This window comes from Meleagris gallopavo, chromosome 2 (assembly GCF_905368555.1).
Source record: "Meleagris gallopavo chromosome 2, MGAL_WU_HG_1.1, whole genome shotgun sequence".
Classification (NCBI taxonomy): domain Eukaryota; kingdom Metazoa; phylum Chordata; class Aves; order Galliformes; family Phasianidae; genus Meleagris; species Meleagris gallopavo.
Window position 1 is genome coordinate 15,064,899 of NC_139405.1, and position 144,179 is coordinate 15,209,077.

The 144,179-nt window shown below is 43.4% G+C and overlaps 1 protein-coding gene and 2 long non-coding RNA genes across 4 annotated transcripts; 1 reads left to right on the forward strand and 2 right to left on the reverse strand.

Moving 5' to 3' along the window:
* The first annotated feature begins 26,827 nt into the window (after window positions 1-26,827).
* SYNDIG1 (synapse differentiation inducing 1) lies at window positions 26,828-88,821 on the forward strand. Its single transcript, XM_085219046.1, has 4 exons — window positions 26,828-27,059; window positions 40,062-40,622; window positions 49,081-49,218; window positions 88,297-88,821. The coding sequence occupies exons 2-4, from the start codon at window positions 40,149-40,151 to the stop codon at window positions 88,453-88,455; spliced, it is 771 nt and encodes a 256-aa protein (XP_085075172.1). The 5' UTR covers window positions 26,828-27,059; window positions 40,062-40,148; the 3' UTR covers window positions 88,456-88,821.
* Window positions 70,186-88,310, reverse strand: LOC146544876 (uncharacterized). Of its 2 annotated transcripts, none has more exons than XR_014881887.1 (3): window positions 88,238-88,310; window positions 73,731-82,874; window positions 70,186-71,704 (listed from the first exon to the last, which is right to left on the reverse strand). It is a non-coding gene; the product is annotated as an uncharacterized LOC146544876 (long non-coding RNA). The 2 variants fall into 2 exon arrangements; XR_014881888.1 differs by lacking the exon at window positions 70,186-71,704 and having other exon boundaries at window positions 72,485-81,646; window positions 81,738-82,874.
* Window positions 88,822-88,839: 18 nt separating the features above from the next.
* On the reverse strand, window positions 88,840-118,588 carry LOC146544877 (uncharacterized). Its single transcript, XR_014881889.1, has 2 exons — window positions 107,280-118,588; window positions 88,840-93,564 (listed from the first exon to the last, which is right to left on the reverse strand). It is a non-coding gene; the product is annotated as an uncharacterized LOC146544877 (long non-coding RNA).
* Between the last annotated feature and the right edge of the window lie 25,591 nt (window positions 118,589-144,179).

Consider the following 144,179-nt stretch of genomic DNA (forward strand, 5'->3'; position numbering starts at 1 on the left):
GTCCGGAGTCCTACTTATTCAATACACTGACAAACAGCTGTGTTGAAGGAAGACTGTACAGAACATGAAGTTAGTAAAATATTCAACTGACCTCGGTCCTATACTGAGGCAGGGACGAGATATGCCAATGGTGCTCATGGGAATGAAGGAAGAGGTGAAGGTTTCCTGTTTTTGGAGGCAGAAGTGGGGCAGTTACTCAGTGGGAAGCCATCACAGATAAAATACACCCAAAAATATTTACAAGAAAACACTGAATTCAGAAGAATTAAGCTGAGATGGCCTAGGTAATTAACAGGCAAAAGCCCTCTTCCTTTTTGTTGCTCTCTTTCTGGCTTTGATGCACAACTTGTACTGAGCAGAAATGTCTGAGTGTGGTATGAGGCCACCATGGTGGGGCATAGTTGGGTACTGCCCAGCTCTGCATCCCATCAGCCAACAGCCATCAGCCATCAGCAAGGCTCTGCCTCCCTCCTTCCCTCACTACTAGGCAATCAAAATAACTTGTTAGCAGTCCGGTTGCATTCCTCTCCTTATCATTTATTCATTCTGATTTCTGAACCAGACATAACAAATACACCCACCATTAGCTCTGAATATCCCCTCCTAGGATGTAAAGCACACTGTAATCAATAAATATGCAGCGCTTGGCGTCTCCACTGCCAGAGGGTGGTAAAACTCACGTTCATTTACCTTCAATTCACTCAGTTCTACTTCAGTTCACTCCTCTCTTAAAGCACCCAGGCTATTGAAATGGAGAGGTGCCAGAAGGCTATGCAAATGATGGTCTAAACAATTTTTTTTTACTTCGTCTTACTTGTGCGTATCAAAATGAAGTCAAACATTGTCACTGGGACTTAAGAACAGCTGTTTGTGATGGTCAAGAGCAAAGACTACACCCTGGACACCAGGCCATACTCCACTTTTGGAAAGGTAGGCTCTATTTTGAGGACAGTGGTTCAAAGAGCATCTGGTTACTGCTCTAAGAAACTACCTGAAATGCAAGCCTAAAGCAAAAGTAATATACTCTTTAGAGTATATGGCTGTTACTGTATTGCAAAGAGCCTCGTGCTTCATGCATCTATTCATCCACATGCTGAGGCAGTTCACATGCTTTTTCAGTCAGAACTGCCCTTACCACGCAGCTCTTAAATCTGTAAAGCTGCAGTCATACAGGAAATAACGTGAAAAGGTAATCTCAGAAATCCAGCCTTCAGCATTTACACATTTATAACATACATTGTGATCACCAGCTGCAACAGAGTATCCCAAAGGAAATCCTTAACTATGCTAATAGGAAGCAAATAGATAATAATGCAAAACTCATATAAACAAATAAAACACACAAGCAGAAAAAGGAAAACTCAGTAGGATAATTGCTGCTTTTGGAAAACCTAATTGTGTAATTGTTTCTATGCAGAGGTGTTCTCCATTCTGTTACCAGGTTTATGCTCTGGGAGAGCTGAAAGGTTTACTTCTTTTCATCCCTGTGTGGAGGAAAAATTCAGAATCAAGCCAAATTCCAAGAACCCAGGGGACTGACTGGGAAGCCCTGACCTGGGCTGGAACAACTGTCCTCATGCCCAGCTTGTTTGCCTCTGTGTAACTGACTGCAAAGTGTTGCACAGCTACAGGTATTGAATTAAGCACTTCTGTTTGCCATTGCAGAGTCAGAGCCTGAGAAATAATCTGTCCGATTGACATAAACTGCACTCAGCTTCAGTTTGAACTTCAGCAGTCCTTAGACTGTGTGAGGATTAGAAGCTAGGAACTAATTTATACCATCACTGTAAGATGCACCTGGGTTTAGAAGGACCCCTTCATTTTCTATTGTTCTCATAGAAGCTAATTTTGGGACAGGGGCACAAACCCTGATACCCAATCCAAAGGGCTTTTAGGCTTAAAGCTCAGGTCTCTAGAGGCAGCTAAGCATCTGCAGGATGTCATTCATGTGTATCATAGCTGTGCTTGCCTGTAAAAACTAAGGAAAAGAAGCTCTGGATCGGGGAGTTTTCGCAAACATCAAAGCAGGTTCCATTTTCAGAAGGAGTTCGGTATCTTTACAAACATCTAGAGGAGAGCAAAGCAAGAAAAGTAAAAACCCTGCTTCCAGTCTTAAGTAAACATGTGAATTACAGATCTTTTTTTATCTACCCACTCATCCATCCGCTCTCTGATGAGTTCAGTACTTTGGCGCAGGAGTCCTCAGATGTGTCAGGAATACCAGGTGACAGCTGAGCACTGCATTAATATTCTTTCCTATCACCAAGCGGGTTGCTGGGATTTAGAGGGGAGCGAGAAAAGTTTTTAGCCTTTCAATATGCAGCTGGTGTGTGCTACCACATGAAGAAAAAAGCTCGACCACAGAGATTCGCACCATGATTAATTCATATACAGACAATTCTGCTTCACATAGCTCCTTCAGCAGAGATTGTGCAAGATGGGAGGCTCCCATATAAGTCAGCCCACGTATAATTATTAGTGGTATTGTTAAAACTTTTATGTTGTTGTCTGCCTGATGAAGACAGTCAGGTCATTCATGCGAGTGCTAACAGCTCTCATCACTGACAGTGTCATTTTGCTACATTAAGAATAAATTGAATAGAAGGAATCTCACATTCTCCAGTCTCCTTCATTATAGGTTTTGCTCAAAGCTCTGCTTGGCACCTCAAAATCAGGAGGCACTTTCTGTAACAAATGTGGGAGAAGCTGTCTCAGTTGCTGCAGTACAGACTGCCTTCTGAGCCTTGCTATTTTGTGCTTCCCAGAGTGCCTGGGGCTAAAACTTCTCTGCAAATAGACACAGCCCTTGTCCATACTGCTAAACTCTGTTTTCCTTCATACAAAGTTGGTATCCTTCATGCTGACACTTGGAAATTTGTCAAAGCCATGTCAAGGGGAAGTACTAATTGATTGGTGTACAGAGCTTCAGCCTCTGTTCTTGCCTTATTAATTTAGATTTAACCATTATTGCCATACCATCATTCTGGACTTTCCTCCCCAGCTAGTGGAAAGGAGCCAGGACACGTTCAGGCTTTATGTGGTCAAGCCTATTAACCTAGGTTCAAGGCTGCGAACACAAATAGTATTAGCAAGGTATTAGATCTGCCCCATGCTTTCAGACTACTGGGGGAGAAGGGACGTGGATATCAGGCAGAGTCTGCAGAGGGATCTCAGCCATCAGCAAACTCTGACTCAATGAAGTTGCACTATGAGGGTTTGGGTTAGCACTTACTCAGCTAGGCAGGCTCCTAGTGCAGCCGATGCCATGCCTTACAGAACATGATGGCACAGTGGGTACTGATGATCTGAGGCCCTTATTTTCTCCCCACCAGACATTCAGAAACTTTTGATACAAGGACAAGCATGGCTTTCTATTTGCCCTTTCTGTATCACGAACAGGAGATACTGGCACTGTTGGAGGTAGGTCTGATGTTTATGTCGACCCCATACAACTAATTGTTTCCATGTTTCAGAGAAGACAACAGATGCCAGTTTTGCTCAGTCTGCTCCTTTACAGTCATTCTATCAGCCACACCAATATGGGAGCTTACGGAAGTGGGCTTCGGGAGGTCTAAGGGTCCAGTGCTCAGTGCACTTTTTCAGTGTTGCTTCAATAGAAAGTCAGAACTGTTCAAGAATTTTGGTCCAAGTTAATGAACATCTTCAGTATTAAAAAAATGGGGGAACTTCCTGAGAAAGCCTGTACTTTTCCTTATGGATGGGGTCATAGAATCATGGAGTTGTTAAAGTTAGAAAAGACTTCTAAAATCATGATGTCCCACTGTCAATCCATCACCACCATGTCCACTAACATATGTCCTAAGATGCTGCCGTTTGATGTCAGAAACAGAGACATACATGGGGCTCACCAGGACCCCCAGACCTCCGTGAGCACAGGCCCCAACTCCAAATAATGAACCTACATTGTTCCTTGTTGTTTTGGTTCCCAAGAGGCCACAAGCACCGAGGAGAACCACCGAGCACCCCAGTTCTATCAGGGCATGGTGAAGCTCCTTGGGCACTCTCCCAGATGCTTCCTTCCTCTCAACATCTGCCCACTCCACAGCAAGGAATCATAGAATCACAGAATCAGTAAGGCTGGAAAAGATCTCTAAGATAACCAAGTCCAACCTCAACCCATCCCCACCATGCTCACTAAGCCATACAGGAGCTCAGCCCTTGCTAGAGTATGGATAGCTTTCAGAAGAGATTTTTTAGTTTATTTGGGACCATGCCAGGTCCCAAATAAGAGCATGTGTTTGTGTACATGCATGCTTCTTCTGCATCAAATAGCCGTATTTATAGTATCAGTGCATAGGATATACAGACTTGATACCTACTGACCTGTATTCAGTCTGATTGTAGCCAAGTTGCAGCCCTTCCGCTACCTCCGTTCAGTGTATTGAGGGAGGGTTTTCCCTTCTATATCTGTAGTTTTCCTTGCCCCAAGAAGCCATCTCATTTGGGGACTGAATGATTAGTGGCTGTCTACAGAGTACAAAAACCCGAGCCCTATAATGAAATGATAATGAAAATGTTAATTAGGATTTCCTAACAAGGAAGAAGATCATCTCGAGAGAATTGAACATAAGAAGAAAATAACAAAAGCTCTGTCAAAATGTACTACACTATTTTTAGGCTTTCCTTATTTTCCAGTAATGATAGCATTGCATTAATATAGTGTCTTCCATGTATTGTATTAGATGACTTCCATCAATTAAGCCTTCCAGCACAGCTAGAAGTATCACTGCCATTCTAGGTATGTGAAAAGCAGCATCTTGACCAGAGAACACCTTCCCTACTGGCAAAGCCAGGGACAGAACCCAGCTATGGGAAACTCCACATCCTAAGTTTCCACTGTACTGTAGTCCTTCCCTTCATGATAATATAAAACAGTGAAATCAATCAGCATTCCTGCAACCCCCTCACAGAAGACTAACCAGGCAGTAGAATAGCCTGGGGGCCTTCCTGAATGGCCCCTACCATTACCAATCTCATGAGCATGCCTTGTTTTTATGCTGTCCTTACAGATCTCTAGGCCACCTGCCAGGGCAGACTGGTGTCCTGCTTTCATCCCCGACTGCCTGTAGCTCAGTGCCTTTTGTCCTCCTGCTCCTAAAATTTAAAGACTTCCTTGGCCCATTCTATAAGTGAGTGATGTCTTTCAGAGGGAGAATGAGGCCAAGTTTTGGGAAGGCATGGAGATCACAAAATCACAGGGGTTGGAAGGGACCTCGAGAGACCATCGAGTCCAACCCCTCTGCTAAAGCAGGTTCCCTACAATAGGTCACACAGGTAGATGTCTAGATGGCTCTTGAATATCTCCATAGGAAGAAACTCCACATCCTCTCTGGGCAACCTGTTTCAGTGCTCTATCACCCTCACGGTAAAAAGGTTCTCCCACATGTATATAAAACTTCTATACCAAGAAGAGCCCGGCCTCATCTGCTTGCCTCCTACCTCCCTTCAGATATGTAAAAACATTAACCAGATCCCCCCTCAGTCTTCTTTTCCCCCAGCTGAACAGATCCAGGTTACTCAGCCTTTTCCCATATGGGAGATGCGCCAGGTCCTTTATCATCTTTGTGACCCTCTACTGGACTCCCTTAGGAGGCTTCCATCTTTTTTGAACTAAGGAGCCCAGAACCGGACACAATATTCTAAATGTGGCCTCACTAGGACAGAGCAAAGGGGGAGGATCACCTCACTCGACCTGCTGGCCACACTCTTTGTAATGTACCTCAGGCCACCGTAGGCAAATATCAAAGAGATACCAAACTCCTGATGATAGAAGGACTATGATCTCCTCCTGGTCCAGTACCTGCCTTTCTGGGGACCAACCAGGGAGTTCTTACCTGCTCTTCTGTCCTATAACAGTGAACCTATGAAAATATACACCATTTGTATTATATGTTTTATCAGTTAAGCTGGAAGCCTGATGCTGCTGCTTTCATATTTTCCCTGTCTTTTAAGCTGATGTTAATATCTAAGACTCAAAATTTTGCTTCTCTACGGTGCAGTGGCTCAGCCACACTGCTACAGGATGGCTCAGTAGGGACAATCTCCCAAATGAATTAAGCAGAAATGAAACAATGTAATCAATCAGCATTAATGAGCACAGCCCAATTGTTTACAAGCTGTTCCTGTGTTTCAGCCACTGCCTTTGATCTCCAGTGCAGATGTGTGCTGGCACTATATCAAAATGCAAACTATATCCTGTTCACTGGGGCTCAACATGATGTCCCTGTGCTGACAGTGGATTGAGCAAAATCAGTACACGACTTTAACTCACTGATTTATCATGCAGTGCTGGCCAGTGATGGCTGGCTTGGAAGTAAACACATTTCCAGTCTGAAGATCTGATCTCTGATCCCAAGGAGAAAATGATGACTTAAAAAAAAAGGCAGTCCAGAATGGCTGTTTGGAGAAGGGATGTCTATGGACACAAACAGACAAGTGAATGACTGTGAAATGAAGGCTAGGTTTATCAAAGAGCCAAAAACACATTTTGCTACTGCCATATTTAATCTATGTCTGGATTCCCAAAAGTACATAGGAAACCAAAGCAAAGTGCAGTCTTGTGGGGATTCACCTGATGGAGCTGAAATGTCATCACCAGGGCCACCTGGAAAATGAGATGTTAAGGAAAAGCTAGTGTAAAACTTCCTTAAAAAAAAAAAAAAAAAAAGAGGAAGGCTGAACACACCTCATTTGGTAGAGGCTTTCCAATGCATAAAAATGAATATTTTAAAGGGAAAATAACATACTCACGGGAATTATTTCAGCATTATTTTGAGCAACGCCAGAGCTTTTTCTGTATGTCAGGGATTGTCTGTGTTTGTACAGCGCCTACCACTTCTCCTCGCTTCTGGCCCAGCCACTATGTAATAATGAGAATAACAACAGCAGCAGCCGTGCCATGTATGTTAATGACCATGTACTCAAACAAGAGTGGGCAACATATTGCTAGGAAAGATGTAGAGAAAAAAACAGCAAAGTTGAGATACGAGAGGAACATTTAATGATAACTTTGAAAACAGTAGAAAACAGGCTGAAACCTCAGTGAAGAAACATAATCTGGCTGGAGACATATTAGGAAAACAACAAATGAGATACATAGAAAAGAACAGTTGATTAAAAGAGAATGCCACAAGGAAAGATATATATATATTTTAAACTCTTAAGAAGAACATGGAAAATCATTAATTACTTCTCAAAGAGTTGTTTTATTGGTATCACAAGAAGCAGGCTGTGCTCATGAGATTTGTTAGGGCAAAAATAATTGGCAGAGGTATAGAGATACACGATCACGCTGTACTGAAAAGCTGATGTAAACAGGTTATTCTGCAAGAACAGACCAGAAATATTCTGAAAGAATAGAATCAGAAATAATAATAAAGCTGTAGGATCACAGGTACATTCAGTGAATGGAAAAGCTAAACTGTAGGATGAAATATTTCATTTGTTGCTGTTTATGAGGTATATATTAGGACTCCAGATTAAAGAAAGGTTTTGATAGAAGGCAGGATGCTGCCCAACTCTAGGGTTTTCTTTGCCTTTTGAAGAATCTGTTCCATGGGGCAAATGGGTTCGCAAATGATTGACAAATCTGACCTACACCAGGTCCATAGAAATCCATAAAGGCAAGCCTGTAGTATCCTGGAATTCTGAGAAACACCATGTGAACTGAAGTTTGGCTTTATTTTAAGACCGCAGGTCCTTCAAAGCACAAGATAGATGGGCAGGAAAGCCATCTGATACTGAGGAAGGCAGTAGTAATATTCTCAAGCCATTGCTGTCTTGATGCAATTCAGCTGTGTTTTAGCAACTGTGTTTCTCCTGATGCTGAAGAAAAGGGAATGAGCCATCAGTCTCCTCACAGCAGCAGCAGAAAGGTGCAAAGCAATTTCTTGATTAAGTTCTGATCTTTTTTCTAATGCTCAAACTTTCTGGCTTCTTGGCTCAACTTCTCAAAACCAAGTGTTATTCACTGTGCAGTGTTACAATCAAAATGTACTTCCCCTGCTGGTTAACTCCCTGTTTTGGAACTTTCCTACCTTTTCCAACATATCAAAGACCAAGCCAAGAACTTACAGAGCTAAAATATATGGGGTTGCACCTCAGGTTGAAGAGGTCAAGTCTCATCATTGGAAAGATGAGACGGTGTTTATTCTCTGCAAACTGGTGCAGAGGGGAGAGATAATACGTAATACGTTCTGGTCAGTACATGAGTAGGGTATCTTACGAAATCTCTGCTGAGTGGAGAGACAGAGAGAACCAAGGGGGCAGAACAGAGATGTGCAGTCTGATTCACTATTCTCAGAATCTTTCCTCATAACAAGCTGAGTTGATTCAACATTTTAAGAAGAAAAAAATTATTAAAAAAAGTACTAACATTGACAATAACTGGCACCGCTCTCACCAACTAGACTGGAAAGTTGAAATTTGAGCTCACTTATCCTACTCCCAGACCATGTACTGGAGGTACAAAGCCCTCCACCCTTACTTAGAGCTAAAATACATGGAAGGATACTAATCCAGACCATGAAGAAAGCAATGCAGAGGTATATCAGCATACCACTCTTGTATCTTGAGTAACTTTAGTTTGTAACTCTAAATTGTGATTGTTAAGAGCTAGTGCACAATTAGTGCCAATAAGCACACATTGTAAGAATTACATCTCCATGTTAGCATTTCTTTACAACTGACATTAAATTTCTTTCGCCATTTTACAGATAGCTTATTTAAGATATTCTTCTTCTACCACTCCTCACAATCAAAATTGCCATACTGCACTGTCCTAAGAAGTTTTGCATCACCTAAAGTCTTGGCAGTTCCGTTGCTCATTTTCTTCTACTCATCCCTTATGAATATGATGCACTTGTGATTGAGGAAGAGTGCGAGGCATCTTCAGTAATCTCTGTGCAGACCATATTCCCTGCCTTTAGCTGTCTGTGAATCTGTAACATGCTTGATCCAGATTTTCTTTGACAGGTTTTATGAGGGACCTTGTGTACCACACTTTTTAAGAGACTGGATAGGACTTCCTGTTATCCAGCCTTCTCCATTAATAGATTTGAGGACATGATGTTCTGTAGACTTTTTTCTGACATATCTAATCTACTCTTGTGTCTAGTATTTCGACTCTGTACTATAGCAAACATATTTTGCTCCTTCCATTACTGGAGGGTGAATCTGGTTCATGCAGTCAAAGCAGAATAGAGTGAATTGTTCAGCATTTTTATAACCTTTAGAGCTTCTAGGTGGTTGGCACCTGGTTCTGGTAATATTATAAGTAAATAATAAAAATAACAATCTATGTTTTCAATGCATTCAAAAGTATCCAATGCTGGCCATTGACTTTGGCTTTGATCTATCTTTGGAAGTAAAAAATGGTTCCGGGTTTTCTTATTGTTTCAGATGACATCAGTGGCCAGCTCAGCAAGGCTGATGGGGTCAATTTATTCATGCAAGCAGCCTTTCAGCTAGGTCACCCCAGCCACATCCCTGCGGAGGGGTCATGTCACTCAGCTGAGGTAGCCCTGGGCCGTCTCCCTGTGATTCAGGCCAGGCAGGGGCATCAGACACCGCAGCTGCTGTGGGAACAAGCTGCCTCCGCTGACGCCTTGGGGGCTTGTTCCAGTTGGGTACATCTGTCTTCTCCTTCCATTAGTCATGTCAAGCACTCACCCCAGTCACTCGTGTACTCTGGCTGTTGATACACAGGGCAAACTGTATGACTGGGCTGGGTCTGCACCCAGGGTTTTGCACATAGGCTACTTTTCATCACAGATCTTTCATCTAAAATAATAATAATAAACAAATGCAGATGACCTCTAAATACTCAGTGAAAATAGTTACAGGAACACACAGAAGATGTTGTTCACCTCAGGGCACTGTCCTACTTCACTCATTGTCTTTGTTCAGGTAGGGCAAAGGCTTTGGTTGGGACAGTCACTTGTGTTGGACACTCAGCTGTCCATCTCAGACCTATTTGCCACCTCTGTGCCCCCTTGCTAGCATTCTGGGTGGGCAGTGCAGCCATGCTGCTGCCCTACTATCACTCCTGATAGTGCCTGTCTGAAAAAAAAATGCAAGTGAAGGAAACAGTTCATAGGGATAGAATCACAGAATCATAGAAACATAGATTTGAATTGGAAGGAACTCCTAATGATCATCTCATCTAGCTCCCCGGCAGTGAACAGGGACACCTACAGCTCCATCAGGTGCTCAGAGCTCCATGCAGCCTGACCTTGGATGTCTCCATGGATGGGGCATCCACCACCTCTCTGAGCATCCTCTGTCAGTGCCTCATCATCCTTATTGTAAACCACTTCTTCCTTATGTCCAATCTATCTCTCTCTTCTTTTAGTTTGAAACCATTTCCCCTTATCCTATCACAACATATCCTAAGAAGTCTGTCCCCTTCTTTTTACAACCCCCCTGTAGATACTGAAAGGCTGCTAATGCTAATGTATAAGCTAATGTTTTTCCATCCTCCTCCTCCTTCTAGTCTCTCCAAAAGCTGGGAGAACAGGGAAGCCAAGCCAACCTCCCCACCCCCCACCCCACGCACTCCTTGATGCCTGGAGGATAATCCACAGCATAAGTTGCTGACCCCATGTCAGGAAGATCAAAAGAGATATCCTAGTCACTCCTTGTGGTCTGCTACACAGATATGGACACAGCTCTTCGAAATCTCTGTCCCTGAGGAGCAGAAGACCTTGCTAGATCTTCCAGTCAGTACAGTATTATTTTAAATATTGATGTTTTTTTATAACAGAGGCCTTGTCAATTCTAAGCAATGATTTTTTCACTCGGGTAATTACCTCTGAGAGAAATGTTGAACCTTCTGTTTCTTGACCCTCAGCCATGATCTGGAGACTGATATCTGAATGAGCTCCACAAAGAGAAAATGTTTCAGGGAACTGGTTTGGAAATAACTGCACTGCAAATATTGATTGCTGTGAAGTTAAATAAAAAGGTCCACAAATATTGAGGGGGGGGGGAAAAAAAAAGGAAAGTAAAGGAGTTTTCATTCCAAACAATGACTTTACTGCCCAATAAAAAGTTTCAACAGACAGATTTTGCCCAGTCTGGCTTCTCATACTGAGATAACATAGAAAATACTGCCTGACATGGATAAGACTCCTTCCCAGCGCTCCTTATTTAGAGTGCTGCTTCTTAACTGGATTTATAACGGCAGTCCCAAGAAGCTAACCCTTAATCTAACGATGCAGTAGAGAAAGAAACTCTTCAGTGCTTGAAAACAAACAAACAAATAAAAGAATGAGGATGAAAGAAAGAAGAAATAACCTCATTCTCACTGCTTTCCAGACCCTGAAGGGACCTGTTTTTAAACGATTACCCCCTCTGCTTTTGTGACTGCTTCCATTACTGTGTCAGGTATCCTGATAACATGGCAATGGCACCATACAGCAGGGAGTTCCTCTTGTTCTCCTGGGGACTAGAATATTGAACGTCATCTGCATCGAATAGTAATAGACCAAGGCTGAAAAGGGACCCCAAAGCATTCTTTGTCTAGATACAGCATTCATAGGAGGATTAAAGAGTTCTTATCAGCTTGCCTAGATTATGACCAGACATTGTCTTCCCATTGTACGCACTAGCTATGCCTCAGTATATAAAAGAACTGGAAGCCTCTGGTTTTGTTTCTAGACAGATTTACTATCTCCAGCCTAGCCCATCTTCTGACCTTTTGTAAGAGATTTGGTGCCATACAAAATGCTGTGCTAGATTTAGTCTTTGTTACTGAAATGAGCTAATGAGATATGTTTAAGAACCCTCCTTGTGTTCTACTGCATTTTCCCAGCATCTCAACCTCTCTTACTAAAAAGAAATTGTTGTCCTTTCTCTCTTCACTTTGGATAATGCTGCTATATTGCAGCTTCCCAGTTAGATTCTTCTTAGAGTTAACAGCCAATTACAAACAAAAAATGTGCCAGGGAACATCTAACTCCAGCCCTTATACATGGCACGATTAAAGGCAATCTATCACCACCGGCAGGAAACATTCATTCTATGGTGTGACTGTGAACATACAGGCAGATTAATACTGGTAAAGGGTAGATGGGCAGGTCAGCAGCAAATCTTCCTCTGCCTTCAGTAGCGTGACTTCCTGGAGATACAAACATGAAAGAACTGTGCAGACAGTGCTGTAAGCTGTAGGGGCTGAGAGTGGGTGGGTTGTCTCCTTTCAGCCATACAAGTCTCAGGATGGCACTGCCAAAACCCCCTTCTGGCCAGATTACTTCTGGCTGGATGCTGAAAAGAGCAAAGGTCTGTTTCCCAAGACCTTACTGAGGGATTTCACCATCCCTCTCAGTTGACTCACTGGCATATGCTATTGGTTGTGATGGTTGGTCCTTCCCATTAAGAATGAGGTGTGAAGGCATAGGACAAAAACCACATTATTTTCTGGAAGACATCAGGTCTTCCCATCACACACAGCAAAGCTGCTGTTTACAACTCAGCCATGTTTGCTATGCCATCCTTTCTCATTTCTGAGCCCTCTCAGATGTTACTTCTGAAATTAGGCAAGATAACAACCTCATCATGGTTACATGGTTTTATTTCTCCTTTTTCCTTTTAATTGAAAAGATGTGTAAGCACTTACGATAACTAAGCAAAATTTGCTGCTGGTGGTCTAGTATGTATTTTTTTTTATTTCTGCACCTGGATTTTTTTGAGCACACAGAGTTTTGAAATGTTCCTTCACACATGTGAATATGATTTTGCAATAGCAGGTGTCCTCTATCCTAAGAGGAGTTCTGCAGTGCTTTTTCTCCCTCAGTAGTGGTTCCAGAGGAATAGAGCATCTGCAATTTGAAAAAAGAGCAAGCACCAGCTCCAAAAAGTGGAGAAATACCTTAGAAGACATTGAGAGACTACTAACATATGGGTAACACAGACTTCCCTTCCTTACTCAAGCCAGTCTTGTAGGGGAAGGACAGCAGCTGAACACTTCAGACTTCATCACTGCACAGCATGGTGATTTGCTGCTAAAGATAGCATGTGTCACACCGTCATCCCAGCACAGGCCATGGGGATGGAGAGCCATTGCTGGCTGTGGTGCTGTGAAATGCTGCTACAGCTCCAGTTTCAAATACAGGCTCTTAAACTTTCAGCAGTGCACAACGGGTTTACAAGCCACAGTGCCGCATTAGGAAAAAACATCTCTAATCTTATGTAACAAGTCCTTAGAGGCGTGTTGCCAAGTAAGCACAGTTTAAAATCAATCAGGCAATAGCATAAAGCATTTAGCACTTGGCTGTATATTTCCACTTGCCCCTGCTCAGCAACCATCCTGAGACAGACATAGGATCTGTGGGAAGGGTGAGGAAGAGCTAACCATCACTCTTATACTGCATGCCCTCCTCAGCCTGGACTGTCCTGGCTCCAGGGACCAACTGGACTCACAGCCTCAACATTTAGCTCAACTTCATCCTGCAGTGAGGACAAATCCATACCCGCGAAAGACTGTACACAATGCTGTAACCACTGCTTTCCTGTGTCCCTGCATGTTTGTTGGGCCCAGAAGGTCCCCAAAAGCTTCAGTTCAATGGAAACAATACCTCAGGCTGGAGCAGATTGGTGGCAGCCTTGCGCCTGTCTTGAGATTCATAGACATTCACAGAGCAATGCCTTTCCTCCTGCTGTCTGCTGGGAGAATGCAGCAGCACGATTACGGCTAAAACTGGGATGCCCTCAAAACCCAAAATGCACACGTCAAGTCCATGGTAGCACAAAGGTCATTTTTACACTCCCTTCCTTAGCTCTGAAGAAAGTATGACTTCAGCCAATGGATAGAAAGATTGAAATAAACAGCCACATTCTTCTTACTTCCCTTACTGAAGTTCACATAACTGAACATGAATCATAACACCTTTCAGGGAAAAACGGTGCCACGTCTCTGGGCAGCACAATAAGAGCATCTCCCATGTGTCATCCAGTGCCTAGAAATCAGAGAGAGGACTCAGTGGGATGGAGCCAACAGCAGCTCGGGATTCAAGGCTGTGTTAGTTTGTTTTTTTAAAGCCTCTGCATTACTGACATTACAGCAGTGGTTTACTGGAGCTGTGTGGCCCTGGAATTGATCCTAGATGTCTTGATTCATCATTGAGAGTGCTCACCCTGAGAGGTAAACTCAGTACTGTTTTGTGGTCATTGCTCCCACATTGCTATCAGTGCCCTACTTCGTCATTTTGGAATGCAAGACTACATGAAAGGAGCAGCCATGCTTCTTTCACCTGCTTTAGTAGAGAACAGGCCATTTTTATCCTCATTTTATATTGCTTCTTATTTACACACTTATTCACTGTTGCACTCAATTACCTGTCATCCCAATGTATGTTTTTCTCACAGAGCTGATGGAAGCAAGTACAGCTTTTATAGTGCAGTTGAGACTGTGGCTTATCTGGGATATCCCTGCCCTGAGCTGCTACCCTGGAGGTAGAACTTCTGTTTAACATTTCATAGAATCATAGTGTGTCTTGGGTCGGAAGGTACGCCAAAGACCATCAAGTTCCAACCCCCCTGGCGAGTCAGGGCCACCAATCTCCAAATGTGATACTAGATCAGGCTGCCCAAGGCCCCATCCAGCCTGGCCTTGAACACCTCCATGGACAGAAAAGCATCCTGAACCTCTCTGAGCAGCCTGTTCCAGCACCTCACCACTCTCTCTGTGTAGAACTTTTCCCTGACATCCAATCTAAACATTTGCCGAGGTATACAAGTATCAGGCAACAGCTTGAGGCAGGAATGCCAGTTGGACAGAGCATCTGCTCTCCTTCTGTCTTGCACAGCTTTCCTACCACTTGTTCCTGTCTCAGAAAGGTAGACCTGCCCTTGTGGAAACAACTTCCAAATTACAGTTCCATAGTAAAGGAACGGGTTCACATTATAATTTCCAATGAGACCTCAACAAAATTTGTATTTGCCATGGACTGATTATTTTAAATACATCTTCCTGAAGCAAATGCTGTTATAAAATCCTGCTCACCTTGTGGGCACAAAACACACTGGAACTCTCCCATTCAAGAATTGTATACCAGTGTATGTTGTAATAATAATATGATGCTGAGTTAGAAGGTGAACTTCTGCAGATGAAATTACCAGGCTCTAAAAGCTCATAATATAGGTATGGTTGGCCAGTGAATTAGAACAAAATCCCACAGTAATAAATGAAATCAAGTTTTCATGAAGACTATGAAGCAAATGCTACATGTGGCACTGCAGTTTCTATAAGAGGTTATTGGACAGCATTAACTCATCGTGCTCTTCAGCTGAGATGCAGACAACGACTACCTGTGTCAGTTTCTGGCATTGGCTCTGTATCAGTCCATGAGCTAGATATGATTATCTCTGCTCTCGAGTTGAAGGGGTATCTGAGGTTGCCTGCATACATCTTCTGTGTAACAAATCTCCTTCACTGCAGAAGTGATTGAGGCGCGTCCACTAGTGGGAGAGGTTACAAAAGCTTCAGTTTTGTTTAACAGCTACCAGCCTATGCTGTTGGATCAGCCACATTCACACTTTGTGATCTGCTTTGGAGAGGCCAAGGATCTGGCAAGATCCTAGAGGAGAAAAAGGGGGGTGCTAGGAGATTGCTTAGCCAACAGCTAAGGTCTGCTCTCAGACTGCAGCAGCTGTCCTCCAATCACTGCCGTGTTTTCTCCCAGGAAAACAATGCCCAGTTTCTCCTGGCCAAAATTCAGCTACCGCTGACTTGTAAGCACCACCCGGAGCAATTCATTTTCACTGCCGGTTGATCAGCCATGGATGCTGTTTGTTCTACAGCTATTGGCAGAGAGACACCAGTGACTTGGCTGCCCTTTATGTGCTGCTTTCACAGATATGAAACTTACCTTTAGTTCTGTGAGCAGAGCGGCAGGGCACGAAGGTGGTAGGAAGCTTCAATAACCTACTGCATATAATTTATGACCTTCACATGGACAGATTAGAAAGACGGAGACACGATTTCCCTTTTGGTTAATTACCATAAGAAGAACACAGACAGGGTGTACACTTGACTTCAGTGTACTCTGCAGCAGTGACCGGGGTCTCAGAAAAGGCATAAGGTAGCCCAAAATTGCCCAAGTCAGCATGATCTGATAAAACAAGTAAATTATACAGATTTCTCTGATGAGTTGACATAGCATCTGGAATCCACACACAAATGTTTTTTTAACACAACTGTCTCATTTTGTCTTTTTCTTGAAGTCGGACCAAAGTTCAGGTTTATATGTACATGAAAAATTCATGCAGAACATGCAAATAAACAGGAAACTCACCAAGGTTCAATTTCGGATATTATTCGCGTTAGCCCAAATATGTATTTCCTGGAAAATGTCTAACACGGGCTCTAAAGGATTGCTGTGTCCACACTCTCAGTGAAAGGTATATGGAGCCCTCACTGCAGGGGGCATCACACATGAAGATCTGTCAGATGTTATCCTCTCAGTGTTACAACGTTACGATTATTTCCAATACATAGAAATGCCAGAGGAGCAGCTAGGATAGGCTGGAGACACACACCATAGACATTGTTAGTACTATTAGTTAGTTAAAAAGCAGTTTAACTGTGCTTAACACAGACTGATAACTGAACAGCAAGACTTGAGGAACTTGAAGTGCCTATCAGATAGCAGCTTGCTTTTGTGGATGATGTGCATTCATGTGCATCCAACTCTCCTTTCAAATCTCTGAAGCTCAACAGCAGCACTGACCCAAAGGGATGTTCTAATGAGTAGCTGTAGTGGAAATGCTAAGTCGCAGCCTGAACTAGTGATTGCACTCCTGGTGGGAAAGCAGGGCCAATCCAGGGGAGCTCAGGTGCATGCAGTGTACCTGATTGAGTGGAAGGGGAGGAGCCAGGATCCACCCCTTCCCAGACCTCATTTAAGGGCTGGCAGTGGAGGTAAGGGCATCTTTAGCTGGAGATCTCTGCCTACCTAGGGCCTTCTAAAGGAAAGCTACTATCATCCTATTATAGCATTACAGCAGCTGAGGCTTTGTGGTTACTCTTCTCCGTCCTGGTTATACCCAGGAGCCAATGGTTCATCTCCACTGATGATACATTTGGAACAAAACTATACTCAAGAGTCACTGGGATGTGTTGCAGACCCCCAGCATCCAAGTGAATTAACAAAAATAATGATCCTGCTCTACCACTCCTCTCAAAGGGAGATGGATGATATCCTTACTACAGCTAGTGAGAGATTATGCCATTGAGTGTTTGAGACACTTGGAAACCTCATGTTTGAAGAAGGTGAGGAGTGAGATTCTCTAGCAGCAAAGGAGTGGTGAGAGGAGAAAGCACGTGTAGTAAAGACATACATTTCATCAGAGTGTGAATATGTCAACGTTTTTTACAATTGACTTTTCAGTGCATGTTTTCTTTGAAGTTTCACGTTTACAAATATGAGAGAGAAGGATTTCTTCAGGATTTTAAGAGATGGTTGAGTACCTTTTCAGCCCATCTATTTAATCAGGCCCAAAAATAAAGCCAGTTTTGTTTTCAGCTCATCTCAGAGAATTATTCCACTGAAATTCCTCAGATGCCTCCTGAAGGACATAAAGTCTGGAAAACAATGGAAGAAGAAGAATTCAGGGAGAGAAGAAAGATGGATAACAGATAAAGCCTTACTAAAATCACCTGCAATTGCAGCCTACATCCAAATATTTTGGCATGTGGGGCAATGAGAGTTTAGTTACATGTTCTGGAGTAAATGTAAAGGAACTTGGAGGTGTCTCTGAAGGTTCTCAAGAAATGTGTAAATGTGTTACTTAGGGACATGGGTTAGTGGGCAATATTGGTGGTAGGTGGTTGGTTGAACTGGATGATCTTAAAGGTCTTTTCCCACCTTAATGATTACATGATTCTATGATTGTTCTTAATCCTTATGCTTTTCCAGAAAAATAGCTATAGGATAGTGTCACAGATCATAGAAGCACTGGGGTATTACCTGGAGAAAATCAGCCTAATCTCATCAGCCATGCCATTTCACCCGCCTGAAGCTGTTCTACATGAAGCACAAGTGTGCATTTCCTTGATTTACTTGTAGGTATGTTGTAGTTGGAAATTTCAATAGCTTGAAATTGTAGAAATAACAAGTCCCAGCATGCCTAGAAAGGTCAGCTCTGAGGTTAGAGCTGTGGTTGTACATATCAATTTGGATTCAGGAGCTCTGTTTTATCAACTGTCTTGAGCAGACTGTGCTGATTTCTGCATTTTATATGCTCAGCATAGTCTGCTGTAAGTATTCCTCTTTCCGATCAGCTGAAAAATTCCCTGTGGGATCCTGCTCTGCATTTCCCTGGAGTAAGAGCTTTTTGGACTAAAAAAATAAGTGTGCTTTTATATTATTATTATTCATTATTTATGAAGCCATGGCAGCTGTATATCACAAAGTTTAAACCTCCCTGTCTTCCTTCTGGTAAGCACGACACAGAAATTTAAGAAAGTGTTATTGTCCCAGTGATTTCAGCAATTTATGGAACAGGTAGATTACAGGAAGTGGATAAAGCTGGCAGACTAACTGCTTGCAAGCAAGAGGCATTTAATGGAAATAAGTTATTTTGTGAGGAAGAGCCTGCACTAATCAAGCAAAGCAAAATTTACAAGGCACTCATAAAAACTGGTAAAACATATCTGGTATCTTGTCAGTAGCAGAAGAAATAAAAAGATTTATAAAGGTCTAACTCAAAAGAGTGAGACATCTGGAGTTCTTTAAAAGTATCTTTAATTGGGGTCAGCCCCATGAATGTATGTAGTTGTTATACTGGAGCAGATGTGTGTAATGCAAATCCAGGGCATTTTTTTTCCCAGTGCACTAAGAAGAAATACAGTTCCACTGTTTGTATTTAGGCCCAAATGCCCAGAGATTCATATCAAAGCTGTCACAGAGGTTTTGTCGCCAGTAGTATTCACAGCAACAGGAAATCTTGTATAAACGAGGCATGAGATTTCTGCAGTTTCCTTGTTTTAGTAAGAAAAAAGGTCTACCTGAACTCATCTTTAAGCTGAATTATGTTTTTAATTTGCATCAGTATCTTTTTGTGTTTAGCATTAAGTACAGAGGAGCCGTGAATGATGGAAGCATTCTTAATCAGAAATTGTGATGTTTCTTCCAAAAACATTCTCCAAACCTTGCCCATCTCAGTTTTCTATTAATGGAAACGTGAGATGTTGGAACATCTACACACTGTGGAGAGGGGTTCAATTTTCCTCTTAATAACCAAAAGTTCTCAAGGAAAACAAACACTTTAAAATATATTTATAAACACAAGCAATTTATGCTGAAAAGCAATTTTAATGGAAAAAAATATTTTTAATTAAGGGCCAGATGGTGCTTTTAAAACACAGCCTTGAATAAAGATTACACACCTCTCAGAAGTTTGTACCTTAGAAATGAGAAGAAGGTTCAAAAAACTCGCCTGGTAGAGGTGGTATTCTCTGTGTCTGTACAGTTAGTCAGTGTATGCTTAGTACTTCTGTAAACTGAGTGCCAAGGAGATGTAAGAATAACCACCATGGATCAGACCAAAGCTTTGTTCTCCTACAGTGGTAGAAAAAACAGGTGCTGTGGGAAACCCACCAGAATATAGGAAATATGGTAATACTTCTAAAACCTATCATGGCCTAACCCAGCCTAAACCTAACCTATCCTTCATGGCTCCAGGCTTTTCCAAACTAGACATAATCACTACCTACTAAATATCCTCACTGAGCCTCTTCCATAAACATATCCCACCTCTCCTCCACCCATGGAAACTCACATACACAACAACTTTAAGCCAGATGCTCCACAGATCTGCAGCCTGTAGCATGGAGAACCACTTCCCTCTTTATCCCTTTTTGGAACTTGGCCCTTCTTATCTTCATTTGATGTCAGCCATGATGTTTAGAAAAAAGCTTAAGTGTATACCAGGACCTATCTTCTCCGACTCCTCTGTTGCTTTTGGAGCACGACCAGCACAACTCCTCTCTTCTTCTACATGCATCTTTTATTCCCTTCATACAGAAGAAGAGCCCATACTAGGAACAAAGAAATGTGATCCCAGTAACTTCCTCCCTTCAATTTCAGTGGATTTTCAAACAGGCCTAAGATTGCCCATGTATAATCTGTTTTTTCCCAAATCTCTTGCTCTCTGCAATGTGCCATCCCATTGATGAATGACGTGTTTGGCATCAGGACATCTGCAATTTGAAAGGGCTGTGCTCTCATTGCAGCCACCCACTTGACTGCTTCTGCTGTCCATGGGACAGATCTGCCAGTCATGATTTGTAATCAGTTGTAGTTGTCCTGCTGTCACAGAGGTATGAGTGTGTTGAGAGTCAGATTTGAATGCGGGCTGTTGCTAGAAGGCTTGAAAAGGAAGGCTAGAGTAATGAGCTCTACATCAGCTCTTTTCCTGGACAAATTGTGTGGCATTTCTGTCAAAATGGATATGTGGATATTTCTGATAAATTTGGTTATATCTTACTCCTTTTATAACCACTAGTAAGTGTGCCATTTGGAAGAAATGAGTAGCAGGCTATTAAATATTTAACTTTCCAAATTTAATTTGTTAAATCTCCTGGGAGGAGTTTTCAAATCAATTGCAGTATGCTTTGGGAGTAGATCCAGGTCAGCTGGGACTTTAGCCCCCCTTACCCTTATTCTGAGGCAGAAGAAACAATGTACAGCAATGACTGTTTTGACTTCATTTTCAGCTTTCCCTTTTTAGAAACAGTGGCTTGGCTCCCCAACTGGTTATAAATCCAGGTCTCTGCAGTGGAACTATTCTGATTTACATCAGAGGAAAATCTGGCCTCTAGCTGAGAAGAAATGGGCTGCCAGTTTAATTACTTCATCCCAGGTATGGCATTAATAATATGGGAATAAATTTAATGCTGCTAAGTAACAGCAATACAGAGGATTTTGTCACTTGCATGACAATTAATGTGTGATGCACGGTATTTCTTCTTCTCCTGAGTTCCCTTTTAAATGATGCTCCTTGTGACTTGAATTTCAAAGAGTACTTATCCTAGTATTTCTCATTATTGATGGTGACTGTTCACAGGAGCAGCTCATGGCTGCTTTGTTGGCTCATCACTTTTGATTCCATGCCCAGATGCTAAGGACAGAAGCGTGCAATTAATTTGGAATCTCAACCCTTCATTGATTTCAGTTGGGAGTTTTTCCTTGAACACCAAAGGCCTGATCTGTCCCTGACTACCTTTAAAATTGAATTTATATGGAAAATATCTTTCTTTCCCATTATAGGTCTCTTCTGTGAGAAGGGATCTCAAAGCTCCACTCTCCTATAAGAATGTACAAGAGATCAGCAGAGAGGCATAAAATGTAGGTGATCCCCTCACTGTCAGTGGAAAAAAAAAATAAAAAATTTTGAGACATAGATATAAAAAAAAGGTGAAAAGGACAAGCTCCTCCCATGAACAAGAAGAACAGAGATGCAAAAGTTGACATTTTTTAAGATTGTTTCCTCTTTGCCTGGAATAAGAGTAGTCTCCAAATAGCCAGGCTTCCCTTGTTCACATCCCAGTTCCCCTGGAAGTGCCTTGAGCCAGGGCTCTGGCTGGTTAGGACAAGTGGAATATGACCACCTCAGAAGCAGCCTCATAGTCTGATCAGGGTGCCACATGAGCCACGTAATGAGCTATGGCATTGCTGGAGTACCTCTAGAGATTTTGTTAGGACATTTTCTTTGTGAACATCCTGTTCTTTCTCTTCAACAGTTACTCCAAGGAGGGATAACCCTCTCATTATATATAAAAACAGGTAAGTAGGTAGAAATTTATGACCAAGTTAAATTTAAGTTCTCCTTGCATTTTGAGGTTGCATCAGTTAATTCAATGTCCATTCCAAGTAGGTGTTCATCAGCCAGAGGGATTAGTGAATATAATGAAATGTTTGGAGGGCCATTCCAGTTCTCTCTCCACATCTACAACATCTACTCACCATAATGTCCTATCATTCAGTTTAATATGTGCCCAGTTAGACATAAATGTGCCTGCATATATCTAGGTGCTGCACATCCCGTGGGACTGAGTAGCCTCCTCTTTTTCTGTCTCAGCTACTTATTGTATCAGATCTCTGGGGAAAGGACTGCCTCTTGTCATGTTTATGTACAAGTCCTTACATACAGGAGCCTGGGAAATCCATAAGATAAATAATAGGGCCAGTTTCATGGCACTCAGCTCCAAAGGGGTGTCTGACATACAATTAGGCAGTTATGCTGCAGTTTCACAGTGGATGAAGACATTTTAATGGGAAATGCCGAACAACTCAGAAGCTCCCTAATCATATCCAAGGGAACCTTTATCATCTCAGATATCTGTCAGACTCTGTTCAAGGTCTGTAGCACCTAAATATTGTCACCAGTGACTGGTTCCTTTGCTTACAAAAAAATCAAAAGGTGGCCTTGGCATGTTTCCTTTCTGACAGATGGCCATGTCTCAGTCAGCACTAACTTCTGCCTTTCATGGCTATCTCAAAAGACTGACATTGCAAGAAAGTGCAGAAATGGTACAATCCCTTGGAGCTGCCCTTCCTGCTCAAGGAGCGGTCTTATGAATAGGAATGCGTTAGTGCCAGTTCTTGAAGTAAGGTTTTCTGGAAGAATCCCAAAAAATCCAAACATGAGAACTACCTGTAGTGGGACGAGGCACAGATGGCAAAATAAAAGCAGTGTGCTTTTTTTGAGTATCCAAGTCTCTGGGCATCTGAGCTCTTGGACATATGAGTAATTGGGGCACTTCAACTGAATTTATGTAACCTATCCAAGAGAAAAGTAGATAGAGACAAACCTTGCCAGAGACTTGTGTGTGTAAGAGGATGGTCCTGTCTCACTTGAGCCAAAAGGTCCACCTGAATTATTTTATTACCAGATGTAAAGTCCTACACCCTGTTTACTTCATCTTCTTAGACAGAATACAGAAGCAACATTTTCTTGCTTCAGGCTAGGCAAAGAATGACAGTAACTGTGGTTAGATTCTTTCTCTCCTGCAAAGAAGTGTGCATGTCCAGTATTAAAGAATAAATGAGAGTTCGAAGCAATGAAATACTTGGTATTCAGCTAAGCTACACTGTTCACTTGGCCAAGAAATAATACATTTTATTTTTCCTTTTGCCATAAATACATAACAAGAACAAAAATGCCCAGCTTGCGGGTAACTTGAACTTCCATTTTTATGCTGGTTTCAGGACTAGGGCAAGCAAAACAACACAAACTTCAGCACCCCCACCTCAGCTTTTTTCTTTCTCAGAAATTTAAAAGCACTCCTGGCTACATCTTTGGGGTCTGATCCAATTAAATGGAAAGATCCTTGTTGCCTTTGGCAGGATCAGATTGCACATTTTTGTCTGCTTCCCAACTGCTCCATATCATCATCCCGAGTTATAACCAAGTGACATGTAGTTCAGACACCAGTATCAGTATCAATGGTACCAATGGGATTTTGGATAGGCAAACCCTTAGGGTGCAGATCTGCAAGCCGTAAGAGCTACACTCTTCTGAACTCAGTTTCCTGCAGCTCAATCATGTCCTTTTTTGTGTTTTTGTGGCTTGCTGCTGCTCTGGATACCAGAACACAGCCCTTGTTTTCCAAATGTTCTCCTTTCTGTCTCCCTTGGTATCACAGAAGTAAAGTAAGGAGGAGACTTAGCAGTTTTCAAGGGAAAATTTAAGACAGGTTCTTTTGCTTGAAGGAGATGATTTATCTCTGATCATCTCAAAGGTCTGGGCTCCAGTCATATACTGGAACTGTGGAAAGGAGCAGCATTTTGTCCTCCCTTCCTTCACTGGTGATAGGTGGTGCTGCTGCTCTTCCTAGAGCCCAGTGATGCGCTTGCAGCTCTTTATCTTTCTACTTTCCTACTCAGAGTTTCCTTTCCCTGCAAGGATGTATACCACACGGGAGACCTGTGATTTGCTTGGATAGCTGGGGACACCAGCCTGACATCTCCCCCAGCAGCTCTCACGAGTGTTTTAGAACATCAACAAGAATAGGCCAATTGATAGCAAGCTTAGCACAAATAGGGACGCAGCTTGATTAATGCTTCTTAGAGCACAGGTTAGTTCCTTCCTTGGTGTTTTTTTGGCAAGAGAAGATATTGACAAGACAACAGAGGATGAAGTATGTTCCAGCCTGTAGATTTTCAAGAAAAGATTAGATGTCTCACTGAGTGATGTGGTTTAGAGGGCACGGTGGGAATGGATGGATGGTTGGACATGATGATCTTAGCAGTCTTTCCAACAAAACTGATTCTATGCTTCTAGGATAGATGCAACTTTTGTCATTGTTGGGTTGTGATTGCTCCAGTAATTGCTTCTGCTGCAAAACTCACGTGAAGCAAATAAGGCTTAATTTCCTCACTGACAGGAAGGTTTTCCTATCACGGTTTTCCATGGTTTCCCTGCACTGAATGAAGAGCGTACTTTTGGTGCACGAAGAATGGGAAAGGTGGAAGCGATAGTGTTACAGAAAATGCTTACTCTCATGCTGATACCAAACCTTGCCTTGATATCAGTATGGAAAACACTTCATTTTGGAAGCGTGAGGGGAAACAAACAGGATCCTGGGTTGCCTGAAAGACAGAAAATCAAACATTCTGGGTAAATGCAATGCTTTACTTCCAGATTAAAATCTAACAAACCCTCTTGGAAATCTTGCCATTTCCTCCAGTCAAGAAGAAACAGTGTTTTGCCAGGAATTCGCCAGCCGTCCAAGCCAGCTGATAGCTCCAGTCAGTAACAGTAATTCTGGATGATAAGGATTTACACTGTAGCAGCTAGAAGATATTTGGTTGCAAGCCAGCACCCCTACAGTTTTGCTCCGGTAGGAACAGAACAGAAAGACAGTCTTTTTCCTAAAAGTCTTACTCAGTTGAGGCTTAATGAATGCAGCTCACAGGCTTCCATTCCTGAGAAAGAAAAGGTGAAAAGCACTTTGTAGAATCAGAGCAATCATAATTTGGGACTATTTTTTTTCATATTTATCCTATCCAATGTCTATTACAGTAAGAGACTATTTTCCTTAAAGCCTCCCTGAAGTCCAGAGGGAGGCAGGAATTATACTGAGTGAATATTGAAGGGAGACACTGAAAACAAAGTTAGGGGCTGGAGGGACACAAATCACTCTCTTTTAAGGGCTGAGGCCAACCTGTCAACCAGGAGGGAGTTTTCTCACCTACCAGATGCTGATCCCTGCCAGCAATGAGATAGCAGATGGACAATGTGTTTCTGGGGTTTTCATATTTCAGGGAAGGCTGATGACAGAGCTAGCCTAGCTTATCTCCCATCATCTGCACTGTGTCCAGGGCTGCAACACAGAGCCAAGTTGTGTCCAGACCCTGAGATGTCTGATCAGAGGGTGAAGGCAATGGAGTGTGGGAATAAAAGAAAGGATGGTCAGGCCTGATGGCAATACTTGCCCTAATGCAGATTTTCCCATGCAGATAGAGGAAGGTATTGCCTCATCCAGACCCATACTTCAAGGAGATTTATTTATGTTTTTTTTTTTTTTTTTTAAACCCTAGTGGAAATGCTGCAGATGAGGGTGTCTCTTGTGTAAGAGAGGATCCTAGATGGTATTACTGAGTTAGCCAAACCAGGGTTCCTGCAGGGTTCTTGTAGGACTGTCTGGAAGAAGTATTCCAAGACCTCATGGTTTTAGTTTCCATCAGGGAACCGAGCTCTGCTGAAAAGGGTATCCTGTAGGAAAGGATTGCTTACTGAAGCTTTCAGAGATAGATATATAGAATTAAATCTATCAAAGCAAAAATGCTAATTGTTTGTGGAATGTTAAAAAAAAAAAGAAGAAAAAGAAAAAAGGAGAAAAATGTTTGAATGTTCCCAAATATTATTCTGAGCTTTTTTATTTTGTTTCTACAGAAGAGACAAGGTTTTCAGTTTCCATCTTTTTTGTGAGATGAAAATGAACGATCCTCTAGTGATGGGCTCCTCTGGTCCAAGAGGATGGAAAAGGCTCATTGCTCATTGTGAGAGAACTAAAATGTTGTGAAAGAGGGGAAAATGGGGCTGGAGGGATTTCCTGCTGAAAATCCCTGAGACAAGCACGAGTTCTTTAGTGTGTCTTATAAATCTTGAATGCTCTCCTTCAGAAAAGATTTGGCATGGGATATTTTGAGAGTATGAAGAACGAACAGTACGCAAGCAGAGAGCTAAAACAGCCTTACCCCAAATAGAGACATCAAGAACACATGGGGGGGAAGTAAGGCCTTGTGTCTCTCCCTGCAGTGAGGAAGGACAGCAATCACCTGAACTGGGCATGGATCTTCCCACCGCATTTTAAGCCATAGATGTTAAAGCATCACAAAAAGTGGTGACAAAGAAGCTTTTAGGAAATTACTTGGCCAGCGGGTATGCTGGAGATGGAAAGAGGAATGAACAAACCCTGTTTTCCCATCTTATCCATGGTTATTAGGAAAACAGGGAACACACCCCCCAACACTGCAGCAGGCAGCCCAGTGTGCTCATTGCCGTACTGAAAAACAGCTGGAAAAAAGAAATAAAGTTCTTCAGAGATGCTGGATCCTTCCCAGCTCCCTGGGGGTCCAGGTGCCCAGCGCAGGGAAGGGGAAGAGGGAGAAAAGAGGCGGAAGGTGGGGAGCAGCAGCGAGGAAGGCCCCGGAGGAGGAGGAAGAGGGACAGATAGGGAAGGGTTCCGTCTTTTCCCCCGGGGCTGTGAAGCTGCTCGTGCTGCAGGAGGAAAGTTGGCCCCGCTGCCACGCAGGGCTGCTTCTCCTGTCTCCCTCCGCCTGCCTCCCTCCTCCCTCCCTCTCTCCCTCCTCCTTCTCCTCCTCCTCCATCACCTCCCCGCGAGTTACGCGCACAGTGCAGCCCGGCGGTGCTGGCGGCTCAGCCCTGCCCGGCCCCGCTCTCCGCTGTCCCCCGCCGCCGGGATGCTACCGGGCACCGCGACCGGGAGCTGAGCCCGGGCAGCCCCGCTGCCCCTCCCGCAGCCCCGGGCGGGCGGATCGCGCTGCGGGTCACCTTGCAGGGAGGAGGAGGTGAGTGACCCCCTCCCCCCCCCGCCCCCCCGACTCCCCAATCACCGCATCTCCGGGGAGCGATGCGCCGCACCTCCCCATCGCCAACCCTCGGAGCGCGGCACGGAGCCGGGGCCGGGGGAAGGGCGGGGGGAGGAACGACGGCTGCCGCTGCGGAGAGGGGTCCCCGGGGGAGCGCAGGGACTCGCGGCCGCCCCCGGGCCGGGATCCTGCCTAAAGGCAGCGCGGTGCGCTCCGCGGCGGTGCTTCCCCGTGTCCCGCATCAGCCGAGATCGCGGGGTCGGAGAGCGATCGGGTTTTTCCCAGGGCCGGGGAGCACCTGGCGAGTTTTCTGGAAGGGAAACTGTGCGTGGGGTCCCCCCTTTTTTCCTTTCCCTGCTGAAATCCTCTCCGGTTCGCTGTGGCGGAGCATCCCTCGCTCTCTGCCCTGCGCCCCGCGGAGGGGGTAAAGTACCGTGCCGTGCCGAGGCGTGCCGAGCCGGGGGGGCACGGCCCCGGGGCACGGTCTGAGCCGGGCACTGCGGGAGGCCCGGCTGCCCACAGCCGCAGCTGCCCTCTGCCCTCAGAGCTCCGCTCAAGAGACACTGGGTTGGGTTTCTTTCCCTTTCCAGCCTCTAGTTTGTGGGCAATGAGAGCCAAGTTGGAGAGAGGGATGGGTACAGGCAAGGAGGCAGGAACCGTCCCCACTATTTAGAGGGGTGACCTTGGGGAAGCCCACTCCTTCCTTCTGGGTACCACTAAAGAATTCCACAAGGGAAGGACCCCCTCCAGGTTGGCAATGCTTTGAGACTTTTCTGGAACTAGCAGTGCAGAAGCGCAAACCCTCCTGGAGCAGGGCTGGTAGGGTGTCAGCCCCAAGAGCTGTGCTCCAGGAGATGTGCAAAGCTCTGTCTGAGACTGGCTTTGTCCCCTCTAAAATCACGGAGCTACCCTTTGGCAGGAGTTGCTCCAGAGAGCAATCTGTTGAACACCTCTTCAGAACAACTGGAGGGGAGGCTGCAGCCTCAGAGTGTAATGAGAGTGATGCAAAAACAACAACAACAACAACAACAACAAAACCCCCCCAAAAACCACACACACAAAAAAACCCCAAACCACCAAAAAAAAAAAACCCCCCAAAAAAACAAAAACCAACCAACAAGATCTGAACTTCCCAAGAGATTAAATATTCAAGTCACAAATAATTAGACATTAATCCATTGTAAACAGGGCATTACTGACAATTAAAAGATGCTTTGATATTCTTAAAGCTGAGAAGATGACTTAACTGGTACTTTCCAGGGGATTATTGTGTATTATAGAATGCAGCCAGAGCAGAGAATGCGCTTTTCTATGTTCATGTATTTAAATGACTTGTTCTTAATTATAGTTAATGAGCTATCAGCTTCAAAGTAGCTGCGTTTAGATGCTCTCTATATTAGTTCCAAATGACTTCGCTCCAAAGAATAAACCACGTCTCATTTTGCTGGCCAAAGTGACATTTTTTTTGGCAGTTTGGTAACGACAGGTCATGTCAGGGTTTGTGGCATATGAAGGCATCTGTAGGAATGAAGTTTTCCCTTAGGAAGCGGGCATGCAGATGTCTCACATCGCCAGTACCATAAGCTGTGGGACCAATCTCAGCGAGGCTCTTCGCTATACAAATGCAGATGTAATGCAGTAGTGGTGTGCACGGGCACCACCACGACACGTTTCACATGGTGAATGCTGCGTGAGGATTTAAAACGCTTTGCCTTCTAAGGACAGTGTTAGAGAAAAGGCACCAGCCTCACTGGGCAAGGGTTTTTGTCTTTGCACTGTGAATTCGTGTCTGTAGACGTTTACAAGTCAGTCATAAATTCCTCTGTCCTGGAGGATTTGTAAGAGTGGTTGTCTGGTTATGAAGATTGCAGATGGGACTTCCCTGTTTTGTTTTCTTTGCTTTGGAGGCTCAACTTCATCCAGGTCAGCGTACAGTGCTATTGGGGGGAAAAAAAAGAGGAAAAGAACTGCAGAGATTTAAAAACAGGAGGACAACCCTCTGCATGTTCAATGACTTTGTTTTGACAGAACAGAATGAATCTTGTGTGTGTGTAAGCGTGTGGCTGAGCCCACACCCCCTGGCCATCAAATCAAATACCTCTCAATGCTCTTTCTCTGGTAGAAGCTGGAAACCACTGCAATGAGATCACAGCAAAATGCTGCCCAGCTGATGTAAATGTCAGCGACCCCAAGGATGCAGGTGAAATGACTGCTACCACCACTGGATTTGGCACAAAAGGTTTAGTGCTGAGAGTTTTGTGTCACAGCACTGGAAGAACGAGGGACTCTGGTTCTTCTCATTGCACCACTAAGGCTGCATTTTAAAATAGTGCTGCAGTACATGAGAGGTATGACTCCACGCACGCCTTTAGCACTCCCAATTTTAAACACGGCATCACTGTAAATGTGTATCTGTGTGTGTGTATCTATATAAAACCGGGATGTGTAAAGTTCCCTTATTAACCATTCATCCAAATCCATGCTGTAAATTATTTCTGTCCTTAAGCTCCGAGGCTTCAGGTTGCTGTGGCATGAGAATGAGCTGACCACTCACATGAGGGCACTGGACTCTGAGCAGAGTTCAGTGGGGTTAGGTGGCTCGGTGTGCTGTGATTGAGTAGAGCTCAGACCCCTCAAAAATCACAGAGTCAATCACAGGATGACAGAATTGCAGGGGTTGGAAGGGACCTCAGGAGATGATCAAGTCCAACCTCCTGCTAAAGGAGGTACCCTACAGTAGGTCACACAGGTAAATGTTCTGAGGGTTCTTGAATATCTCCGTAGAAAGAAACTCCACAGCCTCTCTGGGCAAATCCCCAGGGATAGTGAAGATCTCTGCAAATTACATTTGCAACTGGATAATTTTCTTGGAAGATAATCATGGGATGATCAAACAGTGGAGCTCCTGAGTGGTCCCCTGCTCGTCCCATGAGATACTCTACCTGGCAGCAGGTCCTGCAGCACAGCTGTGCTCAGCATCTCCTGCTGTGTGCAGTAGCTGATGCAGTTCTTGCTCAGTGCATGGGGCATCTACCCCATCCACCCACCTTTCTTCTCCTATTCCTGCATGCTCAACAAAAAAACAACCTGCCTTCTCCCCATTGCATGTGGCTTGAGGACCATGGAGGTGATGTGGAGCAGAACTGGTGCCTCCCATGTGGAAATCTATTTCTCTGTGGGAAAGGCAAAGAGGGAGAACGATGCAGGGCTTTTCTTCAAGCTCTGAATGTAAGTGAATGTAATGCCTCAAATGTAAGTGGCTGCTTAATCTAATCATCTTCGCCCTGATGAACTGGCACTAGCAATTCCATAGCATTGCAGGAGCATTACTATAAGTGACTTACAGACCTGGAGTGCTTCGCTTGGGGCAGGAGAAACAAGTACCTTCATTTTGCACAAAGGCAGCACCACCATGCTGCTTCCTTGCTCTGTCCTCCCTATGTTTTCTATCCTATTTCAGGAAGGCCTTAACTCCCAGCCTAGAGCATAGTGATGGTGTGTCACATTCAGAATGAGCACAAGATAGCTGCCTTGTGCTGTGCCTTGCTTCCTGAACACAGTGTGGCAAGGGGAACAATGCTGCAGAGTGGAGTATACAGAGGACCCATCAGGAATGACACCTGAATGAGTCAGTGGGGTCAATGCTGGAGCAACACTTTGATGCTGACTTCTGTGGCCAGCATGGTTACGGGGCTTTGAGGTCACACAGAAGCACCAGCCTCAGCCAACAGGCAGACAGAGGGCCAGGCGATGTCATGAGGTTGATATTTGCCTGTACACACATTCCCTGCATACACTTAGAAGCTATGTGTGAACTTTCACTTTGCAAAGCAAGGATTGTGGTTAAGGCTGTGAGATTAATTGCTCTGGCACCAAGCTTGGCATGATCAGTGTGGGTCTTAGGTGAAGAGTTTCCCCTCTTGGGCAGAGCACTGCAGCTGGGGAGAAATAACCACCTGTAAACAGTAGGGGCTGGTCTGCCAGAGAGGAGCTCTGAAGATAAGGACCATGCAGGTTGGCTGTGAACCAGCAGTGTGCTCTGGTGGCTAAGAAGGCCAATGGTACCCTGGAGTGCATTACAAAGAGTGTGGCCAGCAAGTTGAGGGAGGTGATCCTCCCCCTCTGCTCTGCTGTGGTGAGGCCACATCTGGAGTGCTATGTCCAGTTCTGGGCTCCTCAGATCAAGAATGACAGGGATCTCCTGGAGAGAATCCAGTGGAGGGCCACAGAGATGATGAAGGGCCTGGAGCATCTCCCATATGGGGAAAGGCTGAGAGAGTGGGAGCTGTTCAGTCTAGGGAAAACAGAATGCTGAGAGGGAATATTATCAATGCTTATAGTTATCTAAAAGTGGGGAATCAAAAAGATGGGGCCAGGCTCTTTTCAATGGCACCCAGTAACAGGACAATGGGCAGTGGGCACATATTGAAACATGTATGGAACTTCCATACAAATATGAGGAACTTCATTACTGTGAGGGTTACAGAGGACTGGAACAAGGCTGCCCAGGGAGCCTCTTTCTCTAGAGATACTTAAAATCTACCTAGCCACTTTTCTGTTCAACCTCCTGTAGGGAACCTGCTGCAGCAAGGGGTTGGACTTGATTTCCAGAGGTCCCCTCGAACCCCTACAGTTCTGTGACTCTGACTCACATTAGATGAAATTTCTGTCAGTGAAGGCACTCTAAACAATTAAGAATGCAATTGCACAGCCCAGAGCACAGCTGTATTCACTTGCTTTGAAAACAAAGGGCAGCACTGCCTTCTGCACTTGCATACAGGTCTTTCAGCCCAACTGCTCTGCTCAAGGTACTGACTGGAGATGTTTCATTTGTATGTGCCTGTACGTATTGTTTTGTGAAGGTTGGTTTTATTGGGCTGGATGTAATTAGAGAGTTTTGCAGAACAACTTTTTGGGATGGCTGGAGGGAGAGGAAATGTTAGTTTGGCCATCTGTTGAGATGCCTTTTATAGCAAGAATCACTCCTCATGCCTCTGCCTTCTCAGTAATGGGATGGGGTGTGGGGGTGCCAGAGGGCTGTTGTGAGCTTGGATACACTTGCATTGTGTTTGGGGTTGTCAAATGGCCCTATGCCTGGTTGTAACAGGCTCGCCCTGGACTTGCCAACCATTTGATCAAGGCTGATTTGCAGCACTCACGTGTCCAGGCACGGTTAGGGAGCTGATAATAGCTTTCTGACACTGAGCATTCCCCGATTACATTGGTGAAATGAATTTCTTGCTTATAAAGGCACAGAGCCTGATTTTTGACTGCTTTCACTTTGAAAGTAATTGCTGTAGGTTGTGCAGATGGCAAGGTATTTTTATACTGGTGCCTTCCACAACAGAGAGGGTTATTTACATTACAGCCAGGTGCCGTTATTCAGGTCAGTTATTTATTAGCTGGAAAGTGCAGCTCTGTCATCACATGAAAGAAGTTGTGAGTTTGGACTGATCTCAATAAATAGTTGAAGCTGTCAAAATCAGTTGGGAAGGAGGATGGCTGGAAAAGCCTGGATGTGTCATCTTTTATTGGAGGCAACTCGAGGCAAATTGAACTAAAAGCCAGTTTGTTCAATTAAAAATAAATAAATGAAACATTATAATTCATTTTGGCTCATGCGAGATGCTTCCATCTGCTCAAAAGGAAATATTTTGTTGCAGCGGTAATGTTTTTTGTTTCAGGTCAACGTAAGGTAATTCCACCTTTCTACCCCCATTCCTTGGTTCAGCACTGAATCAAGCAATCAATTATTCAGGCAGACCTAATATGCATATGGTAATTTTTTCCAGATTTAAATATACCTCTGGACGGGCAATCAAGAGACCTGGATTTTATTTCCAGCTCTGCTTCTGTGTCTGATGTGACCTTGGGCATTTATTTGCACCCAAACTCCTACTTTTTTTAGGGCAGGAGGGTGGATTTGCTGCTTATTGGTGATACTAAAATAGCAGGGAGGTCTTTTTACTTCTACTGCTAGCAATTAAACATTTAGGTATCACTAATGCATGCTTTTGGAACTTTCCCAGTGTGAGTTAGCTGCACTGCTTAACAAAACTCCCTGTAGTTTACTTAATAGGTCAAAAGGAATTTCAGCTGCTGAAATAGCAGCTCTTCCTTAAAACAAAACCTATTATAATGAGCCCTACTGAATCAAAGAAGGAAAATACAAAGGGGAAAGATTTTCCCTTCCTTTCCTGAAGTATTTCACTTTGTAATCAGCTCTCCAGATCCATACTGATTTCTCTCAAGCAAAAGGTCCATATGTGTTGCTGTAGTTTCTAGATGTTAGAAACCCCTTAAAGCTTATTGCATTATGTGTTAAAAGATCCTGACACCTGAGGAATTGCACCAGGAGAGCTGTGATCTCCAAATTCTAGATGCGGTTTTTTATTAGGCTGCAGCTCTTTAGGAAAGCTTTCTGCCCACTGTTTTGCATGCTGGCAGCTGGGAACTAGCATGAAACCCCATGGTTGGCTTTGATAGTTGTGGGGCAGTTCAGGGGCAAGGAAGAAAGCGTGGGAGCAGTGGATGTCTTGTTGGGAGCATGGGAGGCAGGTAGAAATCTGCTAGGAACAAGGAGGTTTCAATCATAGGGTAACTCAATTTGAAGGAACCTCAGGAAGCCTCCAGTCCTATCTTCTGCTTCAAGCAGTGTCAGCTGAGGGGCTGTTCTTCATCCAGTTGGGTATTAAAAATCTCCAAGGATACACAACCTTTGTGGACAGCCTTTTCCAGTGCTTGACCGTCCTCCTGGGACAAAGATTGTACCTTGTATTCAGAACAGCACAAGCTCTTTGAGCCTGATCCTCTGAGAATGGCACGGTTAAGACTTGGGAGTTGATGAGGACTCTGCTTTCCACCTCAGCATGGCTTACCTTCCTCTGCAAGCCTTCCTGTCAGTAAACCAAGCATTGGAGTTGATGAGGTCCCCCCTAGCCAGGCGAGACCTTGTAGCTGCTGTTCTGCCTGGAAAAATGTCTTCCTTATCTCTTCCGGGGAAAGGGCTGGGGCTTTTCAGCCACAGTCCAGTTCTCCAGAGGTAACCTGATGGTTGGACTCTGGATCATAGGGGACTTTTCCAAACTTGATTAGTCAATGATTCCAAGCAAGCTGCTTGCTCACGCTGACCTTTAGGTAGATGGCAGGGTGTTCCAGAAAGCTGAGAGAAGCTGAGGCCATGTTAGAGCTGTGTGAAGGGGAGACCCTCATGGCAGGGCAACAACATCCCACTGGGTCACAGAGGAAAGGAATTTGGGGACAATGTACAGTAGCAGAGTTGATTTGTGCTCCTTGTCTGACAGAGCCCGGGGCACAGTGTTTAGCTCTTCTCTCCTTGCCCTCTTTGCAGCTTGCATATCTCTGTCTCACACCCTTTGCTTAATTAGTTTGTCAGCCACTGTCACCATAGCAGAGGAGTGTGCAGAGCGCCCAGCAGAGCACAGCCTTCACTGCAGCTACAGTAGCTGGGCTCTATCGTCACACAAGTGATAGCTTAATAAACCACAGCGTTGCAGATGAGATATCTTGGCACTGGCTGCAGCTACTTATTAAAATAGGAACAGAGGGGAGGAAAAAAAAAAACCCAAACAAACCAAGAAATAGAGGATTAAAAAAAAAAAAAAAAAGTTGAAATAATGAATAGCTTTGCTTCTAATGCCGGAGACCTGGGTGAAAATTTATAATCCCCAAGGAAAAAAATAGATTGAAGTTTGACCTAGTATTTGTCATCATCTTGAACTTAGTTTTCTCTTCTGGTTCCAGCCTCAAGTCTGAAAGTGCAGAGTTATTTCTGGTTGGCCTGAGCACCAGTAAGTGATTTGTGGGGAGAAACTCAAACTGTGTGAAGATAAATGAAACCTGAACCAACCCAGTTAAATTAACTCTGCATCTTGGAGCAAATTGAACTGCTCTCTTATTTAAAGGGCTCTGATGAGTTTCGTTTTCCTGTCAGCATCATTTTGAAGCCTTTCTGTGGTCTGAGGCAATGAGAGGGGCTCTTTTTGCTCTGAGTGTTGACTCCCTGCAGAGAAGGCATCCTTTGACTACCTTCAGATGCCTATTACAGATTGTCTGCTCAGTCATTCTGCCATCCAGAATCCTTCAGCCGGAGCTGGAAACTGGGACGGTCTTCATGGCAGCTCCTACCTACACATCTGAGTCACAAATACGAGTCTGGCCCAGGTTAGGAAAAGCTCTTAACAAAAGGATGGTGCAGAGTATGGGAACTGTTGAGTTATGGCCTGAACCACTGATTGATCACATGGAGAAAGGGCAGGTCGGCCCTGGGAGCACAGGTGAAGGCAATTCAGCTGTGTGACCAGCAGGGAGCGGAGCCTGGCTGCACCTCTCTTAGATCCCATTTAAGGGCTGACTATCCCTGGGGAAGGTTCTCTTGCTAGAGATCCCTCCCTTCTGAAGTCTTTCCTGTGAGCCTTGATCTTCAGAGACAGGTGAGCACCTTTCCTTTTCTTTTGTGACACTGTTCCGTTCGTGCTAGTCCCTTAGCTGTTACTCTCCTGTATCACTCTTCTACTGCATTAATCCTTCTGGTTGTAGTGCATGAGTGTACTGTGTTGTCCTGACCCATGCACCTTGCATAACTGCTATTAATTTTTCCTGTGGAACATCCTCAAGTGCCTGCAGTAAGTGAAGTGAGTTCCAAACTTTGAGTCTAATTCTCCTATCAACACCAGGATAGCAGCAGGAAACAAAGGCCTTGGGAATGTGATTTTACTCTCTTCAGCCAGTGGCTGGGGAGTGAAAAACCCAGAGGAGATTCACTTTCCACAGTGAGGATGTGAGATTTCATTTCTGGCTGACAGCAGCCTTAAACCCACTTTTTTATTGATGAAGAATCTCTGGGTGCCTCAACAGTTTCTCAGTTTCCCCAGACAGCAATTGACCTTGTCTCAGCTGTGCATCAAGATGCACTTGCAATCAAGGTGCTATTGATTTAAACCTAATGGCCAGCTGCTCAGGATTTTCACCTGGAAAAGAAAAATCAATACCACTTTATTATTATTATTAGCTATATATGTGGTGTAATGGAAAGGTATAAGAGTCTCACCAGCTCCTTACCATTAAGCCCCACAGTTGCAGGGCTGAGAACATTGGGTCAGGCTGCGGTAAAGCAGCCAACTAGCAAAATGACATAAGGGATAAACAATTTTCCTTGACTGAATGCTGCCATCCCATCTCTATTTCCTGCCCTTCCCTGAGGCGTGCAGGCTGTGCTGCTATGTGGGACCCCAGAGAGAATGTCTTGAGCGATGCATTTGCCATATTACTGGAGGAGCTATATGTGGGGAGGATGTCTCTTGTTTTGTCTTTTCCTTGTTTCAGATGCTTTCTTTCTCCCTCCCCCATCCCAGGGGGAAAGTGTCATTCAGAATCTGCAAAATTGGTTTACTAAACTGGTTTAAATGCATGTCAGGTGGCACTGGACAGATAAATGCTTAGGTCTGTGGTAGGATTAAGCAAACACCACAGGCTCTCTCCTATCTACTGAGTGAGACTAAGATCCGTCCTGTTATTTGCAAGATAAATGGTCCAGCATTGACTGGTATGGTGGTAATGGCCTTAAGTTGCATCGGGGAGGTTCAGGTTGTATATTAAGAGAAGTTTCTTCTTAGAAAGAGTGGGGATGCACTGGTGCAGGCTGCTCGGGGGGGGTGATGGAGTTGGCATCCCTGGAGGTGTCCAAGAACTGTGTAGATGTGGTATGGAGGGGTGTGGTGGGGATGGGGTGATGGTTGGTCACGATATCTTAGTGGTCTCTCCAACCTTAATGATTCTATAGCTGTGTCCATACCATGAAATTCTTACCTACCAAGACAAGGTGGTTTTGTCCTTTATGCTTCTGAGGAACATGCATGGCACTTATTTACTTCAGAGTTGATATTGCCTAGGAGAGGGCACAGGCTGAAGCCAGGGTAGGGTGTTGGCCACGCTAATACTTTACTGGTATGGATGACTAGGGAGTCTGTACATAGCTGTCCTTAGGTCTTTGGAATAGTGGAGATATCAGTTGTAGAGTTCCAAAGACGTCATGAAGAATTCTTTCTCAGGACTTTATGGCATCCTACCTGTCAACACTCCAAAGGCATTGAAATCAAGTTACCTTTTCAAATATCTTCCTTGTAATTAGTCATTTACAAAAGGGGCTTGATTCCTGTCTCACACAGGCTGGTGAAAAATGGAAAGCAAGGAGTGGCATGGGACACTACTAAATCCTGACAAGGCAATCCTATTGATTTTCTGAAGTGCTCCCATGTCTCATGTCACTTGGACATGCTGAAGCATTTTTCCCTATGTATTCTCTTTACTTGTTTCCTCTTACTCTTGAGGAGTGTGAGAAGAACTAAAGGATGGCTTTTATTTCCAATGACTTTGTAGTGTCCCATGCATCTTTAAAGAGATGACAGTGACCTTTCCTCAAAGTCCAACCCTCCCAAGATGGAGCAAGATTACTACTCAAAATTACATGAGGAAAATGCACTAGCTAGCTCTGGTGTCATGATGTGTGCAGATTCTCATTTGTACCAATCCAGAGTGAGAGTTTTCCATGAAGATGGCATAGCTGTCAATGAAATGCCTGGGGTGAAACCTGCATTTCCGAAGTCAAGCGTTATCTGGATGATATGTGAATGTAGAAAAAAACATGAAGGGAATCTGACAGCGTAGCTAAAAAGCACTGTCAGATAAAGCTGCTTTAAAAGACATCTTCCCAAGTACTACTCAAGTCAGGCAGTACACATTTGTTGGAATTATGTGAGCACATCAGAATACGAGACCTAACCATGCTTGCTTCAGCCATTGATGTAGTGACCAAATTATTGCTCTGTTTATTTGTGTTTTTTTTTTTTTTTTCTGGGAGGAGGTCTGTTTGGGTTGTACATCTTCCCATTACTACATCTGTGGCAGTACCATAGCAAATTTTCTGCTGATCTCAGCTTGCTTGAACAAATGCTGGGACTCAGAATGTTTCTGAGAAGGTTTGCAGTACCAAGTGAAGTCTCTCTGACTTTAGCAGGGTTAACAGTTTGTGCTGCATGTCAGGGAGCCTTGCATGCTTTCTTCACTGTCTCAAGAGAATCCAGCAAAGACTTGAGAGAACTTACTTGCTGAGTTTTAATCAGTAATTTTTGGTGAAGTATTTTCTCTTTGTTTCTTTGATAGGGGAAGGAATAGGCATGACTGTGGGCAAACTGTTAGATAACAGATGGATCATCTAAGCAAGTGGCCCCACCAAACCTGGATAAAGCAACAGCTATTCTCAACTTAGTTTGTGACTAGTTTCCACTGGAACCTAGTCTCCACTCTGGAGACTCCTAAATGATGGAACTGCTCAATAGCCTACAGAGGACCGTGCACATTGGCACTGCTCTGTGGGGTCTTATGTTTGCAGAATGGAAGATGGTATTTCTGCAAGTACCAGTCCTGAGGCAAATGTGTGACATGTTGATCTCTCCACTCGCTCTTACCTGCCAAACTTTGCTTGCTTGCTTCTAAATCAACTACACCTTACCAATATGTCTGTGCTGGCACAAGCTTAGTTATTCAGTGTAATCCCGCCATGAATGGAAGGATAGTGTGGTCCTCCATTCATTTAGCGCAGACACACAAGGAAAGAAGGCTTCTTTGGAAAGACAGGCTACTTGCTCCTAAGAGGGATTTCAGTCTTTAGGACTAAGCCTTTGGGAAATAGTCCAAGTTTCAAGGCTAATTTGCACATTGGTGTGATTTTGCCAACAGGTTCTCCAAATTTGGGACTGAGAGTAGGTACAGCGTAAATTCCTCAGGATCCCACTGTGGTGTATCTTCACTTGTGCAATTTTCCTGTCAGTTCACCTAGAACAACTTCTAAACTATTTACCGATACAGCAAAATAGGTTTTCTACATATTAAACCAAGTGCCGTGAATGCAGGTGTTGCAACACACTTAAGTCAGCTTTTTTTGTACATTAAAAGAGTTTCTTGCTTCATTCCTGGTGTATGAGCAGAAGAGCAGCTCTTAATGGTTTAAATGTCTCTTGCAAGCCAGAGGCTTATTGTTGCTGTGATGGATACATCCACATTTCAAAAAGCATTTTCTTTCAGTTGCACATGAGCAAAAACAGTAATAAAGTATTTGGGCTGGGAAACAGTACTTTTAACCTTTTGAACTATCTTTGATCTTCATACATTAGTGCAGCCCACACAAAGCGAAGCTGGGTTGGTTCTCTGAAGAAATAGACAACAGTCACTGTTCCTTTGTACAAATGCAACAACCAGGTCCTGAGGCTCAAGAAATTGTGCCTCTATTTCTTCTAAGTGAATCTGGATGGGGCTGGGCCTGCTGACTGGCCTCATCACAGACCTTAATTCTGTCATCACAGGTCAATCTCTGAGACTGTGGAAGAAGAAGCTTTTTTTAAAGTTAATTTAAAGGGAGCTGCTTCCTTGTTTTTCCTGCAATTATGTTGTGAAGGGGCATCAAAGCACTTGACAAGGTTGAAGGTTGGCTGCGGAGAATGACAGCTGAACGCATCATCTGCCCTGCTCTTCGTAATTGCAGCTTTTCCAGAACTGAAAATGCTTTCTTTGTCTTTTGTCTTTGTATTTTGTTTTGTTTTTCCCCATCTCTCATATCAGAGCACTTCCTTTGGGAAGGGAACATTGTCCTTAGAATGACTGTAGGGTATATGTGAAAATGGAGGGAGTTCGTAGCCCTCCTCTGCATGGCCCACTATTGCCAAGACCTCTCGAGAAGCCCTCTGTCACCACACGTTGCCACCTGCTCCTATTCACCTCATGGTATATTATAAGTTGTTTGCCTTTTCAAATAGGGATGTATTTGGACAGTTAGGTCAAGGTGTGTGCATATATGAGGCTATATTTTCTCATGGGCTAGTATAAAAGACAAGCTGATTTGGGTGCTTTCATGTGTTGTTCATTACTTACAGCCTCACCTTCGTGTCTATTTTCTTTCTTCTTCAGGACAATGGAGGCCACTGCCCCAATGTGACCTATATCTACTGTACAACATAATACAGACCACCATCCTGCTCTCTGACACCTCCCAGTATGGATGGTTTGATTGAGCAGAACAATGTGCTCATGCACAATAAGATTGCTGAGGCCGGGAAAAGGAATGGTTTAATTAATACAAGGAACTTAGTAGCAGAGAGCCGAGATGGTCTGGTGTCAGTGTACCCAACCCCACAGTATCAGAGCCACCGAGCGGGAAGTTCCCCGAGCTGCCTGGAGAATGGCAGGAATGACCCCGTGCAGCAGCTCCTGGATCCCAACATGCTGCAGCAGACCGTGGAGTCCCATTACCGTCCCAACATCATCCTCTACTCGGAGAATGTGCTGCGCTCGTGGGGTGAGAGCATCAACTCAGAGTGCTGCGAAACCACATTCATCGAGGACCGTTCCCCTACCAAGGACAGCCTGGAGTACCCAGACAGCAAATTCATCGATCTCTCAGCTGATGACATCAAGATTCACACCCTCTCCTATGATGTGGAGGAGGAGGAGGATTTCCAGGAGCTAGAGGTCAGATGTCACATGGGATCTGTGGGGGAGGATGTGTCTGGGCTGAAGTGTACAGCTTCTGGGTGCTGGTTTTCATGGGTTCAGATGTATTGCTCTCTCCTCCAGCCAGGACAGGGTGCAATTGCTCAACTTTAGTTGCAGGGTGGAGTCCTGGCTCTGCAGAGGCTAATGTAGGCTCTGAGTAGGCTGGTCATAAACTAAAGAAGACCCATACATTTAAACGCTGGGAAAGTCGAGGCCTGAAGCATCTGTCCCATACATGAAGCTGGTTTTACTCAGTAGGCCAGCATCACTTGTTACTTTCTCTTGATTTGAGTTGGATATAAAACTGGTTGTTTTGCATTCTGGCTCAAACATTAAACCTGTCCATCTGTTAACATAAAACCAGGAGTCTTTGGGTTTCTAGCCACAACGAATCCTATGCGCCTGAATAAGACTTTTTCTGATGGGGTGAAACACTTCATTAGGCTCCAAATGCAATGCTTTGTTTTAGGTTCCTGTGCTTCATTGATTGTTCGCACTAAAGTAATATAAATTTTGTTCTCCAAATGGGGCATACTGGAAATCAACTTCATTCTTTCTTAAATGGTGCATTTTCTACTTCAGAAAATCCTGGCTGTGCTAGCTGCCCAAAGACAACACAGATTTGCCAGTGGGAGTGGAGGGTGCCCATGCTGTTGCAGATCCCTGAACTTTCTCATCATTAGTCACAGACTCCTAAGCTAGCAAAACCCATCTGGCTGACTGGAGCAAAAACACTGCTTCAACCTGAATGTCTAAGAGGAGTTCAGGAAGCTATTTTCCCGCGTTTCTCTCTTGCGGGGTTTTCTCCGTTGAATGCTAATAGGCCCTAAAACTTCTATTTTCACCTTCTTTAATATCAGCGTGTCACCCTGCGCAGGGGCAGCTCAGCAAGAGGCTGACTTCTCTTTGATTCTCTTTCTGTATTGCTCAGGTAAGCAGAGAGAGGTGCTTTTCACAGTGTGCGCTGGTAATGCGGTATTCAATACCTCCACAGGGAGACAGGAAGTTTATGTTTGAGGCCTGTAGTGGTGTTAGCTCAAATCACGCCCTTCTATAGCATTTCAAAGCTGGCTTTGTGGGAAGCCTCATTTTTTTTTTTTTTAAATCAAAACAAAAGGCTGAGATGCTGCCTTTTTTTTTTTTTCTAGCTTTCCTCACGCAGTGGTTGTGATGCAAGTGACTGCAGCAGGCACGAAACTGCCTAATGATGTATTGTCACATCTGGCCTAACACTGAGGCAGAAAGAAAGAAAATACTTTGTTTTCTATAGCATGAGAGGTAATGGCCCTAGGTTGCACCAGGGCAGGTTCAGATTTGATATTAGAAAAAATTTCTTCTTAGACTGATGAGGCACTGGCACAGGCTGCCCAAGGAGGTGGTGGAGTCCCTGGAGATGTTCAACAGCTGTAGGGTTGTTGCACTGAGGGATGTGATTAGTGAGCATGGTAGGGATGGGTTGGTGGTTGGAATAAATGATCTTAGTGATCTTTTCCAGCATTAATGACTTTATGATTACTGTCAACCCAAATCCAGCAAGACCTTCTTGAGTCAACTGTCAGAGAATGGGCTAAAAAAAACCAGGACAATGAAAAAATATTTTGTACCAAAAATGTTTTCTCATTTCTTGGTGGGATTTTTAAAGTGTCTTTACATTGTAGGGCTCTTAATATATTGGAACCACAGAACTTGGATTGGCTTTCCACAGAAAAGATTTCCTAGTAAAACTCCTATGAAAGTAAAGGTCTGGGGAAAGGGCATCACCCTTCCTCTCCCAGATTTCCAGAGGGAAAGAAGAGAGTTCATCTCCCTATCTCTCTGCAAATGTTTTAACATGCTGTAAGTGTGTGCATTGTGTTCCCAGGGTCCTTCTTTTTGTGTTATGGTGAGAATAATACAGAAGATGCTCATCCTGACCTACTCATATAAGGTGCTCAGGGGAGGCAAGTGTGTACACAGTGTGCATCCACACAGCTTCCTGTGTGATTTCTCTTCCACCAGGAGAATGAAGGAAGGAGAAGAAAATGAGGCAATGTCTGAGGAAGGACCTACTTGACTAGAAACATGTGCATTGTTAGAATTGCTAGAAGCCTCTCCTCCTAGCCCATTTTCAGCCTGTATTTTGGTGCTGCATAGCCAGCCCAGTGCAGTGCTCTGGTTTTCACACCTCTGCAAAACCAGACCCACATTAACAACCTACTGAGTAGCTGTGCGCAGCATGAGGGTTCTCAGCATGTGGAGTAAATGGTTACAACCCAAGAAGATCCAGATTCTGCAGTTGGTACTACGGGAAGATTAGGAGAAATGTGCTCAAGTGAATAAGACCAGCAGAAAGGTGCTCCTATGGTCTCCACCTAGACTGATGCTGTATCAACAGAGTCAGATGCATGAGGGACACCTGGGCTAGGTATTACAGAGGTTTACTAGAGATGTAGCTGTACATCCTTTTCTTTTTTTCCAGGAATGGGAAAAAATTGTTTGAGGACAGCAGTCACTGAGTAGGGGAATGAACCATGCTGCACCATTAACTACATAAAAAAAAAAATGCCTATCTGTTCAAATGAGAAATACAGCATCTGAATCACACAGCATGCATCTGGTCCAGTAGAATGCTTTTTTCCCACCCATTACGGACAAGAAGCAAATGCTTGTTTAAATTACTAATGCATTCAAAGTGGAGTGAAAAGGTTCTGTACAGGGACTGGGAGTAGAATTCAGGAGAACAGCAAGAAGACAATACAGGAGAGGTGTAGGGTTTTGCTTCTGCACTGATAAACTCAAAGGATTTGTTTCCCTCATCCAGGGTGCACAGCATGTTGCTGAGTATCTTGCCACACTGTCTTGCCACAGTTCATAGGAACTGATCAGAGCTCAGTTCTCATAAGGCTTCTTTGTCTTTGATATTTCCTTTGGGGGTGGGGGGCAGGGGGGAACAACAAAAAGATCACCCTTTTGCAAGACTTTGCAAAGAGGGAAGCTTCATGCAGAAAAGCTGTTGTCTTTTGGTCTCTTGAAAGCTGGGGGCTACCACGTTGCCCTGCATACCCAGGCAAGGTGAGTGGATTCCCAAGTCGAACATCTCTGTGAAAGTCTTTCAGGGGGACAGAACAAGCTTGGAGCTGAGTTGTTCCCTTTTTGGCACTGATTTGTTCATGCAAAGCATCTGCCTAGCAGGTGTTGCAGCTGGGTATTTAATTGTTTGGAAATATGGAAAAATCCAACTCAGCCCTTTGTAATGAGCTCCACTGTGTAATACTTAAGTCCATGGACACATGCAAGGAGCACCTTTTACGGACTGCAGCTCAGTGTGTTTCAGCCAGCGTTTGCTTTTTGAAGAGCAAACACTGGCAGTTAGGCTTCTGACAACAGAAATATTGTTGTTTTCCTGCAAAAAACATTGCCACAGACACATTCTCTGGAGAAAGCCAGCTGTTTTGACTGACAGCAGTGTGGCTCTGGTTTGAAGTGACATCCCAGCCAGGCTGCAGGGCTTGCTGCTTTGTTGCCTGCCATCCTCTTCAGAATGGGTTTGTTCAGATCATCAATGTTTTCAACAACCTGGCTGCAAGAAGGCATCTTATTCCTCTCCCCAAGTCTGGGGACTCTGAAGAATCCCAGGAGATGTGGCAGAGGAGCAGGATGCATGCAACAGAGTGATCCTGCCACTTTGCTTGCTGCAGCACTATGGGCACATTAACTTTTGTGTTTCCTTACCAGCAGTGTTCCTCAGGTCCTGGTGTAATGATGTTCAGACTGCATATGGAAATCATAATCTGCAAAGAAAACCATCTCTGAAACAGCTCTTATTAGCACACACAGCCCCATTTTGCTCTAGCGTTCACCAGGCATGAAAGCAGAATGCTGTGCGTTCTGTCAAAGATTTAAATTTCTTTCTCTACCAATCCTTGAAATCAAATGATTCCATACTTAGGTATCTCTGGAACTCTTATAAATATCTTATGAGTCCTTTACATCACAATTAATAGACAGACAACTTGTCAAATGTGGTGGCAGTGGAATATGTAATAGTTCCTAGCTGAAATATCCTCCTGTTAGAGCTCATGTGCAAATACAGTGCTATCCAGAAACATCATTTGTCATATTAACACACTGGCTACTCTTCCTTCTGGTCCCTGGATAGATGGCTTATTTAGAGAAAACCAAGCTATTGATGGCAGAAAATTGAATTATTCATATGTGTCACATAAAAGAATACACCTCAACTCTCTCTTAAATCTCTTTTTCCCAACAATGTCTGAAACAGTCTCTGGAAAGTGAAATAAATGGAAAGAAGAAAAGAAGTGTTGGGCTTTCAAGCTAAGTATTTTTTTTTTTTTTCCTCTCTATGAATTGCTGGCTGCTGCTGTGAGAACTCATCCCTTTGACATGAGCATAAAAACGCAGAAATGGAAAGTGAATCCTAAGACATGTCTTGTTCCATCTAGCTGCTCCTCACATCATATCCAAGCGCCTCCTGGCTGTATCTCTCCTGTGATATAAAGAGAAGACCACAAAGAGGGTTTATGTGAATTAAACTCCATGACAAGCACATTTTCTCTTAACCCTGTCAGAATGCAGGTTTAATGTTTGAGCCAGTATGCAAAACAACTGGTTTTATATCCAATTCAAATCAAGAGAAAGTAATGAGTGATGCTGGCCTGCTGAGTAAAACCAGTTCCATGTATGGGACAGGCAGCATTGGGATGAGACTCATACAATCATGGAAACGCTTGGTTTGGAAGGGACCTTAAAGACCATGAGCAGGGTTGCTAACCACTAAATCACGCACCAGACTGAAAACCAGGGTGCCATCCAACCTGTCTTTGAGCACCTCCGGGGATGGGGCACTTACAGCTTCTCTGAGCAGCAGTGTCAGTATCTCACTGCCCTCTGAGTGAAGAATTTCCCCCTGACACCTGTGGTGCCCTCAGCCTTCCCTGGGACCAGAAATCTAGAAAGTGTGTTTGAACAGCCCTGGGAGGTATCTGCCCCCTGGAGAGAAGCTCTGTAAAGGCTGCAAAAACTGAGTGGCAGATGTGTTTCAATGTAAATAAATGAAAACAAATATGTTTATGGAAAAATAATGAAATTCATGTGGACTCAATGCTGAGCTTGTATCTGTGAGCTGCAGCTTGGGGAAGAAACTGGTCTCAGACCATGGAGTGCAGAGGCCAAGCTGATAAGTCAGCAAAATATTGGATATGGTAAAGAATGTTATCAGGGATGAGATAGCGTACCAGCAGCATTTTGTTGATGTCTGAAAGCTCACAGCAATTCGCTTTCCACGTGGGACATGTATTTGTGGTGCCCACTTCTGAAGGAGATAGATAAGAGCAACAAAATCATAGAATATCCTGAGTTGGAAGGGACCCGTGAGGATTTTAACCCAACTCCCTGCTTCACATTGCACCATTCAAACCCAGTGTTTGAGAGCGATGTTCAGACGCTTCATGAACTCTGGCAAGTTCCATGCCATGTCCTCTTCCCTGGGTAGACTGTACCAGTGCCCAACCTTCCTCTCAACAAAGAACCTGTCTCTAGCCCCTAGCTGCCCCTACCCTGACACACTGCCTTCCGCTCCCTGTGAGGAGCTGCAGCTGCCACGAGGCTTCCCCTCAGCTCCTTTGCTTTGCACTGAGCAAATTCAGGGGCCTTCACGCTCCTCACACACCTTGTCATGCAGACCTTCTCTACCTTTGCAGCCTTTCTTTTGTATGGATGCTCCATTTGATAGAGGAGAAAGCTAAGGGATCTGAAGTCCTCTGGTTGTACAAGATCATGAAGGTGAAGTACAAGATGAGTGCAGACCAGCTGCTCAGCAAACCTGCAATAGTAGAAGCAGGGGAAACCTGAAGGAGCTGTCTTAACACAGATAATAGAGAATTTTTCTTCACACGTGAGGCAGCGATTAGACTGACTCATGGACAAAGAACCCATAGAGAGATATTAAAAGAGATTGGTACAACTTTTCTTGCTAATATCTTTCAAGCGACAGTTGTGGATGCTGGAAGAGCACAAGGAGTGGATGCACAGTGTCCAGGTTTACACAAGCTCCCTGAAGAGTACATCCTGCTGCTGCCGTCAGAAGCAGGGCCCAGGGCTTGATGGACCGTTGACCCAACTCCGTAGGACACACTTTATGTCCCTTTGCCTTCATAGACAAATTTTTAACAGGCCAAAGGAGTGGGTCAGCTGTAAGACAAAAAGGGGACATTGGTGGATGCTGACTCCCTTAGGTTGAGCTGTGTAATGTTACTCTTTCAGTTAATGTGCTTCAGGGAATAGAGGTATCTCCCTAATCTTGTTGTGGCAGCTGGTCAACCTGCAAAGTCACAAGAGTGCTGTGATCCACGAGTAACTTCCAATGGATGCAGAGGGCTGTTGGATGGGAGCCTCTGTCACTCATGCTCAGATTAGGGATATTTATTTTATGGCTGTTATTACTGCTCCTCAGGATAAAGAGTGTGATTTAGGAGACTATGGCAGCTGGCCTGGTCTTGTATAGATTTGTTTATTGCTGTCTGTGGTAATCCCCTTTCAGAAGCAATGTGTTGAATGCATGCTGCTGATGAACTGTAGATAGACTGGCTGTGGGTGTCTAGAGAGCATCATGAGCAGTTGATCAAAATCCAGAGGTACGGGAGAAAGAATGGTCTTGGACATATTCATCAAGGACTTTTTTCCTCCTGAAACATTTTGGCTTTGTAAAGTCAAGCATGAAAAGCTTTCCAAGCAAAGAAAGAGCCCTGTGAGCCCATTCTGGACAGCTGGCTGCTTGACTGACGCTGCTTGTTAGTCTGGGAGCTGGGGAAGCAAGAGGAGTTTGGATCAGGTCAGGATAATGGATTTTGTTTAAATGCCTTTAAAAGTGAATGGGAGCAACTGCAAAACTCCAAATGGTAAAAATAAAAATAAAATAAAAAAAACAACAGGCAAATAAATAAAGCACCGCCAGGCCAAAAGAATCCACGATGGCAACAGGTTTTAGAGGCATAACCTGCTAAGGAAGCATCAGCCAGATGGTGCTCAGTGAGAAGTAAGTGTGCTGAGGCGAGCGGTAATAAACTACAACCATTGGTGGGAGAGCTGCCATCCAGCACATTGCCATCACCATCTGCTGCATTTAGGTGAACTCAGACTGCCTGCAGAAGAGCAAAGGGATGCAGAGTGCTGGTCAGAATAGGGCTCTGTGTTCACTGCGTCACCAAAATAGGCATTGTGAGGAGGGAAATAGGGCACATATTATCTTATAGTTACTTTGAGTTGGTCCTTGTCAAAAACTGACTCCCGAACCATCTGGATTTGAAGCAGATTTCAAAGGGCCATATCAGAGATTAGTTTTTTATGCAGCATGTGTGCAACTGAAATGATTGCTTTGAAGGGAAAAAAGGAGTGATACCAAAAGGGCTGTTTCCTGAAAATCCATCAAAGACTGCAGGCAGCCGTGGCTCACAGCAGAACTCATTGTCTGACTTCTCTAGTGTGAACTGCATTTTTCTGCTGGAAGGGACTGTGTGGCCACCAAGTCCAGCCTCCATCATGCCATGCCACTGGCACCCAGGACAGACTGTCTAGAGAGCCTTTGCTCACTCACAGCTTCTTGATTTAGGTAAAGCACACAGCTTTTAGGGATAGCTAGCCTCAATTTTAAAAAGGGCTTGGTGTAATAGAAAATCCATTACAGCTGCAGAAAAGTGTTCATCACCATCCCTGTTAAAAATCTGCACTTTATGTCAGCTCTTCATCTGCTCTGCTTTCACTTACTGGGGTTTCTTGTGTTTTTTTCTGCTAAACACCAGAGCTGTCTGATCAGAAATTACCTCTCACAGAGGTACTTAGAGAATGTGAAGAAATTGCATCTTAAATTTATATCATAAGAGAAGTTATTCTTTCTACCTTCTTCCCGCGTGAATGATTTTCTGTGGCATAATGCAGGGACCTGATTTTTTTATTCTGAATTTCTCTGTGTCTGGGAAGTAGACCCTGCCCTTCTCCCAGCAAAGTTTATCTCTCTTCTTCGTCCACTGTCACAATCACAGTTTGTGCAACAGTCCTCTTTCTGTTTTGTGGAGGCTGCAGAGAGCAGCTCATTTGGCACAGGGAATGACTATGGACCTCGCTGAGATTACATCTTTCATGTTGCAATCTTGCATGCTGCTGTTGCTTGACAGCCCGTTGTCTTCTAGTCCCTTGACACTTACTTGTGTGAGCCCTAAGTATCAGAGTACAAATGCTCCCAGAACTGACCATGTGCGTGATTGAGACCTCAAGATGAGACACCAGAAATTATCCCCTATGAGTGCTAGAGGTCTGTTTTGGAAATGTCCTGGGGCAATTGGTGGTGTTACTATGAGTGGACGATCACAGACTTGGTCCATGAAAGAGGAGAAAAAATATCATTAATCAGCACTTCCACATTTCTCTTTTGCTTTTCCAGAGTGACTACTCAAGTGACACTGAAAGTGAAGACAATTTCTTAATGATGCCACCAAGAGATCATCTCGGCCTCACTGTGTTCTCCATGCTCTGCTGCTTCTGGCCATTGGGAATTGCTGCCTTTTACCTGTCTCATGAGGTAATGCTAAAACATATCCTGTTAATCTATGGTTTTGCATCCACAAAGTAGCCATCATCTCACACTAGCAAAGTCACCAAGAACAACCTGTGGGCAGAACACTATTTCAGGATGGTGGGAGGTGGTTAAACAGAGCACTGTGTGTGGGACACTTCTCCGCCTTCGTAAATCTCTGTGATAGTGGTGGTTGTCTTGTGAGGCATTCTAGTGAGCAAGTAGTCTATAACATATTTTTGGTTTAATTGACAATAGTCAGAGTCTATGTCTGATTATACAACATTCAACCTTAGGGTACTCTCTAAGTCTGACTTGTGAGTGGAAAGCACCCTTGCTATTTCAAGCATTCAGATTTCCCATTGCAAAAACTCATTACTAGTTGCCAAATTGATCATCTTGAAAAGAAAACCAACAGCAGAAAATTCATTTCTGTTCCTTTTGCCATGAAAAATGACAAAAGGACCGGTACTTCTTGTCCAATTTTGACACAGATGTACTTTTTTATCAGAAAAGCAATGATGTTTCAGTTTGTTTCCTCCATGAGGCAGTCTTCCTTATTTCCAGCCTATGCCTAACAACCACCTAATGCCCCATCATTTTTTTCAACAAGTATGTCTTCAGTGCCTGCAGAGCAATTATTGAGTTTCCCAGCATGGCTGATAATGTAACATGACAGAAGAGTCACACTGGAAGTCTGTTCTTTGACTACAAGGAAACATTCAGTTATATTTCTATCTGCTGATGGTAAAAGTGCCTATTGGAAACTCTGCTCTGTACTCCACGGCACCAAAATTATTCAGCCTCTTGCCTGCCTTTCTAATCTGCCTCCTCTAAACACCTACCAGCACTTGCTGTTTGTCAAGCCAGAGCAGGCACTTCAGATCTGAAGAATCCTACTCTTTAATATCAAGTAAGAGATATAGCACTGCTCCTTTTTTAATTTAAATGAAGCGTCTGTCACTGAACTTTGAAGCCTCTGAGATGATTAAAATTTGTCCAGTGAAAATTAACAGGTTTCCTTCGCTGAGTGCTATTGATTTCTCAAGTTTGGGTCAAAGGATTTACCTGATGATGATGACAGCACAAAGTAAAGCACTGGAAGAGAGCTGCATATATACTTTGGTACTCTGCCGTTTGGTCCTTCAGACAGAGCTATTTATCAGCAATTTCAATGGCCATGACTCCTCACACAGATGGAACAGGCAGGATTTTTCACCAAAGCTACAGCCAAATAATGGTTCCAAGTTGGAGATCACTGGCACAATATTTGCTCTATGTTGGGAAAAACAGTGCATTCAGTAATTTCTTTCCTTCAGGAGACCTGGGGACTGGTAGCTAGTTTTATCCAAGCAATGAAAGCAGAGTGCAAAATAAACAACGTAATAAAGTACTAAAAAACAGTATGGCTGAGAAGCATTCAAAATAGCTATGAGCGGATCCCAGGGGCCAGCACGAACCTGCTGCCTCAATAGGAGCATACACAGTTGGAATAGGTTGCATGAAGACAGGGAATAAGATGTTCTTTGAAGAGGAGTGCTCACCTTTATGGTATGTGCTTCTTACCAGCATGGTGTCAAGACCAGTGGCTTGCTGATTGATCCCTGGGATTTCTGATGTCAGTGACCATGGTATAGCAAAGTGTTCATGGATGCCTCTGAAATTGACGGGATTAATGATGGATTAGGACAGCCATTTTCATTTAATTTCCTCCTTTAAAAAACAAGGTGAGGAATGAGGTAGTATTCAGAATGATCTCTTATATGTGAGATAGTAAAATATTATGTCCTGTTAGCATCTGACTTCTATTTATAGATATCTTTTAACTAAAAGTCCTGAATAACATTTGAGCTCCCTTGTTAACACAAAAGAGTAGCCTAACGTTTCCCATCCTCTGTCAAAAGCCAGAACTGTAACTAATGATCGAAATTTGATGCTTGCATCCCAATCCTTTTTGAAGCTGCTTGAGCTCTTGACAATTTCACACGTACAAAAGTCTCCTGGGTAGTTTTACAAAAAGACCCAGTCTGCAAGAAAAAGCTGCAACAGGTAGGAGTGTCAGAGGTGATGGCTGGATTCTTTGTGCCAGGACTTAGCACCCGTGGCAAACTTTTTAATAAAACAGGGTTCCTTCGGCTGGTTAATGCATCTACATATCTGGGCCTGATTTGGTGGATATACATTTGCGCTGTAAGTGAGTAGACCATTGCCTAGTGATCTTCCTATCCCAAGCAAAGCTGAGAGTCATTGCTTTACATCTTCTGTCAATAAAAGAGAGAGCCCAAAGCCATCGCTGTGCTATGTGCTTGCTCATTTATTTGCTTTTGTTTTGAGTACTGCTTTCCTTCCCACAAGAGTTTGCACCCACAGCTTGGGGCTGCCAAGCCCTGCTCTCACCTTCAGCTCCCAATCAATCACTGTCAGCACAACCTGTGCTCTATCACACTTGCTCCTTTGGTCCCAGCAATGCCTCGGAGCAGATATTCATGCTGCGTGAGACCAGCACTGTGAGGAATGGTGGGATCAGGATGAATGTCCCATTGCTGCTCAGCACAAGGTGTCCTCCACAGGATCTTTTTGTCCAAACCCTCTTTTACTTCATGGGTTTATTTTTAGGAAAGAGGGCAACAGCATGGCATGTGTCTCTTTTCCTTTTTTAGAAAGAAGTACATGATCAGAGAGCTAAGCCTTTGTTGATGTGAATGAGCTTTGCTTTTGTACCTGTTCTCCCATGGGATGTGATGGGATGTGGTGAGACTTCCCCTTAGACCTGGGAAGTCTCCACCAAAGCATCCTGGAGGTGCCAACCGGGCCAGAGCAGCAACAGCAGTGGTACAACACTTCCTCTATACAGCTTCCACGTAACCTCCTTGGATTCATCTCTGACTGACAGGCAGGTTTTCCTAACCTGTGGACTGCATAATACCTTTGTCAGCTCTAATCCTTCCCATTGAACCTCATGGTTTCTGCCAGCGTAAACCTTCATGGTTGCTCGTTCTCTGCTTCTGCTGCCAGCAGCAGGAACCAGGTATCTACTGGCCTTCTCAGACTGAGAAATGCCAAGACAGGTTTATAGGGATTTTCAGAAGACATAGACACACATCTGAAAAATCCCACCAGACATTTTTCTCCATGCTTAGGTGCTTAAAGAGCCTTCAAATCTAATCCCTGCTCCTCTCCTTGGCAGCACGTGTAGTCTGCCAGGCAGCAGCCTGCAATCCAAGCACATGAGAGCAGTCACTTCCTGTCTGCTGTGGTTAACCTGTGTACCAATTAATTCTCTCACACGGGGATTGAGGAATGCAGGGCACTGTAATTATTCCCCAACCTGTGGATTGCTTGAGTGATACAACCCCAAACATCATCACTTGGGATACATTCAAAGAAAAGTAAGGACTGTGCACTGAATAAAAGGATTTTCTCTTGTATTTGTGTGGACATGAAGCAAATGGGGTAAGGCAAAAGAGCAGCTTATCTCTCTTCAAGATAAGTTCTGAAGCTTTCGGTTACTTTCTGTCCAATTTTCAGAGATAGAGGCTTTGAAAAAAATGTATTTTTACAATACAGTGGTCACCAGTTAGAAAAGAGCAATAATGCCCATGTATCCAGAGGGAGAAAGAGGACAATATGAACTTAAACTTTATCAGAGACCAGAGATCAGATGTTCAACATGCAGGAATGTATTTCACTTTGCTTCTCTGCATCAAATATTAATATCCAGCCACTACTAAAAGGACAGGGAAATAACACCCAGACATTATATGCTGATTATTCATTAGAAATCCTGCTCATAGACTCCATCTCATCTTGAAAAAACATAAGATAACTCAATAGTACAACAGATCACACCACCAAACATGCCAGTGGTGCTGGTGAGACCTGTGTGTGCTTTTCTCCCCTCTCTTCTTCACATTTCTCTATTCAGAAAACAGAATATGCTTACATGTCTTCAGTTCCAGGTGTCTACATCTCTCATATCCTCACATCACAGAGATTTGGAACATCTCCTTGGAACAAGCCATAAGCTTTGGGACTTCCTCTCAGTAGTTATCTGAAGAAACATATAATGTTTTCTTTAGCCACATTCATCAGGGGGTTGGAACTAGATTATCTCAAAGGTCCCTTCCAACCCAAACCATTCTATGATTCTGTAACACAAATGCCTGGTGAGGACCAGTGAGTCAGATTTAAGACCTGAAGATTGGTAGGGTTTGAGACCACTGAAGACAAGGTTTTATATGAGGAAATGTGGGGTAAACATCCTCTGCAAGTATCCATACATCTCTGCTTGCAAACTGTCTCTCTTTATAAGTGCATATGTATGCACTTCTGTTAAGTAAAACACAGTGTTTGCAAGGATAAGCACTTCAAGATCATGAAACGACACCATAATTTTAGCTGCCACAAGACAGCCTCTTTGTACTTGCATATGGCTCTACAGATATATTTATCTAGTTGTTTGACTTGCATCTATACTCTAGCCTAATCCTGAAGAGCAGAGTCTGTGCTGGTGATCATTCTAGCTGGTGGGCTTTCACTCCTTGTCCCACCTTTCAGTTTGTAAGGTACTCTGTTGCACCAGGCCCCATTCTGGTGCTTGGAAGACACATTCACTTCAGGCAGGAGCAGAGACCCTGCCACCTATGTCCACAGTATTTCCATACCAGCCACTATTTTCCTCAAGTGACCAGGCATTTTCCCACTACAATCCACTGTGCTCTGTCCACAGAGGTCGTAATGTGTTCTTACGGATGTTTGGTAACTCAATCAAAATTCCATGGTACCCTGGAGCACCTGGAAAACTTTTGTGTTTGTGGTTATCGTGCATCCAAGAAAGCCAAAATCTTCAGGAAAGTTCTTTGTTGAAGAAGCTGTTCAGGTGTGTCTACCAGAATCTCCTACCATGTACTGAAGATGCAAGAAGACAGGATGCAGACTCTGGAAACCATCTGGGACAGGAGATGGTGCTGCAGAAGCAGGTGGACAGCAAGGAAATGTCATCACATGCGTTCATATCCCTTCAGTCTTAGCCATGGGGCTGAGTCAGTCCCATAGCAGCTAGGCTGAGGCTCTCTCTATGTAAGCGTTTCATTGTTACGCTGTTTATTAGAATATATATATATATGAGAGTCCCTCAGCTTTTCAAGAAGGAAGGAAGGACATTACCAAGAGGGAAGTATGTGCTGGATGAGGAAACTGGGGTCTGCCAGTAGCCAGCTCTGCCCCAGATAATCAGAGGTACTCTGAAGTGCGGTTGTTAACTACCAGCTTCTCCAGTTCCCTGCTTTCTGGGCTGGAGATGGCTCCCAACCAGCAATAAGAACAAGGGTAGACTTTGCTTGTGCTGAATTTTCCCTTCAGGGTAGACATGTCCTGAGAAAAGAGATGTTTGTGCACACAGAGAATGGCCATTAGTGTAGCATGTCAGCACTGTTGATTTCATTGTGCTGTAGGTGAAGTCTTGGGCTAGGGAACTTTATAAATGTCTTGTGTAATTTCCTCTTCATTCCTCTTTGTCCGTTTGATCTTGTGGTCACATTTCCAAGTCACGAACTGCAATGACAAAAAGAGATTAGATTAATGAGTGGCCTGATTGCTTCAGCCCTTAAGCTAATTTTAAATAATTGGAAAGGTAGCTTACATGTAACATTCCCAGAAGAGTTTAATTCATTATGCAAGTGTTTAATTACAATAAAGTTTTGGGACAGAAGAGAGACCAACCTGAAATGCTTGAGGAGATTAGGGGTCTCTTTTATTAACGAGAACATCCTGCACAATGGCAAACTTTGAATGTGAATTGTTCACTGTCAGACATTTATGTCTCACACATAATTATGCTGAGACAGCAGGAGCCAAGAGACGTATCGGTAGTCATGCTCCAAGGGTATAAAACACTGCTCCCACCTGGCATCCTCTTTTTGTCCTGCTGTTATTTTTTGTTGCTCATGTATTGGCTTATTATTTCACAGGTTATGAGACAGTGAAGATTGTTTCAGTGCAGAATAATCTACCTTCAACAAGTTGCTTGTGCTCCTACCTCTAAGCTCAGTGTGCCTATGCTACTCACAAAGTCACTCAGAGGCCCATCCGAAGAGTAGGGTGGTACACTACCACTGATTAGGGTGTTCAGGCACCCTGATATGTAAGCAAATCTCATGAAGAACACTTGGCAGTGTTCTTATTTTACTTTTACTTTTTTTTTTTTTTTTTCTCTTAGGCAATGAGGATGTTTATTGTTAGCATAGAGATGAAATTAGCATTACCACAGGAAGTTTTCGTTAGCAAACTACATGCATCCCTGTGTAACATTTCATTTCAACACATGTAAATGTGGAGCATCCAGAGAGAATTATATTCTGGGAGAGGACAGAGAGGGAGACAGAGTCCAAGGATGAGCACAGGGCACATGATTTTGCACGCCTCCAGAAGAGCGGGAAGATGCCCATGCTAACATGGAATGACAGTCAGCCATCATCATCTGGAAGACAAAGTACATAGCAGTTCCCCCTGCTGAAAGAGGCTTGAGAAAAGAAGAAACCCACTACGAATCTGGGAATGGTGCAGTCTTCCCCTTTTACTCCATCCCACTGTCTGCCTCTGTTGTCAAGGAAGCCAAAAAGCTTTACATGCTTCTTCAGTGGCTGTAGCTGAAGCCCAGTGATGTGACAATGTCCCTTGAATTCTCCAAAGGCAAGAAGAACAGAATGTATTTCTAGAGCAGGTCTTTGGGTACAGTTTATATAATAGATCTTTCTTTCATCTCTCACTGAGACAGCTCACAGAAAATTTTTTTCCAAAACAAAAACAAAAGAAACAAGCTATACACATTTGAAGCATAATATATTCAGAGGTAAAATGAGTAGATGTTTTCAGTGGCAAAGATTTAAGGTTAACCTTTTAACAGTTTGCAGAATACTCAGGTATTCTTTTTTTTCTCAGAGATAAACATCGTGTACCAGACTCAGGGCTATGTTCTAATCTTGAATGCACAGTTCTATCTTTCAGTAGCTGCTGTGGTGAGTGCTACTGAATTACTACTTTATTTGAATGCACAACAAAGTGAAATGATCACTTCCGATTATAACCTACATATCTCTTTTTCAAATGGGTTGCAGAAAAACTCCCAGAAGGAAGACGTGAGTCTAATGATCTGGGCATCCAAAGATGCCTGCCAGACAATTGTATTTTTATTGACTAAACTGACTTCCCATTTGCAGAAAATAAATGAAGTTTTTATACGGGTATTTTATAAATATTTATATATGTATATATCAATTTTATATTAACATATTTAGATAAATTTAGATAAAACTTTTTTAGACTAAAATTTAGATGAAAAATGGTGTTGTGGGATCATGGCATGTCCTCCTAGGCAGCAGAGTAAAAGGTTGCCCAGAGAAGCTGTAGATGCTCCATCCCAGGAGACATTCAGTGCCAGGTTAGATAGGACCCTGGGCAGCCTGAGCTGGTGGGTAGCAATTGTGCCCAGGGCAGGGGGATAGAACCAGATGGTCTTTGAGGTCCCTTCCAATCCAAAACATTCCACGATTCTGTGATTCTATGAAAGTACAGGCTTCTGATGTTAGTGGCAGTGCTCAGAGGGACCTCTGTAAGGTTAAGTTCTGTGCCAGTGTAAAAGCTTGAGAGTCAAGAAGAGCAATAAGAAATAATTCCATCCTATTAAAGTAAATGGGAATGCTGCTCTTGTTTCCAGAACAAAACACTGAGCCAAGCAGGAGCAGCTTCTGTGAGGCAGCCATTAGAAATTTGGGTTGCCAGAGGAATATATATAGACTGGTGCTTTCCTGCATTAATTGTTCTTGCATAGATCTGGAAGAGCTTTGGTGCTACCTCTTATCAGTCTCTTTGGTACCTGCTTTCAGCACTTGCTTTGCTTGTGCCTAAGATGGTTGAAATATTTCACTGGGAAGTGAAAGATTAGTTCATTATCTAATATTATTGCATTGCTCCCAAACAACATTTCCTAATCTAAACAACAGCATTTGGTGGATTCTTTGCCTCCAGCTGTCTCCACAGAGGTAGGCAGGACATTAAAATGCACCTATCAAGATACATGATCTTAATGTACTCCTGGAAATAAAACTAATGTAGCATTTTATGTGCTCAGAAACAAAAAATAAGGGACCAAAAACTTTTTTCCTATTGTGAAAATCACTCTTCTCCTTTTCCCTGTTCCAGTGCGGTATTAAAATACAGTCATTATGGGAAGCAATGATCAGTTATGAATGACATTTCCACATCTTGGCATTTCTTGTATTATTTCCCAAGAAGTGTGAAATAATCAGGGTCACTTGGGTGAATGGATGTCCATACTCATTCACAGAAGAACATGGCTTCCTCCAATAGAGTAGGAGAGGCCATAGGTGAAAGTAGAGGGATCATGGCATGGAGCAGGAGAGATGCGACGGGCAATCTCTGCTTCACTGTGTTCCTCATCCTGCCTTCCTTAGAGTGAGTGTTTTGCTATCATAAAGTTTGCAAGAAAGAACAAAATTCAAAACAGCTATTATTCAAAATTCTTGGTCCTCACTGCATAGATGGCCAATGGAGAATAAGCAGTGGGATGAGATGATGCTATACATATGCACAGAGAAACTCCTATAGTTCATGTCATTGCCTCTCTGAGCTACTCCCTAGCTGTAACATCCACCAGGCAGTAATAGCACTTCCTTACTTTGTTCATAAACGTTGCAAGCTAGGTACTTGCAAGCTGTAGTATGGGATGCGATTCCATAGGTATATCTGCTGCTGTTATGCAGCTATCCTTAAATCTTTGTCCAAAAGGACTTTATCCAAAAGAATCAGGCTGCAACAATCTCCTTTTCTAGTCACTAGCCATCTTCTCCCTGAAAATAGAGGAGAATTTCTGTCAGTGCCCATCATAACATCATGAGTTGTATCACAAGGTGTATCATGAAGGTCCTCTCTTTAAGGCTCTCATCTCTAAGGCAAGGTGCAGAAATGTGATGGTAGGAGTAGGAGAGAGAGATTCTTCTATTCTCAGGGCTGTTAAGGGAGCCATCCCTGAATGGGATTTGGATATTTTCTTGTTCACTCATCTGAGGGAGGATCTCTGGAAGGAATCATTCTCTCACTCCATGGTAGAGATCGAAAGTTGGTGCAGAATGCCCCATCCATAGGTCAGAGCCACGCACTTCCCTTTGCTATAGCAAGGATGAACTGCAAAAGCTGAAAGTAGTCCTTGTACTGGTAATGGCAGGCAGTACATTCGAAATTCTCCTAGATCTGATATCCCAGGAAATGGGATTTGTCCCCAGACGTGGGCCTCTGGGCAAATTTAAATAGTAATTGTCCCAGCTTGGGATGTCTGGATTTCATTCAAGACACTGCACTCAATAATTTTGCTGAACATGTCCTCATTCCTTGACCTTGTAGCACAGATGGCATTGTTCTAGGCAGGTTTCTACCAACTACGACTAATTAAGCAATTAATTAGGAGCTTGCACTTACACAGGAGTTATTGTAAAGCAATATCTGAAGTGACCTTATGGGACTTTGCCACAGCACTGGTCCAAAGATTGTCCAAATTATCTTTGTTAAGGATTCACTTCATCTGTGTAGTCTCAATTTGAAGAACAGCTGTGACAAATAGACTGACCCTGAGTAGTCCTGGTCCTTTCCTGATGTGTCCTGAGGATGTCTCGCCTGTTTTTGAAAGCTTTCTGTTGTTAAAACTGCTGAAGATCATTTGCCATGTGACATAGTGGCTATTCCTAAATGGTGGTGGAACAATAATCTTGTCTCTGAGAGTTTTCAGAATTTCTATGATTTTAATGAATATTTAAATCACATGGGAATTGGTTCTTATTCTTACTGTATCTCACTTTGTTCTGCCAACACATCAGCATTTTTCCCCTCATCAACCTTCTTTTAAGCCTTTAGATATTCTGAATCTAATTGTGTCACTGAAATGACGCTTCATGACTCTCTCCCCCATTTGTAATAACTTCTGTGTTGCATAATAACAACAAAATCATAATGCAAACTTTACATGTCTGCTGATTGGAAAACAGATCACTTTAGAAATTTCAAGTGCATGTACTCATTCTGACTGGAAGAAGAATGAGCAGCATTAGTTCCCCCTCATTTCTTTATTAACAGCAAGAAATCTCCAAGTGTTTCAGGGTGTTGGATTCAGCCTGGGGAATTCATAATATTGCGTGTCTGTTTCTTGATCATAAACTGCAAGTGGAGGTTTATGTTCTCCTCACAATTCTTAAAGTTATTCAGGAGAAATGTTGGAAACAGAGAAGAAGGAAGTGGCATTTAAGAAAAATCCAAGGTAGGCTTCAGAAGCAACTTTTCTCTGTAGCTTGGGCTGAAATCAAGAGCGTCTCAATTCAGAGCTTCTGTATTCCTGTGTGAACATCAGGCCCAAATCAGTCTTTGCTCCACACACACTAAACGGGGCATTGCTTTGGCTCTGCTTCACTGAAAGAACCAAGATCTCCAAATCAAAAAGGCCTTCATCATGGGAAGGCAGTAGCAGTGTTCCGCATCACTTGGTGATGCAGCTCTCTGCTGGTGATGCACCCTAGGAGCCCTGCCCTCATAGCCACCAGGCACACCGGACACCCTTTATTTGGGCAGATTACAGCATCAGTGCACAAGAGTAGGGAGCCGTGTACATTCCTGCAGAGTTCATTAATACTGGAGGTTCCTTCCCTCACCAAGCAGTTTTGCTGACAGACTGAGGGGGGTCCTTGCTCCTTCTGGTGACAGGAGCAAGTCATGGTAGGAATACTCTGATAGCAGCATTCACTCTTGAAAGCAGCTGTAATCTCCTGGATTTATACGGTGATTCAGCCCTTAGTGCATGCATAGTGGCACAGGTTGCTGTCACATTTCTCTTATCTGTCATTGCTCAAAGCAGCAATAAGCACATTTGAAGACTGTATCTCTGCTGGATTTGGCATGGAAGTGATTTTTGGTACAGTTGACGCAGTCTTGCTTCTTTCTTTGCTGAGAGTGCAACTACAGGGGGACTGCTGGAAAGGCACCATAACTGATATGCTCTGGCCTTTGCACAGCCTCTCTCCTCCTGTGTTGCCAGCCTTGCAGTCAGCTTCTGTACATGTTGGTGTTGATCTCTCTGCCTCTAGGGCTCAGTGCACCTTGAGTTGAAAATTCCTCTTCTTCTTCTGTGGCCCAGGATAAAAGAATGAGCCAATCTACAAAACCCATTAGGGATTAATTACAAGTAGAAGTTATACTGTTTTAATTAAAGCAGCACATTTTAGGCAGTCTTAGTATCAATGCCCTTTCTACCAGAAAAGATCTCAAATATAAGAGAATACATATAAAAGGGAGAAATCTGTCCTGCAAGAAGTGCAAATGTGCTGGTGCACTCTGTTGAAAGATAAAATCGTGTCCTGCTGGGTACAGTCATACCACCACCTATCTGTAGGTTGAACTTCTATTCCTCTTGTGCCATCCTGGGTTTTGCTGGAGTGATGAGTACTTTTCACAGTCAAATGCGAGGTATCTAGTTTTAGATGTTAATAATACACTCTTTGGCACCGAGTCTATAAATTCAAGATGTTTTTAGAGAAAAAAGAAGATGAAATTGTGAGAATGTGAACTCTCGGCATTGCAGATCATACTTGGGGCTCTAGTTGGAGACGGGGAGCTTTAGTTTTGCTTTTGAAATGGAATGTGTGAAGTGAACATTGACTTGCTGTCTGCCATAATATAATTTGAGGGAAACTGTTGCTTCCCCTCACTTTGGGAAGTCGTTCAGACCTGAACAGCCTCACAGTGAGCCAAGTCACAGTGAAATCTGAAGCAAAGATACTTGTTCCCCTGTATCTGCTGTTTTGTTACAGATCTCTGTTATTATCACAATTTTTTTTCCCCTTTGTAACAGGTCCCTTGCTGCTTTGAGGCTGTAATGTTTTTGTGACCACAAAGGAAACAGCATGTTTGAAAATGATTTGATAAGGCCAAAATAATTTACCTCCTACCAAGTGTGACATATTCCGGCAATTACTAATTAAGCTGAGAGATTGCTGTCGTACCTCAGTACAAAGGAAAATCACAACCTCTGTGAGATCTCCTTGGCAGAATGTGTATCATTTGCTGTCCCAGTATGAGCACAGGGTAGTGACAGTATTATCAGCACAATATCAGCCTTCCAGTATGTTCACCTTCTCTTAATGTACCAGCCCCTACCTCACCAACCTGACGTCTTCATCATCTGTAACTGCATTTGTTAGTAAAGCAAATAAGGTCGTTGTTCCTAGCAATTACTACATTGAGGATCAAGGATAAAACGTGGAAATGCTACCATTTGTGAACCTCGGTAGATGTGCAACCTGCTTATCCTGTGGGGTTTCCAGTCTAGGGAGATTTGTTGTAATTGTCACAATGCGTGCTTTCTCTGCTCTACAGGGACGTGGCTCTGTACCACTGCATGTATTGCTGGGAAAAACTGCTTTTGCACTGCAGGACTGCTTGATTAGCCAGTAAAGAACCAGGAAACTGAAGGCAATGGTGCTACTATGAATGATAATGACCAGACACTCTATTAGGTGTTGCTTTTGCTCAATGGAGATGGAAAGGTCTAGTTCAGGTCTTTCTAGGGTAACAACTTTGGGGATACCATTTTAAGGTGTCTGGGGAATTATACCAATCTCAGTTCTGACAATAGCCCCAAGTCAATGCCATAAGTGTAGGCAAATCTCAGGGTAAAACTACAATTGGTGATATTACACTGTTTTTTCACACATTTCCAGTCACCTCATGAAAACCATTTCTCAGTGATCTTCTTTGCTCAGGGGTGTCAGGAAGCAACAAGATTGGAGCTACAGTGCAAGGGAAGGGGAGAAGGCAGCCAGGGGTGATGGTAGGGCAGTGTCTTCCTCATACAAGGAGCAGTCCCACAGGAGCCGATTGCTGAGCCCTTTCATAGAATATTCCAAGTTGGAATGGGCTCATAAGGATCACAAGTCCAACTCCTGATTCCACACCAGGACCATAGCATCACTCAAAAGCCCTAACAACAGGCACCTATGTGTTCACCCTTGAAGAGGCTGGAGAACTGGTATTTGGAGCATGAGGTCTCCTGGAGACCTAGATCATTGTCCCCTGAGATCTTGGGAAGGCATTCTTGAGTCTGGACATCCAGAAGATGACATATGCCTTGAGACCTGAAACCTCCTTGGCCATAAATAGTTCAGAACAGATATTCAGCAGCAGGAGAAAATGGCCATCCACTCCTTGAAAATAAGATGCCTGCTTGCTATATTCCATTTTGCCAAGTTCTCATACTTCATCTTGGCTACAGAGGTGGATTAAAATGACTGCAGTGTTTGGTGTCTAGGGTCTGTATTACACCTTCAGCCCGGGCTTGTGAGCATCTGAAAACAAGCTGTCCTTTTAGCTTGAGCAGGGGAGTTTGGGATATAAATTCTGGAGGAGTGGGGGCAGGCAGCAACTTCCTGACCACCGGAAGGTTCCAACAGTGTTGGTGATCTGGGATGCTCTTTCCTCACTGCAAGCATTTTAGCCATTCTAGAATGGTCAAGTCAACTAAAGCAACCTGTGCCTGCATTGGGAGGCTTAATTCCCCTCTCCTCATGCAAAGTCTCACTGAGCTGTCAGGAGCGAAGATGGGCTTTCAAGAAGCAGTGAACTACCACCTGTACTGTCAGAGCAAGCATTACAGATGAAATTGCAGTTCATAACTGCTTACCCTTCTGGTAACCAGACATTGCTCAGCCAGCATCAGAGTACGTGTGAAACAGAGAGAGGCAATGTTCCTGCTTCCTTCATTCTGGCTCCTGTTCAGCAGCAAAGACTTGAAGCACGGCTGGGGTTAGGAGACACCACGAGGGAGTACCCTGAGCTGGGATGAAGGGCTCCTGTACCCCACAGCAGGGCGGAATGGAGAGACCCCTGTCTGTGTAAGGCTCATGAACGATGTGGCGTCTCTTGAACTAGCTCAGGACCCTTGGTGGGGTGAGTACCATCTATGTGAAATTATATGTCACTGAAAGTTTCACTGTGCTGTTGTGGTGGAAATGGCTTGAACCAGTGATTGAGCATCTGGTAGGAAGGCAGGGCCAACCCAGAGGAGCTCAGGTGCATGCAGTCCTGGATCTTGGCTCCACCCCTTCCCAGACCTCATTTAAAGGTTGACAGTGGAGGCAAAGGCATCTTGCTGGAGCTCCCTGTATACTTGAGATCTTCTGAAGGTAAGCAGCTTTTTCTCCTTTATTTCTGTGCCCACATTTGAGCAAATCCTTACTGGCTGCAGCCTGAGACCTTCTGTTTTGCTGTCATTGCTATGCTTTCCATCGCATTATTGCTGTAAAGTCCACTGAGGAAAATCCTGACTTCTCACCTTAAAGTTAGGTCATCTACAAAAAGCAGTGTTCTGAAAGGCAGAAGCAGCAATGCCAAGAGGATTTCACTAGGGTATTTTAGCCAGCCCAGCAGGACTGGATGTTCAGCTAAGCAGCCAGAACAGAAAAATGCTGCTAAAGGCTGCAGTTAAATATTTCAGTTGCTGTTTGGATGTACGTATGACTGGGACATTGCTGATTTGCTTGTGATGCCTGAAATTCTATTACTTCCTCAAAGGCCAAATAGCTCTTCTTTGTGTGTATGAGAGAAAGCCTCTTACTTTTCTCTAGTGAATTGATTTAGGAGAGAGGGGAAACATATTTTGGAAAAAAGCAAGTTAAAGACTTTTTGTTAATGATAAGTGGCTGGGCATAATTCAGTTTATTGCTAATTCCAAAGAAGGGAAACAGAACCATGATGTCATGTCTTTTTAGATCTATTCAAACATTTCATCTCCTCTTTTTTTTTTTCTGATTGAAATGACTCATAAAATCATAGACATTAGGCATGCCAAAGACCCTTAAGTTCATCTTGCCCATTTGTCTGCCACCACTGGGTTGTTACTTAGAATGGTAAACAAGAAAACCATATTAGAGACAGACACAATGTTCTTTCAAAGAATAGGAAGGAGTAAGAAACTCTTCAGTTATTTGTGAATATCACCCTAGGCCTGAGAGCAGGGACCATGAGGTTACTGTGAGCCTCCATGAGGCATCAAATGAGGCTGAAGCGGATCTTGCCTTTTCAAGCTGAAAGAGTCTTTCCAAAGATCTTTTTTTAAAAAAAAAAAAAAAATTGGGAAGAAGCTCTATTTCCTATTTCTTCTGCTGATGTTACTTCCCACAGCTGCCTTGTCACATGTCTCTTTGGATAACTTCATTTAGATTTAATGGTTTAATTTTCAGATCTACTGGCTTTCGTGATCCCTTAGTGGAATTCATGGGGAACAATAACTTGTCCTAGAGCATCCCTCAACAGCCAAGTGTTTGTCACAGTGCTTGTGTCCATTCGCTTAGCAGCGAATGATAACCAACACAGATCCACCTCAGACAAGGCTGAGGAACACCTGCTACATCCCTGCCCCTGACTGGATCTCTGTAGGACAGATGGCATCCTTCAGGGCTATAGAGTTGTGGCATATCAGCTCAGTTCTTGGGCTTCTGAATGTAGCACAGGGAGCCAACAGCAACCTCAGAATGCCTTCTACAACCTCGGGAGCAAGAGGCCAAGCAATCGGTCTGCAGCCAGTATTATCTGACTTCACTGAAGGCTCTTGCAGCTTGGCAGTGGCCTGGCACCCCCTTGGGCTATGCTAACTTCTCCAATGAGCTGTCATGGGCATGTCTATGATAGCTCTCTGCCTGCATGGAAGGATCATTAGCACGCAGCCTGCCTGCCTCGGGACAATGCTATCCATCTACTTAGCAGCGAATGATAACCAAATCAACACCCGGTTGGACTTCATTAACTTGGCCCTCAGGAGGCAAATGCCTCTTAACAGGAAATTAGGTGCCACTGATCATTTCACCAGTGAGCTTTCCTCTGGTGAAGCTTCTTCCTAATGGCATCTTTCACAGTGAGTGAATGTGCTTCCCTAGAGGCAAGCGTTAAACAGAGCTGTCTGTGGGCAGGTTCCCTGCAGTTGCTGCTAGAGGCACAAGCATCCCCAACACCATAAAATGCCACCTACATTCTGGATGGCAAGCATTCTTATGCTGTACTATGCCTCCTCTACATTTTCTTTCAAGTCCCTGGTGAGAAAAATGGGAAAGAAATGGACTGATGGCTGATTTAAGGCTCCCCCCAAAAAAAACTCGAGGCTCGGTTACAGTGCCCAACAAGTCAAGGGTGACACTTGTCTTGACCTTTCCAGGATTCATCTCCTTGTGATGATGCTATGTCTTCTGCTGTTGGGAAGGTCTGTGCCTCATCCTCAAAAAAATTCCTTACAGCCAATTCCTCTCAATTCCCTGTGACTGAAATTTCCAGCCAAGTAACTGAGTAGATATTATGTTTGAGGTTGCTCAGCTCCTGGCTCCCATGTACCTCCATGTATCTCTGGGGGATAACTGAGCAGGGGATATGCTTACACAGCCCCTGTGTGTCAGTTTTCATGCCAGCGACAAAAGGAGCTGCTGGTACCTTAGCAAGCAGAGCTGAGCTAGGGGAGCAACCCAAGTGAAGGAAAAGTCCTTTCTGTTATCTCTGCTAGCATAGGCAATAATGGCCCCCCTTGGCTTCGACAGCGCTGATGCTGGATCACCATGAGGGACCATTACATGGCTTTATATTTGTGATTTACATAGATTGCATTGTAGAGGTTTACAGTCTAATATATGCATTTGCTGTTCCGTTGGGAGCAGTAAAGAAGAAAATCATCTAATAAAGAGCCTTCTGGTTCTGACATAAAATTCAGTATAATACATACTATTATCTCTGCCTGTGCCAGCCCTCCCTTCTTGCTGTTGCCTGCATTTTCAGAGTGTGGCAATGTTGCCAGCTCCTCTGTGCCAGCTAAGGCTCCTTGCTGCCTTAGAGCAGAGAGAGTCTGAAGAAGAGGTGTCCAGAGAAAAATGCAGGGATGATCTCCAAGCGTGTGGAAAGGCAGGTGCAAACTGGGAGGGATTAAGTTTATTCTTCATGTCTGCTTCAGGGTAGTCAAAGAAACTCAGCCTTAGATTACAGTGTAGTGTGTCTGGGTTAGACTTCAGGAAAAGCTTTTTAGAAGAAAAAGGGAGGGAGGTGTTCTATTGTGCTGCCTTGGCAGGGAGGGAGAACAGTAGAGATGAACAGTCAGGAATGGTTTTGCAATATTTCTAGGCAGAGCTTGGGATTTCTAAAAGATTATCATTGGTTTTGCTACAATCATCTCTTGATACCTGTTTGATACACGCTGGAACTGATGGATTATCATGCCTCTGCACTGGGCTCTGTAATTTCAGCATGGCTCAGGAAAAGCATACCAATGTGTCATTTCACACAGTAGCAATCTATCTCAGTCTCAAATCAGTTTACTGGCTACTTGATAACTGGTGTGTTTGCAGCCTTTCCTGAACTAGTCCATTTACAAATCCTAGTCTGCTACTGCTTGCTCTCCTATTGGGGTTGCCACTCAACTTAGCAAGCATAAAGGCAGCACCCTTTGAATTTGTGGTAAGAACTTGGTGCCTGCCTCTTTCCACCAGCAGACTCCACCAGCTTGAGCAAAAGAATAGTCTTCTATCCTGAAGTCTTTCAAGGCTTCAAAATTTCACCTGCAGTAGGAATTTAGTCCTGAACATGCAGTGCTTTTCATAAATAGGTGGGCCTGATAATCAAAAAGCAACTCATGGACCTGGAGATTCAGTCTTCCCTTGCAACTCTTCTCCATTTGTCATAAACTGTGTATTTAAAAATCAGATTTCATTTTTCGTCATGATACAAAAACTCATTGAGTGTCTGAATTTCACCTACTTTTAACGTAAGTGTAGAGTTTTCTTCCAGCATTCTGCTTGGACAACAGTACAATCAACCACATTTGCTTTGCAGCAGCAAAGCCTGACTCCTCACAGAGTGCTTATAGCAGAGTGTTTCCTAAAGAACTACTGCCCCCTCAAAATTGGGAACATCACAGAGGAAAGGAAGAGTGACTGCAATCTGATATAGAAAATCTACCATTATAATATGAGATTACTTCTGCCTAATCCTCTGTGCTCTATTTCTGAGTGATGAGACAGGTCAGACTGCTGACGTGGCTCCCTCTAAATTGCTCTTTTTATCAGAGGTGTTCTTTGTGATGCTGCACAGCCAGGCTTTGTCTGATTCCCTGGCTTGGGCAGTGTCTTCATCTTTCCAAGACAGTCTATATTTCACTTCTTTCTTCAACTCTATCCTTCAGCTGGGAAGGGAACCTCGCCAAACTGATGAGCTTTAGAATGTTTGCAACTTACTCACTTTTGCTTGGTGTGATATTATACAAAAACTGCATACGATGTACTATTTTGGCAACTTTCCTAGAGGGCGAGATAACTGGTTTTGTAAGATTGTTTACTTCAAGACTGTATTTAGGGGCCAGCATTTACTTATTTGGTGCTTTGCTGTATTAACTCCCTATTTCCTAATAGTAAGATTGTTCTTAATGAAACTGGAGGAAAAGTGCTTGGTCATGTTCAGTAAACCCATACTGAATGACTAAAAATAGTTATCAGTTCGTACCAGCAGGCTATGTTGATATGTTTATAACCATCACAAAGGGTCTGACAGCTAGTCCAAAGCAGAGTGGTTTAGTTGCTTTTTTAGCTCCCTGCAGAACAGAGTTCAACAAGGAGGAAAAAATACTTTGAGAATGCCAAAGGCAAAGCAAAGTGAGAGAAAACACAGGTTTTCAGCTCAAAGGCTATATGCCTCCATGCAGAAATGCTCTCCTGCCTTATGCTCTCATCTTGAGTTTCAGTAGGATTCCATGCAGAAGCATCCCAGGGCTCCCTGACCATGGTTTGTCTCAGTGGAGAGGCAGTCCTATGGGGGCAAGAGTCCTCAGATGAGATGGAGATGAACAATAAGCAGACTGCAGCTCTACTGGAGCAGCACTGCAGTAGAATATTAGAATTGAAGTATGGTTTTTTTTTTTGGCAGTTTTTCTTACACTTTCCCAGAAAAATCATCATAGGGTGGTGCTCTTCTATCAAATTTCATGTACAGGCAAACAAACATAAAACACTTTCAGGAATAATTGCCAGCCAGACCCTGCTGTTTGCTTCTGTAAATCTAGGCTTCTGCCTTGCAAATTTACTGGTGAAGAAAGAGCTATGATGAATTCCCCCTTGAGGCATATATTCGTAGACAGCTGGGGCTGTTTATCTACACCAGCTGACAACTATTTTCTCCAATGCAACTTAGCACTTACAGCAGGAGGACTTTCTCTGTGTGCTCTGCTAACAGTCACAGCTATTTCCATCACTCTCTCTTTGCAAATTCTGCATTCTGCACATCCCTCCTTTGACATGTTTCTCCTCTTCAGCGAGACCTTGCAAGAAAACAGCTGCTTTCACAGTACCCCTATCTGGGACGTTACTTCAAATTACAGAAGGCAGATACCTTTATTAATATTTAAGGTCTGTCAGTGTCTATTTTAGCCAGGCTGATGTTTCTACAGAGATCTTCACCACAAAAAGACACAAACAAAATGAACAAAGGGATCTGAGATCTCTAAACAGCTTCTGCTCCATAGCAACCTTCCAAGCAGCGTTCTTTGAAGACTAAAGGGGTGTTGAGAGAAAGTAGCATATTGTCCTTGCCCCGCTCTTTTGCACTTACTAGAGCATTTTTTGTTTCCCATTTCTGGAGATCAAGTATAGGGAAGCCTTGCCTCTCTTGGTGTATTTGTTTTCTCATGTTATGCAAGCTTGTGGTTTTTCCTGGTTCAGAGTTGATGAGGGGATGGCAGTACCACTGGTGGAGCAAGCAGTGATCTTTAGCTTTTTCAGTTCTGAAGAGGTGGCCTTCAAGAAGTACCTTCAAGCCTGAACTGTTAAAGGAAAGATTTCCAAGGATTCAGGTAGGCAAATACGAAATAAGAGCACTACATTAAATCCTCACTTGGGCTCTTGGGTTCCTGAAAAATCAACATAATCTGGAGTCTGTTTCATAAGATGGAACCAGTGAATCCAACTTTCTGTGGGTGCCCTGCACTTGGGCCACCTCAGGTCACTGCTGCAGATGGCATGTCTCTGTTGTAAGGAGGCCTGGGGTAGTTGCTGCCTGAAAAAGGAAGGTGTTCCACCAATTCCACTGGCTGCATGGCCTGATCCTGATGAAGAGACATCAGAGGAGAGCTGGTGATTGAACTAGGTTGGCAATGGTTGGTGCACATCAAGGTCTGCTTGACTGTCCAGCCTCTGTCTGCCCCAAACCCTTTACATATTTTTTTCTTTTTGTTCTCCCTCAAGGACTCATCTAGTTCTTTTCCTTAGCAGGGTTGTGATAGGCACCTTTCCTGTATGTGGCTGCCGATGCCATTTACACTCTAGGGAATCAATCCTATCTCTATCTGAGCCATACACTTTGGCCCTCCACCTCCATTCTTCCATAAATCCTGTCCTGTGGACATGGAAAGAGCATGGGAAACCCTCCACGTGTCTCTAAAGCAAATGGAGGTAGCACTGTGCATCAAAGACTGGGGCAAACCATAGTGCAGTTTAAGCTGGCACTTTTACATTTGCATCCTCTCTTGGTCTTGCCTATACCTTATCATCAACACTCCTTGCCTTGAGGAGCTGCTGCCATCTGTTTATTGAGTAACAGGTAAAGCAAGGTGGGCCACCCTAGCATAAGGCTGGGATAAAGGACTCAAGGCTCTGCTACACAATCCAAGATTCTTCTTTCCACCTACTTCATGCACTGCATTATCTGATTATTGATGCAAAGAATAGCTCTTCTTGTTTGAGGCAAGACCCCTGCCAAGGAGTGTTGATGTCTTTGCAGTTGTTGAAGGGAAAGCTGGAGGAAGAGTTGGTGCAAACTCTGAGAAGTGCCTGAGACCAGGCTGCTGATGGCTTCCCTGCAGAAGTGTGTTGCTAAGTTCCCTGAACAGCCCTGGAGCATGTCATTTGCTGTGTGGGTGGGTGTAAAAAAAAAAAAAAAAAAAAAAAAAAAAAACTGTTTCAAAATTTCAAAGGAAGCTTAACAACAGGGAGAAGAGAGCTGCAGCTCCATGCAGATAGTCCAGGCCACTTGCAAAACACGAATGCCACCCCTGCTCAACACAGATCACCTGACAATGGTAATAAAAGTGCAACTTCTTCCCCTAAATAAGAATTATTCTCACTCAAAACTCCATCCAATGGCTTTTGAATTATTTTTCCATCTGACTTGAAGTGATTTTTATTTACAATGATATCATGTGTGTCCAAATGTGTATAGGTTTGCATACACTCAAAATGTCCCCTTCTGATTAATTCAAGCAGGGTTGCATGTGCCTCAGCCTCAGGAGTTCAGTAGAGGAAGAGCTGAAGGGAGGGCGTTTCTAACTTTAAGTGTGGACAGTCAAATTCCAATGCCAGGAACATTATTGAAGACTTCTAAGTATTACAGGGGCAGACCACTGGGCTTTTGGCTGCTGTTCTTGTTTCATGCCTAAGTCCTTTGTTAGTCACTGGGTAGTTCACCTGTGTGATCCGTATGCTTTTCTCTAGATTCTTGCCTAGTTGCACATGGCCCTCCTTGTGCAGAGGGCACAACCTGTGCCAGCAGCCATTGGAACTAGTGTGACATCATCAGTATTGGCATTCCCTCTGGCTGGAGAAGGCTATTGTAGGGCAGGATGGGAATCAGATCTGACCAAGTGTTCTGTGCTTTTCTAGATAAAAGCCTTGTCAGCCCATTGCATGATGCTGGTAGGGTATTTTTGGATATAGCATAGAAATAACAATAAATTTCAAATTCCAGAGAAGTAACAGGATGCCATTGTTATTTATTATGCATGCCTAATTGCAGCAAAGCTTTTTATTTTTTTTTCAGTCTCTTGCCATTACAGTGTACTTCTTCGGTGCTGTGCTTCATAAATTGATTTCTCTCTCTGCCTCTCCGTCTCTCTCACTTTCTATCTCCATCACTAAAATCTTAACTGGCATAAGAAATCAGCCACCTCTTGCCTCTGCATCTGAGACTGTTCAACTAGAAGATAAACAGCTATATATAAAATGAAAATATCGATGCTATCTTATTTATCTGCTTGTGAAGGTGTAATTGCACACCTGAGTAACTTGTAAATGCAGCCTGGTGTTCAGAAAACATCCATGACTCTTGCTCAGTGGTTCTTCTCCTAGGGACTCAGCCCCACTCCGTTTGTCCCAGAGGAGTGCAGTAAGCAGCACAAGCCAATTAACAAGGTAGTGAATGTCTGTCAGCAAGATTTCCATTTTCTCCTTTCACCTCCTTACTTACAAGGGATGATTTCCAGGTTTGGCATGTGGAGAGAGGTCAACTCAGAACTGCTCAGGGACAGGCAATAAGGATATCTCAGTCTGAAAGATTATCCACACTGTCCCGAATAAGGTGCTCTTTGGTCACATACCTCTCTACTTCAGAGTCGATAGGTGTCCCTATGCAGGAGAGTTTCACGTGCCTGTAAAGTAACAGGTTTTAGCCATTTTTAGGCTCAAGACCATCATCCAGTATAGTAGCTACCACCCATCCACCATATTGCTTTGTTCATCTGATTTCAGAAGTAGAACTTCTGCTAATAGAAGAGGGCTCTGCTTTTGTAGCGCATAAAGAAAAATACGTATTATGTTCTGGCGCTTTACAAACCAGAAAAGGCTTTGTCTGGAATTAATAAGGCAATTAGAACAATGAAAATATTTAGCAACAGTTGCAACTTAACTATATCCTTTTCAAAAAGGAAACCAGTATGTGTTATTGATCAACTGTATTATTAAAGCAATGATCCAGTGTTTAAAGTGACACTGGTTTTACACTGATGACATATCTGCCACTCACTGTCTCATTTCAAGACAGGCGTTGCCTTTAGAGGGATTTGACTCTTCCTTCTTTCCCTAGATGCAGTATTCATTTCAATGTAATGCAAGTGAGTACACAAACTGAGACCCTTAATTAAGATGCAAACTTAGGAATGTTACTAAATTTACTCCAGTGTGTAGCTGGCCTGATTTCAATACTCCTTGACAAGCAGTTATTCCAAGCACTGGCTAAAAATGCCTTATACACTTGAAAGTCACAACTATGCAAATGCATGTATTTTGGAAAAAAAAAAGAGAGATAAATTATTGAAACTCCAGCCACTCACCATAAATGAAATCATGAGTTCTTTTCTCTTAAAAAATATATATATATATTTATATTTGGCTTCTATGCAGTGATCAGTCTGCAAGCCAAAACAGAGCATTCTTAGCTTTCCCAACCAGCCAATTTCTTGCCATCAGTTAATAAAACACATAAACAAGTCATGATTTTGCAAATGTTCATTTATATAATTAAATACTGCTATGTATTAGTATTTTGGCTGTTCAGAATGTTTTTAAAAATTATTGTGCAGCTGATATTTTTTTTTCTAAATCTTCCCTGTCATCCACTGTGGAAAATTTTTGCCATTGAGATTTAGGATGGCAGCATGGAGAGGGTACAGCTTTCTTCATTCAAATTGCATTAGAAGCACATAGACTAGCATTGATGCAGAAAGTGAATATGGATGTTTTATTCAAGGTCAAGAGTAGCAAACTTCAGTGCATGTTGTTTGAAAATTAGCATCTATAATCATCTCACTAACCTGGTTCACCTTCCATCCACTTTTAAGCTGTGCTGGATGTGCTAGCGGGTCTCCTGCATTTGCATCCCCAAGAAACCACCTCCATTTTGCACTTTCATGGAGTGTGAGATCCAGAGAACCCCCATGTGTAGCTTGCTTTCAAATGTGATATGACTGTCCTTGGAATTCCAGACATGAGCTTTTTCTTGGCATTTTTTGTAGCAAAATTAGGTTGATGGCTGTTGATAGGAAGTGCTCCAAGGAAATAGACTCTCTTAGTTCTGCAGAGTATCTGTGCAAGAGGGGCAGGGATGGCAGTGGGGACCCAGGGCCATAAATGTCACAGTTGTCACTTATGGTTTTACATGGAGAACTTCATACCCTTGTTTATATGGATTTCAGCAATTTCAGTAAAGTTGATATTCAATTTTCTCTTGCCATAGCATTCTTTTTATAAGTACGCCTGCTTTCTAAGTGTAACTAGGACCTTGTGGCATATACTCAAGTTGCATTTCAGCTTTTGTGCTTTGCTTTAGGCATCGTTCTACCTTGCTTTCTGTCCTAGGCAATACCATTTCCATGTCCCACAACATCCTCCTGCACCCCACAGATAAAGTGCTCATCAGGTCTGTGTGGAAATGTACTTGTGACTGAGACTTGCCTAGTTTTCTGCTATAGAAGGCCTGTGCTGTCTGAGTTATGGTCTTCATCTGGCAGCTGATGTGCTGTGAAGGGCAGCACACTTTTCCTTACATGGTCCTGGTGTGCCCCATGGTGTATGTAACACCTCACACTGCCTCTGCCCACTCATTTTCCAAAGGTGTGAAGCAACATCAGGTGTGTGGCTTTCTAGGATGATAGGGGCCTTAAAGAGGGATATACCTACCCTGTAACAATCTTCTCCTCTTCCATGAGCAGCTCCTTTCCAGGCTGAAGGCTTGAGAGTCATTGTTCAGATTTTTAAGGAAATTCCAAACACAACAGTAAATCACAATAGAAATGTTAATGGAAACAAAGATAAATGTTGTGCATGAGAAATGCTATCCCTAGGTGAATGTGACATGAGGAGGCTGACATCCAGTTGCAATAACCTTTTTAGTGAGGCTTAGCTAAGGCCAAGCTTCACATTGTCCTTGCTACCAGAAAAGGGAAGTTGTTCTTTCATAGTAAGGAGGAAACTGAGGATGAGCCCCACTGTCATCTGTAATTGAATTAGCCAGACTTCCCCTCCTGTTGCTGAAGTAGGAAATCCAGTGTTAGAAAGGAACAGTTGAAATGATGAGGGAAGGAATTAGCATTAAAGCTGAAGATCAAGAGTATTCTCTTCATCAGCATATAATCATGGACTGTAGCAAGTCAGACATAGACAGCTTCAAGAGGATTATTGTTTCCTTTGTATGCTCAGCTGGCCCCAGCTGGATTAAAAAGTGATTTTCAAGAACTGAAGCTGGGAGAAATACACAGATCTGGCCTCAAAGTGTGCACCAACCTACAAAGAAATTCAGATGCTATGGGCTTCTCTAGGGAGCTCATTCACAGTTTCTCTAACTACTGGAATGTCCTATCTGTTTAATCTGGCCAGACCACAGAAAAGCCAGAACTGAAGATGATACCTTGGGGAAAAGGCAAGACCCCAGGTGGAGAAGACCTCACAAGCCTGGGTTCTGTCAAGCATCATAGAGCAATTGCTCCACAGTATCCTCCTTTGCCAGCCCAGGGCTCTTTGCCATGATACCCATCATGTTACCCATGATCTACGGGTCACAGCTAATACCTTGGGAATGATAAGAAAAAATGCATGAAACTGTCCCTGAGGATTTAAAGAATAGAGAAAGTGAGAGAGGTAGAGAGGGAACAGAAGAAGGTAGTGGAGAAAGCAGAGCACTATGGCAGCAGTCCTTTAGACCTCTGGCTGCATAAGGATTACGAAGTCATTTAGCACTGATCAAATAATGAAAATGGTTGTTCATGAATATTTTATTGGAATATTTTCACAAAGGTTGTATTTCAATCGTGAAACATGTATTAGCCTGGTAGTGCAAAGAGATGAAAGAGAGAGAGGGAGAAAGGGAGAGGGTAGGAGAGAGGAGAGTGCGAGTTCTGAAATGATTAATTATCAAATCCCTCTCCATGTGAATGACTTACTGCTGAAGTGCTCTGATTTGTAAAAATGACAGATACCAGATCAGGACTGGTTTGTGCCTCACTATTGCAGCCTTGCTATAGCTACTCCCTTGTGCTTTATGTGCAAGCATTCACCCAGTTTATATCTCTGCACCCTGATCTTCCCTCTGCTCACTTGCTACCACCTCTGGACATTCCTCCATACCATTCCCTGTAGAATTGCTGCTGTGTGAATGAGCTGGGTCTGTTGTTTCTCATCTTTTCACTTGGGAAAACCCTGGCAAGAGTGCATTCAGGATAAGTGATGCATGTGTTGTCTGATGGACATGTGAAGGGGGCTTGCTTCTCCACAGTGGCTCTCATCCTGCCAGACACCCAAAGTTGCATACTGCTCCCATTACCTTATAGGGAAGGGGTTGGAGGGCAAGGAGTAAAGTTGTTTCAAATCAAAGGCAGTCTGCTTTGATTTCTGAGCCCTGTATTTCACAGAGCAAAACCCTCTGTCAGCTTGCATCCTGCTGAGGCTTTTATCATCGGGAGCATATGAGTTGTGTCCTGCTGCTGTGTGTCAGTGCAGTCCCTGCCTCTCTGCGCCAGCACTACAAGGCATGCAGATAGGGATGTATATGCAGATGCATTGACCTCCTGCTGCCAAGGGCACGGTGCAGGCCATGGTCATTCTTCTGGCTTGACTTTCATATTTCATTTCTTTGGGCAGATGCAATGATGCCAGTTAAATGGTAGACAGTGAGGTGTTACCATATGCAGCAGATAGAAGGAAAGGAGAAGAGAAGGGGAGCAGACTTCACCTTCTTGTTTGTATACCCTGGAATAATTAGATATTAAAAAATATTGCCAGGTTGTTTATAACCCCTCAGAGCCTCTAAAAGAGATCCTTATTAACAATCTGGGCTCTCCCTGTTAGACAATCATGGCTCCTGTTTGTCTGCTAATGGTTTCCACTGAGGAAGAGCTCTACTCCTGTGGAGCAGGTTGTTAAAGGGGGAACAGACCTTTGGGACGGCCTCTTCCTTCCACCATTTTCTGACTGGGAACCCCCATGGATCAAAATGATAATGGTCTCTGTACACCAATGTATGAACTGCTGCAACTCTGCTCCTTCTTTAGTGCAAAAGGGGAAGATTCAGGGAGCACATCTGCAGCAAGAAAACATTATTACAAGGTGGTTATTGCAGGAGTTAGTAAGATGCTGGAGGAAGAGGGAGTACCAAAGCTAGAGAATCCTTGAGGTACATCTTAAGCCTGTTTGCTTTCTTCCTGAGCTCAGGAGTAAGAGCTGGCTCAGACCCAGACAAGGTGCATTAGCAGGATGTTTTTGCCATCGCAGAGAGAAAAATCAGCAGCTCTGTGCTGCAAGACTCACAGGGGTCCCACAGTTATTTTCAGTCTTTTGCTTAAGGCACTGCGGATGCAGGGACTTACTGGTCTTTGTGTGATGCCAGCAGACAGACAGATTTGGGAAAAGCTTTTAAAAGTACTTGGCAGATGACTCACTCCTTAGCAGCATCAAGGAGTAGAAGAAGGAAAGGGTGAACCAGGAACAGAGACCCAACGTGAGGAGCAGAAACAAGCTACAGGGGCTGAGGTCTCACACACGCAACCCTGTGTACCACTGATGTACAGGATTGTATGCATGGGGTACTGCATTGTAGGAGGGAAGACTTTTGCGCACAAGAGAGTAGGAGCTGGAATCTATTGGCACGACCATGCTGCAGTGTTGTTGCTGGAGAACATGGAGTTCTTGTCTTGCAGACGCTGAGTCATGGGAAAGATGAAGCAGTCATTTCAGGGTGTTGACAGCTTAATACAAGGTTAGGCCTTCTATTTCCATGCCAACAGCACCAGTGACAAATACAAATGAGTTGTTTCAGGGCAGCTGATGAACTTTCTCCGTAGGAGAAATGAGATCTTGTTGAGTCCTCCTCTGATAAGTGTGGAGCTGAGTCAAGATGAGCACGCTCTCTAGATTCCTCAGTGCAGAAGTGTTGCTGGCGTTAGTAGATACTAGTGGGTGTGTAGGTAGGATGCCTCTCTTTAAGTGTATTTTTCTCTTGTTGATCGTTTTTCCCCATCCAAGGGTGGTTTTGCACCAGGGGATAAGCATAAAGGACAGAGAACGACTTCTTTGTGCTGCAGTGATTACACTACCTAGTGCAGTTCCTAGGTCTCCTCCACAATATGAGCTACCTAGTCATGGATAATATCCCCACTATCCTCCCTGTAGGTGTTCTCCAAAGTGCCAGAGGCAGCTTCAGGTCTGCATCCAGGAACAGTCACAAAATATCCCATAGGTCCAGGCCATCTCTTCTAGTGTGGTCACTGCCCCACGAGAGTTTGTTCACATGGCCATTTTGGTCCTGATGAGGGTAGGACTCAAAAAGAGTCACGTTTCTGAAGAAACAACACGTTAGTTTTGAATTCCTTTCCACAACTGAATGCATAATAACAAATGTTAAAGCCAGAGGAAAAATGTATTGACTTGTTAAGATTACTTATATGCGTGTGTATGTGTGTGTTCATTTCAGAAAATAGTTGTTTTGAGAAATATTTAATCTCAGAAAGTTTTCAAAATAGATTTGGAAAAGGTTGGATTATTCCATGTCAACGCGTTTTCAGGTAAAACAATCCAAATCCTTTTTTCTAATCAGAAAGAAAATTTTCATCTGAAAGGTTTAGTTAATGTGTATATTTATGTATAAAAAAAGCTGAGAAGCAAAGCAAAATATTTCAAAATCACCCACATAAAATGCTTGAGTTAATTCTTACAAATATGTATTTTAATTCCAGTAGCACACATTTGTATTCAGCATATTTTCGGGTACTATTTTCTCCCCTCCATCAGAAAGGAATGTCACATTTCATTCTCAATCCTTTGCCTGTATCTCTTGTTAATCTTAAATTCAGTTTGATAGTTCCAGAATTATTAATTATATATGCTATACTGGCTATTATATATGCTGTACTGGTTGCTAGCTCAGAAGCTGCTGATGTAAATAGTAACAGAAATCACAGCGGGAGACTTAAGGGATCCAGTAGTTCACAGTGCTTTCTAAATACTTTAAGCAAGAGTAAACAGTTTTTGATCAAGATATGGTGCCTTGAGCTCTGACCCTAAGGATATGCAGTTTTTATGACAACAAAATCAATACTCTTTAGTTAAAAAGGTACAGGAGTAGAATATTAGCCTGCTGGATTAACTCAGCATATCGCCCTGCATTATAAACCTCTAGTGCTGAACACTTCAGAGAATAAATGAAAATTCTGGGTCAAACCAAATGTCCACCCAACACAAGAATCTGTGTCCAGTGGTGCCGTAAACAAATGGCACCACGTGCTTCTGTATTGCTTTCATGATGTTGTTTCCAAATAATATCCAGAGTACATCAACTGCTAAAATTTGTGATGAATTCAGAAATACAAGTTCTAATAAAATATCTTCTTTGAAATTGTCCCTTGAAAGAAAACACTTTGCTGCCAAGTTCAAAAGGAAAAATAAATACAGTTTCACATCTTCAGTGTCAGATACAGCAGTACACGGAGATGGAGAATCCTTTATGCTCAACAGAAATGATATACCAGATCATTCTCTTCACTATTTTGTGCATAAAAACACAGTGTTAATAGGAGATACAGCTCAACATCCAGTGCTGTGACCTAGCCCTTTCTGGTTATTTATTATGCAAGCAGAATGAAAGGGAGTTCATCCATGACTCTTTGTTTCCTTATGTTTAAAAGATGCACTTTGCTGAACAACTGAGTTAGAAGTAGAGAATCCCCCAAACACTTTGTTCTGCTTCATTACTCAGTCTTAGAAGAAAAGTCTCTCTGCTGTCCTGGAATGAGCCACTCTGCAAATGGCATTGCACAGATGTGAGATGGGAAGCGCGCTGTAGTGCAAGGATCCCAGGGCAAATCTGTGTGAATATCTTATTCTCCCATATCTGGGACAATTCAAAAAGTATTACCACAAAATAATAGAAAAGAGAAAAATGGGGGGAAAAAAAAGTGAAAGAGAAAAGGAAGGAAAAAGGGAGAAAAAGAAAAAGACTGTCAAGTTAATCTGAAGTGAATTTCAATAATTGCATGGAATCAAGAATAAAAAAAAAAAGTATGTGCGATTAAATGAAGTTACTTGACCATATCAAACCGTTTGGTTTTGGGTAGCAGGGGTAGATTATTCATTCTAGTCAGAAGAAAGGATAGCAAATCTTTAAAAAAAATAAGACATCTAAGTACTGCTATAAATGATTCTTTTCTTTTTCTAGAGTCATTTATATCTCTGCCACTACTTGTAAGGAATAACGGACCATTGAGACACCTGAAACAAGTATCCTAAAGCAGAGATTTTCATGGCACTTTCTGGGTTTGCTACCGTCACCTGGGCTTGGAGAGAATGTCAGAAGATTGGAGAGAGTTGACTATTATAGCAGGGAAGCAGCTAGTGTCAAGGTGTTGGGGAATAGAATCATTAAAGTTGGAAAAGACCCCTAAGATCATCATGGCCAACAAGCAACCCATCCCCACCATGCTCACTATTTCCTTCAGTGCCACATATCCATGGTTCTTGAATCCCTCCACTGGTGGTGGAGATTGTGACTCCAGATGCTGACTCCGCTACTTCCTTGGGCAGCCTGTTCCCAATACCTCACTACTCTTTCTGAAAAGAAATGTTGCCTAATATCCAACCTGAACCTCCCCTGACACAACTCGAGGCCATTTCCTCTCATCCTATCGCTGTTACCTGGGAGAAGAGGCTGATCCCCACTTCACCGCAACCTCCTTTCAGGCAGTTGTAGAGAGCAATAAGGTCTCCCCTGAGCCTCCTCTTCTCCAGACTGAACCATCCCATTTCCCTCAGCTGCTACCCATAAGTCTTGTGCTCCAGACCCGTCACAGTTTTGTTGTCCTTCTCTGGACGTGCTCCAGGGTCTCAATGTCTTACTTGCAGCGAGAGACCCAACGCTGGACTATAGAAAGAGAAGGGACTGAAGATTGGGTCTTGTTTTTTTCCCCTAACATAAACTGCTGGGCTCTATAGGGTTGGTTTTGGCCCTTCCTACTTGTCCTTAGGAAAGTGGGCCATCAGAAGTTTCCAGGAACTGAATTTATGTCCATTCAGCCAATCTCTTTGACCTTATTACAACTCTATCATGTGCAAGGGAATTCCTGGTGTAATCAATAGTAAGTTAAGGTTGGGCATCTCTTTGCTGGAAAGATGCAGACACAGCCAAAAATAAAACTTTCAAGTTGTATTTGTATTTGTGGTCTTTGTCTGTCTGCACATCTGTCCATCAGCCCTCACTGATAACTTTTCAATCTATTAGCAACTTGTGCTGTAAGGTAAGTAGAGTTGCAGAGCTCCTGTAAGGGAGAGAAAAGAACAGAACACAGAATAGAATGGAATAGTTCAACTGGACACTACTTACAAAGATCAAGTCCAACTGCCTGACTACCTCAGGGCTAACCTAAAGTTTAAACACATTAGTGAGAAAATTATCCAAATGCCTCTTGAACACTGACAGTCATGGGCCATCAGCCACCTCTCTAGCAAGCCTATTCTAGTGTCTAACCACCCTCACAGTACAGAATTTTTTCTAATGCCCAGTCTGTTGATGAGGTCCATTCAGTGTTGAGATAAGCAGAGATAAGCCCATTCCTCATACAGAACAGCTCTCTTCTACCAGAGAAGCCACCTGGACACACAGGATGGCTGGTGTTCCAGGCAGAGAGGGACATTCAGCATTTCCAGCTGTGCCAGTTGCACTTTCCTAATGTCACACCCCAAATTAATTTAGAGTCATTTTCCTCTCGGGCTCCTAAACAAAGCTGCTTGCCTCTTTTCAAATGTCAAGTCCTTAATGGGGAGGAACAGCCTCATTCATACTCTGGACATTAAGTTATTGCAAAACTAGCTGATAGAGAGAGCTCTAGCAGTCTAAACTGATTCTCCTCTTAAAGCAATACATTAAAACCAGCGCGTACTCTGTGTAGACACTCTGAAGCCTTTGTAATTTAGTTAGACTTCTTTCTGGTTGATGTTAAAGTAAAAGAACTTCAGTGACATCAGGATACCTTTCATGAGCCTGGGTATACTGCAGCTTCTGCTTTTCGTTGCAAAATCACAGCACTTCCCCTTCCTGCCTCACTTTCCCTGTTTTTGCATGACATACTTGAGGAAGAGATGAAAAACTAAGTACTGATGAAAGAAGAAATGTAGCTGTGCGGTTTTATTCCCAGCACTGTTTGTTGTAGATTTCAGGGAAGTAAAAGAAATGCAGAAGTGGAGAAAGAGTCTTGTCACATGAAATACGTGGTTTTCATCATTTGCTCTCTGGTGACTGTCTGAATGTGGCTAAAGTACCACATCATAAAGATGAGTATATGTGCTCCCTTTTTTCCTGTTCTTACCTCCGACCATAAGATGTGGATCGTGATATCCAAGGCAGAATCCCCCTCCCAAACCAATTGCTTCATTTCTTATCTTTTCTTGGTGTGGGAGGTGGGGGACAAGGGCTAGGATCCTCTCTGGCAGCACTGAGAAGCACCTTCTACCCTTTCTTCTGCTGTGTGACCTTTTTTGGCAAGGAGAGACCAGGATCACTGCAGCAGATGGACCCATTGTCATGCTTTTCATCCAGTCAGAAGTGAGGAAGCAGACTAGAGGCAGACAGAAGGAAGTGAAACACAGACAGGTTACACCAAACAAACCCCAACGCATCGCAAATTGATCCCAAGTAGGAGCCCTCACCTTGTAGCTGGAGATTGGTGCAATCGCTTCATGTGAGACTTTCAGGCACTCAGCTTGGTGTGAAGCCATATGGCATCTATGGCATCCTCATGGTTCTGAGAGTGATGTCTGAGATCCAGAGTCACCATTTAGGACTGAATTTGTCACTACTAATTTGCTGATAAACTTAGGTGGTACCTGAGTATGTGTGCCTAATCTCTAGGCCCAAGCCCATGGGAGCTGTCCTCCCTCAGATTTTCTTCTCCTCTTTCATTACAGAATGGCAAAGACTACTTGGGGGCTGGAGACAAAGTGGATGAGGGAAGATCATCATCTTTGCCATAAGGCTTCAAATTCCTGTATCTGCTAGGAAAACAAAATTGCCCTCACACCACTATCTCATCCTCTCAAGTGCAATCAAATGAACTACTGTTGCTGGGGAGCTAGTCTAAAAACATCTCTCTGTGTTCTGCTCATTCAGGCCTTTTACGCCTGCTGTTCTCATTATTATTCTCTTGTTTTTCCAAGTGTTGAAATCTCACTCGGACATTTATAGTTTTATCTGCACTTGAATATACAATCAGACGCCACAGGCAGAACCAGCCGGGGGCTGAATCATGTTCTAGCCTACGTCATACTTTCGAACTCGAGAACAAAATACTGATACCAAAATGATCTAATGGCTCAAACCCAGATGTTACGAAAGTTTGATACACATAAGAGGCAAACTTGTCCTAGTCTTCAGTTACACCTCCTTTTTCCCATTCACATACAATTCTGAGCCTTCTTTAATCTTCGAGGCATAAACACTGTTCCCAATACTTCCACTTCTATGAAAACAGCATCAGTCAATTAAGTGGTAGTAAAAATCCCTTTGCACAATTCTCTTGTTTTCAATCAGCCATCATTGATTCAAGAGCTTGATGGGCTTTTGTTCAAACTGGAAGTTCCTATGCTGTAAGAGGGCAAAGAAGATGATGCTCACCCAATGAGAAATGCCACTTCAAGGGCTGACTGGAGAAAGATTTGGTTAAACTGCACACGAAGTTGAAGTGCAATACAAGAGACTCTTCCAGATACAAGGTGTTCATCACACTCTTTCTTGATGCCTTTGCACAGACAGCTGCTCCTGCTTCCAGCTTGTGTTTTGTTGCCTTGCTGTGCAGTCACAATAAGGAAGAAGTTAGTAATTTACAGAAAAACAGCAAATGCACACAGTGATGCACTTACATCACACAGTACTGTGCTATGGTCACTGAAGGCACAAATCTGTTTACTAGAATGAGGAGGATTCATGATAGAGAGGAATCCTCAAAGAATGAGTTTTCATACCGGCTTTTGTTTTGCTACTCTGAGCACTTCAGACATCTGGCAGAGCTCTGAGCAAAGCAGCAGCAGCTGCTGCTTATAGCAATTTATTCCTTCTCCAGATGTCAAGAAAGTGCTGTTGACATCCCTTTATCATCCTTTAGTCATCACTCCCCAACCACTCATGGTATCTCATCATCATCTCACATATAACATTGTCCCTATAAGATATTTCAACTGGATCTTGGTGCTACCAAACATTGAGAGCAGGCTACAGTCAAAATCTTACATTTTCCATCTTCCAAATGCTCAAGCATTTATAAGAGAGCTGATGAGCTGATCCCTCTCTGAAGGAAAGCTATTAATTCCAAGGTACCTAATCTCTACCTATCAACACTGGAGAATGGATTGGAATTTCCTGGAGGGGAGGGGAGGGGAGGGAAGGGGAGGGGAGGGGAGGGGAGGAGGAGGAGAGGAGAGGAGGGGAGAGGAGAGGAGAGGAGAGGAGAGGAGAGGAGAGAGGAGAGGAGAGGAGAGGAGGGGGGAGGAGAGGAGAGGAGAGGAGAGGAGAGGAGAGGAGAGGAGAAGCAGCTTCTTTATGAGTCACTCTTCATTGTGAGGCATATAGTTGCACAGTACTTGAAGTAAGACTCTCAATCTGGCCAGCAACTGTGTGTAACCTGCACATCCCTGTTCCCTGCTGGATATTTCACCCCACAAAATAAAATAAATCCTCCCGTCACCTGATCAAATATGTCAGGATTCCCTCTCCTACCAAATAGGGCTAGTCCTGTTCTCCAGCCTTAGGGAGATGAAGCAGGATTAATAAATGTGATCAATGTGTTTCTTGTCTCCAGATACAATTTATGATGAGGTGTTTTTTGAGTATGATATATGATTCACTGTGGGATGCAGCAGAGTGTTTTGGCCTTGCATCTGTAGAGGTACAGTATCCATTTTCCCTCAGTCCATAAAATGCAGCCTGGAAAAATGATGAATATGTTTTGCAGAAGCTCAAGTGGGAACTCCAGGGAAGTTCCTTGAAAGTGTTTCTAAAAGGATATTCATTTTGCTAGTGAAACAAAGAAAACTCTTCCAAGTCTCTGTGCCGCCTTCAAGCTCCCATTTCCCACTCCTGCCCTTTTCCCAACTTACTTTCAGAGCCTACAGGAGGCAGGATTGTCTGAGGGTCAGTGCTGACTCTAGCCCCTGTTTTCAGCTTTGGAGCGCCTGGCAGCCTATGTCTATAGTTGGCAGGTCAGCAGTCATATCTGGACATCCACAAACCAAGAGCCAGGGTTAGTCCAGGGATATAAACCTTTTGCAAGAAAAGTATGTCATCTCTGGCTGTGCAGTGAGGGAGCCTGGTGTTGATGTGATGAATTTTTCCTCACTCATAACTCATCCTGTCTCTTGCACTCATCCCATGCTCTGTTTATCAAACCTGTTGGTCCCACTGCTGACCAAAGACTGCATTAAATTGGTTCATCAATCATCTGGCTGTCAGACGCAGTCTTGCCAAGGAAGGGAGGAAATGCCATAAAACTCCACAGATGATATAATTCTGATTAGGAAAAGTGCTTACTTCTGCACCTACTTTTAAGCCCATTAGAATAGCTGTTTTGCAGATCTTACAACTTAAAGCATTTACCCTGAATATGATTTAGTGAATCAAAGCCTTTGTTAATAGGGCATTTGGATCTTCATTACTGCACCAGTTTTTGACATATTTAAAAAGAGATTATAAACAGGAGGGAAATCAACTTTTTATGCATGTAGGTAGATAGTGATAGACAGTAATAGAGGGGGAATGGTTTTAAACTAGAGGGGAGACTTAGATTACATGTCAGAGGGAAGTTTTACAGAGAACGGGTGGTGAGGCACTGGCTCACACTGTCCAGAGAAGCAGTGGATGCCCCATCCCTGGAGATGCTGAGGGCCAGGTTGGGTGGGTTCCTGTGCAGCATGAGCAGTTGGATGGCAGCCCTGCGCATGGTATGGGAGTTGAAACTAGATAATCTTTGAAGTTTCTTCTAACCCAAGCCATTCTATAATTCTATTTATATTACCCTCCACAGTCAAGCACAATGAACCAGATAATGCCAGCTAAGTATTCAACTGGGTAATACTAATAGCTGGGGCCATGCTTTTCAAGAGAAAGAAAAAATGAAAGCAAATATTTTATCATCTGCTTCAGTGAGATGAAAGCTGGCTCTGCCAAGAGGAGCTCCGAGAAATCCATTTCCAGACTGGGTAATAATGTCTGGAAGAAAATTGTCTCTGTACCGTTGGCATGTCAGCCAATTCTATATGGCGTTTTCTAGAGCACGGTCATCCTGGGCATGAATACTCCCAAATGCAGTGTTGTTTCTTTACTTCAGGCATCAAATGGGCTAGGACATAAACTATTGAATGGCGACTACTACTAAGGGACTTTCTCAAAGTACACAGAGAAACCAAAGGTCCTTGTTTTATTGTTTTGGGGGGTTTGTTTGTTTGTTTGTTTGTTTTGAATTCAAGAAAATTGCTTATTAGTTGCCAGATGCTAGCCTAATAAAATTGGCCACAATTGCATTTTGTGTAGTAACTGTTTTCCAGAAATGAAGCCATAATTTGCATATAGTGACACTGGGGAGTAAGGGGATTATTTTAGTAATTAGAATACCAACAAAGAATATTCTTAGTCATAAGGATCCCTCAGACTGGTCTTACACTAATGGAGGGTGGTTTAGATGTTTCCATCCCAGTGGAAATCTTTATGAATGGACTAAAGGGGGAACGTATAATTATCCTTCCCATGTGCTCTTACTAATATTCTCTGCACCCAGAATTGCATATAGAAGGGCTTTGATTTTACTAAATCACAAGATATGCATTAGATTAAAAGGAAAAAAATCTTTGCAATAGGTAATTTATTGGAAATTGAAATTTCTATGGGAGTGTGGTCCTGTTCCACAAGTAAAATCAAATTATTTCACAATGTCAGAAGCTGTAAAATTCACACTCTATGGCACATAGTTAATGCAAGACATCTGGTTTTGGCTGGACTGAAAATTTTGTCAAGGAGGTGAATTTTTCAGCATAGGTGCTATCCTTTCAAAAAGGTCAGGACCGTCCTCAAAGAGTTTATCAATAAAAAAAGTCCTGTTCTTTCTGAGCTGATTTTTCTCTATGTTGAAGATTCTATCAGAAAAAAAGGCTATTAGCACCCAATGAATCAGCCTTCTGAATCCCTTTGGGTTGCTTTACAAGTCATTTTTTGGTAGATCCAACTTGCTTTATTGAAGCCATTCAAGACATAGTGTCAGGTTTTCAGATTACTTGACTTTGGCTAATGGTTTCTTTTGCCTTTGAATTTTGGTCTATTTTTAAGTGGGGGAAAAAAAAAAAGAAAAAAAAAAAAAGCTGTCTGAAAGCTATACAAAGTTTCTTTTGAAAGAGGTCTGTTCAAAACATTATAGAATTTTCCATAATATAATGTGACACTTGAGAAATGTCAAATTGAAACATTCCAACATTCTCAAACTTTTCTTCCATTCTGGGGATGCTGAAACTGTTTACTTCTGTTTATCCAAAGACACAAATACCTTCAGTGCTGTGAATTTGCTTTTGTGCTTGACAAATCCAACCTAACTCCAGTGAATAGGAGCCTCTCTGTTCAAGGCTTTTATTAACTCTCTGATGAATAGCTAGTGCGTGGAAAAAGTTTTTGAGGAGAGCTGAATGACCAACGCTTTGTAAAATTTTCTATGCTTCCATTATCAAGGCTTTCAAGCATCCTTAGTAGCCCTGTCCATGATCCTCAAAGTACCAGTGCTTTTTCCAGAAAGGATTCTGCTTTTGGGTCTCTGAAGGTCCCAGGAAAGATGCTGTTGAAATCATTGGTCATCCCATGGTGAGGGGCTTGCCTTTGCAAAGTGGATAAGATGCCTTCCCCGTCTGAACTAAAGGACATGATGCTAAGTGTAAACCTGAGAGTTGTTTATATGCTGTTTGGAAATGGTCATTTTCCTCCTGCTTACAGCCTGGTCCCACTTTCTTTCAGTATGTATTGTTTGACATTGTTTCTTCCTGGAACATTTATAAGGCATTATGCTTAAAAAATTAGGTTGATGAATGAGAAGAGACAGTTCTGATAAAGCCATTGACAGAAAGGCCAGAAGCCTTGTTGTCATCTTGGAAGCTTGTCATTTGGCTGCCATAAATCGCTCTGAGTAGCAAGATAGTAAAAAAAAAAGATAAAAATAGAGCAAAAACTGCCCAGAAACTTAGATGACAATGAAGCAGAAAGTGTCCCAGCAAAATGATCATTTTTGGAGAAACACAATTAAACCATTAAGAATTCCTCACTCGTTGTAACAAGGGAACAAAGACTGTCTCAAACCATAAGAAGTTCATATGCTTTTAAAAGATCTTTCTTGTAGGTAACAGATCTGCTACTGCCTCTGGGTAACCCTGTCGATATCACACCACTGCCCATAAAAAGACATCCACCTTTCATCATGCTGTAAGATTGAGAAGCACTGAGGAAGCGCCAGGCAGTCTTGTCAATGAGTAGATCAGTTCTGCCCAATCCTGACTTTCAATTGCTTGCTTTGAGCAGGAATCTTGCTTTTGTTTTGGGTCTTATTCTTGAGAACGCTTGGAAATAGGATGTTAGAAGAACCAAGATTTGAATACACCTGAAACTCCAGATGTAGCTTTCTGCAGGGGCTGTCCAGTGTGACCGTGGGATCACCACAGTTCCAAATCAGCTCAGTTCTGTATTCTAAGTTCATTATTTCAGCTGTATTAACAAGCTGCAACTTTGTGGGGTTTATTGTGCTCAAGCCTAAATGCCTGGCATGTAACTTTGGGAACTCCAGCTGAACAGGTTGATTTCAAACAGCTGCTTGAGTACTCAAAGCTACGTAGAAGATATGATGCCATTACCAGAGGTTTGGATCAGTCTTACAAGCAGATCCTTGGCTCACAGCCCATCTGCCCACTTTTCCAGGAAAGGCTAAGCCATCTCAGGAACCAATGTGACACACAGTATTAAATCCTACAATGTGTTTAAGCTTAAAGGCACTTAAAAATAGTACTTGAAATGCCTTTGGTACTGTCATCATGTTAATGGCACAAACAATCTAATTCAACTAAAAAAGTAGCTGATTTCCAATCAGTTTGCTGACATATTCCAGAACATGTTTCAGCCAAGAAGAGTATCTTACCTTCATTTCCAGATGAAACAAATAAATGTGTTGTATTGTTGCTGTTCTTTATCTTGCAGACAAACAAAGCTGTAGCCAAGGGAGACTTTCACCACGCAAGCTCCAGCTCCCGGCGAGCACTCTTCCTTGCTGTGCTGTCCATCACAATTGGAACTGGTATCTATGTTGGGGTGGCTGTGGCTCTTATTGCCTATCTATCCAAAAACAATCACTTATGAGCCTCAGGAAAGAGGGACAACCAGCCGCCCAGCACCTGCACTGCAGAACTCCACCGCAGATCAGACTGCATGGTTTTCCAAAAGATCCAGAGACATATAAACACCTTCTGGGGGCAGGTACAGGCTAAGATGGGCTTGTGCATTACAGTAGGGTGGGAAGCTGGCTGAGATTGACATAGTTGCTGTATTTGTGATGCACAAGTCCTGCTTCTCTACATGAAACCTTGTGAAAGGAATAAAGGAATAAAGGAATAAAAAAGAAAAGAAAAGAAAAGAAAAGAAAAGAAAAGAAAAGAAAAGAAAAGAAAAGAAAAGAAAAGAAAAGAAAAGAAAAGAAAAGAAAAGAAAAGAAAAGAAAAGAAAAGAGAGAAGAGAAAGGAAAAGAAAGGAAAAGAAGAGAAAGGAAAGAAGAAGATAAAGGAAAAGAAAGGATAAGGAACTAGGGGAAGTGTGGAGAAGGGTATTTTGCCTTTGCCTTCTTAGCAATATGGTGTTTACAAGAAGCTGGCAAACTGAGCTGTTCTCTTAATACCTTCTTGGTGACCTGAACTTTGCAGCCAGCATGAGCTTGTGCTTTGCTTGCTTGTTGAGCACGGCACTGAGATCTGAGAAAGCATGGACAGTGGCTGGTTCTCTGAAAGAGCAATATAACAACAGGAGGAAGAATACTTTTTTTTTTTTTTTTTAAATGCAGGACTCATTTGCCTAAGAATGAAGCAGAGACCTAGCAGAGAACAGTGTTGCCTACTCTTCTTGTGTTGGTTGGTTTCTATGGAAGATAAAAAGGAAATAAAAAATATTTTTTCTTTCCTTTCTTTGTTTCTGGATTAAGACGTGACCCACAGACCCACCCAATGCAGAACAGCTGAGGTGACAGCATGACTTGACTCCGCAGACTGTCTGTGAGGTCGAAGTAGCATGGAATCCATTGTATAATGAATTCCTCCATCCAGTCACACCGTGATAACAGCACATGCCCATGGCATATTGCTTATCAGGATTGCTCCACCCTGTTGTGGTGACATGCATAGCAAATGCAAGAAATGTGGGGGGGAAAATGCAAACTGGAATACTAACCAATTTTAAATTACAAAACATGGAAAAGCATGGGAATTAACCAGACGAAGGAATGCTTCATATATTTCTGAGGTATTGCTCATACACAGAGCAGAGAAGTGGATCGCTTCGATTACAAGCTCACAGCTCATCCATGGACCAAGGACACAGAATAACCATGGATGTCCTGATAAGAAAAGTAATGGTATGTTGCAAGAAAGCTGAGCATTGTCCTTACACTGACTAAAACAATGCATCTCTTTTCTTCTTTACTCCTTCCCCACAGTCACCCTTTTATTTTGTTGTCTTACAGATGTATGATATCATCCCACAAAAGATGAATGTGTATAGATATATATGTATCTATGTATGTATACATATATATCTATACAAGTGATAAACTGGTTGAGACAATAAGCATTTTATTGTTCACTGCCTTATGTTTGTACCAACACCATTTATTTGTCCAAAAACCTTTGTGTCCATCTGTATTTCGTGTCTGTGTTGCTCCAGGACAATTATTTTCCTTCTGTTTGGGGGTTGGCATTGCTTTGGGTTGGACTTGACTTTTTTTTTTTTTAGGAGGGAGGAGAACAAACACATCCAAAACTATTTTTCTGCTGGTTATAAAGTTTATTAAAACACATGGTATACAGCTTCTGATGCTCCGTGTGACACTTTCTTTGGATGGATGTGAAGTGTTAAACTGAGTGAAACTTGCCACAGTACAGAGTTCACCTACCTGAAAAAATATCAATATGGACTATCCCATATTGTTTCTGTGTGTAAAATCCCACTGAAGTCACTGGCAGTTCTTCTTTTGCACTGATTTGTTGGGCTTCAAACCAAGCTTGGAGATCAGCAACGTACTTGTATTCATCTTCAACAGTTCCCAACCACTGCTGAAGCCCAGTAACTATAACTTTTTTTGTCCTGGTTGCACTAGTAAGGAAAAGTAACTCTGTGCTTCTTCTCCTTCAACTTTTATTTTTCTAGTAACTACCACGGACACCCCTTTGAAGGAAGGCACCAGTGAGTGGGCAAGTCAGAATCTCCTACAGTGGGCAGTTCCTGGGTTTGAGTAGGGGGTAGAGAAGAGCACAGTCTGCAGCCTCTCCATTTCCAGCTATAGTGCATACAGCAGGCTGCAAAGCCTGTCATGGCTTTAAAACCCTAGTGAGCGTATGTGTTGCAGATATCCACTCACCCTCCTGGAGGTGGCTATGACCACTTTTATTCACATTTGTCACATTTTGAGCTGTTTTCCCATTCAGAAAGAATGGGAAGTTTATTTCTTGGTTGTTTTTGAGGGCACAGTGAAGCATTTCTGGACCTGTATGATTACAAGGTCACATACACTAGGCCTGAGTTATGTTAAACACATCTCAGTACAGATCTTACCATGCCTCAGTTCATAATGGAGTAATGACTCAGGCTGAGGCTAGGAAAGCATTTATCTATGGGGCAAAAACAAGAACTGGATATACTGATTATTTATTTAGCTTAAATGAAGAAGTTTCCATTTGAGCCTTTCCCATTTGTACCTCTGTGTTGTGTCCTGGCCCAGCTCCCAAGCTGAAGAATGCATAAAGCTCTGCCACCCTGATAGACTCAGCTAGAAGGAGCTGAGAGGTTTGTGATTCAGGTTCTCATAAGATATCTGAGAGCAGGAATTGCTGCAAGAACCAAAGGTAGAAGTGGTGCCTTGGACTGTCTATGACCTTGTTTGCTCTTGTTGAAAACTCGAGGCTGGCAAATCCAGGAAAAAGCTTTTCAGACACCTTTGGGGGATTTCTATCCACTTTCAGTAGCAAAAGGGAGGAGGGTCTGCATACAAATGGAATCAAAAGTCCCTGTTGCTTAACCTAGGAGGACTGCTCTGGAATGAGGCAGGTACACAAGATGCATAGCCTGTTACAGGCAAATAGCATGCACAACACACATTGCAACTAACGCCATAGGAGTACCACCTCCAAACCACCCTAGGCCATGGGCTGCCAAGCTCTCTGCTCATTAAGATAAATTCCAAACAATAAGTTGTAGTGTCATCTTTCCATCCATAAGCCTTATGTCAGAGCAGGTACCACCTGCCTACTCCCAGCCAGAACAAACCTGGCATAAACTTCCCGCTGTGTGCTCAGGCTGATTTGGCACAAACACCAGTGTGTGCATCTGCCTTACTCAGATGACGATGGTATTTCTGAGTGTACAAACCTCCATGAACTGCAAAAACATAACCAGATAGAGGAATATCTTCATAAATTGCTATAGCAGTGACTCCTGCTGTTTAGAGACAGACCATTTAAGACTGGCTATGAAATTTTGTCAGCAGCTGCTGAACTGAAAAAGCCCTCCGCACAAGATTGTTATTCACTGTTGGCTGCTGGTTGCTGATTATTATTACCTGTTTCTACCCCCTCCTTTGGGAAAGGAAAGGTTGTGGAATCCAGGAGGAGAGGCAGGGATCATACACCTGCTGTGAGTGATGAAATGGGAGAAGACAGGAAAAAGTACTGACAGGTAAAGAGCCCTTGAATATTTATTTTATGTGGAGAAACATCAAGAAAATGATTCAGGGTTCTTTCCTTTTCCAAAGCAGCTTTTTGAAACTGAGTTAGCTTACCTGTCATTCTGTTCAGCTTGAACTTACCCCTTAAACTTACCTGTTATTCAGAAGCCATTGCTCCTTTTATACTCTCTCCAGGCTTCAAGGAGACATTTTCTAATAGACTTCACACCAAGAGTGCACTTCCTTCCTGCATTTGGACACATGGAGTTCCTGTCTAGTTTATAAAAGAGCTCTGCCATCCCAGAGAGGAAGGAGAGAAGCCAGTCCCCCAAACACTACGGCTGCCTCATTGCTTCCCCTCCTTTCTGGAGTGAGACCTTCATCCCATATGTGTTCAATCAGGAGGTGTCAAAGAAGTGGCACTGATATCCTTACCGGATGACAGGCTGGAGTGATAGCTAAGATTTACTACAAGGGAAAATATCAACCTGCAAAGTGCAGGCTCTGAAGGCTCCAACTTAATCTTGTAATGTAGGATGTCACTGTGGATTAGTCTCAAAAGGTGCACAGGGAGTGCTGGAGGCTCACCGAGAGGGGAGAAAAAAAAGCCTCCTTTTGAGAGCCTCAGAGCTCACGAGGAGCAGAGAGACTCTCCACTAAAAATGTGCTGGGTCAGAGACTAATTCCACATTACATCTGCCATCCAATGGGATTTCACAACCCCCTGATACCTCCATTGATTCTTGGTACCTTCACTCCAGAATCTTGCTAGAGCTGAGTGTTTTTTATTGCTGTCAGCCTGAGATGTATTTCTCCCATCTTCCACACAACACCCAATATAAGGCAAGCATCTGGAGCTCCCTGGTGAGGCAGGATGAGGGCACACAAACTGCTTGTGCGCACTACCTTACACTGGGGCTGACACAGACAGGAGCAAGCACCAGTGTGTTGCCCATGGCAGTGACAGCCACCTCTGGGCATGCTGCCATGCTCCAGCCACAGCTTGGGGAATGCCACCTGGTGAGTTGCAAAGGAAATTCACAGGCAGCCAACAACGAGTGGGGCCTCTGAGGAGAAAGGATGACAAGACAGCCAATTTGCTTGATTAAACCAGCCCAGCCGTTCCTAGCATCCTGTGTTAGCTCTTCCTGCAGGAGCTGAGCACAAAGGATGCTCTTTGCTGGCTGCCTGATTTTGCTCACAGCTGTCACATTACCAGGATGGTATGATTCTTCAGGCACTTCAATCACTGCAGCCCATGGTCCCACTTCTCTGATGTGGCACAGAACATTGCATTTTGCTTGAGACATCATGGGCAGCACTCAATGACATAGACATTGGATCCACAGCTGCACCAAGGGAGGGAGAGTAGGAGCTGTTTGCGCTGTCGTAGTTTATGTCATGTGGCAAGGCCAACACGTGTTTCATATTTATCAGCTGTGGACCAGCTCTGTTGCTCCTACTGCCTGCAGTGGTCAGAAGGTAGGACTGCTCCTCCCAGAGTTCTTTGACAGGATCCTCCAGCCATGCCATGGCAGAACTTTCTGTGAAAGGCAGCAGAAGGGTGGGAAAAAGCTTTATGAGTTGGCTGGTAGGAGAGAGGCTGGAATTTACCACATCTGCTCTACAATCACACATGGCCACAGTGCTGGAAAGCAGACATCTCTCTATGGTGAGCTGTTTTGCTGGGATCAAAGCCCTCCACCACTAGACCTTTGTGATACGTAACAGACTGTGTTTGTGCAAAGGTAAGTAGCCCAAAGTGATGCCCCAGGTGGGTTACATCAGCACAGCCTACACCATCAGGTATATGCCTGCCTCTCAGAGACAGTTTGTTCATCTAGAAAGCTCAGTAATGCTCCCCGTGCTTTAGACTCGTACCAGTTTTGAGTCAATTCTGAACAGGCATACATTCATATATTTATACATACACAAATATGTATATATGTTTATGCATACTTATTTGTATGTGCATATATATATATGCATATATATATACACACATATGAGATAGCAAATGGAGAAATCAATTGACTTGTTCTCCATTAAGAAGAATGCTGCAATACATTTCACTGGAAAAATATATATATATATCAAAAAACACAGAACACAACAATAAAACAAGGACTGATCAATAATTATCTACAAAATAGAGAACAGGTCATGAGAGCTTAGCTTTGCTGCTTACTTGCTATGTGCTTCTGAGCCAGCTCTGCTGTCTTTTTCTCTCTGCCACCTAGATCAACAGCTTTTATCGTTACTAAAGTGCTTTGGTCGTGAGCAACTTCCAGCCCTGACAGAATAGCAGCCTAATCAAGGAAATGAGCCATCTTGGAGGCCAGAAAGAGCACAGGTACACCAGCCATGCTGCCGTAAGGGAAGCAGCGTGCATGTAAAAGTACAGTTGGATGGTCACAGCAAGCAGCTGGGGCTCCAGGAGGTTCTTGCAAAGGTCTCTAAAGGATGGGTGTGAGTCTGTCACTGCAACTTGACCTCATTCCTTTTTTTCTCACTTTGCTGATTGGCTTATTTGATCATTTCTGAACTCATACTAGCAACTTGTGAGCAGCTACTGACTTGAATCACAGGAAAAAGAATACCAAGCAACCTTTTTTTTTCTGCTCCCCTGAGATAAAACCTGTCAACACACTCTTGGCGCAAAGCAGCAATTAGATCTGGTCACATTTTCTCATCATTTTTATGTTTGCTTAGAACGTCTTCCAAGAGAAAACGCCATTCAATCAAAAGGAAAAGTTTGTCTGCGGGGAGATGTTGTTCTCAAGGACATTTTATAATTGAGAAAATAAAAAGCCAAGCCCTTTGCAATGGTGAAATACTTCATGCTGACCTTTTTGAAATGCAACACAGCCTATTCTATTTGGAAATTATTTGTCTAAAAAACGCTTGATACTGACCACAGTGCCATCCAGCTGGCAAGAGCGCATGGTGAGTTTTCATTCCATTGAATCCTTGTGTGATAGATCCAAAGTGAAACTGTTAAAAGTCTTTTGTTTGTTTACTTTTTTCTTTTTTAAGGAACAGCCAAAATGCAGTTTTGCTCTGTTTCAAGTCTGAAACAGACGTTCAGATTGGGGTGTTATCTATCACATTGGGAAGTCCCATTCCCAAATCTTTTGTTCCTCACTGATACAAAATTCTCCCTGGCCTTATGAATACCATCCTAAATACTCTTCGCTGAGAAATCCATCTTTGGAAGCACACAACCCTCTTGTTTTGCAGTGACTATTGTGATGCTGTGGTAGCATTTGGCCTCTGCCACCAGTATCTCAAGGTGCATTTTCTTGCGCTGAGAAGACTCCCCAGTGCATGCAATGGCATAGCCTCTTTGCTGTCATGTTCCCTGCACAAATTTCTCCTACCCTAATGATTGGCCAGGTTTGAAGGAGAGGATTTAGCCCTGCTATCAGGGCATGAAGGAGGTCTGTGTGTGTCTGCTCAGGCAGCTCAGCGAAATCCTTTTAGTTAATTTAATAAATCCTCATCTACTATTTCCCTTGTTGCCCGGTTTCCTCCCCTAGTCTGCTCACACATTTCTGGAGTGAAAACAGAAGCTCGGAGAAGGGCTCTCTGAGAGGAAGCTGCAGGCACCAAGACACACTCCTGCTGCGCAGCCCATGCTGCCCAGGCCCCTGGCTCCTATCCAGTTCTCAAATCAGTCTTCTTCTGAAGGTTAAACATGGCATCTTCCACTGATCCAGATCTGCAAGGTCAATGGACAGCAGCTTTTCCCTGCCCCCAGGGTCTCACCAAACACTTGCAACCATTTGCTAAGCAGCTGTGGGTGCCCCATCCCTGGAGGTGCTCCAGGCCAAGTCAGATGGGGCCCTCCTTGGCAGCCCAAGTTGGCGGGGGGCAACCCTGCTCATAATAGGGGGTTGGGGCTGGATGGGCTCTAGGGTCCCCTCCAACCCAACCATTCTGAGATTCCGTGATTCTATTGTATGATTCATGGGCTAGTTCAGCATCCTTAGAGCTGTGATGAAGATCACACCTTTATCTCTGGGTCTGTACTGCATAGTATATTAGAATCCTGTGGGACTGAGTCAAGGAAAGGGATACCTGGTGACAAGCTTCAGTCTAGTTTGGCTCATCTCTGCTGACTTCTGCAGTGTTATTGGAGAGAAAACAGTGCCTCCTGAGGGCAATCCAGAGCAAGAGATCAATTCTCTGAATTAGGTGTTGTGTTTGCTGGCTAAAGAGGAAGCCTTGGGAAAAATACTCCAGTATGCTCAGGTTGGGCTCTGTGTGCCTACAGCACCATTAAGACACTTACATTCATTTCCTACGAGCCGTGCTTTAGTCAGTCTTGAATCCCCCTAGGTGTATGTAGCAGAAATGCTAAGTCACAGCCTGAGCAGTGATTGAGCACCTGGTGGGAAGACAGGGCCAACCCAGGGAGCTCAGGTGCATGCAATGTATCTGAGTGAGTGGAAGGGCTGGAGCCAGGACCTACCACTTCCCAGACCTCATTTAAGCACTGGCAGTGGAGAAAAAGGTACCTTGCTGGAGATCCCTGCATATCTGAGGCCTTCTGAAGGTAAGCAGATCTTTTTCCTTTGTTTCTATGTCTGTAGCTGCTACATTTGAGCAAGTCCTCACTTGCTTCAGCCTGGGATTTTGCTACTCTGCTGTTGTTGCTGTGCTTTTCATTGCATTACAGTACATTTTCAAACAGCTTTTCCCAATGTGTTCTCCTATTCCTCCCGTTTCTGAGGCTCAAAATTGTTCCTGGAGCTTAGTGGGTGCACTTGTTTTGTAACCCATTTCCAAACTTCCATGCCAAGGTGCAGCTAGTGCGCTGAGGAAGGCACTGAAGTGCCATTACAGCTTCATTATCCAGGGAGTTGTCAGCAGGGAGGCATCTGGGAATGTCCCTTTGGTTTAAGATACAGCTCTGTACATGCTGTTGTGTTGTTCATTCATTTACTTTGTAACAAAATGTGGTAAGAAAAGGGATGAGCATCTGGGAGGAACTCAAGGCAGAATGTGACAGACCAAAGTGGAGCATCTTCTAGGAGCTGAGCTGCAGGATGATGATTGTTGCCTGGAGGGATCTTTTAGGATTGTATCCTTGTTTTCTTTAGTAGAGGGGCTCTCTTGAAATTGAATTTCCTGTTATTTTCACTTCTTCCTTTATCCATCAGCACAAATTAGCTTTTCTTCATTCTCCCTTGGCTTTCCCCACCACACAAACCCTTGGCCAGCATATTCATCTGGAATCTGCCATTTCCTAACTGATGTGATTAGAGTTAATTACTAATTATTTGTATTACTACAACCCTGATGTTATATGCACCATGGGAATATAATTTAATTACAGCATAATATCAATCAGATGCGTAAATTAAAATGTTCACGTTCAGTATGAGCCCATTTTCTATTTCCAGTTGTCTGAGCTGCCAGGCTTGGAGGAGAACAAAGCTATTGCTCCAGGCTGCTCAGCAGTGACGTATGGGCACTGCTCCAGATCAGGTGGAGGAATGGGACTCCTAGTTCCCAAGTATGGTTATCTTTCAGAAGAATTCTTTCTGGAAGGGTTTTTCACAAGAAAAGCTGCAACTGTACGTCATATGAGCTGCACGAGATCTAGCAATAGATAAACTAAAAATCATAGTTTCTGTGAGTCTAACTAGTTCTTCCGTGAAGAACCACCATCCTGTTTTCACTCCGACCTAAAATGCTAAAAGTCTTTATCAGAAGTAAAAATGCAAGCCTTTATGTCCTTTTGTTGCCATTTCTCTTCATATGTCTGTATTGTGTTTCTTCGGCAATTCTTTTTCCCAGCTGAAGAAATTTAGTCTAATTATCTTATTTTTGTGTATAAGGTGGTCTATAATTTTATCTCCTTTCTAAACCATTTTCAGAGATGGGGCAAACCTGCAGGCACTAATTAAGCTAGTGGGGTGCAGCATGGACACAAATGTTGCCTAGAAGACTGTGAGCCCTGGGGCAGCCCAGGCAGTCCTAGTGCTTCTGAAACCCATTGTCACTCTGGGACTTGGAAAGTCATGGGTGTTGGTACCTCCATGGAGCCAATTAAACAATTCATGCCAATTGTTCATGAATTAAATATACAGTAGACTTACACGATGTGATTATCTTTGAACTTATCTTACAGAGTCATCTCAGAATGCAGAATCTTTTTTCTCCAGACCTTCTCAAATGCAGAAGACTAGTATTAGTAGAATTCCAGTTTTCTGATTTTTCTACAAGAACTGACAAGTCCTAGTCAGAGGATCATCTCTTTCAGCCTTTTGCAGCCTCTCCCACTGAGAGATGACTCACTACCATTGCCAGAAAGTGAACTGATGTATGTCAACCAGATGCCTCCTCTTGGTTGTTGATCTACTCTCTTCTGCCCAGTTCAGATGGGGATTATCTCCAGCCATTGTGACCTTGCTTCCGTGGGTCTGCTCCCAAACACTACTTACTGTTAATTTTCCCAATGCTTGCTGTCTTTCCACACAACCAGGGTTACTGCAAATTCCCTTGGGAAACAGTTTTCTTCCTTCTCTACTTGTCATTGGTGCCTCTTCCCAAGGGAAGGCCCTGTCTCTATCACCCTGTGGGAATAGCTGGCCATAGGCAACACAAGCCCCAAGCTTTAGTTACTGCCTGAGGCTGCCATTCTCCTTTATCAGAGGCAAAATCCTAATTTCCTCTCCAGGTATGGGAGAGTGGTTGCACATGGAACATCAATTTCAGAGTAGCCACTGTTGCTGAAAAGTTTAGGGAAGCTGCTGCCCATGGGTAATAAATTAAATTAATCTTCCCCAGGTCAAGTCTGTTTTTGCCCTTAATGGTAATCAATGAATGGTCATCCTTTCTTTATCCTGATCCAATGAAAAGTTTTATAGGATCACTTGAGTTGGAAAGGACCTTAGAGCCTGTCTTGTCCAATCCTCCTGCAGTGAACAGGGACATCCACAGCTTGATCAGAGGCAGTGTGGTTCCAGTGGCTAAGCTTTGAAAGAAATTTAACGCTTCTGGAGAAAGCGGGTGGTCTTATAGATGCCGCTCCAGATACTGGGGTTCTCATGGAGGTTTGCTGTCATGTCCCTTTATCCAGCCAATACCTCAGGTAGCTATAGAAAACAGTGAAGGACGTGTTTAGATACCTGAGGCACTCCTTCATGTCAGCCAGTTCATGCTGCCAATGTGATTTCAGCAACAGGAGAAAAGAAAACTACAGCAGGTGGTATCAAAACTGCTGGGAGAAGGCCTGAGCAAGTCATCTGACTTAATGACATTTGCTTGGAAACAGCTCTGCACAGTGCTGTAATCACCCAGATGGCACAGCTGGCTTTACTGCTCCTGGAACAAAGAGTGGTGATATTCACTACCAGTGATGGTTAGGGCACAGTACTGTGACCCTGTGCTGCAGAATGGGACTTTGCCCCTGTATCCTCCTTTCTGGATCCTCTCTGCATAGAGTTTGGGATATCCCAGGCAGTCCCCACCAGCCCTTCTTGCTTATAGCTATAGCTTTCCTGCTGGATAGTCAGACTAGAAAATCTTCATCTGCATTTTCATGCTGTACTTCCAGAGGATCCCAGTCAACGTGTGGGACTGGACCTACAAATAGGTGAGCAGCAAGTATTGTATGCTTGCAGGGCATATTTGCATCCAACTGGCAATAGCTGAATTGCAATTAAATGCCCATGGGCAACTTTGTGTTAAGCAAACATTTTTCTATGGGTTGGTTTACTTGGGAATGCAATATGATTCATCTCCCACGTGGGAGACAAGGACATGGACTGACCTAGTTTGAATGCTGGCTGCTCTCTCCCCAGACCACTCCAATTCTCCCAGAACTTAACTTTTATTTACTGGGATGCCATCTAACTTAGGGATGTCTTGATTAATTTTCCTCAAAATTAAAAAATAATGTATATATCTATCTTGCTGTCACAGAAGCCTTTAGTATAATTAAAAACACATCCTCCACAACATGAGCAGTAAGGAAGAAAAAATATTGCCCAGTTCCTGTGGATATATCAGCCCTTGAAGAGTGCTGAGTTGGTTTCTTCTCTGGTCTATGCAGACAAAGAGAGCTGAGAGCCCTGGGGAAAGGCAACAGAGGGTGGCTAGGGAGCCAAAAAATTACAGGTCACAGCAAATGGAAGTCTTCAGCAACTCTAACATCTCTTAGGAGGACACATGATGGATTAAAATCTTATTCTTGTGACAAAGATTGTAACGAGAGCAGAAAAGGATATTGTATGAATCCATTCCTCTGACGAGGGTTGTGATAAAAAATACAAGAGCTTTTGCCGTGTTGGCACTGCAGATCTGTCCTCCTTGTTCTTGTCAGAATTTACAAAGAGAAAGATCATCTTTGGAGCAAGACAGATTTCTGGTTTGTTTTGCCATGAAGAAAATGTAAATATCTGCAGATTGCTTCCCCCGAACTGTGCAAAGGCTCCTTCAGAATGACTGCAGGGAGCCAAAGACAAAACAAGCAAACTCCAAACAGAGCATATGTAGTTATCGAGCTGAGCTCTGTTTTGGATTGCTTTGTGATGTCATAAAATCCTATGAACCCAGGAATGATGTAGTCTTTTCTTGTCCAAGTGGATGGTGGAGCTGGTGTCTCTCTTGCTGTCTCTGCTCTCCTCCCACTATCACATCACTATAGACCATAGGCACAGCACTCAGTGCTCAGCCAGGTTCTCCTTTGATCCCTTCCACCCTACATGCTGCAGTCTTGCAGCCTGCTGATGGCTTCCTGTGAGTTGCAGTAGGCCGAATTCATGACAGGAAGGATTATAATACTTTTACTGCAACAGTTGTGGAGGCTGGGGCTGCGAATGGCACTCCAGGGTGTAGGAAAAGAGTAGATGTAGGAGAAAATAAAAACAGAAAGTGCAATGGCGAGATGTGAATCCAGAATGAGGCAGCCATCCTGTCCTTCTCATCTCTATGCCTTTGCTGAAACTGACACAGTTTTAGGTGGCATCCAAAATCACTACCATCTTTCCTGAAGTACAGATGGATTTCAGAGAGCCCCAACCCTGCTGCTGTACCAACACCTCCTCCAGATGGAAGATCCATCAAGACAGGAACAGAAACAAGAGCTGCCCATTCTTGTTGCAGAGGGTTGTGTCACATGCCAGCGCTGCTCCTATCCATCAGTCCTTGTGCTGCCTCCTCTGCGCTAAGCTCACTGAATGCTGATCAGTGGCTTTATTTAGCTGGAAATAATTCCTTAATGAATAGAGGTCAGTAGACAACCTAAATGTGGTGGCTGGCTACCCGAGAGTCAGCTGGGTTTTTACCCACTTCCCCGAACTCATCTCTTATGGCCTTGTGAAATCACCATTTTTATTTTCTATCTTTAGCGACTACAAAACAAAAATGAAAGATTACCATATGGGACAGGTCCAACAAGAATCAGTGCAGGCAACCTGGATTGGGAGAAATTGAAATGCCAGACCTTGTCTGGGAGACGTCTTTGTTCTTCTTTTTCATACAGAGGACTCATGGTACGCTTAGGTATTAGGGAAAACTTTTCCTCAAAAGAGAGATGCAGCATCGGGACAAGGTCCAAAGAGGCTGTGGGTTCTCCCTTCTTGGGGACATTCAAGCTTCATTTGCTCATTTGAGCAACACAATCTTATCTTGAATTTGGTTCTATCATAAGCAAGGAATATATTAGATCCCATCCTATCTGCTTCCTTCTGGGAACCTATGAAATTCAGAGGAATTCTTCCCAATCTATCTTGGTTTTTAGCTTGCTTTTGCTGTTCTAGTCCTGCAAAAAGCTAAATATGAATCCAACAGCTTACCTGTACCTACCACCTACCAACAGCTATCATGTGGCCCTCTGCTATGCCATCAAAGCTGAACACATAACTACCTTTAGAACACGCAACACCAGCCAACCCACAATTCCTTACATATCTTCCAACTAAACCAGGCAGAGGCAGCAGCCTTCTTTAAGAGTTCCTCTCATGTTGAGTGATTCAAAAGTAACTTTTTGTAAAAAATTTTGATGACCAAACTCCAAACATGCACAGCTTTTACGGGCACCAAATTTCTCATGGAAATTGTTTTCTTCTCCAGAAGGCAACAAGGTTGATGTCCCCCAAGATGAAGGACTTCTCTGCAGTCCCAGTTCAAGTCCAACACTGAAACAGAGGTCTGCAGTTAGAAGAGACTTGTCCGATGAGTGTCCAGTAGCAAGTACTGCCAGAGAGAGGTGCTCAGGCTGTCCAAAAGTAATCAGTGACACTGAACATGAAGTTATGGGTGGGAGGCTTTTTATAGCAGCTTGCAGATGATCTGTGATGCCTCCAGGCTGAGACAGATTTTCTTGGGTATGTATTGAAACCCACGTGTGGGACAGGCTGGCTGAGTAGCTATCACTCCCAATCCAATGGATAAGGAAAGAGTTCCTCCCTTCCTAACAACACTTTTTGAACACAAATCCATGAGTCAGAGCAACAGCTAAAGCAGATTCCTAGTTTCTCCAAAGAATGGGTCCTGTTTTCAGAACACTCTGACCCCATCTGCTGTGGAACATGGAAATTCCTCCCTTCCACGACTTCCACTGAGAGTTTTCTTGGGGAGTTATCAAATTTACATAACCATCTGAATGCCATTTTACTTTTATTGTATATTGCACTGTTCTAACACATTGATGAAAGCAGTGGTGGAACAATACCAGGTAATGAATATATTGAACTGTGAGCCAGATATATCTGGAATGTGTAACTAGATTCTGCTTTGACTGTTCAATTTTTTCTGCACAAGCGTGGGAGTGCTATATGCATTCACCGTGTACAATAGAACTAATACCAAGAACTGTCTGTTTGCAGCAACTCTTACCTCTGGAGAATTTAAAAATTGAGTGAAGGAAATGGTACTTTTGTCTGCAGAGTGTCACTTGAATCCTTACGAATTTCAAAAAGCTCAAACACAAGCAGGACCTGAAACATCAGCATCTCCTACCTTTTTCTTTCTTCAAAATTCAATTTTTTCTTTCTTCCTTTGTGCCTGTTGGCTTCTTCCGTTGTTGCTGATGTGAGCTGCATCAGCAAGAAAGCTTTGAATGCCCTGGCATGGAGCTCTGACAGCAAAACACTCAAATCATGTCACCTGTAGAATACAAGTACCAGGCAAGAAGTATTTGGCTCTGTGTGCATATCAACCATGACGCTTTGTTTTCTTTGTTTTTTAGTGTTTTCCTTAAATAACATTTTTCCTTAAATAACAGTTAAAGAAAGATGGTCATGTAATAGTGAGGATCAGGGAATTTGGAGTAAATGCCCTATCAGAGCTCTCTTACACTTAGGTTCTCAGCTCCTTGAAGAAAATTGCATGATCCTTCTGACCATCTTTACATCCTTAAAAGAAGAGGCCTGGATGTGGAAGCACAAATTTATGTTCACAGAGTGCTGGGATAAGGAAGTGGGAAAAGGAAAAAGAGCTACAAAACACACAGAAAAATTCAGAGTTGCTTATATTTGCAGTTTAGTGCCATTTGGAAGAGGAAATGTATTCATTGCACGCTAACTTCTCACTGCAGCCCAGGGTCCTGTGCCAGACACACGTGGTACATACTTCAAGGCACCACGTGCTATACTCAAAAACTATGACCAACATTTCAAGCTGTTTGTGCTTCTGCATCAGTGGTAGCACTATGGAGTCTCAATGGAGAGCAGCTCTCCCTTGTAAAAGCTACATAACAAAAGAAGGCCCTATTATCCAAGACACAGGAGGTTGGGAGATGAAGACTTATATCTAAAAATCTTAGGTTTTGTTTCTCCATGCCCCACAGCCCACTCACACACCAGCCAGTTGTCTCCTTAACTCCCAGGGCTGTTCAAGGACAAACATACTAATGACTGTGAAGGAGCTGAATGCTGCAAATTCCAAAACTAAAATAGACCACATTTGCAGAGGACTTTGAAATACTCAGTTTTATTTCCATGCACTTCCGCAAAGTGTTTTTGCTCTAAGATAATGGCTACTCATCTCAACGCTATTTTGTAAAACTCCAGTCATCTGAGGCAATCTTCTTATCTCCTAGGATACATAGTTCTTGCTCAACAATGATAAAGCTGGAGAGAAATTAATTTATTCTCTTGCAGTCGTCTCTCTTTCTGTGTATATATGTGCGTATATATGTACATATTTTTTAACTAATGAAACAGAAAATGACAGTAATTTAAAAATTCAGCATAATGACGTTATATGGTTATATGCAGAGACAGAGCTTTCCAGGTCTTGCTAATTTGCTCATTTTGACTGCAGTGGAGCAGTTTAAGCTAACTGAAAACCTTCCCCCAAAATGTGGCATTTAATTTTCTAACTTAATTTCAAGCTATAAATGGAATACTCTTGTAGGGTTACTTAATTTTATTTTAAAACAGTAAAAGAGTACTAATGAGTCAAGTTTTCCAAAACTAATAGTTGTAAAAGCTCCTAAAACAGGAAAAAGGAGGGAAATTTGGTTTTATTTTGATTCTTTGTGTTTTGTTTCCTAAAGAAAAACAAAAAGACACAGGGAAATGAAGTTATTGAGGATAAAGTTTGGAGTGAAGATTAGCAAACAGTAAATACTGAACAAAATAAGTGCATTTTGGCCAAGGAACTGTCAAAATTTCCTCCTACCGTTCCTTTAAAGAAATAAATAGATGTTTTTGCATCCTTATCTGCTTCTCTGTCATCTACGTGTCGCTCCATTGCGCGCAAAAGTTATACTTCTCAAAAGCCTGTCAAAATTTCATATCTCCCAAATTTCTTCCATGATTTCTCTGCCCTTGGAGCTGCCAAGTAATGCTGCTCTCAGTATAACATAAATCTTCAATGTGTAAGTACTTGAATTAACACAGTTCACCAGGATTTCACGGCAAATATTCAAACTGCATGGAAGTTTGCAAAACCTTTGGTAACAAAACAGTAAAGGTGAGACTGCTGACAGAAATGTCCACAAAGGTCTGAACACATGGGACCATACATGATTTAAGCAGTGACCATCTTTCCTAGGAAAATAGTGGTATATCTCAGGATTCATAATACCCCAGTACTGTAGACTAGGCTTGGAGGTACCAGTAGCAGACATATATTTCAGAAATATGCTAAGTTTGAATCCAAAGCCTCGTCTCCAACAGAAGGTTATTTCAAAAATGACACCCTGACACCCAATAACACCCCTGTCTTGGTTACTGCATTGAAGAGCAGACAGCTTTCTGACAGATGTGGGGACTCACAGGTGCTGCCCCATTCCCAACAGGATATTTAGCATTTCCTAAACATGTTATAGTCATAATCAAAGTTAGAAGGAACTCTTAAGGACCATCCAGTACAACTCCCCTGCAATAAACAGGGACACCTACAGCAAGATCAGGTTTTTCAGAGCCTCATCCAGTCTGGGTTTGAGTGTCTCCAGGGATGGGGATTCCACCATCTCTGGGCAATCTGTGCCAGTGCCTCTGCACAGTTATTGTAAAACACTTCTTCCTACTATCCAGTCCATATCTTCCCTCCTTTAGTTTGAAACCACTTCCCTTGTCACAAAAAACTCTGCCAAAGAATCTGTCCCCTTCTTTCTTACAGCCCCCTGTAGACACTGAGTCCTTCAAGAGCTCAAAGTCTACTTGGATGAGGTGCACATCTGAGCATCAAAGGTTCTTGTAGGCATTTCAACAAGTCACCTGTGTGCCCAGTTCCCTCCTTTTACACTCAAACACCCCTGAGTCCCTAGTTCTCAGTCTCAGGACGCTGGAAAACAGAGACACTAAAGTCACTTAGACTCCACTGGAAGATACTACCCTAAAGATTCCATCCTTTGTTCTACCACTTGAATACAACAGACAGACAAACACATTGCAAAAACTTCCTTTCTCCTTTTAAAAACAATAAAATAAATCATGAGAACACTCGTATCTCTTCAACTTTCTTTGACTCTGCTGGAAAGTCACAAAGATCTAATCATGCAAAATCAATCCAAGACTGCCTCCACTACCTGGTTCTCATCTTTGCTGCCAGGGTAACAAGCAGAACTGCAGCTTTTTGGGTTAATCCACGCCTTTCTGATGCCAAGAGACAACTGCAAATTAGCTAAGCCTCATTTAGAGGAAATTTATATCAATTTTCTATCTCCAGTGAGACCTGTGAGAGCAATTTTACCTACATGAAAAAGATGTTTAGCCAAGAAATCTTGTGAGAAGATGGGCCAAATGAAGCTGGCTCAGGCACGAGGCAAGGTAGTGGGAATATGTCAGATAACACAGGCTAGCTGGAGTCCTTCCAGGCTTTCACAGCGGTTGAACAGCTGCTGTGCGTGAACACAGTGAGGAACAGACCTGTGCGGGGGAATGAAGCCCATCTACACAGGAATGTTCTCAAGCAAGGACAGTCACCAGATCTGCTCACACATGGTGGTGGATACAAATATTGTAGACATCTAGGTATATTTATAGATGTAGTCATCGAGAGAAAGCACAGCTTGGCTGGTGCAAGTCTCCTTCAACAAGAAATCTGCTTCTCTGGTAGTGGCACACAGATTTCATGTATCTGGACATGAAGGCTGACTGGAGTCAGGTGTGAAGCTTTTACCTTCAGAGATGACTGGTGATTAGGATTCAAGTGGGGAAAAAAAAAAGGTCAGTCAAGGAATTTTAATTTAGGAAACAGAATTTCAGAAGCATTAACTTGGGGAAAGTGGTGAAAGTTACATTTACTGTTTCGCAAAGATGAAGGTTTCAGTCTTCCAAGATGAAAGACACGTAGCTTCAGAGGGGCTACCCACACACTCCCCGCACTTTGGGGTAACTGCCCCAGTTTTATCTCTTCTTGGAGGCATGTTTTCCCCTCATGTGTCCTCTAGCCAAATAATGGCCCTGGTGTTTGCAGCTGTTGGCTACCCAAGTTATGAAATACAAGTACAAGAAAGAGCTCCACAGAACCAGCTGTGCTCAGCATCAGCACCTGAGCTACCACATTCAAGCACTTCCCCCATCTACGTCTTTTCAAGTAGTGAAAGGCAATCTCTGCTCAGGCATAGCCCAGACTGAAGCAGTGCCAGAGCAGCTCTGAGAGGCATTATTCCAAAGCCTGCTTTCTATGTGGCTTGAAGAGTAATACAAAAGGAGATCATCACAAGTGGACAAGATTACACATTGGAATAGGCCAAGTTAACAAAGGATTTCAAGGGAAAGCTGGAAAAAAGAGGATATGGTTACAGCTGAACTTGAAGAACTCAGCACAATAACACAATAAGCAAACTCACCAAACTTCCCGATGCCATTCATCAAAACTGTCTGGAATCAGACGGATGTGCAGTCTGCATTGATCAAGATATTATACTCCAACACACTGTGATCTTCCCTATGCTGTCATATCATCTGGAAGCAGGCAGGGAGCAGATTACCTGTGGAGCATTATGAAAGGTAAGAAAAACTGGGTCTTACTAGGGCCAGATTCTCAGTGTTGCTGCTGATATGTTGGATTTTTCTTTTTTCTGAGCAAGTAACAAGTGTAAGAATGTCAAGAAGCTGTGCTAAGTGCCATAGCCCCCATCAAAGTGAGAACCTTCAACACAGTCTCCTAGATAGGGTGAACCAGAAAAACTAAGCATAGCTATCAGATAAAGAATTGTCCCATGAGTTGTTTTAATTGCAGCAATCTCATGGCATCCCTACCCCAACCCAAAGCTCTTGGGTGCCAGACACTTTAAAAACACTGCTCTGAATTTGCACTTCCTACAAAACAACTGGCTTCAGTTCAGCTCCTTTCCATTTTTGTTGATCATGAAACAGGTCAGATCAATGATTCCTCTGTTTAGCTAAGCAGGTCTGGTAGGATGGCCTATACCTAGAGGATGGTGTCCTTAGAGACCTGTCCTTGCAGCCCTGTCACCTATTCTAAGCTCTTGTGCCCTTCAGATTGCCTCCAATTAGGATCTCTTGCTTCGCTGTTCTGATGCACAGCTGGGAGTCTGGCTTTTGACAAATGATTCCTTTGGGCATCTCAGAGCAGCATAGCCCACCCATCATTCTCAGAGGGTAGTAAAGCCTTGCCAGTGCTATAAAAAAACAGGCAAGGTAAAATGGATATATAACATCAATCTGGGTCAAAATTGTGGAAACCTCCATACAGGGCTCATTCACTGAAGAATTAAAGATGGGAATACAACAAGGCTAATTCATCTGCTTTATGGAAAATAGGCCTTGTCAAACAAACCTGATTTTACTCTGTGATGAGATTACAAATTTGGTTGATGAACGGAACTGTCCAGAAGTAATAGGCTTAGATCTTTGGAGGGCTTCTGACTTAGTATCAAATGACATTTCGTTTAAAAAAATAGTACTGTATAGCATCAATAAAGCCCTAAACAGATTAAGAACTGCCTACCTGACAGATATCAAGCAGCAACCAGCCAGTGGAAACTAGCATTAAACAGGAAAGGCTCTAGAAGGATGGTTTGAGGAGCAAGAACATACCCAGAGTAAGTTGCTGCTTTCAGCTGTGCTCTGGAGGTTGATGGCAGGTGGTGCAGACACCAGCAGCTAGGCAAAGGGTGATGAGGATGAAGCTGATGGCAAGCAGAGGACATGTCTACCCACAGCCCAGCAGCACATGCAGTCTGCAAACCAGGCTCAGCTCTTCACACATTGCTTCCAGCTGCTGCTATGGGACACATACAGATGTCACTCAGACTGTCTCAGAGATATTCAAGCCTCAGCAGTGCCCTGTGTCACATGAGTAGGGCCAGAAATAATGGGCTACGCTACATCTCTCTAATTTGCAGCATCGTAACTATTCTAATTTGCAATTTTCCCCAAATGAGACACTTGCTTGTCAATTGTCTGCTACCAATTATGAGACAGGTAGTATATGCCTTGCAAAAGTGGCATCAACCTCTACTGGGATCATTAAAACAAAGCAAAGTAATCTCATCCAGCCATTTTGGGTGCTTAACAAACCAAAAAGGGCAGACTTTCCTTAAGGAGAGCAGCAAGAAGCTGCCAAATGCATCTTTTTAATCCAATGGAGCTTGCCAAGGTGAGTTTCACCATATCTTGGAACTGCCAGACAGAATTGCTTTGAAGATTTTTGTTGTTCCTTTGCTTTTGTTGCTTTTTTGGGGGGAAAAATAAAGAAAGAGAAAAAAAGAAAAAAGAAAAAACAAAAAACCTACGATAAAATAAGAAAGACAGTACAAAAAGAGGAGAAAAATAGCATCCTATAGCCCTTCAGTAAGAGCTGCAGCTCTTTGCCAAAACTCAGGCAGCTTTCTGCAGCATGCATGCCAGCATCACAAGCTTAGTCCCAGCAAATTACGAGGTGACCCTCCTACCACTCCATCCTGCAGTTCAGCTTTTCAGCTTCACTTCTCCAATGCTGTCTTCAAATCCATGCACCCATCAGGTCATGAGGAGAGTAGAAACATGATCTTCTTGCTGCATGAGGCAGAACAGGCTGTAAGGCAGGCAGAGTGATGTGAGCCGGGGTCACCTTCCAACACATAAACCAGCCTGCTTTGTTTTTTGGAATGGTTTTGCTTCTGTCTACTGCACAGAAACTCAGTTGTGAGTTTTTCCTATTTTCCCACATCAATGGCCCTAGCAGACGAGCAGCCTTCTTTTCTTTTCCTTTCTTTTCTTTTCCAGAGGATAAGTCTTTGGGTCTCCACATGCATGGCAATTCTTCCCCTCGATCAGGCAAACCTCACTGTTCCTGGACCCTTGTCCTGTCACTGTGGCAATAACCCTATAATCCCTCTCCTTTGGGGCCCAAGAGCTGCAACACAGACACAGCAAGCAAAGCTGAATGCTATCTCCAGCTTCACAAGCAATCTCTGGCCCAATAATCAAAATGACTTGGGGTGGCCCTAAAGAGACTGAAATAAAACCAGGGCATGCAAAAAAGAAAAACAAGCACTGCATAGCCAAGTGATTTTTGTTTTTCAAATATTTGGGATTTGACTTCCTTGTCATTGAGCTGGACAACAGAAAGGTGAAAGAGCAGAGGAACTTCACCAACAAGAGGACTATGCCCAATTTTGGGAGCTCTCCTTAGCAGCATGTGGTTTATTTGGGACAAAGTTGTCTCCCATCCTTATCTTTGTCTTGTTTCTCCCTTCAGTACCCTCTCTTCAATCAGCATTACTCATGCAGGCAGTGTATTGCAGCAGACACCAAATAGTTGCTGTCTCAAGCAAGGCTAAATTGCAGCAGGATGTGCAGAAACAAACGTGCTTACTGCCCTGCAATAAGTGTCGAGGACTGCATCTTCATTATAATCAGGACTTCATTGTTGGAGAACAAGGAACTCATCACACTGGGGCACATGTGCAAAATCACTCTTAACTACAGAGGAGACCAAGGACAAGGTGTCATTAAAAGCCCTAGAAAGTTGCATTACCCCTGTCCACGTGCCTTGCAGACTAGGATGCAACTGGGTCATCCTTCATCCAGCTAAAGAGAATGAAGCTTGCACCAGCACCCAGTGCTGTGGCAGGCAGATCATCCAGCTCTGCATATCCAAATTCTATTTGCCAGCCTGGGACCAAAGCTGGGCTCTCCCTCTCTCCTGTAGGACTGTACTCCACTTGAAACTGAACAGCTCAGAGTCCCCAAATTCCTGAAGTCTCAGGGGGAAATTTTATCAAATCTGGGTGGAAAACAGGGCTTTCCTGCAGGAGGTTTCTGGGTGGAAGCTGCCAGAAATTAAATCCTAAATCACATGGTGTAAAAGAGCTCTCCATGGGATTTCTCCCACTGCATGCAGATATACATAAATGTTCCTGTGTCCACAGAATTGAAAAAGCAGTAGTACAGTATAGTTCAGTAAGCCATGCCCATATGCCTGTGACACGAAGCATCACTTCTGTCATACTTCTCATGAGAACAAAGTTGCCTTACAAATCTTCCCTCAGAAACCTGCAGCGTGCTCATCACACTGAGATGATTCCCTCCAGTTCCAAAATTCCAATTAAAAAAATAATGAGAATGTTTACAGTGAAAATTTTGAACATAACCATCACTGCAACTGGAGTCTCTGCTTATTTTGATCATTTCTTGCTGTTTTAAATCCAGCCAAACACACCCACATTAGAAACATTCTTCAGAAGCGTCTTAGAAGTAAACATATAACATTTTAACAGGAAAAACCAACAACAAAACAAGCACAAGAGGAAAATGATTGTTTTTTCTGCCATCTCCACCTCTACAACCCAGGAGGTATGAAAACCTCAAGGCACAGTGTGGCTTAGCATGCTCAGTAGGCAGCATCAGTACGATCTCCTGCAGCCTGGGATGTTTTTAAAGCATCTGAAGGAAAAAGAACTTGAAGCCATGATAAATACCTCTGATTTACAGGATCTTTTTAACACACATTTCTTCTGCAAGCAGATTGTATTCATGAAACATGAACAAAGTTCACATTTCAAACAACCTCCATGCTTTGGTTATTGAGATGGAGCATGATTACTTGTGAAAAGACACCACAAATCTTCCTCAGATGTTTGCCAGTCGATCAGCTCGAGAGTCAGCCCAAATTTCCCATTTGAGAGTGATTTATATGATGCTCATAGAAGCTAAAGGAAGCCGAGTGCTAATTAAGTGCCTTCAATCTGAACGCCAGGTACAACTCAACACGACTGCACTGCAGACTTATTCCTGCAATGGCCCACGAACAGCTGAAGGCTCTGAATTCAGCCGAGCTGAAAAACATATTTCTGCCTTTTGTGTTGCTGTTGCTCACCGAGGTGGCAGGGGCTGTAAAAGTGTGGCGTGTGTAAAACTGAGTGATGCTCATCTGCAAGCACAAAGGGCTGCAATTGCTCCTGAGCCACTGCAGATAGATTTCCCCTGCCAGAAACTAACGGGATCTCTGCAGGTCTGAATTGTTATTAACAATGTAGGGGAGTTGCGTTGTGCACCATAAGGGCTCTTTTGATCATGATGAAGATAGTGATGAAAGGGAGCACACAAACTCTGAGCTCAGTGCGAACGCTGCACTTCAAACCACTGAAGAGAGGTGGGAGGCAGTGGCATGGCTCTGTGCATGTCTGCAGACCCTGCAGAGAAAGCAGGACAAATTAGGTTCTAAGAGAATAATGCTAGAAGGCACGTGGCTGGATTGCCAGAGCTGAGAAGTTGTTTACACAGCCTCCTTTGTGTGATGAGTAAGTTTTCTTTATGAAGCTAAGGCAAAAATTCCCTGGAGAATCTGAACTATAGAATACCCTGAAAACTTAAAAAGAAGAAGGCAGGGAAGATCAGACCTGCCAGAAGAAGACACCATCATCCACATTTAAATTATTGAGCCACTTTCTTCTAAGTAAGCTCCCCCAGAAAAACAACCAGCAATAAAGAGCAAAGTGGGAAATCAAGTCGTGGAGAACACACGCCCCTCGTGCTGTACTCTATCCCCAACCAATGCGCTGCAGTGTTATATAGAAACTGAAATCCAGATAAACCCAGACAGCAGTGAGGACGAGTCATCAAGCAGCTCACCTGCTTCTTTGGCTTTTTAGAGGAGCTTGAAGGAAGTCTGAAGACGTCTACATCCTGAGTTGATCAACACTGACTTAGCCTTTTCAAGACCAGGGTAAGTTCAGATAAGCCTGGATTTAACCCATCAGAGCAAAAATGATTCTCCACAAAATTCTCATGACTAAAACACTGCTGCCCCTTTACTATTGTTATTTATTTATTTTTAAGTCCTAGTTGTTGTAAGCCACCAACAGCAGGATACCTACTTTCTATTCTACATAAGTACCCAGCTGCCATAGAGAACAAGTGATTCAAAAGCATGATGTAGAAGACTGAAGGAAAGCAAATGTCACTCCTATTTCAAGAAGAGCAAGAAGAAGGATGGAGAGAAGTAGAGGCTTGGTCAGCATGCCCTGCAGCCCATGGAGGGAGGACAAATGGCTCCCAAAATGCACTTCTCAGGAGAAGGATCAAGGAAGACCAAAGGCTGGAGACCCAGAACACATATAAGAGAGAGTGTCTCTGAATTTGAGTGATATGGGTTGAAGAGAAAGGAAAACAGCCTAGATCTCAAATTCATTGTCTGAGATAGCATTTGTTCAGGTAACAGAAATGGAGCACACCTTGGTCATTTTATCTGCTGCCATGGGGCAGAGCTCCATCATTTAATTAATGTGATTATTTTTTAAATTGCTTCTTCATTGTTTTGCTAAGACTTGTGGAAAAAAAGTAAATTGAAACTAATAAAATTACAAGGCAGTTAGTTGAGCGAATCCAACAATTACAACCAAAAGCTCCCACATAAAATTATTCAAATGCGTTAAAATAGCAACATAACCTCAACTGACTCGTACTCACCGAGTTTTAGAATGTTTTTGGCTGGAAGGGAACTCCAGAGGTCATCCAGCACATTTCCCTTCTCAAAATTGGCCTAATTAGATCCAGTGATGCTTGTCAAATTCTTGTGAATCTGCATTAGATTCTAGATTTTCTACAGCATTTCCCACCCTCTAATTTCTAAGTGTGTTGGCAAGAGGAAGAAAGATACTATCACTGTTGTTCATAAGATGAAGCTGGGGAAATTTGAGAGAAAGTTTGTCAGAGTTCACCTCCATCAGAGCTGGAAACTTACACACAGGATCTTCCCATTGCTTTTATGTATCGTCTTAATATCAGGATGTTCTGGACCAGCCTTCCAAGATGACTGGTGAATGTAGGATAGAGCTCAACATGTCCAGGGAGGTGGAGAAGGAACATAATCATCTGCACTGCCAGAGGATTGAATACAACACTGGAGATGATTTCCAGTTCCGTACCTTTTCTGTGCCATCACCAAATCATGACATGACACCCAAGATGGGACCAAGACTTCTTAGTGATCAGAGAAGACAAGGGAGAAGTAAACCCAGATGTGAACATTTGATTGGATCAGGGCATCTATCTTGAGTGCTGTCAGCCATGCCATGGGGTCCAAGAGCAGAAAGATGTGAGATAGGACCAACCAGTGCTGTGATCGCATGCAGCAATTCAAACTCCACCTGCTTCAGAAGAACCAAAGGTCATTAGCCAGTTTTGTCACTCTTGTTAATGAACAGTTCACTTTGCTTGGGATTATGCCAGCCCAGATCAAAGACAGAAAGCAACATGACTGAACCAAGGCAGGGAAAACAATGATTATTTCACTTCTCCAACTGCCAACACCTTCCAAACCACAACAGAAGCAGAAAGGGGAGGGAGGAGAATAAAGAACTTATGGAAAAGAATCAGTCTTCACAGACTTACAATTTTCAGCAAAAAATTCATCCTCCTTCAGATGACTTTTTGACTACAGGAGAAATAAATTCAAACTAAAAAGAAAAAGAAAAATACCAACAAGCAAACAAAAAATACCCACAAAACACCACCACCACAATTTGCTGCTACAAAAACTGCAGGCAAAACTTTATAGTCCAGTCCTAGGGAATATCAGATAGAAACTGCTTTTAGATGCAAGATCTGTTACAGTCTGTGTTTCCAGAAGGAAGTTAAAGAGGAAAGAATGTTTCACAAAAGAGCAAAATAATAATTAAAAAAAAAAAAAATGCCCTTTGGCATTCTGGAAAAAGATACCTATTGTATGAAGAAGGTAGACCAAGCTTCTAATACAGGGAAGAGCTAAGAATTTGTTTCAACAGGAACACAGACAAATCATACATAGGAGTTTTTTCATCTAAAAAAAAAAAAAAATACAAAAGCAAAAAACAAACAAACAAACACCACCCTACCCCCAAAAACCAACTACACACAAAAAACCCTGCAAAATATACTCTCAATGCTGAAAGCTGAATGTATGTAATAGGGAAGAAAAACAATCACTGGACAACTTCTCCTGGACACAGCAGCATCCTCATCACTCAAGGTCTACAGACGTCTTGCTAAAGAATACGTCTTACCTAAATCAGAAGCTATGGGGCTGATAGAGAAATTGCTGGGTGAGGTTTCAAGGCTTGAGTTATTGTGGAAGGGCAGGATGCAGATTCATAGTAACCCCTTTCAGCCTCAAGATCTATGAATATTACTGTTACACCTGCTTTCATTTTGCAGGAGCCATTGTCTTGCCTGCGATACCCCAGCACTCTGCTGTGTACGCTGGGTGGAAGTTAGTAAGTGAGGATATCAGCTGAGGAGACCGCTTACAGGATGGAAATTTACAGAAATGAAACAAATTAACAGCTTCCCAAGCTCAGCAGTATTCATCTGACTCCTCTGCTCTGAGTGTACAGAGAACACTTGCGCTTTTATGGCTGTAATTATGCAGCCCTGCTCATTGCTTCACTGCCTAAGGTTTATAGAGCAACACGAATTTTTGGGTTGTTAATCCTGGCTGTTAGTTACTGCTTTCATTTCAGCTTATCACAACCGATGTTTATATTTACTAGATGCTTTACGAGGGCTTCACAGTGCTTTTTGGGCAGAGTTTCAACCCGGCTGCACTACAAGCAAACCCTTGTTCTTCTTATTTGGAAGGATCTCTGAACATATCATCTTGAAACCAGGATGGAGCTGTGAGCTGAGGAAACTGGCGTAGATTCCCTGTCCCTCGGGGCAAGCAAAGCCAGTCCACCTTCCTTCACACCTCACAGCATCTCTGTTACCTCCTTCAGACCCAACATGGGGACCTTTTCCCATCACCTGGAAGTTTTGCAAGGTGACCTTCCGGGCCTCCAGCTTCATCATTTCTTCCTAAATGGACACTTATCTTCCTAAATGGACACTTATCTTTTAATATCATGTGGTGACTGTATTGCAAACATGCATTACCGTTACATTATCAGCTGCCTCTGATTTAACACCACATTTATTCCAGATCCATAATGGGCTCAGATTTATGCTTTCATCTATTTTTATGGCTTAAAGGGACCAGCACAGGTTTCATTTTGCTCCTTTCCTGCTCCTCAACTGAAAGGCACTTCTTTGCTTCCTTCCAACCTATTGCTTCCCCCAGCAAACCAAAACCTACCTTGCCACACAGATAGCAACAGAACAAAACAAGCAACAAGCCTGTTCAAACCAAACATTGACTTTACTAACTACAGAGTATGCCACAGGAAAAAAAAAAGAAAAAAAAAAAAAAAAAAGGTGTTTCTATACTGAACAAATACTTTTGCAAAGAGCCAAAAAAGAAAAACTCTTAATCACCACCACCTTATACGTTAATGCTCTAAAGATCTGATCTGGAAGTCATGTTAAATAAGCGAACTCTTAGTAGCATGTTAGTTATCTCTTTAATCATAAAATCATAGAAGTTGTTTTTTGGTTTTTTTTCCCCATGCAGAAATCCCAGCACTTCTAAACATAAGAGAGACCCAGGACTTATCCAGGTAGGGTTGTCACGGCCATCTTCCTCCATTAAACCCTGCTTGTTCTGATATCCCCTGAGGCTCAGCTGAAACCCTCCCCATGAAGGCCCCAATAAACACATAGGATTTCAGGTGGGGAAATTGTGGGGAGTCATAAGTGGCCAAGTCCAGTTCTTGTCCACACCAGCCTTTGAGCATCCTCAGGGAAGAGAGCACATGCAGCAACTTCTCTTCTGATTCCCTCTATATCCTCCTCTTAAATTCTGCCACTTGCTTTCCACTCCTCTGCTAATTACAACACTGGGCTTTTCAGAAATGCATCAGAAAAATGATGCTTCGGGGCCATGGGGGGAAACTGGAGAGCAGTGATCTGTTCCTGAATTGGGCATTCATATAATATCAGCTAGGAATACAAAAAGAAAACATCGATGAGCAGTGACACAAGCCCTTTGCTGGCTAAAGCAGAGCACTGCCGGGTAAAGAACAGAGTGCTGCACCTCTCTTGCAACACTGTGCATTTTTAATTCAGGAGAAAGCTGCAAAGTTATCCATCTCACGCCACTACAGCACAACTGCCTGCCCTGGGTAAGACGGGCTACAGTTAACAGGCTCCTGTTAGCTTCTGTAAAGATTAAAATGTTGGAAATCTGTCTTCATTGTATTTCCAAAATGGAGAATGCTTTCATCTCCATTTCTCTTATTGCTTTAAACATGTCAGCAACTATTTTCAAGTACAGTTTGCTTCCATTTTCCCCAGTGATTTCTCACTTGAGAAGCCCTGAATGCCTCCCTGTTCTTCTGCCTCCATCAGCCAAATCTTTTTATTTTAGCATCCATCACTTCTCCACTTTGATAGGGTTCAAAATCAAAAGACTCACCACCTGCTGGAGAACAGAACCTATCCATTCCTTTTAGGAAGCATTAGGGCAGCAGCATGGGTCCTGCTTGCCCCAGCTACTGCACATAGTGCCCACTAGCACTGGTGGGCTACAGAACCCATTAGCTTCTCTGTAAAACTGAGTGTAATCACATACAGTCTCACCTCCACTGCAGAGCCAGTGGTAACATCCAGCTCCACAACACAGTTCGGGAAATGCATTTCTGTAGGGTCCCAGTAGGTCACATGAGCTTTATCGCTGTGACAGAGCCTACTGTAGCAAAACCAACCCACTTTGAAACCATAAAAACTTCTTGCACAGCAAGAAGTTTCCCTGTGACTGCCAGCCCCCTGCCCCCACTGACTCACCTGTCTCATACCACTGCATTTAGTTCAATTAACCCCACGAGAACCTTTCCAATACAGCTTGCAGTGGCCCACACAACAACATGGCCACAGGTGTTCTGCCTGTTACCCGTTAGCTAGCAGCTGGCCTGCTTTCTTTAGCATGGGGGGTTTACAAGTCTCAGCAGGAAAAGCTTCAGTGGCCTATTATTTTACAAATTCCGGGCTTTGCTAGGTTCTAGGCTGAAGGCTGATTGCCTCCAATCACCCTAGACCTCTATTATTGGCCCATAAAAGCACACAGTGCAGCACCCCTGGAGTTGCTAATAGCAGCTCAATTACAAAAGAATTTGCACTGAAAGCAGAGAATCAATCTCATTCTTATATGTGTCTTCCTCCCAAAATTAAAGCACTTACCGTGGAACTCAGAACATTTTTGAGAGTACTTACAGCACCTTAAGAGAAGATTGAGAAGTGATCTCCTTGGGGTCTTCCACTTAAATAATGCATTCCCTCTGTTCTACGTAAAAATTCTGGGAGATGGGGAACAGTCCCTTGAAGGAGGATAGTTTAAAAAACAGCAGATGCTGTTGGCTCCACTGACTGATCTGTAGAGCTCCAACTGTGGCACAAGCAGCCAGGGAAACACATAAGTAGCTGAAGGCCATCCAGAGACACCACCAGTTGCAACCACTCATTGTTACCACTGATGGGATTGATAGCTACAGGTGGGGAGCAGGCATGAGGCGAATCACAGGGCACAGAAAAGTAAAAGTAAACAAAGGATAGCATAGGCAAGAAAGAAAACAGCAGCAGTGAAGGGCAGGATAAATCTTTTGTTGGGGTACAGCCCTGTAACCCACTTTTTGAGTGAGCGTCCATAAGGTACATTGCCCATCTCCCTCTCCCCATTCTCTCTGCACAGAACCAACAACAATGGCCAGGTGTCAAATCATTTTGATACTCTTTCTGCCAAAAAATGAACTTATCACACACCAAAAACATTCCTGGGGAAAAGGCAGTTTTGACAACACAACTGCCATACGCCATCCTCATTTCTCCTCCCTTCCATCCTTCTCTGATTTGGGATTGTTTCGAAATTCAAATAGATTGAAGTCTATTTTTTAATTAAGGTCAATGGGCAATTCCTTAGCTAATTGACTTGGGGAGATTCAGAAAACAGTTGCAAAGATCCTCCACATTTCACATTGTCACCAGCATAGAGATACTTTGGAAATTTTCAGAATTCTTAGAACGTTTTCTCATTATTTCCTACATCGAAACAGAGGTTTGTTTTTTTTAGAAGCAGTAGCTCAGAATAAATATTGAATGTTATCAACTTTCCTCAGCTACATTGAGCAATCCCTGCCCCATTTTGGGGTGATGGGAAGTCGCCAGAAAGCACTGAGGTGGAGTGAAGAGCACTTCCCCTTTTGCAGTGCTTACGTATACACCTGAGTGCGTATAATAAATGGTTCAATTTTATTAACATCTTCAGGGCATACTGCGGCAAACACATATAAGCTATGCTCTAAGAGCAAGGGATCACAAAGCATGCAAGATGCTTTCTCTTTCAGCTCTCTGCTTTACAAAACACAGACTAGAGTCCCATGCAGAGTTCAATGTTTACTTTTAAAGTAGCTCTAGCATTGGTCTCTCTCACAGTGTCACATTAGAGTTGTAATGACACATTCTCAGCACACTATTTGCTTCACAGATCAGAAAATTTAAGCTGTCTCCCAACATCTGTGCAGTGCTGCTCCCCTCTGGCCCTCAGACACATGCACCTTCACATCTGTTCACCAGCACAAGCTGCCACCAAGCCATTCATCCTCCCTCTACTTCTTCACCTGCCTCAGAAATCATCAGCACAGTTCTTCCTTGTTTCTCTTTCGGAGTTGGAGGAGATTTTCCCTCCCTTTTCTCTGTGCTTTGGAATTTGTCTGTGTTAATGTGTTTCAAGTAGAACTTGACTGAGACCAGATGGGCATCATGACATGCCATTGTGGAGCTGAAAAAAATGGCCCCTTGCAAAGGAGCACTCTCACAATTCTCCATTTTGCCATGACTGCTAATTTTGATGGGCACAATTATGTCCTGGGAGAGCATAACGCATCCCTGTCTTCATCAGAAGCATGGAAGTACTGAGTTTACTAACACAGGTTAATAGGAAGCTGGGTTTTGATGAGACTACATCTTTCTTTGAAACAAGAACAGCGGATGATAAGAACAGGGACATTGCTGATAAAAGTAGTACTCAGTGCTGTTCACAAATTGATCCATGCTTTTGTAGCCCAGAAAGATAAAGGACTTAGAACATAGTTATTTCTCTGTTCTCCCATTAAGAGAGGCTGTTCCTTAGAACCCAACTGCAGGAGAGATCAAAGATGCACAAGAATTTCTCAGCAACCACCACATGTGTGGTGTTTGCACAGTGCCTTCATTTCTGCACCCAGCAGCGGGGACACACAGCTAGCTTTGGCCCCTGAACTGACCAACAGGGATGGAGCAGGATGAGATCCAGGGGACAGAAGTGCATGGCTTGGCTGTCCTTGCTAAAGCTGACAATGCTCAGTTTACCACTTGGCTGGCAGGGAAGTGTCAGCATCCATTGACTTTCACAGGCTAATGTCCTGCCACCAGCCAACAAGAGAATTAAAATTCAAGACGAGATCTGAGCTTTTTCACTGTACAAACAGCCTTTCAACAGCCCACAAAAGAAACTGAGAAAGCCTCACTGAAGTCCAAGGTGTGGATGGAAGCAGGAAGAAATAGAAAAATCAGAAAAGCAGTAATGACCAAGGAGCACACAGTCTGGAAAGAAACTGCTGGTGGTCCTGGGCATCCCCTGACCCAACATCCAGACTATGCTGTGTCTAGTCCAGAGGGGAAAGGCTTGGTAAGCAAAGAGAAACAGAACCACACAGTCACAAAAAGGCTCAGGTTGGAAGGAATATTAAAGATCATCTAGTTCCAACAGTCTGCCGTGGGCAGAGTTGCCAGCCAGGGCAGCCAACCTGGCCTTGAATGCCTCCAGAGGTGGGACATACACTGCTTCTCTGTGCAGCCTGTGCCAGGACCTCTCCACCCTCTCACTGAAAAATTTCCTCTTAAAATCTTATCTCCCTTCTTTTAGTTTTAAACCATTCCTCCTTGTCCTGTAACTGTCAGTCTGTGTTAAATAGTCAGTTCCTCTCCTGCTTGTATGCTTCCTTCAAATACTGAAAGGCCACAATAAGTTCTCCTCAGAGCTTTCTCTCTCTCATCCATTCTACATAGGAGAGGTGCTCTAGCTCTCTGAGTATCTTTGCGGCCCTCCTCTGGACTCATCTAACAGCTCCACATCTTTCCTGAGCTTGAGACCCCAGGCCTGGACGCAGTACTCAGCCTCATGAGGATGGGGCCTCATGAGGGCAGAATAGAGGTGACAGTCTCCTCCCATACCCTACTGGCCACAACCCTGTTCCACATTCATGCCAAGACTGGGAAAGCACTCTGCTGCCTGGAGCATCTTTCTGAGGAAGCTATCCCTCATCACAAAATGTCTTAGAGACAGCAGAGAGCAGCAGTAAGAGGGAGGAGGATGGTTCAGAGCTTTCTTGGCCAGTAATGGATCCAAAGACATTGGAACCAAAGCCATTGGCTCAGTGGCGCAGAATTATTGGGGAAATCCAGCAGTCAGAAAAAGACAGAAGGCAGGAGGGAAACACCACAAGGTTGTGCAGAAGGTTGGACGGGTACGTGACCCGTTCGCTTGGACTCACTTCTTGAAGAATGACTGCCATCTCTGCTCCTTCTTCATAATGGAGGGCAATGGCCAACTGAACACTGCGTGATCTAGGATACTGGTCCTGTACTACAAAGCTAGCTTCTTCCAGAGGTAACATCTGGCAAAAACAAGTATACAAACATTTAGTTCTCCTGGAGAGGGAATTTCAAGTATACAGGAATAACATCTGAAGAAAAAAAAAAAATCAATGACAAAGTTCATTTTAAAAGCAACCCCATGGGCCTCATGTGTTCTTGGCCATTGACCTGAAATACATGCAGATATTTTTTTCTCTTAACAAGAACAACTACTCAAAAAAAAAAAAAAAAAAAAAAAAAAAGATTCTTTGCCAGTAATCTGTGTGTTGTGTAACTATCTAGAAATGAGAGAGGATCCAAAAATTTAAACAGGATTTATAACACAAAATCTTTGAGAAGCAGAGAGATGGTGGAGTTGCAAGGTCTAAGGATGAATTTACCCCTCATGTTAGGACAGGTCAACTTGCATTATTGTGACCCATAGTCAAGAAGCAGAGGAAACCACAGAAGAAACAGGCTTTGCTTAGGACAGAATGAAGACAGGAAACCTATAGGGAGAAAAGGGGAGCAAGAGGGAAGATATTCTCTTGTTTAGGTTGTGGATATATTCTGAAAATCAAGATGTCTAAATGCTTACTACCCACTAGAAACAGCACAAGTAGCTTAGGCAAATTTCAGCTCTGCTTTCTTAAGATCTCCCACCCTGTTGTCTACTTGTCTTGCTGGAGGAAAAATATGCAGGACATACCAGCTCTTCAGGATGAGAATCCCAGCTCCATGTTTTCTCAATGTAGGTTAGGAAAATAAGTCAAATTATTTCTTTGAATCGTAAGTTTTCCTTGGGTAATGACAGTTCCAGCCTGATTATGCACAGCACTTAGCGCCCAGCTGCTAACTGCTAGTTTTGATTTATGTCCAGTAGACATGATTTAGAAAAATAAGTTTAAGAAGATAGTCATGTTAAATCAGTTAGGTCAGACTCTATGAATGGGCTCTAAGAGCTCTGCATAGGTAATCTTGCATCTCTGAGTCTTTCCCCCTATCTTCTCTCTTCACCAGTTTTATTTTGTGAAGATACAAGACTTTTTTCCTCCTGCTGAGTGCTGGGTTAACAAATGCAGGAGGCATATATTAATGGTATTCTTTGGGGACCACCTACAGCAATGGGATGAACAATGGGCCTCGAACCATTACTAATTTATAGCCCAGAAATACAGTGTATGAATATTTTTTAAATGTAAAACCATTAGTCACACTTAATAGTTTATTTGAACTAAAACCATATTATTATCCCCTTGTTATTTTACCTGGTATATTTTAGACCACTTATCTCAAGGGTTGCCATAGCTACCTGCTGAGTGCCTTTGACTGGAGTGTTTGCAGTAATCAATGTTAAAGACTTCTTGTAAAAAGAAGTACGCTCTGACTAAAGAGGAACCTGGGCAAAATTGCCCATAATTGTATTCTTCCCCTCAGTGCTGCAGCTGTCAGGTGATTGATAGCTTGGTCCCCTCAGTGGCCCTGAAGAGGTATCCTCAAGACACAATCCTTAGGATTCATCATAAAACCACACCAAAATGAAGGTTTTGAAGGACTTCTGGCTCAAAGTGGGTCCAATCAGGCTTATGGCTTTGTCCAGATGGGTGTTGGAGGTCTTCAGGTACAGAGAGCGCATAAAGAAGCCAGAACTGGGTTCTTTCCAGTGGTGCCCAGTGCCAAGTCAAGATGCAAATGGCACAGACTGGAACACGGGAGATTCTCTTTCATCATCAAGAAGCATTTCTGTGCTGTGTGGGTCCTGGAGCACTGGCACAGTGCTGACTCCAAGAGCCCAGTCCACAAGATGTTCATTACTCACTTTGCAAAAACGCCATTCCTTTCTCCTGCTCCCACTGCTTCAGCCACTCCTGCACCGAGATTTCCCTGTGCAGTGTGAGCAGAGGCCTTTTTTCCTAGATAACTCAGTGCAGCACATTGTGCATGCTACGATGTCCTGAAACACAGTACCACAGCTCAGGGACCTGGAGATAGCAATAACTGAACCTAAATCCTCCAAGGCAGTAAGAAGTGAGGCACATCAACTCTTCCAATAATTCAGAGCAGTCTTGGTCTGTAATACTCAACAAGCCCCCAGCAGAGAAATTGATCCAGGACTACAGAGCTGCTCTCTCTGCAAAGTGTTCAGAAATGAACCATTTGTTCCAGTCAGCCTTTTAGTGAAGAAGAAAAAAAAAAAAAAAACAGAAAGAAAGAAAAGAAATGAAGGGGGAAAAAAATTTCTCTGCAGATATTGTGTATTTATGGAGCCTGGGACATTAATAAGGTAGAAAAACCTTTTCTGCTCTAAAAATCTGCAGCACATTTGTCTCCCTCCCACGTAACTCAGCCTATGTACCAGAAGCAAACCAGCTCCTGTGAGCCATCCCCTCTGTAGTTCGGCAGCCCCAGCCACCTCCCCAGAATTGCAGTCCCCTACTGTTCTGGCCTCTAGACTGCTGAAATCCCACTTTCCTCAGGCTTCTCAGGTTACTTGTTTTAAATTAATCTGAAGAGCACTACAGTGAATTACTCCTTGAAGTGAGCTTTTTTGGAAAGTTAAATGTCAACTTTTCCCAATGCCCACTTCAGCTCTGACTTCAGAAGAGTTATCGTTCCTCCATATCAAGGTAAAAAGCTAATAATCCTTGTTAAGTTAACCCCTGTCATAGAGACCATTTGAGGGATTGCCCCGGTAAGGAAATCCTTCTGGTACACTGCCCAGGTGTTGTGGAGGTCTATGTCTGTTTTTGTCCTTTCTGTGGGTCACAGGGCTGCAGCACAAGCCCAGTGTGCAGCCCAAGGCAGAACCTCAAGAGCATTGCCACGTCCCCTTGTTTGGCTGCTCAATGCTCAGAGCAGCCAAATGCCCAACCCTACACAATGGCAGGTTTACCAAAGTGTCCATTGATCTGGTTCTTTATTTTGCAGCCTGCTTGAAGAAGGCTCAGAGGCGGTCTTTGAGTCTTTCCCTTCCCCATTTGCCCAAAGGGCTCAGTCTGCAATCCAGCCCAGGACATAACAGTTCTAGCAGTGTCTCCTCACCTCACTTCATGAAAGCAAAGGCTGTCCCGAACGCAAAGCTAACCTGGGAAGGTGACTCTTCTTGGCTTGCCCCAAAGCATGTTGCTTCACTCACTCACTGGGAAGAGTGCCTGCTTAATGGGATTATGTGGAAAAGATGACACATAACAGGAGAAAGGCTTTCAGCACGTGCTCAGAGACAATTTCTCTTGTCAGAATTGGAATCTGCACTACCGTATCTCTGGGCTCCACAACTAAAATGCTATCGTGTAATGTGCAAAATCCAATTAGTTATGGTGGAAAGTTAACTGCAACAGGCTCTGAACAGGCCTTGTCCTTCAAAGGGAGACGGGTGAAGAAGACCTCTGAGCAAAGCATTTACCAGCGGAAAGGTGCCAGTTAATGTGCAGTACTAACACAGCAAGGCAAGGTTGGACTGCCTTTTGTAGCCACACTAAATAAATAAATAAATAAACAAACAAATAAATAAATAGGTAATTTTTCCTTACTCCACACCCCATGACACATTTCAGGTACTTTCCACTTTTGCACTGTGGCCTTCTTAGCAAATTTGTGGTAAGTGGAAGAGAGCAGTGTAAGGGGATTTCTGTGTAATTATAGCTTTGATAATGCAATGTGTGACCAAATACCAAGCTGCAGAAGAGAATAACAGAGTAACAATTAACACATTCACAAAAGTTCTCCCTTACACCGTCCCAAGGACATTAGTGGTAGGATACAGTAATGAACCTCACTCAGGTAAAACTCAGCCATTCAGCAGTGTGTGCACATAACAAGAGTACTTCATCAAAATAAATCAAGTCCCTGGAGACACTCAGGGTCAGGCTGGACAGGGCTCTGAGCACCTGATGGAGCTGTAGGTATTCCAGTACACAGGAGGGGAGTTGGACTAGGCGATCTTTAAGGGTCCCTTCCAACTCAAATGATTCTGTGATTCTAAGAGTCAGTGGAGAATACAGTACATTTGTTCCTCTCACAAAAATAGATATCTTGGATTCCCAAGGAAAAGTTCTCTTCACAGTTCAAAAATAACCAAACTACTCTCAGGACTGAGAGCATAAATCACGTTTTTTCCACTTCCAGGCCTCTACTCTGAAACAACTGGATCTGATGGCTAATCCTTAAAGTAACCTTATGAATTTCTCTTAGGACACATCATCATGAGTACTGGAGGAAAAAAAAAAAGGACTTTGGAGTGAAACAGAGGACAACTACAACAAGTAAGACTTGCCTTTGGTAAACTGCCAAGTGACATTAGTATTACAATGATCTGGAGCCCATTAGTATCAAGCAAAATACCCGCTATACTCTCAGGCTTCATCTGTTTTTGCTCCACCTGTTGGCTTCCAAGGACAGCCATACATCAGAGAAACTCGCAAAAATTATGATGGAGGAAGACATAATGAGCTATGGATAGACAGGCGTGTTTTTCTGTGATGCTTTCCTGGAAGCTAAAACAGTAGAAATCAGTGGGAGTTATCTTAAGACCCAGCTTTAAGACTCATGCAAAACTCTTCTGTCTCTGACTGCTAGAGAACACTGGGCATAAATTCTCCCTGTAGGACTCACCAAGGAGCAGATGAAGAAAGGTGAGTCTAGGCTTGGTGTATGTTTGCATCATTGCAAATAACACTCTCTGGTGTCACAAGGTATAGATAATGCATCTGAGGAATTGTGGAGATAGAGAACCATACACATGTGCCCCCAGTGACCTACCCTAGGGCAGCACTTCTCTCCTAGGAAAGACATCAGCTCTAGATCTCCCACACCTCAATCTGCAGCTACTGTTGTCTGTGACCATTGCACATTTTTGTGTTGTTTGGCATGGACAGAACAATTTTTCTCCATCATCCATGGAATTACCCTTCAGATAGTTGGTAGGGGCAATAAGCTGGCATTCAGAAGCTGATTAATGTTAAGAAACCCCATTTTCATGAATATTCCACTATTCACCTGTTACAAGTAGAAGTAGGACAGAGGTTTATGGAAAAATGCTCTTTAGTGAGCAACAATTTAAGATATCTTAACACTTGTCAATACACATTAAGTATCTTATAAGTATTCAAGCATCAGTTATTGCAAAAGAGCAAAATTTTATTTCCTATACACAGGGAAGAAATCTGTTCAGCCTACGGTAAGCACATCCTTTATCACACAAAAACAGCACCATAGGAGAGATTGTAAATTTCAAACATCTTAACCGTAACATAACACCCAAATCTTTTCAGTTGATAATGGAAATCGTTTTTGGCATAAATATCTATTTGAAACGTGCTTATGTCACGCTTCATGGAAGGTCAGAATTAACGTTACACTCAAAACATTTTTCAAAGTACAATTATTTTGACTCTTGGATCAAAGAAGGTTCCTATTCTGGGTTACCATCTGGGGTTCAAATTTTTTTATGATTAGTTTTTTTTAAGAGAAAAAACCTTGGTACCTCATAAATTATATTGGAAACTACATTAAAGAGACATTATAGCTACTGGTTACAATGCCTGCTGCTTCCTTCCCCCTCACTAACACTAATTCTCTAAGGCTCCCCAAGAGAGGTCTTCAAATACTCTGTGAAACATTTGTTGATTTTTGTGTGGTTTTTTTTTTTTCCTTCTTCTGATTCATCTGCTATTCTTATTGCCATATTCTCTCAGTTTAGCTCAGAGACTCACATCTCTCTGTTAGCAGGCACTTCTCTGGAGGCAGTGGGAAGCAGATTAAAAAACAGACTAACCAATCTCATGAATGCAACAGTCACACTAAAAAATCATCATTTTCCTACACCTTGGAGCTTGCTGTTTCCCTCCTCATTTGCACTAGCTTCTCAAGCCTGTTTGTTGACATCTTTCCAGCGATCTGATGCTCTCTGTGAGCAGATGGCATCAAGCTCTGAAATCTTACACATGCCATGTTACATTAAGCCCTGGCTGACTAGAAGCTATTCCCAGCATGATATTATTGACTTTCTTAGAAGAGAGATCTTCAGAGTCTTTCAGGCTGTTATGTTAGCAGGAACAAGCAAACTCATAAGCCAGATTTCCTTGGATGTTAATCTGTTTACACAGAGCATCTCTCAACATCTTATTTCTTAGAAGCACAGATCAGAGAAAAAAAAACCAAAACCTGTTTGTTTGTTAATTCCAAGTCTGTTTTTCCATCCATTCACAGTGCCGTTGCCTTCCTCCTCTCGTTACTCGATTCTTCCTACCCCACCTATCATCTCCCCTCCCAGCCAAATTCTTTCCCTGGCAGCCTTCTGCCTCTCGCCCCACTCACCCCAGCAGACAACATAGCTTGGTGTGATTTTCAGAGCCCTCAGTTCCCATACCTCCATCCAACCTAGCCTTTGCATAGGAGCTTTCACTCATTCCACCAGCACTGTACAGTAAAGAACTTCACAGAAGTTAGAAAGGATATCTGGAGATCATCTAGTCCAAACCTCCAAAGAGCAACTTTTTTACTGTTTAAGTTGCAATACCTGAGAAATAACCACAAGACCCGTCAGGATCTATGTTCACTCACAGATGAAATATGCTCTTACTTGCACACCTCTCAAACAAACAATTGAGTTACTTCAACACCCCCACAGCCAAGAATGACCCTATTTATAGTCAGAATGCCCCCTCCTTTCTGAAGACAGCTCAGATGGAACCACTTCTTTTGTCATCAAAGTTCAGGTCAGATTTAGCAGTCACCTGCATTTTTACACAGGTGTCTGCAAGTGTGCAACACTTGTGGAAGCCAAATATTCTGAAGGAAGGAAGTCTATCCAGGCCTCTGCCCCTCTCCAGTCAGAACCTCACTAGTGATAGAGCTAGGGCCATGCAGCATTTGGCTTGATGAGTTATGGCCAAGGCTTTGCATGCCAGCTAACGTTTTAGTCCTGGGCCATTATCAGCTACATTGAAATGGAAGTGACGAAAAGATGGTGAAGCACAATGAGGGATGGATATAATCAGCATGAGGTTGGAGGAGAAATAATGTGTGTTTTGCAGTCTTCCTCCATAAGTGAGTTCTTCACTCCTGCGGTTAGGAATAAGAAAGGTTTTTCACCTCCACCAAGTGGTGTTTGCACCTGGGAAATGTGTACTCAGCAATGGTGGTGACACGTAGCAGGGCACAGCCCAACACCAACCACTGCAAGTGCTCCCAAGGAAGGATTCAGAGCTACAGACCTGGGCCTCTCGTGCAGGCTGGAACATAAGAGATGATCTTCTTGCCTCCAGGAGGTGTATGCTTGTAGCTCCCATGCTGGAGGGCTGCAGTGGAATGGATGTAGGCTTTTCAAGCGGAATTGGTTGGAACAGCAAAGGTGAAGAGTTGCATTTTATATGAGAAAGAAGCATTAATACACGAAGCTCTGTTTGCTCTACCTGACCCTGTTTGGGGGATTGGCCTAGATGGTCTTCAGAGGTACCTTCTGTGTTTCTGTGAGCCATCACGACTAATTGCTGGCTATTTGCCTAACTGAAAGGCTGTACACAGAAAACCATTCTTAGCTTCTCCCCAGATATAGCATGTACAAATGCAAATATTTTCTTCCCTTATTCATAGGCTTTTTCTTCTCTTCAACTCCTCTCTGCTCAGAAAAGGAGAAAAATTAAAGAACAAACTGTACCTGCTGAAAAAGAAGACTCTGGGGGACACATTAACTAACCAAACGTAGGCATATCACATGGTGCTCTGCAAATGACGTACATGTTCAGTTAATTTGATCTATCTAAAAATGTTGTTACACAATACAAAGGTGAGGCCTGAATATCTCATTTTTAATAACTATGCTATGTGCAAACAATATTGTCTATTAGCTACACAAATTAAACACCTACAGTTCTACATAAGAGTTTTTGGAAGTCACTTTTGGTGGTGTTTTCTGTGATATTTCTGAGAGTGTATTCTTTGCCTAGCAGATGTTAATACAAGTCTAGAGGGCCAAAGGTGTTATTCAAAGGTTGCTCTTTGTTATTTTGTCTTTTCCCACATACTTCCTATTGTGCATGCAGCATGTTATAGTAACTCTAAATTTCCAGAGGAGTTCAGATAATAACAAAAATGTATTCAAGTAAAGTCCTGGCTACTCCTGATAATCTTCATGTTCTCCATTTGTCTGTAAATGGTTTCCAGGATTAATCGCTCCACCACCTTTCAGGCATCAAGATGAGGCTGATGAACCTGTAGTTCCTCTGATCTTTCTTTGTGCTCTTCTCGAAAACAGCAGTGACATTTGCTTTCTTCCAGTCCTCAGTTGCATTGTATTGGAGCTGGCCTTAAGAACAGGTGACCAAACTGCCAGGAAGAAGAACAGAGTTTGCATAGTCCTTCTGTATGTTCAGGACCTGACTAGGAACAAGAGAAGGAAACCATATGAACTACATGCACTCACAAGGTAGGAGTCGCTCTACAGAGATGAAAGTGAACCCAATTCTCTTGAATCCTAATCTGTGTGCCTTGCCTAGAATCATAGAATCACAGAACCATTAAGGTAGGAAGAGACCTGTAAGATCATCATGTCCAACCATCAACCCACCCCCACCATGCCTACTAACCATGTCCCTCAGTGCCACATCTCCATGGTTCTTGAACACCTCCAGAGACAGTGCCTCCACCATCTCCCTTGGCAGCAGTCCCAGTGCCTCACCACTCTGCCTGAGAAGAAATGTTTCCTAATATCCAATATGAACTTCCCTCGGCACAGCTTGGGGCTGTTCCCTCACTGCCACAGTCAAATTGTACAGGAATAAAAATAATGGTTCTTAAGTGAATGAAACACCAAGAAAATTTCACCTCACTTATCTTGCCCCATCTCTTCCCAGAGGGGTGAAATTACAATGCTTTTAATAGGCAGAATGAAACTTTGATAATACTTCCTAGTTTCTTTATTATTATTGTACCAAAAAGAAAAGTGTGCGAACTTCCAAGAGAGAAGGCTGCAGAGCTGGGGGAACTAATTGGAGACAGATGGTCAGACGTGGCTCTTAAAAGACTGAAGATCAGCTAGGAACATCATTCATTTATCTCAAAATTGCCTGAAATGCTGAAAAAGAGAAACCACATCTTCCGTTGTCCATTCTTTCAATCCATCTGCAGTCTCCAGCAGTAAAACACAACACAGCCCAGCAAATATGACTGTTGTCATTACTAGCAGAGGACCACACAGATTTTCTTCTGACCTGAAAAACCCAGATGCCTCTTTTAGTGCATGGCAGCAAGGCTGTCTCCATCATTTCTCAAAGAAGTCTTTGCGCTGAATTTGAGTCTCCTCCAGCTTGAAGTTAACATAAGGCCACTGCTTCAGGCCTCCCATTTTTCATTTGCTGTCACATGAGCTCTCTCTCTCCCAGGGTTTCCGAAAACTTTCCCACTTAAATAAAAGCAAGCACAGCCTAAGGACATTGTGTGGCTTTCTGGGTCTCAAAAACCAATTAAGCACAACTCCAAACACAGGCTTTTCATTTATTATAAATTCTCCCTGCACTTTTGCACATTGCTTCTCCTGCATATAACCTTTCCTATTCCAGGACCAAGTTAGTAAAAACACTTCAAGAGCATTTGGCATGAGCCCGAAGCTTCTTGTGAGACATATTCAGCCTCTGAGACTGTTCTGCTAGGCCTGTCAACCTCTGGTGCTCCGAACAAAGAGCACTTCCCAGAGAGCCCAACCCCACAGCAGGGCACAGTTTTTGGCTCACTGCCTGGACCTCCTCCTCAGCAAAGTTGGACCTTTGTCAACTTGAGCCTCACCACCACCACAGCCTAAAGGGTCTGCCTGATATTTATGCATCATGAAAGAGGTGACATCAGGCCAGTGCTATCTCACCATCCACCAGCCAAGAGAAGTCACTTCCCAAGGGTTTAAGCCCCAGCCCTGTGGGCAGTGCAATGTACAGGGAAGCTGTGATTGCACGTATCGCTAATCAGTCCCATAACCTCCTTGTCCTGGTTACCCTTTGGGTCCTAACACTGAGCACAGTGCCAGCACTGCATTGAGGCAACCATGATTGAGACTCGCTGCTCCCAGGGAAGTTCTGGACAGTTCTCTGCTCCCAGCTCACTGCTGCTCCATGCAAGTGACATCCATTCTGGACCAGGACTGTACTGCTGCCAGCAAATGATTCCAAAATGAACAATCCTTATGTGCACCCAGCCATGGAGCCAATGAGGGAAATGCTGTGACAAAGAAGTTTAGACTGATCAGGAGACAGCATGATGTCCAGCTGCAGGAGAGCGGGCTCCTCACCAGCACAGCCACACAGGCAGCTGCCTGACCCCCCTACTCCAGCAGTAACCCCAGGGAGCATAGACCTTCACTGCTGCTAATGGTGGATCTTTCATGCTGCAAATGGGCCAGTCAATCTTGAACTGTTCAACCAGCAGCCATCACTCTGATGAAGCAGTTCAGCTGGCATCCTGAGGGACTCACAGCAAGCATGTCATTTTTTACCTGCCACATTTCAGGGAGCTAGCCCAAAGGTCCCAGGCAATAAGTCTGCATTACAAATCTCATAACACAACAGACAAGCCTTACCCCGGAATCCCTGCCCATTTCAAAGATCTTTTTCCTACACCTGATATTTTCTGTGCACATTCTGTACTTACTCCTTCCTTCTTCTGGATTTAGCAGAAGACACTTGTGCTCCAACCCAGAAATTCAGAAGCAGCAGCTGTAGGTGTCCCTGTTCATCACAGGGGAGTTGGACTAGATGACCTTTAAGGGTCCCTTCCAACTTAAACAATTCTTTGATTCTGTGTGTGAAATGTATTTGGATGCGTAGAGTTTATATGACTTTTCCTGTCAGGGGGACTGTATCTGCCTGTTTGATGGTAGTGCCTCTGCTATCCAAGATTTCTGTCTCTCTCATCCTTCACTGTCTTCCTTTTGTTTTGAGCCTCCCTGCCATCAGACTTCCAACAGTGTGAATTTCTTCCCAAACACAGCTGTCACGCTTCTTTTTGAAGCTCCTGTTAAGATGTAACATGGCTCTGAACTTTTTTTCTTTTGGGGGTGGGGGTTAATCATCAGATTTCAGATCTTTGCTATTAAAATCCAACAGATAACAAATGAATCAAGATAATGAGACAAGACTGTCACTTTGTAGGAAATCAATGTCACGGTGTTTTAGAAGCAAAATCCATTTACAATTACATTACAGGAAAGAACATATCTAGGCCACTTCTAGGCTGTCATAGAATCATAGAGTCATTAAGGTTAGAAAAGACCACTAGTATCATCATGTCCAATCATTGACCCATCACCTACATTATATCCCTAAAAGCTGAGGTAGCCACATATCATTATATATCACATTTCTGGGTAATCTGGGTTACATCTGTACTTACAAGAGACTGAGGAGGCCAGACTCATTCTCTGATATCCAATAGTCCCAGCAGCTTACTGCTTGATACTTACTGCTTGCTACTACATGCCCTCAAACTTTTATCCAAGTTGCTTGTTGGGAATTATCAGAGATCTGTGATAACTACAAAGCCATGACTGAGAAAACTGCTAGGTTGATCTTGGTCAAAAACCATATTGGAGACATTAGAAATTGAATAGTACTAGAGAGTGCCTGGGCGCATACACTTGCGCCATCTCACTTCTTACTCTTTCTACGTGGTCTTTGTGCCTACAGCAGCCCAGGATGTCACCTCTGAGCCAACTGGGATACACATTGCATGGAAGGCTACCAGCTTATCCCTGCAGAAAGCCAAAGCATGTTTTGTGCCATCAGCCACCAGAAATAGAGTTCACAATCCCACAGTCAATGGGACAATATGATGCAGCAGCTTATTCCCAGGATTCTCCACTTTTTCCCTGTAGCATAATATATGTGTCTCATAGCACGATTTTGGCTGGAGTCCCCTTTCCCGGAGGCTGGTGCAAGATGTTGTACAATCTGGGATCCAAGAGGCTGAGCAAAGGCAGAAGTGGTGGCTCTCAACCTGCTGGGCACCGGCTGCCTCTGTTACACAGACACAAGGTGATGAGCAGAGAAAAGTCTTTTTCTCCCTCCTGCCCTCATTCCCAAGGGTAACAACCATTTCAAGACATCTAAAAGCAAGCCAGCCTCACAACCCCTGGCTGGCTGTGGGTTAGCAAGCATAACCTTCTAGCAAAGCTACCTTAACGTCAACACAGGCTATGGACAACAAGAACCCCAGAGATGCTTGGGGCAGCTGTCAGCATCAGGAGGGTTCAAACATTTCTCTCCTCCCTGTGCTCTGCTTTAATAACTCTACAAGAGCAGCACAGGTTACTGCAGGTTCATGGGGTGCAAGTTTTGTCGGGAGGGACCACATCACAGCTGCTCACCAGCATCAGTGTTAAATTTAGGATAGAGCTCCTGTCCTCTAGGTGGCCTCATATGTGCAGTATGCTGACCCAGATCAGAGCCTACACCAGGACCAGGACCTCACACAGATGAACCAGTTGAAGGAGGTTTGTCACCATTTGTGCCACTGTTTGAGGACTAGGGTGCCGCATATCCTCCCCGTTCTGGCAAAGCTCTCTCAGCACCAACAGCCCACATATGTCCTGTGCACTTTCTCAGTGCTAACTGAATGGTGAATGATGCTGCTTGCTTTTCTAGAAAACATTCATGGCCCTCACACTTCCTTCGCCCAAGGCTTTACACCGTAGCTGAATTTAGATCAGCTGCGTGCCACGATCGATGAGTCAAACTAACAACTGCTGTCCCCCTGGGCTTCCCTGCTGTCAGCCTTCTAGCTGCAAGGGTGTCTCCTTGGGCCAGATGCTGATGTTTTTATTCATGGCCATTTCTTTTCCCAGCAGCCTGCCGTGAGCATGGAATAATACCCACTTCTGCACCTCCAGCAGCACTTGATGTGCCCACGTCTGTAGGAAACCTTGCAATCTACTCTTGCAGGAAAAAGCTGAGTCTAGGCTTGCACAAGTTCAGGTGTGCCAGCCCCCCATCTTCTGCAAGGTAACTTGTGAAGACAAAAGGATTTGTCCCTCTCTGTGAAACAGCATGTCCTCAGTGCTGAATCTTCCTGCTTTTAACTTCCCCATTTCCCACATTCTCCTACACTTGATGGCTTCCTGGACACAGCCAGAGGCAGCAATAAAAGCAGGGACCCCATAGGAAGCCCTCCCGCCAACAGAAGAGACCATATCTACAATATCGTGCATGCACAGGCACATACAGTTGGAACGCTAAATTGATAGTGCTGTCCCTGTGCTTTGGCACGGAAAAAGTGACAGTCCCAGAAAACCCCAGGCAATGGGAATGAGGTTGGCAAATGAACACCTCTTTGACTTTTGGTGACTTCAGTCTGTACCCAACAAATAGCATTTTAAGAGCCACTATATAACTAGTGAGGAAAAATAACTCCTTTAAAGTCTATTACCATGAAAAACGTGAAGGTGGTTTATTGGCTGGTAATTAAAATCATAGCCCTTTTGGTAGCATATGGCAACTAAGGAACAGCACTTTGCTAAGGGTACAGAGGTCAAACTGCACTGGTAATAGCCGAGTTTTATTTCCCTGGGAATGCACAATAAAAAATTCAGATCTTATAGCTGATCTTTGTAAAAGGTGTTGGTAATCAAAAGTCAGCATGAAATTATATCAAACGTTAATTTTAAAGCTGCTAATATTTAAAAGCCTTCTTTTGTGCCTGCTACTTTTATTCTGAGATGTTTTACTCGCCTCGTTTTAATGATCTGATGGGGAAATGGAGATGGAAATTACCCAGAGTCTCTCTTGGAAGTTCACTCAATGTGACTATCAAAAAGCTGCTCTGTGCTTTATACATGCGTGTGTCAGAGAGATTTGGGGGGTGTTATTATTCTCAATGTGGATAGAGGAAAAGATGAAAAAGAAAACTGCCAGAGAAAAGAAAGATGATATTAATAACTGCTGTTCGCAGTGCCACGGCGAGTGTGAACCAAGAGTGTGTAAATCAGTACCAGCCCACTCCCAAGGCCATTGGCAGTCTGCTGAGCTCCCCCAGCTCTGGAATGGAAGGGGAAGGTTATGGGTTCAAGCAGAGCCACTGCTTGTTGATAAAGCTGAAATAGCCACTGGGCTTGTCTCTATGGGACCTGAGCCTCATTCCAGCTGTACTTTTCAAGGAGTCCACCCCACAGACTTCCAGAGGGAGAAGAAATTCCTCTGCCCTACAGCCCCTGCAACCCCACGAGGATTCTCATGGGTTTTTTGGGGAATGGATTCTGCCATGGTCTGTGAAAAAGAGAGAATTCTCTGCAGTCATCTAATTTAAGTCTTCCCAATGAATTTTTACTTTCATTAAGTAAAGCTTCCCTAGGACACTGCCAGAAAACTCCAGCTCTTGCATTTGTAAAGCTAAGGTATTGCTACCCATAAAAAAAAAGTAGATGGCAATTACTAAGGAATTACATTTAGACCAAAAATGACTGAATTTATTACCCTTTGTATGTGCAAGGCATAAAATGCAGTAGTACAGAAGTTTAAGAAGCACGAAAAGAAACTTCTCTTTCTTTTTAATGATGGAAGCAGGAACTTGCCAAGCTCACATAACAACAGAAATATGAAGCCATAAGTGAAGGGAACAGAGCTCAGGCACAGTAACAGAGCAGTTCAGCAATGCAAATAGATCAGAGATGACCACACACTAAATGAGGACACCAGGCTGGGGAAGATCTTGTTGGAGAGCTGCCTGCCATTAAGTTCTACAGCCATCAGGCTTCATCCCAAATACACCAGTGTTCTTCTCACTGATGTGCCGAAGCTTTGGCTGGAAGCCTTGCTGCAGTTCTGAGCTCCCCTGCTTTGCCTATGAAGTGTAATTCATGTGAAACAGCCCATGAAGAGCAGACGAGGTTACCGAGCCTAAAAGTATGCCCAGGTGTATATGGGTCACTCAACCAAAATCAGTTGTCCTGGTGTAAGAGCACTCTCACATCTTATAACTGCATTTCTACCTGTGGGCACTGCACTGAAACCAATGTAGCGAACCAAGCAGAGGTATGCACTCACACAGCACAATCCAGACTGTCCTGGACTATTTCCAGACTGATAACTCCAGCTCCATACTCTGGATTTTTTTAACATAACATTGCTAACATACAGGATAAATATATATATTGTTAAGTATCTAAAAAGCTGGGAAATTTTGAATTACATTTCCCACAAGTTACCTTTGAATCTGTACACTCTGAAAACCTCATGCAACTACTGGAGAAGTAAGAATACTGGTTTAAAATGAGAACGGTTAGCTGGTTAGCAGTAGCAGTGCAACAACTTGCAAAAGGTGCTTTGAAAGAGGTTCCAGTATGCACATGTGTTTGAAAAATCAAACACTACCCAAAACCAAAGAAAGGCTGCACAAATGGTCTTATATCTTCCCCCTGACTACTCTGGGACATCGAGTTACCTTGCATCCACCCACTCTGCTCAGAAACCATTCACTGGATGATGACTTCCAATGAATCTGGCGCAGGCTTTCAACTGGGAGAGCTGAGTAGGAGACAGCTTTATCCTCATTGCTCAATGGATTCAAGAGAACTCTTTATTTTGTCCAGAACAAAATGCTCTAGCTCAGAGAAATTATGTAGCTCCCATTTGGCAAGGACTAGGACACAAAAGGCCATGTGAACTACAAATGAGCCACAAAAATATGCTTTGTTAGCAGCCCATTACTTCCCTGAAGAACACTCGTTCTTACACTGTTATTGTGGGGTGCATAAAAATCATCCATAAGGGAACAACACCCACTGCTGCAACGGAAAAACAGTGAGACGGCATGAAGGTTCCCCATTACCCTTCTCAGAAAGGTCTGGATTTTTTGTGTTTTGTTTTGCAGGAGGAAGAGATGCTTACATGTCATGTGTACATGGGTCTGTTTAGCTGATAGAGAAGGGAAGTGGAACCACAGTTTCCAAGAAGGCAACTGTATTACCACGTGGACATATCTGACAGTGATGCAGTGGTACCTGTGTCCTCCACTACTTTCCCTCCAATGAGACTAAGCTGCACCTTGAGATCCAGGACCCCGGCATGACAAGACAAACAGTGCCCTTACCAACCAGAGTGCTCCCCCACAGTGCCTGAGCATGGAACATGCCCAACATACACACTGAACACACACCACATCTCTGCAACCTTTCCCCGTCTGCTCCCAGGTCCATCTCCCAAGACCTCCCCTCTGTTCTTTGCACCTAACCTCTGATTTCTGCCCTAGATCAGCATTCAAAGTTCTCCTCTATTCCTATTCACAGCCTCACGCATATTTTTTCAAATCCCTGCCCCTCAGCTCCACTGCTGTGGAACAGCTCTTCTGCTTGTCCCAAGGTCAGGCTGGCCCCAGCGCCCCTGGGCATTTCTATACTGGCTGGATATTGCTTGGGAGAAGATTTTCAAGCCTAATCCAGTGTCACTGCAATCAGCAGTTGTCAACGTGTCCACACTCTCTACAACTGCTAATAGCAGAGCTCAGCTCATTGTACAGGGTTTTTGTGTGACAGGACTGACATGTAAGACATTCCAGCAACTTGACAGCTGGCTGTTCAATTCCCAAAAGCTCCTCATTAACAGGTGCATTTTCTGAAGAAGAAAATGAAATATATCCAACATAAAGCAAAAAGCTTTCCTATTCACACACATACACAAGAGCCTGTCATGAATCGGCTGTCAGTACTCAGCTGCTTCTCTTGTTTAAACAGAGCTACAGAAGACATAATAAAATAAAATTAAATAGGTGGTGACTTACAGGTCACAAGCTGTTAATCAAGAGAAAGCCCTCTTAGTTATTGACTCCAGCTTTCTTGCAGGTCTGCAGAATTTAGCAGTACGGTCCCAGTGCTGAGGTCAGGCAGACACACCAAGCTATTGGAGATGATTTACCATTTGATGCTAATTGGATCTCAAGGAAGCTCTAGGATGGAAACTGCATTTGTGCCAAGAGGAGAGGATGCTGACATTCAGATGTGCATTAAGCTCTTTCATGAAAAGTGCTGCTCCCTTACCATGTCTGGGAAACAAGAGGGAAAGAAACAAACTCCATTGCTTCTGATTGAATCACAGCCAAAATCTCAGCATGCTCCAGTATCAACATATGTTATCTTTTATCAACCTCAAGAGGGAATCCTGCCCATAGTGCCACCCAGAGCATACGGGTTTCTGGACCCTAGCCCCAACTGGAGCAAGAATCTGCTTCATAGTTGCATGAGCTCAGCTCTACTGTACCTTTTCCTTCTTACCCTGATGTATTACCAAGAAAAATTATATTCACACATGGGAAAAGAAGATAAATGCCTCCAGCCCTTCTGTGACACAACTGCTTTGCTGAGTTTTCATGAAAATGACACAATTCCTTGGTTTTCTGGATAATATCTTCCTAGAAGCAAGTGATCCTTGAAAAGAGAGCGTGTGTTCAGGTTAATTGGCAAGGCCTCATTACAGAAAGACATACACATCCTGCAGGATGAGGGTACATCTGCAAAAGACATTTATACTTCTACATGCCAAAGTTACTCGTTTAAGCCTCCTTAAAGCTTGTAAACCGACCCTGCCAATCTTATCCAAGTTCCACAACCTCTTAACCCCCACAAATGCTATTGGATAAATTATCACAGAATCACAGAATTGTTTGAGTTAGAAGGCTTGGAAAGGACCTTCAAAGACCATCTATCCCAACCCTTTTACAACGAACAGTGATGTCTACAGCTAGATCAGGGCGCTCAGAACCCTGTTCAGCCTGACCTTGAATGACTCCAGCAATGGGCCATCCACCACCTCTCTGGGCAACCCATGCCAATGCCTCACCACTGTTATTGTAAAACACTTATTCCATAAACTCAATCTAAATCTTCCCTCCTTTAGTTTGAAACCAGTTCCCCTTGTCCTATAGCAAGTGCCCCTTGCTGCCCTGCCAGTAGCAGGTCCCTTATCACCTTTGTTGTCTCTCACCTTCACAGTCTGAGAACAATGAAGAAGTCCTCTCCTTTCTCCCGACTTTCAGCTCGGAGATCTTTCTCCTAAGTGTGAGCTGTGTTCTTGGAGCTGGAGAAGGTGAGCTCCAGAGAGGCCTGGTCCCCTCCTGCAGCTTTGCTCCCATGCCAGAGCCGGATCCTTACTTCTTAGCATCTTCCACCTTCAGACACAGCCCAGTTTGGAGGACCAGAGAACAATATTCCTACTACCAACACATTCCCACCTGTTGGTCTTTTATGAATGGAAAGTCCCGTTTAATGAACTTAATCTCTTTTTATGATGAGATTACTCACCTACCTGACCAAGGGAAGCCAGTCGATGTAATCCTTTTGGATTTCAGCAAAGCTTTCAATAGCTTTTCTTACAATTCTTACAGTAAGTAACCTGGACAAAATGCTCATCATATTGGTAGACAGGAACATAATGGATAGGTGAGCAATTGGCTGATGGGTCAGGCCCAAACGGTTTTATTAGATGAGGCTACATCAGGATAGTAAGTGGTCACTGATGAGGTTCTGTGGGGCTCCATTTTAGGGTCAGTTCGCTTTGATGTTTTCATAAATAATTTGGATGTAGGACTAGAAGTCCTGCAAATTAAGCAAGTTTGCAGATGACGCTAAATTGGGAGAAGCTGTTGAATTTCACAAGGACGGAGAGGCCTCACAGAGAGATCTAGACAAATCAGATAACTGGGCAATGACCACTGCATAAAGTTTAAAAGGAATAGTGCTGGATTCTGCACCTACAGAGGGGCTTCTGCCCAGACTGCAGGGAAGGGAGGGGGCTTCATTTGTTACATCGGATCTGGATACCCACAGAGTGGCAAGAATAAGTCACTGCAAAGTTACTACTCTACCTGCATTATCAGGGTAACGGACATTCCTCTGCTTCATTTATATTACATTCAGAACACAATTCTCCTCTCTCTTGGGAGAATATCTCTGATCCACACCCCCCTAGCACTGGAAGCATTCTGCACGTGTGGTGCTGCAAGCTGCATACAAAAACACAGTCCAGCTCCCCTCAGGTCAGCTTGTTGTTGCTACTCACAGATCTGAAGCAAGGGGTAAGAGCTGGTAGCATCAGTAAAAGGGAACACAGCATAGCCATGGCAGACTGAGGCTGTCAGATCCAGGTATTCAGCTGAGTACCTGGGTGGCTGCTAGACAGAGAAGCTCCATGGAGTTACGGCTGGCATTTTTAAATGCTGCTAGAGAGCACAGGTTTGCCTTCTTTCACACAGGGAGACCTGCAGCGTGTGCTGCATTGCAGACACAGGCTTGCATTGCAGCACCAATATGCCTTGCTCTGTCAAGCACTTCCTTTTCATCACTTGTGCCAAGTCGGATCCTAAACAGATAAAACACAATGTTGCTCTGAAAAGCAACTCAGGGCTGTCAGCCTGAGACTGCCCCTCACTGTGACCCCTACTTTGGCCACTTGAATGGCTTTTTAGTAGCTCTGTCCATCTGCTACTTCTCTATGTCCTTTCCCAAGGGATGCTGTGACAAACACTTTCAACGCATCTGGAGCCAAGAGATCAGTCAATTTTTCCCACGAAAGAGAAGCAATCATCTTCTGATGATAGTGCAGAATGAGCACAGCACATCCAGGCTTGGGTGATCCCCTCCACACTCTTTGCCTAAGAGCAGTTCTTTCTACCAAACAAGTTTTTAAACCAGGCATACTGCTGAGCCTGGGGAGCCGCACATCCACATCACTTCTCAACACCCTGTTCTTCAGCTAAAAGCATCTGTTGTTCTTTTGCCAATGGCATCTGTCCTGTCAAAGGACACTTTTTAAATACAACAGCAAGCAGTAAGCATGCCAGCAAATGGGATGAGAGTGTGCCTGGACAAAGTACCAGCCAGTACTGAGTTCCCAAAACATGCTACATCATTTCCACAGGTCCAGTGCAAATCAGATGAGTACCTGATGATTTAGTTAGCAAGACATTCAGGAAAAAAGCACTAAAATAAGAGATGCCATCTTCGCATCACACCCCAAGAGGGAATGAAAAACTTCTCAGCCACTTCAACACAAGTTTGGGGACAGAACACAATGAATCCACAGTTGTGTTGGTGTGGGATCCCATGCAGATGCACCAAGATATAAAACCCAACATCCCCCTCCTCTGCTGGGACAATCTCTTCCCTCTCTGTGGAGGAACACTGATCCACTTCCTTCATAGTGACTGCAAAGCAGCAGGAACCAGCAGCTGTGAATGTTTACACTAATAAACTAGAGACTGCTAATTACTTCTAACTGCCTATCATGGTAGACTTCGATGTTTTCACAGAATCACAGACTGGTTGAGGTACGAAGGCACATGGGTCTATCTGCTCCAGCAGGGACAATCAGGTGACATCTGAAGACCTCCAAGAAGAAGGCATCACAAATTCTCTGGGCAGTGTGTGCCAGTGCTCCTGCACAGCACAGAACTGCTTCCTGATGGTCAGGATGAGCCTTCTGTGTTCTAGTTTCTCCCCATTGCCTCTTGTTCTGGCACTAGCACGTGGCATCAGTCACATTGTACTTCTGAGCTCTTTCAAACCGGACAACAAAAAGATCTACTTGTCAAAGTGGGCACTCCTCCAAACAGGCCCCCATTTGGCTGGTTTTCCCAGTGCCTCTCAGCCTGAATTCATTTGCTCAGAGGCTTGCAGGGTCTTGCATGCAATCTCTCAATATATTCAGCACCATGTTGGAAAGAGACAGGGTGGACAGAGAAGCCACCACATGTGGACCATCATCTGAGAAAACAAGGTGCCAGAGGAGCAAGAGCTGATCTAGTAGCACTTTCCTTACTGTAGGTTATTGTCTTGTCAAAAATCTCTGACACAAAGTAGGATCTGCCCAGTGCTAAGTGCAGTGAGCAGCCCTGACCAGAGATGGTCATTAGCAAAACAAGCCAAATATAGAAAGGTTAAGCAAACACTGCAGAGTCACCATCATCTCCTGATCAGCATCCTCCAACAAAACTGTGAATGTGGTGCTTGGCTGCATTTAAAATACTTTCAGGGTGGCTTATGTGAATGGCTCCCCTTTGAGCCATTCCCTGTGAGAAGGTTCAGGGCTGAAGGGACCTTTGGTGTGGGCATCTGTATATCAAGTTCCTGTTAGAAGATTTGCTCTTACCAAGGATATTCAGAATCTAGCTGATTTTAAATCGAAGTAGCAATCCTTAGATGCCACAGTGAGAACAGCACCAGGATCTCAGTAAAATGCAGATCTTTATCATCATAGTGGTTACAGAAAGGAGCAGGCTTGTCCTCAGATACAGTACTTTAAAATCTTTTTTGGGAGAGAGAGGGGATAGCAGGCTTGTTCATCTGAAGACTAATACAAGCGTGGCCTCAAGGTAAAATACAGAGAGGTCTTTACATCCATTCCTCCCTTATAAATGCCCCACAGTGCAATCTGTAAGCAGTCTCTGTAAATTAGCTGACAGTGCTGTTCACAGATTGGATGATGGCAAAGTTGGGCTCACTCCTCTTATCCCAGCCATTCATTTGGATTTTTCTTCTCTAGAAACATATGGTAACCAAATTATCCTCAAGTCTTCCAGCATGCTTTCATATTTAATTGAAATTAATCTGTTCAAAAGTTATTGCTGATAGAAACACAAATGTAACTACATGAGCCTTGATCCCTTTGAAAAATCACAGCTGCCTCCACAGCAGAGGCTCAGATAGGTGTTGATGAGCTAAGGAGCAGCTCCCAGAAGGGTACAAATGGAGGAAAATGCCCCAGGTGAGACCAACCCACCAGTGTCACCTTCCTGTTTCTCCTCTATGTCCTACTGATACTAAGCAGGCAGATTCATAATCCCAACTTGTGCCATGTGGGTTCCTTACTGACTTAATCCTCTGTAAGGACTTGTGCTTTGAACCATTTCCTTCCTTCCCTTGTGTCTGCCCAAACCTGTCCTTCCTTATGCTCTGAAGGCTACCAGCATCCTGTGGATTTCCCAGGTGATTCTGTACTTAAAAACTGATGCTATGTGAGCGGTATGGTTTCCCACTTATGAAAGATGGGCTGGTGAGCTTCGTTATCCTGCTCCTTCCTCATAGGGCTGTCCTTTCGCTGTACCTCAACCTATTTCAACACCTGCAAAGTGCAGGTCGCCAGGCAGGAAGACAAGGTCACATCCACCTTTCTTCTTGATGGTTTGAAGTCTGTTTTGACCACTCCGCCAAAGTAACAGGCATTTTTCCTCCCAAAAGCTGAAATGTGGTGATTTCTGAGAGCCAAAAAAGTATCCTCTTGTTCAGATCCTTCATTAAAACAAACCCAGCTAAATTAGCTGCCCTGGGGACCAGATGAAGGCCTGGAAGTTGTAATAAAGATTAAAAGAAGAAAAAAAAAAGAAAAAAGAAAAGAAAAAGAAATAAAAAAGGAAGACTACTGACACCAGTAAACGTGTCTTAATTAAAAGTTTCGAGAGCACAACTCAAACACACTCCAGTCATCCTCCAAGCCCCTGCTGAAGTTAATGAGACAAATTTTTGTCCCAGTCCCCCACTGATCCGTGAAGTGCAAAGAGGGAATCAGGACTGCAGAGGAAAATTGCGGGTTGCAGGGCTAGATGCTGACTGCATTTATGGGAGCACAATTCCAACATGACCCTCACACAGCATTATTCCAGAGAACCACGACTGTGCTGTGCAGCCAGAGGTCTGCCTTGAAGGAGGGAAGCAAGAAGCAGTGCTGAGAAAGTCCAAATCACGCACCAAGCATCATGAAAATTAAACCTCAGATACCGCGTTTTTGCTTCTTTAACAGAAAAGGAGGAGGCAACTGCAT

What these genes read in the sequence shown, in the direction of transcription:
- SYNDIG1 (XM_085219046.1), top strand. Translation starts at nt 40,149, where the DNA reads ATGGATGGTTTGATTGAGCAGAACAATGTGCTCATGCACAATAAGATT. An exon ending in AGGATTTCCAGGAGCTAGAG is followed by an intron (nt 40,623 to 49,080) that starts GTCAGATGTCAC and finishes TTGCTTTTCCAG; the next exon opens with AGTGACTACTCAAGTGACAC. An exon ending in CCTTTTACCTGTCTCATGAG is followed by an intron (nt 49,219 to 88,296) that starts GTAATGCTAAAA and finishes TTTATCTTGCAG; the next exon opens with ACAAACAAAGCTGTAGCCAA.